Genomic DNA, 141,754 nt, shown 5'->3' on the forward strand with positions numbered 1-141,754 from the left:
TTGATAAGGAGTGGAATGGCATGCACTTTGGTCTGATGTTGGCAGCGTATTGCCGATCACGCAGCCCTCTCCACTGCTGGCATTACGATGCCGTTCTTACCTGCTGCATGTTTGGCGCACATGTTCCTCCATTCTTATTGATAAGGAGTGGAATGACATGCACTTTGGTCTGATGTTGGCAGCGGATTGCCGATCACGCAGCCCTCTCCACTGCTGGCATTACGATGCCGTTCATCTTGCCTGCTGCATGTTTGGCGCACATGTTCCTCCATTCTTATTGATAGGGAGTGGAATGGCATGCACTTTGGTCTGATGTTGGCAGCGTATTGCCGATCACGCAGCCCTCTCCACTGCTGGCATTACGATGCCGTTCTTACCTGCTGCATGTTTGGCGCACATGTTCCTCCATTCTTATTGATAAGGAGTGGAATGACATGCACTTTGGTCTGATGTTGGCAGCGGATTGCCGATCACGCAGCCCTCTCCACTGCTGGCATTACGATGCCGTTCTTGCCTGCTGCATGTTTGGCGCACATGTTCCTCCATTCTTATTGATAGGAAGTGGAATGACATGCACTTTGGTGTGATGTTGGCAGCGGATTGCCGATCACGCAGCCCTCTCCACTGCTGGCATTATGATGCCGTTCTCACCTGCTGCATGTTTACCATAGATGTTCCTCCATTCTTATTGATTAGAAGTGGAATGACATGCACTTTGGTGTGATGTTGGCAGCGGATTGCCGATCACGCAGCCCTCTCCACTGCTGACATTGCGATGCCGTTCATCTTGCCTGCTGCATGTTTGGCGCACATGTTCCTCCATTCTTATTGATAGGAAGTGGAATGACATGCACTTTGGTCTGATGTTGGCAGCGTATTGCCGATCACGCAGCCCTCACCCCTGCTGGCATTACGATGCCGTTCATCTCGCCTGCTGCATGTTTGGCGCACATGTTCCTCCATTCTTATTGATAAGGAGTGGAATGACATGCACTTTGGTCTGATGTTGGCAGCGGATTGCCGATCACGCAGCCCTCTCCACTGCTGGCATTACGATGCCGTTCTTACCTGCTGCATGTTTGGCGCACATGTTCCTCCATTCTTATTGATAGGAAGTGGAATGACATGCACTTTGGTGTGATGTTAGCAGCGGATTGCCGATCACGCAGCCCTCTCCACTGCTGGCATTACGATGCCGTTCTCACCTGCTGCATGTTTACCATAGATGTTCCTCCATTCTTATTGATTAGGAGTGGAATGACATGCACTTTGGTGTGATGTTGGCAGCGGATTGCCGATCACGCAGCCCTCTCCACTGCTGGCATTGCGATGCTGTTCATCTTGCCTGCTGCATGTTTGCCATAGATGTTCCTCCATCTTATTGATAGGAAGTGGAATGACATGCACTTTGGTGTGATGTTGGCAGTGGATTGCCGATCACGCAGCCCTCTCCACTGCTGGCATTGCGATGCCGTTCATCTCGCCTGCTGCATGTTTTCCATAGATGTCCCTCCATCTCATTGATAGGGAGTGGAATGACATGCGCTTTGATCTGATTTAGCAGTGGATTGTCGATCATGCAGCCCTTTCCCCTGCTGGCATTGCGATGCCGTTCTTGCCTGCTGCATGTTTGGTGAGAATACCACTAGGGGCAACTAAGGGCTATTTTATACTGCAAACGCAAAGTGCAGTGGAATTTTATAATGCAATTTTTCTGTGATTGCGTTTTGCAATTTTTACTGGGTGCTAGGAGTACAATGAAAATGCAGCATGCAGGATGTTTGTGATCAGGCAAAAGCTCATGGCAATCATCTTGCACTATTATAACAAGGTTCCTGTGACTGACATTATTTTACAGATTTTGCATGTGGATCGTAACATGCAGCTCATGGGCAGGAAACACAATTACAGGAGCGTTTTTCCCATGATTCCCTGGTCTCTGCTGCAGTGTCTTCCTGTCTGCAATCAAGTTTTCTGCCCATAATTTTTCACATTGAAAAAAACTCTGAAAAACGCATACTCAAACCACGAACGAATGGTAAAGTTGTGCATTTCCAGCAGAGCCGGGACAAGGTCCTCCAGCACCCAAGGCTGAGACACCAAAATGCGCCCCTCCATCCCTCCCACCCCAGCCGTCACACACTGATTGCTATTAGACTAAGAAGCGCCACAGGGCCCACAACCTCCCCAACACCTTAATATCCAGTAATCTGGCTTGCAGTCACTGCCATGTATCTCCTTTTCTTATTTCTTTCTGCTTCAAACACAATTAGGAATGACAGCTGAATGAATTCTGCACCCCCTCCTACATTGCGCCCTGAGGCTGGAGCCTCTCCAGCCTATGCCTCGGCCCGGCCCTGATTTCCAGAGCATGGCCACCAGTGTCGGACTGGGAGCTGGAAAAGCTACTTGCTGGCCAAGCAGCAGTAATCATGTTTTGCTGCTCCCAGTGAAGACTTGCTGCAGGTTTCTATTGGGAGTGTTAACTCAGGGTTTCTGCTGCTTGGCTAGCAGGTGGATTTCCTCAGCTTTTACACCTACTGGTCTGACACTGATGGCCACTGACTTCAACAGCCAGTGCAGCCTTCCATGTTTGGAAAACCACGCACAATTCCAGACATTCTGCTCCCAGCATTAGTATCAGACTTTCCTGTGTATTGGGACCTGTCAGGGATAAAGGTGTGGTCTCCTGTGTGTTGTGAACTGTCAGGGATAAAGGCGTGGTCTCCTGTGTATTGTGACCTGTCAGGGATAAAGGCGTGGTCTCCTTTGTATTGTGATCTGTCAGGGATAAAGGCGTGGTCTCCTGTGTATTGTGACCTGTCAGGGATAAAGGCGTGGTCTCCTGTGTATTGGGATCTGTACTGGATAAAGGCGTGGTCTCCTGTGTATTGTGATCTGTACTGGATAAAGGCGTGGTCTCCTGTGTATTGCGATCTGTACTGGATAAAGGTGTGGTCTCCTGTGTATTGTGATCTGTACTGGATAAAGGCGTGGTCTCCTGTGTATTGGGATCTGTACTGGATAAAGGCGTGGTCTCCTGTGTATTGGGATCTGTACTGGATAAAGGCGTGGTCTCCTGTGTATTGTGATCTGTACTGGATAAATGCGTGGTCTCCTGTGTATTGTGACCTGTCAGGGATAAAGGCATGGTCTCCTGTGTATTGTGATCTGTACTGGATAAAGGCGTGGTCTCCTGTGTATTGTGACCTGTCAGGGATAAAGGCGTGGTCTCCTGTGTACTGTGACCTGTCAGGGATAAAGGCGTGGTCTCCTGTGTATTGTGACCTGTCAGGGATAAAGGCGTGGTCTCCTGTGTATTGTGATCTGTACTGGATAAAGGCGTGGTCTCCTGTGTATTGTGATCTGTACTGGATAAAGGCGTGGTCTCCTGTGTATTGGGATCTGTACTGGATAAAGGCGTGGTCTCCTGTGTATTGTGACCTGTCAGGGATAAAGGCGTGGTCTCCTGTGTATTGTGATCTGTCAGGGATAAAGGCGTGGTCTCCTGTGTATTGTGATCTGTCAGGGATAAAGGCGTGGTCTCCTGTGTATTGCCATCTGTACTGGATAAAGGCGTGGTATCCTGTGTATTTTGATCTGTACTGGATAAAGGCGTGGTCTCCTGTGTATTTTGATCTGTACTGGATAAAGGCGTGGTCTCCTGTGTATTGTGATCTGTCAGGGATAAAGGCGTGGTCTCCTGTGTATTGTGATCTGTACTGGATAAAGGCGTGGTCTCCTGTGTATTGCGACCTGTACTGGATAAAGGCGTGGTCTCCTGTGTATTGCGACCTGTACTGGATAAAGGCGTGGTCTCCTGTGTATTGTGATCTGTACTGGATAAAGGCGTGGCCTCCTGTGTATTGTGATCTGTACTGGAGAAAGGCATGGTCTCCTGTGTATTGTGATCTGTCAGGGATAAAGGAGTGGTCTCCTGTGTATTGTGACCTGTACTGGATAAAGGCGTGGTCTCCTTTGTATTGCGATCTGTACTGGATAAAGGCGTGGTCTCCTGTGTATTGCGACCTGTACTGGATAAAGGCGTGGTCTCCTGTGTATTGCGACCTGTCAGGGATAATGGCGTGGTCTCCTGTGTATTGTGACCTGTCAGGGATAAAGGCGTGGTCTCCTGTGTATTGTGACCTGTACTGGATAAAGGCGTGGTCTCCTGTGTATTGCGACCTGTACTGGATAAAGGCGTGGTCTCCTGTGTATTGCGACCTGTACTGGATAAAGGCGTGGTCTCCTGTATATTACGATCTGTACTGGATAAAGGCGTGGTCTCCTGTGTATTGTGATCTGTACTGGATAAAGGCGTGGTCTCCTGTGTATTGCGATCTGTACTGGATAAAGGCGTGGTCTCCTGTGTATTGGGATCTGTACTGGATAAAGGCGTGGTCTCCTGTGTATTGTGACCTGTCAGGGATAAAGGCGTGGTCTCCTGTGTATTGGGATCTGTACTGGATAAAGGCGTGGTCTCCTGTGTATTGTGATCTGTACTGGATAAAGGCGTGGTCTCCTGTGTATTGGGATCTGTACTGGATAAAGGCGTGGTCTCCTGTGTATTGTGACCTGTCAGGGATAAAGGCGTGGTCTCCTGTGTATTGTGATCTGTACTGGATAAAGGCGTGGTCTCCTGTGTATTGTGATCTGTACTGGATAAAGGCGTGGTCTCCTGTGTATTGTGATCTGTACTGGATAAAGGCGTGGTCTCCTGTGTATTGTGACCTGTACTGGATAAAGGCGTGGTCTCCTGTGTATTGTGACCTGTCAGGGATAAAGGCGTGGTCTCCTGTGTATTGGGATCTGTACTGGATAAAGGCGTGGTCTCCTGTGTATTGTGATCTGTACTGGATAAAGGCGTGGTCTCCTGTGTATTGGGATCTGTACTGGATAAAGGCGTGGCCTCCTGTGTACTGTGATCTGTCAGGGATAAAGACGTGGCCTCCTGTGTATTGTGATCTGTACTGGATAAAGGCGTGGTCTCCTGTGTATTGGGATCTGTACTGGATAAAGGCGTGGTCTCCTGTGTATTGGGATCTGTACTGGATAAAGGCGTGGTCTCCTGTGTATTGTGATCTGTACTGGATAAAGGCGTGGTCTCCTGTGTATTGTGATCTGTACTGGATAAAGGCGTGGTCTCCTGTGTATTGCGATCTGTACTGAATAAAGGCGTGGTCTCCTGTGTATTTTGATCTGTACTGGATAATGGCGTGGTCTCCTGTGTATTGGGATCTGTACTGGATAAAGGCGTTGTCCCCTGTGTATTGTGATCTGTACTGGATAAAGGTGTGGTCTCCTGTGTATTGTGACCTGTCAGGAATAAAGGCGTGGTCTCCTGTGTATTGTGATCTGTACTGGATAAAGGCGTGGTCTCCTGTGTATTGTGACCTGTCAGGGATAAAGGTGTGGTCTCCTGTGTATTGTGACCTGTCAGGGATAAAGGCATGGTCTCCAGTGTACTGTGACCTGTACTGGATAAAGGCGTGGTCTCCTGTGTATTGTGACCTGTCAGGGATAAAGGCGTGGTCTCCTGTGTATTGTGACCTGTACTGGATAAAGGCGTGGTCTCCTGTGTACTGTGACCTGTCAGGGATAAAGGCGTGGTCTCCTATGTATTGTGACCTGTACTGGATAAAGGCGTGGTCTCCTGTGTATTGTGATCTGTCAGGGATAAAGGCGTGGTCTCCTGTGTATTGTGACCTGTACTGGATAAAGGCGTGGTCTCCTGTGTATTGTGATCTGTACTGGATAAAGGCGTGGTCTCCTGTGTATTGTGATCTGTACTGGATAAAGGCGTGGTCTCCTGTGTATTGTGACCTGTACTGGATAAAGGCGTGGTCTCCTGTGTATTGCGACCTGTACTGGATAAAGGCGTGGTCTCCTGTATATTGTGATCTGTACTGGATAAAGGCGTGGTCTCCTGTGTATTGTGATCTGTACTGGATAAAGGCGTGGTCTCCTGTGTATTGGGATCTGTACTGGATAAAGGCGTGGTCTCCTGTGTATTGTGACCTGTCAGGGATAAAGGCGTGGTCTCCTGTGTATTGTGATCTGTCAGGGATAAAGACGTGGCCTCCTGTGTATTGTGATCTGTACTGGATAAAGGCGTGGTCTCCTGTGTATTGTGATCTGTACTGGATAAAGGCCTGGTTTCCTGTGTATTGTGATCTGTACTGGATAAAGGCGTGGTCTCCTGTATATTACGACCTGTACTGGATAAAGGCGTGGTCTCCTGTGTATTGGAATCTGTACTGGATAAAGGCGTGGTCTCCTGTGTATTGTGATCTGTACTGCATAAAGGCGTGGTCTCCTGTGTATTGCGACCTGTACTGGATAAAGGCGTGGTCTCCTGTGTATTGCGACCTGTACTGGATAAAGGCGTGGTCTCCTGTATATTACGATCTGTACTGGATAAAGGCGTGGTCTCCTGTGTATTGTGATCTGTACTGGATAAAGGCGTGGTCTCCTGTGTATTGTGATCTGTACTGGATAAAGGTGTGGTCTCCTGTGTACTGTGACCTGTCAGGGATAAAGGCGTGGTCTCCTGTGTATTGTGATCTGTACTGGATAAAGGCGTGGTCTCCTGTGTACTGTGATCTGTACTGGATAAAGGCATGGTCTCCTGTGTATTGTGATCTGTACTGGATAAAGGCGTGGTCTCCTGTGTACTGTGACCTGTCAGGGATAAAGGCGTGGTCTCCTATGTATTGTGACCTGTACTGGATAAAGGCGTGGTCTCCTGTGTATTGTGATCTGTCAGGGATAAAGGCGTGGTCTCCTGTGTATTGTGACCTGTACTGGATAAAGGCGTGGTCTCCTGTGTATTGTGATCTGTACTGGATAAAGGCGTGGTCTCCTGTGTATTGTGATCTGTACTGGATAAAGGCGTGGTCTCCTGTGTATTGTGACCTGTACTGGATAAAGGCGTGGTCTCCTGTGTATTGCGACCTGTACTGGATAAAGGCGTGGTCTCCTGTATATTGTGATCTGTACTGGATAAAGGCGTGGTCTCCTGTGTATTGTGATCTGTACTGGATAAAGGCGTGGTCTCCTGTGTATTGGGATCTGTACTGGATAAAGGCGTGGTCTCCTGTGTATTGTGACCTGTCAGGGATAAAGGCGTGGTCTCCTGTGTATTGTGATCTGTCAGGGATAAAGACGTGGCCTCCTGTGTATTGTGATCTGTACTGGATAAAGGCGTGGTCTCCTGTATATTACGACCTGTACTGGATAAAGGCGTGGTCTCCTGTGTTTTGCGACCTGTACTGGATAAAGGCGTGGTCTCCTGTGTATTGTGATCTGTACTGGATAAAGGCGTGGTCTCCTGTGTTTTGCGACCTGTACTGGATAAAGGCCTGGTTTCCTGTGTATTGTGATCTGTACTGGATAAAGGCGTGGTCTCCTGTATATTACGACCTGTACTGGATAAAGGCGTGGTCTCCTGTGTTTTGCGACCTGTACTGGATAAAGGCGTGGTCTCCTGTGTATTGGAATCTGTACTGGATAAAGGCGTGGTCTCCTGTGTATTGTGATCTGTACTGCATAAAGGCGTGGTCTCCTGTGTATTGGGATCTGTATTGGATAAAGGCGTGGTCTCCTGTGTATTGCGACCTGTACTGGATAAAGGCGTGGTATCCTGTGTATTGTGACCTGTACTGGATAAAGGCGTGGTCTCCTGTGTATTGCGACCTGTACTGGATAAAGGCGTGGTCTCCTGTATATTACGATCTGTACTGGATAAAGGCGTGGTCTCCTGTGTATTGTGATCTGTACTGGATAAAGGCGTGGTCTCCTGTGTATTGTGATCTGTACTGGATAAAGGTGTGGTCTCCTGTGTATTGTGATCTGTACTGGATAAAGGCGTGGTCTCCTGTGTATTGTGATCTGCAGGGCAGTTTCTAGGCTAAATTGCACCCAGGGCGAGGGTGTAAAAATTGCGCCCCCCCACCCCTGTGGACTCGGGAACCCTTACTCTTTAGGAACAGAAACACAGCCACAGGTCACAAGTAGATCTGTCTACTTTCTAGTGACCAGCCGCTCATCCAGGAGGAAGCAAGAAAACACCCATGCGAGGAGAGCCCGGAAAGCCGACTCCTCCATGGGCACCGTGTACTGACAGCCTGCAGTACCGCTACAGGACATCAGGTGTCATCACGGGGTGGTGACGTGATGATGACGAAGTCTGATGCAGGCAGCCTAGGAGGAGTCAAGGAGGGTGATCATGCTGGTAATCTTCTTTCTTCTTCCATTTGGCTGCACTGCTCGTCACCAGCTCCCTAGCGGTAATGTCCTTCTGCCTGCGCCCCCCTTCATCTACTTTCTGGTCTGCGCCCAGTGCGGTCGCCCTGCCCGCACTGCCCAAGAAACTGCCCTGGTGATCTGTACTGGATAAAGGCGTGGCCTCCTGTGTAGAGATGGGCCGAACCTCCGATTTTAGGTTTGCGAACTTCCGCGAAAGGTTCGGTTCGCGAAAAAGTTCGCGAACCGCAATAGACTTCAATGGGGAGGCGAACTTTCAAAATTTTAAAAAATTCTATCAACTGGAAAAATGATAGAAAACATGTTTCAAAAGCTCTAATACCTGGAGCCCCACCTAATTGAGTGAAATACACATCACTGCTGGAGGGACGGTCCTCCAGCAGTGATGTGTATTTCACTCAATTAGGTGGGGGTCCTTTATACCATTTGCCTACCTACACTAATTAGTTATGGGACAGCTGCTACACACTCTGCTAGGGAAATTTTAATTGGCCATCTCCCTCCTCCCTCAGGGAGGAGGGTCTCTTCTGCCAGGGAATTATACTATTTTAAAAACCAGTATACATCATACCATAGCTGGGAATACATACATGAGTATACATCATACCATAGCTGGGGATACATACATGAGTATACATCATACCATAGCTGGGAATCGAACCCAGATCTCACTGTGTGGTGGGCACGTCACCCTAAGCACTGTACCACTACAGAAGTAAGTGAAGCTAGCCTAAAATTTTACATTTATGCTCAATGCAATAGAACCATTAGGTTGCTTAAAGGAGAACTGTAGTGAGAGGTATATGGAGGCTGCCATATTGATTTCCTTTTAAGCTATACCAGTTGCCTGGCAGCCCTGCTGATCTATTTGGCTGCAGTAATAATAATAATCCAAACATTTGTATAGTGCTTTTCTCCTGTCAGACTCAAAGCACTGAGTGCTGCAAGCCACAGGGACACGCTCAAGAGGCCACCCTGCAGTGTTAGGGAGTCTTGCCTTGAACTCCTTACTGAATAGGTACTTGACCTAGCCAGGATTCAAACCCTGGTCTCCCATGTCAAAGGCAGAGCCCTTAACCAGTACACTATCCAGCCACTGTAGTGTGAATCACACCAGAAACAAGCATGCAGCTAATCTTGTCAGATCTTACAAAAATGTCAAACACCAGATCTGCTGCATGCTTGTTCAGGGTCTAGGGCTAAAAGTATTGGAGGCAGAGGATCTGCAGGATAGCCAGGTAACTGGTATTGCTTAAAAGGAAATCAATATGGTAGCCTCCATATACCTTTCACTACAGTTCTCCTTTAAAGGGAACTGACCACATTCTCTTTCATTGGAATCCCTCCTGACATAGAAGCTGCCATGTTCCCCTCTCCCCTTCTGACATTCCTTATTTACAGAAGTCAGAGATGCTATCTTGACACATTCACACACACCCTGGCTTTGAAGACACACTCCTAATTATTCACCCCCTTTGTGGATGAAAGGCATTGTTTACCTCTTGGTAATTAGCTCAATAAAACAATTAGAGGTTCCTGAACTCTCTGCGGATGGGGACGGTCGGCAGGTCTGCTCAAACAGGCCAATTTAACAACTTTGAATGTAAAATACAAGGTAAAATTAAAGTTTATTTTAATAATGAAACAGATAGTCGGCATACATTTTTCATGTGCTATAAAAATGTCCTGAGTGAAAAAAAGGTGCTCGGTTCACTTTAAAGGGAACCTTAACTGAGAATTATATGGATGTTTCCTGTAAACAATACCAGTTGCCTGGCAGTCCAGCTGATCTTTGTGACTGCAATAGTGGCTGAATCACACCCTGAAACAAGCATGCAGCTAATCCAGTCTGACTTCAGTCAGAGCACCTGATCTGCATGCTTGTTCAGGGGCTGTGGCTAAAAGTATTAGAGACACAGGATCAGCAGGCGATTCAGGCAACTGGTATTATTTTAAAAGGAAAAATCCATATCCTTCTCCGTTTAGGTTCCCTTTAAGGATTTGTAGCATAAAAGCCAACTCACATTGGCTGGGATTTGAACCTGGGTCTCACTGTATGGTGGACAAGCACACTAACCACTATACCAACTGAAGCTGGCCTGAAATTGCTGGCCTAAAATTTACTATTTATGCTCAATTAGTGTTGGGCGAACACCTAGATGTTCGGGTTCGCGAACGTTCGCCGAACATCGCCGCGATGTTCGGGTGTTCGACCCGAACTCCGAACATAATGGAAGTCAATGGGGACCCGAACTTTCGTGCTTTGTAAAGCTTCCTTACATGCTACATACCCCAAATTTGCAGGGTATGTGCACCTTGGGAGTGGGTACAAGAGGAAAATTTTTTTAGCAAAAACAGTTTATAGTTTTTGAGAAAATCGATTTTAAAGTTTCAAAGGGAAAACTGTCTTTTAAATGCGGGAAATGTCTGTTTTCTTTGCACAGTAGAAGCAGTAAAGTGTTGTACCGTGTTAGCCATGAGTAAAAGCAAGAAGTTTTGAATCAGGATGATACCATTTATTGGCTAACTTAGAGATGGATAAACAGTGAGCTTTCGACTTATAAAAAGCATTCGTCGGACTGGTTCCTGACCAGAACTGAAAAACACAGCTTATATACACTGACATACAGAGGAGAAACATTCTTTAGCAAACATAAATGTAATTGGATGCCTTAACTGTTACTGAGGAGGCTTTCCCAGGCATCCTATCTAAACTGATAAGATCAATAGAATCCTCAACATGACATAAAGCAGACTCTAGTGATGGGGAGACATCGTAAATTCCGAGTTCAAATGGTAACTGGCCTGGTTACATGCACCATTAATTCTAAGCTTAAGAGAATTGTGGCATTTAACCACTTCGCCATATCTGGACGCATATATCCGTCCAGATAGGCAGTGGTGCTGCAGCCGTGTGGTGCGCGCGATCGGGCGCGCGCCCGCGCGCGCCCCCGCTGCCTCCCGCTGCCCCCCCGATCAGTGAATGGGAATATAATTCCCATTCACCGATCCAAGTCCCCGGCAGAAATTCCGACGCTTTCTCATCAGAGAGCGTGGTATTTCTGCCCCCAGGAAACAACTTCTCTTCATTTTAGGTCCTAGATGCGACATCGTTCGCATCTAGGAATTTTTTGAATGTGGCCATCTTGTGGCCAAATAGTAAACTGCACCCACATACCTGTATTGAATAAAAAATACATTATATTACATCTAAAATTGGCTATTTACCTCCCAAACTAAAATTACCCAAATACATTTTTGTATTAAAAAAAAAATAAAAAAAATTACAATTAAAAAAAAAAAAACTACATAAATAGTTACCTAAGGGTCTGAACTTTTTAAATATACATGTCAAGAGAGTATCTTATTACATTTTTTAAAATTATAAGCTTGTAAATAGTGATGGACGCAAATTGAAAAAATGCACCTTTATTTCTAAATAAAATATCGGCGCCATAAATTGTGATAGGGATGTAATTTAAATGGTGTAATAAGCGGGACAAATGGGCACATAAAATGCATGGGTTTTAATTACTGTAGCATGTATTAATTTTAAACTATAATGGCCAAAAACTGAGAAATAATGATTTTTTTCCATTTCTATCTTAATCTTCCTGTTAAAATGTATTTACAGTAAAGTGGCTCTTAGCAAAATGTACTACCTAAAGAAAGCCTAATTAGTGGTGGAAAAAACGAGATATAGATCAATTAATTTTGATAAGTAGCGATAAAGTTATTAGCGAATGAATGGGAGGTGAACATTGCTCGGATGCATAAGATTTTCGAAGCTGTAGGCTGAAGTGGTTAAAGCCAGCACCTGAAAGCAAATAAAATGAATAGTGTCAGTGAATTCCATCTTACACAGCATATGGCACAAAAATGAATGAAAAGATAGAAAAATTAAAATTAAAAGAACTGTGGCATTTAAAACCCATCGTACCAGCACAAGAAGTTGGAGTCCTTGTTTAAACCATCATCTGCAGTTTTGAACCAATGTATAAACTTAGTTTCTTGTGTTAGTCTCATGTTTCCCGATTTGAAGCCACCCATTAATACAGTGACGCGAAAATCGCTTAAACTGTGTCCAGGTAAACAAAAGTGTGTTGGTATTGGGAGATCAGTATAATTTGTAATATCCTTTTTCCTGCTGTTAATAGTGGATCTGTGGTGTGTCATGCGATCACGCAGTGGTTGACTTGTTTCTCCCACATAAATTCCTTTGGGGCATTTTGCACACATGATCACGTATACCACATTAGATGAGTCGCAGGAAAAGGTGCCTTGTACTTTGTATTCCTGTTGTGTACCTGGTATTAGTATCCTGTCAGTGGAATGGATGTGTTTACAGGTCCCACACGTTTTCCCTCGGCAGGGGAATGTTCCATTCTGTTCTTGCCTATTTAAGGCACTCCTCACTATCATCTGCTTAAGATTGGGTGGCTGTCGGAACGCAAGGAGGGGAGGTTCAGGGAATATCTTTTTCAGTCTCTGATCCTTGTGTAGAACAGGATGAAGTTCTTTTGCAATCTTTCTTAAGATTTCCAAGCGTGCCTGAAGGCACCATTCTTGCCACTATGGATGTAGAGTCTCTGTACACCAACATTCCCCACAATGATGGAATTGCGGCCTGTCGCAAATATCTTCAAGGTTTGGGCACACCTATTAACTCAATTGCTGGACTAATGAGATTCGTTCTCACACACAATTATTTCACTTTTGGGGAGGACCTCTATTTGCAGCAAATGGGAGTGGCAATGGGCTCACGGTTTGCACCGCAGTACACAAATCTCTTCATGGCAAAGATTGAAGAAAAATACCTGAATACTTGTCATATAAAACCCATGGCCTACTTCCGTTTTATCGACGACATCTTGATCATCTGGTCTGCAAGTGAGGAGGATCTTTTCCAATTTCACAGGAACTTCAATGCTTTCCATCCCACAATCAAACTGAAATTGAGCTACTCTCACAAGGAGATTAACTTTCTTGACACCACCATATACATCAGAGAGAACAGCTTACAAACGTCCATGTACCGCAAACTGACGGATCGTCCCACATACCTCAGGTATGACAGTTTCCACCCCAAACATATAAAGAATTCCATAATTTACAGCCAGGCAATAAGATGCAATCGGATCTGTTCTGACAAGGATGACAAAGACAAACACCTGGGTTACCTGAAGAAGAATTTCATAAAACAGGGATACAATCCTCTAATGGCTGAGACCCAAATCAGGAAAGCTAACAACATCCCTAGGACTCAGCTCCTGGAGTACAAGCAGAGCCAGGAAGAGAGCCGTGTCCCACTGGTAGTAACCTACAACCCACGCTTGGAAATCTTAAGAAAGATTGCAAAAAAACTTCATCCTGTTCTACACAAGGATCAGAGACTGAAAAAGATATTCCCTGAACCTCCCCTCCTAGCGTTCCGACAGCCACCCAATCTTAAGCAGATGATAGTGAGGAGTGCCTTAAATAGGCAAGAACAGAATGGAACATTCCCCTGCCGAGGGAAAACATGTGGGACCTGTGAATACATCCATTCCACTGACAGGATACTAATACCGGGTACACAACAGGAATACAAAGTACAAGGCACCTTTTCCTGTGACTCATCTAATGTGGTATACGTGATCATGTGTGCAAAATGCCCCAAAGGAATTTATGTGGGAGAAACAAGTCAACCACTGCGGGATCGCATGACACACCACAGATCCACTATTAACAGCAGGAAAAAGGATATTACAAATTATACTGATCTCCCAATACCAACACATTTTTGTTTACCTGGACACAGTTTAAGCGATTTTCGCGTCACTGTATTAATGGGTGGCTTCAAATCGGGAAACATGAGACTAACACAATAAACTAAGTTTATACATTGGTTCAAAACTGTAGAAGATGGTTTAAACAAGGACTCCAACTTCTTGTGCTGGTACGATGGGTTTTAAATGCCACAGTTCTTTTAATTTAAATTTTTCTATCTTTTCATTCATTTTGTACCATATGCTGTGTAAGATGGAATTCACTGTCACTATTCATTTTATTTGCTTTCAGGTGCTGGCTTTAAATGCCACAATTCTCTTAAGCTTAGAATTAATGGTGCATGTAACCAGGCCAGTTACCATTTGAATTCGGAATTTACGATGTCTCTTCATCACCAGAGTCTGCTTTATGTCATGTTGAGGATTCTATTGATCTTATCAATTTAGATAGGATGCCTGGGAAAGCCTCCTCAGTAAACAGTTAAGGCATCTAATTACATTTATGTTTGCTAAAGAATGTTTCTCCTCTGTATGTCAGTGTATATAAGCTGTGTTTTTCAGTTCTGGTCAGGAACCAGTCCGACGAAGGCTTTTTATAAGTCGAAAGCTCACTGTTTATCCATCTCTAAGTTAGCCAATAAATGGTATCATCCTGATTCAAAACTTCTTTCTTTGCACAGGTAACATGCTTTTTGTCGGCATGCAATCATAAATGTAATACATATAAGAGGTTCCAGGAAAAGGGACCGGTAACGCTAACCCAGCAGCAGCACACGTGATGGAACAGGAGGAGGGTGGCGCAGGAGGAGAAGGCCACGCTTTGAGACACAACAACCCAGGCCTTGCATGAGGACAAGAAGCGTGCGGATAGCAATTTGCGTTTTGTCGCCATGCAGTCATAAATTTAATACAGATGAGAGGTTCAATAAACAGGGACCGGAAACGCTAACCCATCCCAGATGTTCATTGTTCATGTTACTTGGTTGGGGTCCGGGAGTGTTGCGTAGTCGTTTCCAATCCAGGATTGATTCATTTTAATTTGAGTCAGACGGTCTGCATTTTCTGTGGAGAGGCGGATACGCCGATCTGTGACGATGCCTCCGGAAGCACTAAAACAGCGTTCCGACATAACGCTGGCTGCCGGGCAAGCCAGCACCTCTATTGCGTACATTGCCAGTTTGTGCCAGGTGTCTAGCTTCGATACCCAATAGTTGAAGGGTGCAGATGGATTGTTCAACACAGCTATGCCATCTGACATGTAGTCCTTGACCATCTTCTCCAGGCGATCGGTGTTGAAGGTGGATCTGCACGCTTGCTGTTCTGTGTGCTGCTGCATGGGTGTCAGAAAATTTTCCCACTCCAAGGACATTGCCGATACCATTCCCTTTTGGGCACTAGCTGCGGCTTGTGTTATTTGCTGCCCTCCTGGTCGTCCTGGGTTTGCGGAAGTCAGTCTGTCGGCGTACAACTGGCTAGAGGAGGGGGAGGATGTCAATCTCCTCTCTAAAGTCTCCACAAGGGCCTGCTGGTATTCTTCCATTTTGACCTGTCGGACTCTTTCTTCAAGCAGTTTTGGAACATTGTGTTTGTACCGTGGATCCAGAAGTGTATAAACCCAGTAATTGGTGTTGTCCAGAATGCGCACAATGCGTGGGTCGCGTTCAATGCAGTCCTAGGCCGAAGAGGTCATAGCCTAGGGTCACAAAAACCTGTTTATTTGGGCTATTTCAATGGTAGTGATGGTGACGTACATAAATCTCAGCCATGGCCGTTAACAACGTCTGAATTTCACGAAATGTCTCATGCAGGTAGAAGACATATTGTTAGACTTGGATTCCAAAGATGGGGTCCCTACATCTCTGCAAACCAGAGTTACAGGGGTCCAAAACTAGTAAAATCCCCCATAGGCTTTCATTGGGCCTCCTATTTACAGTTCCAAAATCTCACATCTTTTCAAAGGGCAATGGCTCAGCAGTACCAAATTTTCTAGCATTGTAGGGACCCTTAGGGGGAACATGACTGGTGAGTTTCGGGCCACTAGGCCAAAGAGGTCATAGCCTAGGGTCACAAAAACCTGTTTATTTGGGCTATTTCAATGGTAGTGATGGTGACGTACATAAATCTCAGCTATGGCCGTTAGCAACGTCTGAATTTCACGAAATGTCTCATGCAGGTAGAAGACATATTGTTAGACTTGGATTCCAAAGATGGGGTCCCTACATCTCTGCAAACCAGAGTTCCAGGGGTCCAAAATTGGTAAAATCCCCCATAGGCTTTCATTGGGCCTACTATTTACTGTTCCAAAATCTCACACCATTTCAAAGGGCAATGGCTCAGCAGTGGCAAAACTCACCAGTCATGATCACCCTAAGGGTCCCTACAATGCTAGAAAATTTGGTACTGCTGAGCCATTGCCCTTTGAAAAGATGTGAGATTTTGGAAAGTGAAATAGGGAGGCAATGAAAGTCTATGGGGGATTTTACCAATTTTGGACCCCTGTAACTCTGGTTTGCAGAGATGTAGGGACCCCATCTTTGGAATCCAAGTCTAACAATATGTCTTCTACCTGCATGAGACATTTCGTGAAATTCAGACGTTGTTAACGGCCATGGCTGAGATTTATGTACCTCACCATCACTACCATTGAAATAGCCCAAATAAACAGGTTTTTGTGACCCTAGGCTATGACCTCTTCGGCCTAGGACTGCATTGAATGCGACCCACGCATTGTGCGCATTCTGGACAACACCAATTACTGGGTTTATACCCTTCTGGATCCACGGTACAAACACAATGTTCCAAAACTGCTTGAAGAAAGAGTCCGACAGGTCAAAATGGAAGAATACCAGCAGGCCCTTGTGGAGACTTTAGAGAGGAGATTGACATCCTCCCCCTCCTCTAGCCAGTTGTACGCCGACAGACTGACTTCCGCAAACCCAGGACGACCAGGAGGGCAGCAAACAACACAAGCCGCAGCTAGTGCCCAAAAGGGAATGGTATCGGCAATGTCCTTGGAGTGGGAAAATTTTCTGACACCCATGCAGCAGCACACAGAACAGCAAGCGTGCAGATCCACCTCCAACACCGATCGCCTGGAGAAGATGGTCAAGGACTACATGTCAGATGGCATAGCTGTGTTGAACAATCCATCTGCACCCTTCAACTATTGGGTATCGAAGCTAGACACCTGGCACAAACTGGCAATGTACGCAATAGAGGTGCTGGCTTGCCCGGCAGCCAGCGTTATGTCGGAACGCTGTTTCAGTGCTGCCGGAGGCATTGTCACAGATCGGCGTATCCGCCTCTCCACAGAAAATGCAGACCGTCTGACTCAAATTAAAATGAATCAATCCTGGATTGGAAACGACTACGCAACACTCCCGGACCCCAACCAAGTAACATGAACAATGAACATCTGTGATGGGTTAGCGTTTCCGGTCCCTGTTTATTGAACCTCTCATCTGTATTAAATTTATGACTGCATGGCGACAAAACGCAAATTGCTATCCGCACGCTTCTTGTCCTCATGCAAGGCCTGGGTTGTTGTGTCTCAAAGCGTGGCCTTCTCCTCCTGCGCCACCCTCCTCCTGTTCCATCACGTGTGCTGCTGCTGGGTTAGCGTTACCGGTCCCTTTTCCTGGAACCTCTTATATGTATTACATTTATGACTGCATGCCGACAAAAAGCATGTTACCTGTGCAAAGAAAACAGACATTTCCCGCATTTAAAAGACAGTTTTCCCTTTGAAAATTTAAAATCGATTTTCTCAAAAACTATAAGCTCTTTTTGCAAAATATTTTTTCCTCTTGTACCCACTCCAAAGGTGCATATACCCTGTAAATTTGGGGTATGTAGCATATAAGGAGGCTTTACAAAGCACGAAAGTTCAGGTCCCCATTGACTTCCATTATGTTCGGAGTTCGGCTCGAACACCCGAACATCGCGGCCATGTTCGGCCCGAACCCGAACATCTAGATGTTCGCCCAACACTACACGTGACCCGTTCGGCCAATCACAGCGCTAGCCGAACGTTCGGGTAACGTTCGGCCATGCGCTCTTAGTTCGGCCATATGGCCGAACACCATCAGGTGTTCGGCCGAACTCGAACATCACCCGAACAGGGTGATGTTTTGCAGAACCCGAACAGTGGCGAACACTGTTCGCCCAACACTATTCTAAATACAAGAGAAAAAGTAGACAAGACAAATAACATTTATATCACACTTTTCTCCTGGCGGACTCAAAGGACCAGAGCTGCAGCCACTAGGGCATGCTCTATCGGCAGTAGCAGTGTTAGGAAGACTTGCCTAAGGTCTCCTACTGAATAGGTGCTGGCTTACTGAACAGACAGAGCTGAGATTTGAACTCTGGTCTCCTTTGTGAGAGGCAGCGCCCTTATCCATTACACCATGCAGCCACTGCTTACAGATATTTAGCCAGACATGGCCTTCTCTTTTGTGTTATTTGTCTTGTCTACTTTTTCTCTTGTATTGAGCATAAATAGTAAATTTTAGGCCAGCTTCAGTTGGTATAGTGGTTAGTGTGCTTGTCCACCATACAGTGATACCCAGGTTCAAATCCCAGCCAATGTGAGTTGGCTTTTATGCTACAAATCCTTAAAGGGAACCTAAACGGAGAATGATATGGATTTTTCCTTTTAAAATAATACCAGTTGCCTGAATCGCCTGCTGATCCTGTGTCTCTAATACTTTTAGCCACAGCCCCTGAACAAGCATGCAGATCAGGTGCTCTGACTGAAGTCAGACTTGATTAGCTGCATGCTTGTTTCAGGGTGTGATTCAGCCACTATTGCAGTCACAAAGATCAGCTGGACTGCCAGGCAACTGGTATTGTTTACAGGAAACATCCATATCATTCTCAGTTAAGGTTCCCTTTAAAGGAGAACTGTAGTGAAAGGTATATGGAGGCTACCATATTGATTTCCTTTTAAGCAATACCAGTTACCTGGCTATCCTGCAGATCCTCTGCCTCCAATACTTTTAGCCCTAGACCCTGAACAAGCATGCAGCAGATCTGGTGTTTGACATTTTTGTAAGATCTGACAAGATTAGCTGCATGCTTGTTTCTGGTGTGATTCACACTACAGTGGCTGGATAGTGTACTGGTTAAGGGCTCTGCCTTTGACATGGGAGACCAGGGTTTGAATCCTGGCTAGGTCAAGTACCTATTCAGTAAGGAGTTCAAGGCAAGACTCCTTAACACTGCAGGGTGGCATCTTGAGCACATCCCTGTGGCTTGCAGCTCTTGAGCGCTTTGAGTCTGACAGGAGAAAAGCACTATACAAATGTTTGGAATATTATTATTACTGCAGCCAAATAGATCAGCAGGGCTGCCAGGCAACTGGTATAGCTTAAAAGGAAATCAATATGGCAGCCTCCATATACCTCTCACTACAGTTCTCCTTTAAGCAACCTAATGGTTCTATTGCATTGAGCATAAATGTTAAATTTTAGGCTAGCTTCACTTACTTCTGTAGTGGTACAGTGCTTAGGGTGACGTGCCCACCACACAGTGAGAACTGGGTTTGATTCCCAGCTATGGTATGATGTATACTCATGTATGTATCCCCAGCTATGGTATGATGTATACTCATGTATGTATTCCCAGCTATGGTATGATGTACCAGCTATGGTATGATGTATGCTGGTTTTTAAAATAGTATAATTCCCTGGCAGAAAAGACCCTCCTCCCTCCGGTAGGAGAGAATAGGTAGAAGGGAGGAGGAGGAAGGAGGAGGGAGGAGGGAAGAGGCCAATTAAAATCTCCCTAGCAGAGTGTGTAGCAGCTGTCCCATAACTAATTAGTGTAGGCAGACAACTGAGTCAAATGGTATAAAGCACCTAGCTTGAAGGGAGGGTGGGCGAGTTCTCTAGCACTGAAAGCAGTGTGTTTGACAATAACATGTCTGCTGACAGTGAAATGGAGGCTAAAAATTTTGCTCAATACAGCATTATGGGGCGAATCGAACTTCCGCAAAAGTTCGCCTAATGCAGGCAAATGCGAACCCCCAAAGTTCGCCTGGAACAGTTTGCAGGCGAACCGTTCGGCCCATCTCTACTCCTGTGTACTGTGATCTCTAAGGGATAAAGACGTGGCCTCCTGTGTATTGTGATCTGTACTGGATAAAGGCGTGGTCTCCTGTCTATTGTGATCTGTACTGGATAAAGGCGTGGTCTGCTGTATATTGCGACCTGTCAGGGATAAAGGCGTGGTCTCCTGTCTATTGTGATCTGTACTGGATAAAGGCGTGGTCTGCTGTATATTGCGACCTGTCAGGGATAAAGGCGTGGCCTCCTGTGTATTGTGATCTGTACTGGATAAAGGCGTGGTCTGCTGTATATTGCGACCTGTCAGGGATAAAGGCGTGGTCTCCTGTCTATTGTGATCTGTACTGGATAAAGGCGTGGTCTGCTGTATATTGCGACCTGTCAGGGATAAAGGCGTGGCCTCCTGTGTATTGTGATCTGTACTGGATAAAGGCGTGGTCTCCTGTGTATTGTGATCTGTACTGGATAAAGGCGTGGTCTCCAGTGTATTGCGATCTGTACTGGATAAAGGCGTGGTCTCCTGTGTATTGTGATCTGTACTGGATAAAGGCGTGGTCTCCTGTGTATTGCGATCTGTACTGGATAAAGGCGTGGTCTCCTGTGTATTGCGATCTGTACTGGATAAAGGCGTGGTCTCCTGTGTATTGCGATCTGTACTGGATAAAGGCGTGGTATCCTGTGTATTGTAATCTGTACTGGATAAAGGCGTGGCCTCCTGTGTATTGTGACCTGTCAGGGATAAAGGCGTGGTCTCCTGTGTATTGGGATCTGTACTGGATAAAGGCGTGGTCTCCTGTGTATTGTGATCTGTACTGGATAAAGGCGTGGTCTCCTGTGTATTGTGATCTGTACTGGATAAAGGCGTGGTCTCCTGTGTATTGCGATCTGTACTGGATAAAGGCGTGGTCTCCTGTGTATTGTGATCTGTACTGGATAAAGGCGTGGTCTCCTGTGTACTGTGATCTGTACTGGATAAAGGCGTGGTCTCCTGTGTATTGTGATCTGTACTGGATAAAGGCGTGGTATCCTGTGTATTGTGATCTGTACTGGATAAAGGCGTGGTCTCCTGTGTATTGTGATCTGTACTGGATAAAGGCGTGGTCTCCTGTGTATTGTGATCTGTACTGGATAAAGGCGTGGTCTCCTGTGTATTGCGATCTGTACTGGATAAAGGAGTGGTCTCCTGTGTACAGAGCCGGGACAAGGTCCTCCAGCACCCAAGGCTGAGACACTAAAGTGCGCCCCCCCATCCCTCCTACCCCAGCCATCACACACTGATTGCTATTAGACTAAGGGCCCACAACCTCCCCAACACCTTAATATCTAGTTATCTGGCTTGCAGTCACTGCCATGTATCCCCTTTTCTTATTTCTTTCTGCTTCAAACACAATTAGGAATGACAGCTGAATGAATTCTGCGCCCCCTCCTACACTGCGCCCTGAGGCTGGAGCCTCTCCAGCCTATGCCTCGGCCCGGCCCTGCCTGTGTATTGTGATCTGTCAGGGATAAAGGCGTGGTCTCCTGTGTATTGTGATCTGTCAGGGATAAAGGAGTGGTCTCCTGTGTATTGTGACCTGTCAGGGATAAAGGCGTGGTCTCCTGTGTATTGTGATCTGTACTGGATAAAGGCGTGGTCTCCTGTGCATTGTGATCTATACTGGATAAAGGCATGGTCTCCTGTGTATTGTGACCTGTCAGGGATAAAGGCGTGGTCTCCTGTGTATTGTGATCTGTACTGGATAAAGGCGTGGTCTCCTGTGTATTGTAGTCTGTACTGGATAAAGGCGTGGTCTCCTGTGTATTGTGATCTGTCAGGGATAAAGGCGTGGTCTCCTGTGTATTGTGATCTGTACTGGATAAAGGCGTGGTCTCCTGTGTATTGTGATCTGTCAGGGATAAAGGCGTGGTCTCCTGTGTATTGCGATCTGTACTGAATAAAGGCGTGGTCTCCTGTGTATTGCGATCTGTACTGGATAAAGGCGTGGTCTCCTGTGTATTGTGACCTGTACTGGATAAAGGCGTGGTCTCCTGTGTATTGCGATCTGTACTGGATAAAGGCGTGGCCTACTTTGTATTGTGATCTGTCAGGGATAAAGGCGTGGTCTCCTGTGTATTGTGACCTGTCAGGGATAAAGGCGTGGTCTCCTGTGTATTGCGATCTGTACTGGATAAAGGCGTGGTCTCCTGTGTATTGTGACCTGTACTGGATAAAGGCGTGGTCTCCTGTGTATTGTGACCTGTCAGGGATAATGGCGTGGTCTCCTGTGTACTGTGACCTGTACTGGATAAAGGCGTGGTCTCCTGTGTATTGTGACCTGTCAGGGATAAAGACGTGGTCTCCTGTGTACTGTGACCTGTCAGGGATAAAGACGTGGCCTCCTGTGTATTGTGATCTGTACTGGATAAAGGCGTGGTCTCCTGTGTATTGTGACCTGTCAGGGATAAAGGCGTGGTCTCCTGTTCATTGTGATCTGTACTGGATAAAGGCGTGGTCTCCTGTGTACTGTGACCTGTCAGGGATAAAGGCGTGGTCTCCTGTGTACAGAGCCGGGACAAGGTCCTTCAACACCCAAGGCTAAGACAGCAAATTGCGCCCCTCCATCCCTCCCACCCCGGCCGTCACACACTAATTGCTATTAGACTAAGAGGCCCCTCCCCATCCCTCCCACCCCAGCCGTCACACACTGATTGCTATTACACTAAGAGGCTCCACCCTCATCCCTCCCACCCCAGCCATCACACACTGATTGCTATTAGACTAAGAGGCGCCCCAGGGCCCCCAACATCCCCACCACCTTAATCTCTAGTTATCTGGCTTGCAGTCACTGCTATGTATCCCCTTTTCTTATTTCTTTGTGCTTCAAACACAATTGGGAGTGACAGCTGAATGAATTGTGTGCCCCCTCCTACACTGCTCCCTGAGGCTGGAGCCTCTTCAGCCTCTGCCTCGGCCCGGCCCTGCCTGTGTATTGTGACCTGTCAGGGATAAAGCTGTGGTCTCCTGTGTATTGTGACCTGTCAGGGATAAAGGCGTAGTCTCCTGTGTACTGTGACCTGTCAGGGATAAAGGCGTGGTGTCCTGTGTATTGTGATCTGTACTGGATAAAGGCGTGGTCTCCTGTGTACTGTGACCTGTCAGGGATAAAGCTGTGGTCTTCTGTGTATTGTGACCTGTCAGGGATAAAGGCGTGGTCTCCTGTGTATTGTGACCTGTCAGGGATAAAGGCGTGGTCTCCTGTGTATTGTGACCTGTCAGGGATAAAGGCGTGGTCTCCTGTGTATTGTGACCTGTCAGAGGTAAAGGCGTGGTGTCCTGTGTATTGTGATCTGTACTGGATAAAGGCGTGGTCTCCTGTGTACTGGGATCTGTATTAGATAAAAGCGTGGTCTCCTGTGTATTGGGATCTGTCAGGGATAAAGGCGTGGTCTCCTGTGTATTGTGATCTGTCAGGGATAAAGGCGTGGTCTCCTATGTATTGTGATCTGTACTGGATAAAGGCGTGGTCTCCTGTGTATTGTGATCTGTACTGGATAAAGGCGTGGTCTCCTGTGTATTGTAGTCTGTACTGGATAAAGGCGTGGTCTCCTGTGTATTGTGATCTGTCAGGGATAAAGGCGTGGTCTCCTGTGTATTGTGATCTGTACTGGATAAAGGCGTGGTCTCCTGTGTATTGTGATCTGTCAGGGATAAAGGCGTGGTCTCCTGTGTATTGCGATCTGTACTGAATAAAGGCGTGGTCTCCTGTGTATTGCGATCTGTACTGGATAAAGGCGTGGTCTCCTGTGTATTGTGACCTGTACTGGATAAAGGCGTGGTCTCCTGTGTATTGCGATCTGTACTGGATAAAGGCGTGGCCTACTTTGTATTGTGATCTGTCAGGGATAAAGGCGTGGTCTCCTGTGTATTGTGACCTGTCAGGGATAAAGGCGTGGTCTCCTGTGTATTGCGATCTGTACTGGATAAAGGCGTGGTCTCCTGTGTATTGTGACCTGTACTGGATAAAGGCGTGGTCTCCTGTGTATTGCGACCTGTACTGGATAAAGGCGTGGTCTCCTGTGTATTGTGACCTGTCAGGGATAATGGCGTGGTCTCCTGTGTATTGTGACCTGTCAGGGATAAAGGCGTGGTCTCCTGTGTATTGCGACCTGTACTGGATAAAGGCGTGGTCTCCTGTGTATTGTGACCTGTACTGGATAAAGGCGTGGTCTCCTGTGTACTGTGACCTGTACTGGATAAAGGCGTGGTCTCCTGTGTATTGTGACCTGTACTGGATAAAGACGTGGTCTCCTGTGTACTGTGACCTGTCAGGGATAAAGACGTGGCCTCCTGTGTATTGTGATCTGTACTGGATAAAGGCGTGGTCTCCTGTGTATTGTGACCTGTCAGGGATAAAGGCGTGGTCTCCTGTGTATTGTGATCTGTACTGGATAAAGGCGTGGTCTCCTGTGTACTGTGACCTGTCAGGGATAAAGGCGTGGTCTCCTGTGTACAGAGCCGGGACAAGGTCCTTCAACACCCAAGGCTAAGACAGCAAATTGCGCCCCTCCATCCCTCCCACCCCGGCCGTCACACACTAATTGCTATTAGACTAAGAGGCCCCTCCCCATCCCTCCCACCCCAGCCGTCACACACTGATTGCTATTACACTAAGAGGCTCCACCCTCATCCCTCCCACCCCAGCCATCACACACTGATTGCTATTAGACTAAGAGGCGCCCCAGGGCCCCCAACATCCCCACCACCTTAATCTCTAGTTATCTGGCTTGCAGTCACTGCTATGTATCCCCTTTTCTAATTTCTTTCTGCTTCAAACACAATTGGGAGTGACAGCTGAATGAATTGTGTGCCCCCTCCTACACTGCTCCCTGAGGCTGGAGCCTCTTCAGCCTCTGCCTCGGCCCGGCCCTGCCTGTGTATTGTGACCTGTCAGGGATAAAGCTGTGGTCTCCTGTGTATTGTTACCTGTCAGGGATAAAGGCGTAGTCTCCTGTGTACTGTGACCTGTCAGGGATAAAGGCGTGGTGTCCTGTGTATTGTGATCTGTACTGGATAAAGGCGTGGTCTCCTGTGTACTGTGACCTGTCAGGGATAAAGCTGTGGTCTTCTGTGTATTGTGACCTGTCAGGGATAAAGGCGTGGTCTCCTGTGTATTGTGACCTGTCAGGGATAAAGGCGTGGTCTCCTGTGTATTGTGACCTGTCAGGGATAAAGGCGTGGTCTCCTGTTTATTGTGACCTGTCAGAGGTAAAGGCGTGGTGTCCTGTGTATTGTGATCTGTACTGGATAAAGGCGTGGTCTCCTGTGTATTGGGATCTGTATTGGATAAAAGCGTGGTCTCCTGTGTATCTCAATTAGAGATGTCACGAACCTTCGATTTTCAGTTCGCGAACTTCCGCTGAAGGTTTGGTTCGTGAAAAAGTTTGCGAACCGCAATAGACTTCAATGGGGAGGCAAACTTGGAAAACTAGAAACACTTATGCTGGCCACAAAAGTGATGGAAAACATGTTTCAAGGGGTCTAACACCTGGACCCCCAGATGGCGGAGTGGGATACATGCCAAAAGTCCCGGGGAAAATCTGGATGTGACGCAAAGCAGCGTTTTATGGGCAGAAATCACATTGACTGCTAAATTGCAGGCCTAAAGTGCTTTCAAACATCTTGCATGTGTATACATCAATCAGGTAGTGTAATTAGAGTACTGCTTCACACTGACACACCAAACTCACTGTGTAACGCACCGCAAGTTACCAGCTGTTTGTGTAGTGACGGCCGTGCTGGACTACTGCGCACCATGGCGAGATTGCTCTTCCTCACTCAGTGATGTCTGGTTAGGTAATGTCTGTCTGCCTTATCAACTTTCGATGGTTCTTTCTCTATCATTGTTAAAGCTTACATCTATTTTTTTTACATTACATTTTCTACTTGCTGTTCAGTACCTGCAACGAGAATCTATTATGGAGGGCAAGTCTGCCATTGTGACCAAAGGTAATGGCGGGGGAACCCTTCCTGGTGTGATTCCGGTCCGGAGTTGTAGCCTAACAAACGTTCGGCTACCACCACACATCCAGGCAAGGAGGGCAGCAGGCATGCCCGCCCCGAGGTAGTGACCAAAAATAACAATACGGGACTCGGGAGGCCCTGCTGTTTTTGAAATGAGTTGACTTTAAATCCTTTAATGAGAATCAGTTATGGAGGGCAAGTCTGCCATTGTCACCACGGGTAATGGCCGGGGAATCAAGATTCGATTCCGATCCAAAGTGGGAGCCTGCCGAGACCCATGCTGTACCTGCCCTGACTGTGCTTTGCAGACCAGGCATCTGTGGTCAGATGGACCCTTGACCCTGCGGAAGACAAACCAAGTCGAAAGCATTTGCCAAGAATGTTTTATGGAGGGCAAGTCTGCCATTTTTTCAATTGTGTGAAACTGTAGATGGTACTATTTTCTCAGTACCATGGTGACTGACCACGGGTAATGGCTGGGGAATCCGGTTTCTATTCCATTCCGGAGTTGGAGCCTAAGAAACGGCTACCACCACACATCCAGGCAAGGAGGGCAGCAGGCATGGCATGCCCGCCCCGAGGTAGTGACCAAAAATAACAATACGGGACTCGGGAGGACCTACTGTTTTTGAAATGAGTTCACTTTAAATCCTTTAACGAGAATCTGTTATGGCGGACAAAGATGACACAACTTGCCTTTCACAAGAATCCGTTATGGAGGGCAAGTCTGCCGTCCATTCAAGTGCAAGGTATGCACTGACTGCCAGGTATAATACAATGTGCAGTCACAGATGCAGTGAAAGGTATGCAGTGACTGCAAACAGCTGTTTGTGTAGTGACGGCCATGCTGGACTGGTACGCACCATGACGAGAGTGCAGGTGATGGTGGCTTTACAGCCCATATGGTCGCCCGGCTAATGTAGCTGAATGACAGAACAGTGACTGTCCAACTGATCAAATTTGGTCTGACCACAATGAAACAACGACATTATTATCTTTGGTGTGCCACCCCCACCCGAGACACTCATATAGCCGGCGGTCATTGCTTCATTGTGATACGCAAGCCCCTTCACCGCGGCAAGGTAATGATCACGAAGGGGAATGGGCGCATGTACATGCCTTTTGTTTTTTGTTTCAGCCACCCGCAGTGCAGCCAGAAAAATTAGGCAGGCATGTACACGCAGCAGAAAAATTACTATAGCAGCTGCTGCTAGCAGCGGCCTTAAAAATTCAGGAATCTGCCTAGAGTCCTGGACCCTGTTGGTGGTGGCGGAGAAGGCAGTCAAGAGACAATGCCTCCAGCTGCACTGAAGGTCCTTTCTGATAGGACGCTTGCGGCAGGGCAAGAGAGAAGTTGGATGGCAAATTGGGACAGCTCTGGCCACAGGTCAAGCCTGCGCACCCAGTAGACCAAGGGTTCATCGTTGCTGCTCGCAGTGTCTACACTGGCCAGGTAGTCGGCTACCTGCCAGTCCAGGCCAGGGGTGCCTCTAGCCATTTTGTCACTCCAGGTGAGAAATCCTGTGGCGCCCTCCCCCATGATTGCCCCCCAGCCCCATACCCCCCACCCCCGGGGTGAACACCACCCCCAAAACCCCTGAAAATAATCATAATGCAGCAGCGTTTCACCAGAAAATCAGAAAATACACTTATTGCGGCATGGGTTCACCAGAAAATAGTTGTAATGCAGCAGAGCGTTTCACCATAAAATATACTTATTGCGGCATGCACTCACACACTATACACACACACCACACACACACACACACACACACACACACACACACACACACACACACACTCACACACTATACACACACACACACCACACACACACACACAGTACACACACTATACACACACACTATATACACACACACACTGTACACACACACGCACGCACGCACGCACACACTATATGCACACACACTATACACACGCACACACTATATACACACACACACACACACTATACACACACACACTATACACACACTCACACTATACACACGCACACACTTTATACACACACACACACTATACACACACACACACCACACACACACACACACATACACACACACACACACACACACTATACACACGCACACACTATATACACACACACGCACGCACGCACGCACACACACACACACACTATACACACACACACACACACACTACACACACTATACACACGCACACACTACACACACACACACACACACACACACACACACACACACACACACACACACACACACACACACACACACACTATACAAACACACACACACACACTATACACACACACATACACACACACACACACACACACACACACACTATACAAACACACACACACACTATACACACACACACACACACACACACACTATACAAACACACACACACTATACACACGTACACTATATACACACACACACACACACACACACACACACACACACACACACACACACACCGCATGCATGTACACACCACATACACACACAGCAAATACAAACACACACACACACACACACACACACACACACACACACACACACACACACACACTATACAAACACACACACACTATACACACGTACACTATATACACACTGTGAAGTTTAGAGGGGGTCGCAGCCAGCACGCAGTACACAGATGTATAAAACAAAGTCCGTTTATTGTGCAGTAGAAGAAAACAGCTTCAATGCAGCAGTAATAACTGGAAAATAACAGTTCAGCTTACTTCAGCTTGGTAATATACAGTCCAGCAGGATCAAACAAAGTTCAGTTTTCATCAGGCCAACACCATACAAACAACAGACAGGGTATGGTTTGGCTTCCATCAAATACTCCAATATTCCTTGTCAGGAGATTCCATAGCATACTTGCTACTCCTTCAACACCTCTCCCCAGACTGCCTCTGAGGCTGCTTCTTAAGCATAAATTTGCATCTCATCAATACCATAATTAGTGAGACTCTCAGCCTCACTGACAACCAGGTGTGTACCTAGGTGGGATGGGAAGGCCCGCCCTTCCTTCCCTCCCATCCCAGGAGTCCGGCCCTGAGAAGAAAAAAACCAAGCAGCAACTGCTTGCTGCTAAAATCCGGACTCCCTTCCTAGGACCACACAGGGTTTTAAAGTGACCATAGTCCAAATACCGGGGAAATATACCTCCCATCTATTACCCAGCCCCGATGGCCCCTACATATCCCCCCCCTCTGCCTCAACCCCGAGGCGGTGGAGGCACATAGACCCACTAAACAGTGGACTCGGGAAAGGGCATCAGCGTTCTGGTGCACTTTACCCGGCCTATGTTCCACCACATAGTTGAACTCCTGGAGAGAGAGAAACCACCGGGACACTCTTGCATTCGTTCCTTTGTTTCTTTTCATCCATGCTAGCGGGGCATGGTCAGAGATCAACCTAAATTTTCTACCCAACAAATAGTAGCGCAGGGAGTCCAGGGCCCATTTTATGGCCAAGCATTCCCTCTCCACTACCGCATAGTTTCTCTCAGCGGCCGTCAGCTTCCGACTGAGAAAAACTATGGGATGTTCTTCTCCATCAATCACCTGAGACAGGACCGCCCCCAACCCAACATCTGAGGCATCTGTCTGCACTACGAACTCTCGAGTGAAATCGGGGGCTACCAGGACAGGGTGACTACATAATGCCGATTTCAGCTCCAAAAATGCTTTTTCTGTCTCTGCTGTCCACTGTATCATCACTGACTTCCGGCCCTTGGTCAAGTCAGTTAGGGGAGCTGCTAGGGTAGAAAAATTGGGAATGAACCGTCTGTAGTATCCCACTATCCCTAAGAAAGCTCGAACCTGTTTCTTACTGATGGGGCGGGGCCATTCCTGGATTGCCTCAATTTTGTTAATTTGGGGTTTTACCAACCCCCTTCCGACAATGTACCCCAAGTACTTTGCTTCCTCCATACCTAGGGCACATTTCTCGGGGTTCACTGTAAAACCCGCCTTCTTTAACGCATCCAGGACTGCTTGCACCTTGGGAAGGTGGGACTCCCAGTCTGAACTGAAAATTACGATGTCGTCTAAATAGACCGACGCGTATCTTTGGTGTGGACGCAACATTCTGTCCATAACTCTCTGAAATGTGGCCGGGGCTGTCTGTAACCCAAACGGCATTCTTTTATACTGAAAATGGCCCTCAGGTGTAGAAAATGCCGTTTTCTCTCTGGCGTCTTTGGCCAAGGGTATTTGCCAATATCCTTTGGTCAGATCTAATGTGGTTATGTAGCGGGCTGGGCCTAACCTTTCTATCAATTCGTCCACACGGGGCATGGGATAACCGTCAAATTTGGAAATTTCGTTTAATTTCCGGAAATCGTTACAGAATCGCAGAGTTCCGTTTGGCTTGGGTACCAACACAATCGGGCTTGACCATTCACTCTGCGATTCTTCAATAACGTCCAATTCTAACATGCGCTTCACTTCCTCTGACACCGCCTTTCTGCGGGCCTCCGGGATGCGATAGGGCCTGACAAACACTTTAGCCCTGGGCTCAGTAACAATGTTGTGCTCCACCATACCCGTAAGTCCAGGCAAATCCGAAAATATCCCCTTGTTTCTCTGAAGAAACTCTTTTACTTGTTGGACCTGGGATTTGGAAAGAGTGGGGGCTATTTTCACATCCTCAATGCTGATTTTGGGTACAACACTCACACCTACCCTAACCGGCGTGGTCTCTCTCTCTTTCCAGGGTTTTAACAGATTGACGTGATACAGTTGATAGGGTTTCCGTCTCCCTGGCTGATGTACCTTATAATTCACTTCCCCCACTTTTTCAACGATCTCGAAGGGACCGTGCCACCTGGCCAAGAATTTACTCTCCACGGTTGGGATCAATACTGCCACTCTATCCCCCACCTGGAACTGCCTGATCTTTGCGGAGCGGTTGTATACCCTACTCTGCGCTTCTTGGGCTGCCAGTAAGTGTTCCTTGACCAGGGGCATCACCTTGGCAATGCGTTCTTGCAACTGGGAAACGTGTTCCACCACACTTTTGTGGGGACTGGACTCACTTTCCCAGGTTTCTTTGACCAAGTCAAGCAACCCTCGAGGTCTGCGCCCATAGACCAGTTCAAATGGTGAAAAACCTGTGGAGGCTTGAGGTACCTCCCGAACAGCAAACATCACTGCCGGCAATAAACAATCCCAATCTTTTCCGTCCCTTTGAACAACTCTTTTTAACATCATTTTTAAGGTTTTATTAAACCGTTCCACCAGCCCATCTGTCTGAGGGTGGTAAACAGAGGTTCTCATCTGCTTAATCTGGAACAGTTTACACACATCACCCATCACTTTAGACATAAACGGGGTTCCTTGGTCCGTAAGAATTTCCTTAGGAAAACCCGTCCGAGTGAACATATTAAACAATTCTCGGGCGATAGCTTTGGACGTGGGTTTTCTTAACGGAAAGGCTTCCGGGTAGCGAGTGGCATAGTCGAGTATGACAAGGATATATTGGTGCCCCCTGGCAGACTTTACCAGTGGCCCCACTATATCCATGGCAATGCGCTCGAATGGCACCTCGATGATTGGCAAGGGCACCAAAGGGCTTCGAAAATGGGACACTGGCGCGGTCAACTGACAGGTGGGGCAAGAAGCGCAGTAATTCTTTACTTCGGCCTTTAACCCAGGCCAGTAAAACCTGTCAGTTATCCGCGCCTCCGTCTTCTCGGCACCCAGGTGACCTCCCAATGCTTCATTGTGAGCCAAGTCTAGTACCATCCTCCGAAACTCCTGAGGCACTAGCAGCTGCTCAACAACCTCTTCTCTGACCTTGGCAACCCGATATAACATATCCCCATGAACTGAAAAATGAGGGAATCTCTCCTCTGCCCCCGGTTCCTGGGGAACTCCATTTACCACAGATACTTGTTCTCTCGCATGGGATAACGTTGGATCCCGCATCTGCGCAGTGATAAACAACCCTTTTGACACATCCAGGTCAGGGAGCATAGATTGGGGGGAAGATTCCTCATCATCCTCGCCCAACATAACTTGTAATGGGGAATCATCCCCCCCCTCAGTAACCTGCTCAGGGTCCCGACAAGGATGGTCAGTCTCATTTTCATCCATTGGCAACATGACATCATCTTTTTGCAATAATACATGATCATTTTGCAATACATTTTCTGCAACATTTGTATCTAGACTTGGTACATCAAGTTCTCTGGTAGGGGGAGGAGGGGCTAAGTTATTATCAGAGTCCTTAAACAACTTCCCCTTGACATTCTCCCACAGTACCCAAAATAGTGGAAAGTCTCGACCCAATATAACTTGGCACATTAGGTTTCTTACCACACCGACGTCGTGAGTAATTGTCCCACAGTCCGTTGAAATCGACACTGGCACCACAGGATAAGTCTTTGTGTCTCCGTGAATACACACCACCTTAAGCGGCTTTAGCACAGTGTCAATAGTTCCAATCAGATCAGCATGCACCATGGTTACCATACTGCCTGAGTCCAGCAAGGCTTTGGCAGGTACCTGGTTCACACTGACGGGACACACAAAACTCTCCTGGCACTCTGCCAGGCATACCTCCTGGGCAAAAAAGGACACCCTCCGTAGTACGTCACACTGCATGGGTTCCTCCTGCAGTGGACACTGGGCTCTGGTATGGCCCCAAGCAGAACATCTCCAACACTGGATCACACCTCCCTTCCGGGGTGTAGCAATAGCAGGTGGCAACCCCTGAGCGGCTGTTGGGAATACTTCCCTATTGCTGGTGATGCTGGTTGCGGGGTTCCGTGAAGCACCCTTTCCAGAGTCAGGGAGCCTTGCAACACGGGGTAAGATGGGGCCCGCCTGGCCCTTCGGAGAGAGTAGATCCTCCACTACGGTATATCTCTCCACCAACTCCACCAGCTGCTCCGCTTTTTTGGGGTCCGCATGACTGACCCATCGCTGTAGTCCCACCGGCAGGGCACGCAGAAAACGATCCAGCACGAATCGCTCCACCATCTCAGGCCCGGTCAGTACCTCTGGTTGCAGCCACTTTGTCGCCAGTTGGATGAGGTCATACATCTGCGATCTGGCTGGATGATCCATCCGGTATTGCCAGCTGTACACCCTCTGTGCCCGGACCGCTGTTGTTACACCTAGTCGGGCCAGGATCTCTGCCTGTAGTCGATCATAGTCGAGGGCGTCTGCAGAGTTGAGATCGTAGTAGGCCTTCTGGGGTTCTCCCGTCAGGAACGGTGCAAGGATACCAGCCCATTTGTCTTTCGGCCATCCTTCCCGCTCTGCTGTCCTTTCGAACGTTTTCAGAAAGGCTTCCACATCATCTGTGGGGGTTAGTTTCTGCAGAAAGTGGCTGGCTCTCACCATCGCCTGGTTGCTAGGGGCAGCTCCTGCTGTCTCTCTCCCCTGGGCCAGCTTCTGCACCGCCTCAAGCAGGATTTTGGCTTGCGTCTCTGAGGCCTCTCGCAGGGCTTCCGTGGCTTGCTGTTGAGTCACCATACTCGCCTGCTGAGACACCATACTCTGCTGTAGCTGCACAGTTGCTAAGGCCATTTGTTTCAGCAATTCCTCCATCATGCATACAAGGAGACTGGCCCTTTAAATGTCACTTTTTAAACGGAACTTTTTCTTTTCCTGCAGTGCTGCGCTGCCCGCATCCGAGCACCAGTTGTGAAGTTTAGAGGGGGTCGCAGCCAGCACGCAGTACACAGATGTATAAAACAAAGTCCGTTTATTGTGCAGTAGAAGAAAACAGCTTCAATGCAGCAGTAATAACTGGAAAATAACAGTTCAGCTTACTTCAGCTTGGTAATATACAGTCCAGCAGGATCAAACAAAGTTCAGTTTTCATCAGGCCAACACCATACAAACAACAGACAGGGTATGGTTTGGCTTCCATCAAATACTCCAATATTCCTTGTCAGGAGATTCCATAGCATACTTGCTACTCCTTCAACACCTCTCCCCAGACTGCCTCTGAGGCTGCTTCTTAAGCATAAATTTGCATCTCATCAATACCATAATTAGTGAGACTCTCAGCCTCACTGACAACCAGGTGTGTACCTAGGTGGGATGGGAAGGCCCGCCCTTCCTTCCCTCCCATCCCAGGAGTCCGGCCCTGAGAAGAAAAAAACCAAGCAGCAACTGCTTGCTGCTAAAATCCGGACTCCCTTCCTAGGACCACACAGGGTTTTAAAGTGACCATAGTCCAAATACCGGGGAAATATACCTCCCATCTATTACCCAGCCCCGATGGCCCCTACAACACACACTATACACACACACTATACACACGCACGCACACTACACTATACACACACACACATACACCTACCTATGTCCTCCCCTTCACCACCATCTCTACTAATCCCTGCTTTCGCTACCTTATAGTGTGTCTGAGCCCTTATGCAGAGAAATAATGAGGAGAGAGAAGCTGAAAGAGAGGGAAGAAGATATTTTCCTCACCAGGATTGCACTTTTATTTAGCTTTCCTGTATGACAAGAAGACACAGCCAGCCAGCACTAGGGAAAGAGGGAAACAAAGGTGAATGAAGGAGGCTGGTGCACACCAAGAGTGCTTCTGAGCGCTTTTCAAATTGACAGCGATTTGATTTGAAAAGTGCTGGGCTATTGTTACCCTATGACGGTGTTCCCACAGCAGCGTTGGGATTTTTTCAAATTTTTTGCAGCGATTCTTTCAAAAATTGCTTCACAAAGTCGCATTTGCAAACTGCTAGTGATTGCTATTGCGATTTTGTCATGCACTAGCCCAGAGAGAGGCGGAGTGGAGCAATTGAGAATAGCCTGAGATGGAGCAGAGAGCTTATCTGTATTGCAGTCCTACATTACACAGAGACTACTTACCTGTAATAGGACTCCTGCCCCTGCCAGTCTCTCACAAGTCAGAAAGCAGCCCTCCTGGAGTATAGGGACTGTCAACATGTTTCCACTTGTTTAACACCTTATCTGCACATGCAGTCATTTTAACAATGGGGAGAGACCAGACAGATGTTTTCCCACAGACCCTCCAGGCAAGCTCTGCATCATGCTGTGTATATTTACCAGCTTGTCTGCCCTCTAATTGCACTAATCTGCTAGTTTAGTGTTTGACATTGCCTTACAACAACAAACCTGAATACAGCAGACACAGGACCAACCCTAAATCACTGAATGAAAGGCGGCCTGGGGGGAAGTCAATGCCTGGCTGCTACACTCAGTCTCTCTACATCCACTTAGTTACCAGTAGCAGAGAGAGAGAGGAACTGAATTAATCAGTGAAGAGTCAGTGTTACAGAACAGCCGTGAGAAACGCGGGCGAATTGGAAGGAGCCGCGCAGTCCAATTTCTGATCGCTGTCTGGCTAAATTTGTGCAGCCATTACAGGAATCAGAAATTGACATTCCTGGGTTTTTTTAAAGTACAAGTTTTTCCCCTCTGCCCCTGACTTAGATGCAGGATGTCTTTTGATGTGTTAATTAGCTTAGAATGTTTATCTTTCATTACCTCTCTAGTCACCAGCTGGGGGCTCTATTCAGAGAAGGCTTCCCTCCCCAGCAGGGGGCTACTCCAAACCTACTTTCCCCCCCAGACTTCATGGCACCGATGAATGGCCAATCTGAAAGCATGGGTGGTATGATTTCCTGTCGGCATACGAAAACCAAATATCGCACAGCTATGAAATTCATAGTCTTATTCGGTAAAATCTGGCCATCGTGCTGATATGAAATTCATTGTGATAGTCCGTCCGGTTATTGAGGTATGACCCTTCTCAAGAACTGGGTCTGTTGCACTAGCCATGTCTGATGTCATATTAATCTGTATTTTCTGACAAGTATGAATCTGTTATCCACCTGAATATAACGTATATCGTTTGTGGGTTACGGCAGTTTGTAAGTTTAAAACCTAAAACCTCTCAGAGGGAATGAACTGTCATTGGTGGGTGACTCAGAGGGGGCCGCCATTGCCACACCCCCAAACCAGCTTCATCAAAAGTGTTTGCAAGGGACCACTCCCTCAGTCCTCCACATTCCATCTGTACAGAGCTGTCTGGTGCTAGCCAGAGGACGCATGGCTAGCGGCCATCTTGATCGGCCATCTTGTCTAACCTGAACAAAGGACATTTTCAGTATTGCTTGGATTTTAAACTTTGCTGAACTAAACAAAAGGAACTCTACAAGTTTTCCCAGAACGGACATATTTCCACAAACCCTAAGTATTTCCTCCTTTTTATTTCATACTGGCTATTACTGTTTTAATAATTGTTGATTTTAATAATTGTCTGTATATATTAATTATTTATATTGCTTTCAATAAAGTTGTTGTTCCAGCTACCCTATTATTCAGCATACACAGGAACTGAACTCAGATCTCTGAAGAGACACTACTATTGTTGATATCTAGACAGAATAGAGTGTGTTTAACCGTTTTATTCACAGGACTAGTCAGTCAGCGGGCTCCTCTGTCCCATGGTAACAGAGGTGGTGGCAGTTATACCCTGAACTAGTGTTTAAAGTTGAATTACCGTACCTCACAGGCTCCCTTCTGGTTGGTCTGCGGCCAATTCCCAACGGTTCCTGTGCATTGACTGCGACCAGAGTTTGCACGATCCGTGCGCTGGCGCCGTTTGGAAGGCCATTTGCGGTCTGACCACTAGGGCTCCTGTGACAGTCAATATTCTGTTAGGCTGCTGTGGCTATGTAATTACTGATCCAACATGCATAAAAAAGAAAGGATTCCGGGCACCAGCTGAGCTTGCTTGTCACCTTTTATTTAAATGCTCCCAACACCTTCATAACGAATTGCAATGATTCCTAGCCTAGGGTTGCAATTCGTTATGAAGGTGTTGGGAGCATTTAAATAAAAGGTTACAAGCAAGCTCAGCTGGTGCCCGGAATCCTTTCTTTTTTATGCATGTTGGAGTTGAGTCTTCCATCCGGCTTAGTCTCTTGCCATTTATGGCGGCTCTGAAGAGTATGCAGATATTCCTTCCTCCAACGGCTCCAGAATACATTTGCCAGATGTTGAACCTGCTTCCACTGACGTCTGTGAATGTTAGAGCAGTCCAAGTCCACAGGTGGTAGTGGGATGTTGCCAACCTTCTGAGTGAGAAGTGTTGCAGGAGTTAATATTGTTGGAGAATCTGGATCTGAGGACACGGGTACTAGTGGTCTTGCATTAATTATTGCGGAAACTTCAGCTAGAAGAGTAGTCAATGTCTCGTGGGTAAGTCGTCCTGAGTCTAACAACATGGAATTTAAGATTCGCCTTGTAATTCTGATCATGCGTTCCCAGGAACCTCCCATGTGTGAAGAGTGAGGGGGGTTAAAAACCCATGAACATCCACTGTTTGTCAAAAAATTATCAAGTTGCAGTTCCTTGCAGGCTCCAACAAAGTTGGTTCCACAGTCAGACCTGAGTTGCATGACGGGTCCTCTAATGGCAAAAAAACTGTGAAGTGCATTGATGAAACAGGAGGAGTCCATAGACTCAATTACCTCAATATGCACAGCTCGTACACTTAGGCAAGTAAACAGTACGGCCCACCGTTTATTGTTAGCCATGCCACCACGGGTCTTGCGTGCACAGACCAACCATGGGCCAAAGACATCCACTCCGACATAGGTAAAAGGTGGGTCAGTGCTCAGTAGATACTGTTAACGACTGACAAGACTCCCCTTTTGGTAAAGGGCTTATCACAGGTTGACACTTGAAAGGTGAATGTATCTTGCTTGATATCCCAGAGCAAGCCAAGACTGCGCTGCATGGGAAGGTCTTCAGACCCTAAGTCAAGATTCTTTAGGTTAATAGCATAGTCCTCCTTGTGGAAGGCCTTCATTACCTTGTTGCTGTTGGAGATGATCTTGTGGAGTCTGAGGTTGGCCACAGACAACATTTCTTGAACTCTTTGTAGAAGGGCAATGGCTTCTTCCTCTGTAGGAAGGGATTTAAGTCCATCATCCACATAGAAGTTTTTCTCCACAAAATGACGAGCATCAGTTCCATACTCTTGTTCACCTTCTTGGGCAGTTCTTCTCAGTCCATAGATTGCTACTGAAGGTGAAGGACTGTTCCCGAATACATGCACCTTCATGCGGTAGTCTATGACCTTGTCATTTAAGTCATTGTTTCTGTGCCATAGGAACCTAAGGTAATTTCTGTCCTGCTCACGGACAATGAAGCAGTGAAACATTTGTTGGATGTCAGCCATTACTGCTATAGGCTCTTGTCTGAATCGGATTAGCACTCCTATAAGGCTGTTGTTCAAGTTGGGCCCAGTAAGAAGAACATTGTTCAAACTGACTCCTTCATATTGAGCACTCGAGTCAAATACTACTCTAATTTGACTAGGTTTGCGGTGGTGGTACACACCAAATGATGGAAGATACCAGCATTCTTCTCCCTCCTTCAATGGTGGAGCAGGTTCAGCGTGATCATTTTCTAAAACCTTCTGCATAAAGGATACAAAATGTTTCTTCATATCTGGTTTCTTCTCAAAGGAACGTTTTAATGAAGCAAATCTGGATACTGCTTGCTGACGGTTGTTTGGCAGTCTCTCTCTAGGTGTACGAAAGGGTAGAGGGGCTATCCAACTGTTTTCTTGGTTTTGAGTGAATTCCTTATCCATGATCTTGAGAAACTCTTTGTCTGCAATGGCAAGTGCAGGTTTTTCATCATTGCTAGTTGTAATGAACACTGTGTCACCAATGCAATCTTCCTGGTGATGGAAGATGGGTTTACTGTCACTGGTGATGTTGAATCTCTCCTTAACGCTGTAATGATCAGGACATGGTTCGAAAAGAGTTTTGCGTCAATCAGGTAGAATGTAAGTTTTGCAAGAAGAAATGTTGGTAGCTCTTTTTGTTCCATTTACACACACATTTCCAATGACAACCCAGCCAAGATCAAGGCGCTGGGTAGTGTTGGGCGAACATCTAGATGTTCGGGTTCGGGCCGAACAGGCCGAACATGGCCGCGATGTTCGGGTGTTCGACCCGAACTCCGAACATAATGGAAGTCAATGGGGACCCGAACTTTTGTGGTTTGTAAAGCCTCCTTACATGCTACATACCCCAAATTTACAGGGTATGTGCACCTTGGGAGTGGGTACAAGAGGAAAAAAAATTTAGCAAAAAGAGCTTATAGTTTTTGAGAAAATCGATTTTAAAGTTTCAAAGGGAAAACTGTCTTTTAAATGCGGGAAATGTCTGTTTTCTTTGCACAGGTAACATGCTTTTTGTCGGCATGCAGTCATAAATGTAATACATATAAGAGGTTCCAGGAAAAGGGACCGGTAATGCTAATCCAGCAGCAGCACACGTGATGGAACAGGAGGAGGGTGGCGCAGGAGGAGAAGGCCACGCTTTGAGACACAACAACCCAGGCCTTGCATGAGGACAAGAAGCGTGCGGATAGCATGCTTTGTACCACCATGCAGTCATAAATGTAATAAAGATAAGTGGTTCAATAAACAGGGACCACGCGGCAACGCTAACCCAGCAGCAGCACACGTGATGGAACAGGAGGAGGCGCAGGAGGAGAAGGCCACGCTTTGTGAGACACAACAACCCAGGCCTTGCATGAGGACAAAAAGCGTGCGGATAGCATGCTTTGTACCGCCATGTAGTCATAAATGTAATAAAGATAAGAGGTTCAATAAACAGGGACCACGCGGCAACGCTAACCCAGCAGCAGCAGCAGCAGCAGCACACGTGATGGAACAGGAGGAGGCGCAGGAGGAGAAGGCCACGCTTTGTGAGACACAACAACCCAGGCCTTGCATGAGGACAAAAAGCGTGCGGATAGCATGCTTTGTACCGCCATGTAGTCATAAATGTAATAAAGATAAGAGGTTCAATAAACAGGGACCACGCGGCAACGCTAACCCAGCAGCAGCAGCAGCAGCAGCACACGTGATGGAACAGGAGGAGGCGCAGGAGGAGAAGGCCACGCTTTGTGAGACACAACAACCCAGGCCTTGCATGAGGACAAAAAGCGTGCGGATAGCATGCTTTGTACCGCCATGTAGTCATAAATGTAATAAAGATAAGAGGTTCAATAAACAGGGACCACGCGGCAACGCTAACCCAGCAGCAGCAGCAGCAGCAGCACACGTGATGGAACAGGAGGAGGCGCAGGAGGAGAAGGCCACGCTTTGTGAGACACAACAACCCAGGCCTTGCATGAGGACAAAAAGCGTGCGGATAGCATGCTTTGTACCGCCATGTAGTCATAAATGTAATAAAGATAAGAGGTTCCATAAACAGGGACCGGCAACGGTAACCCAGCAGCAGCAGCAGCAGCAGCAGCACACGTGATGGAACAGGAGGAGGCGCAGGAGGAGAAGGCCACGCTTTGTGAGACACAACAACCCAGGCCTTGCATGAGGACAAAAAGCGTGCGGATATAGCAGCAATGCTTTTTGCCGCCATGCAGTCATAAATGTAATACAGATGAGAGGTTCAATAAACAGGGACCGGAAACGCTAAACCATCCCAGATGTTCATCGGTCATGTTACTTGGTTGGGGTCCAGGAGTGTTGCGTAGTCGTTTCCAATCCAGGATTGATTCATTTTAATTTGAGTCAGACGGTCTGCATTTTCTGTGGAGAGGCGGATACGCCGATCTGTGATGATGCCTCCGGCAGCACTGAAACAGCGTTCCGACATAACGCTGGCTGCCGGGCAAGCCAGCACCTCTATTGCGTACATTGCCAGTTCGTGCCAGGTGTCTAGCTTCATGCCCGGTTTCAGGTCCAGCGGTGCCAGCCACAAATCCGTCTGTTCCTTTATTCCCCTCCAAATTTCCTCCCCTGTGTGCTGCTTATCCCCAAGGCAGATCAGCTTCAGCAACGCTTGCTGACGCATGCCAACAGCTGTGCTGCACTGCTTCCACGATCCTACTGCTGCTGGTGCTAGGTTAGCATTTCCGGATGAGGTACAGCTTTGAGATGCGTTGGAGGAGAAGGAGTCAGAGAGGTAGGTGCTGCTGTTGTTATCCAGCTGTTTGCGGCGTGGGCAACACCCGCGCCGTAGCAGGTGAGGAATCGCTGCCAGGCTCCACAAGGTTCACCCAGTGCGCGGTAAGGGAGATGTATCGACCCTGGCCGAACGCACTCGTCCAGGTGTCAGTGGTGAGGTGAACCTTGCAGGCAACGGCATTCTTCAAGCTTCGGGTTATTTAGCTGACCACGTGCTCATGCAACTCAGGCACTGCAGAGCGCGCAAAGTGGTAGCGGCTGGGAACAACGTAACGTGGGATGGCCACTGACATCATGCCCTTGAAGCTGTTTGTCTCCATCACTCGATATGGCAGCATTTCGCAGGCCAGAAGCTTGGCTATGCTGGCTGGCTGTTACTGCCACGGCCCGGGGGTCATTTGCTGGCAATTTCCTCTTGTGCTCAAACATCTCAGAGACAGACAACTCAACCGTAGCGCTGCACACCGAAGGGCTGTTGGTTGTTGTGTTTGATGAACACTGGGAGACCTCAAGAGCACTAGTCCGGAAAGTGACAGTGTCAGCATCGTCTGATGTTTGTGAATGTTGTGAACCACGCAATGGCTGGGCTACTGCTGCTGCTGAGGCGGGTCTGGTGGTGAGTCTGGTGAACCCAAGGGAGGCAGTGTTGCTGGTGGTACCCTGTCCTGCCGCGTTTGCCCACAGAGTGGGATGTTTGGATAGAATGTGGCGGCTCATGCTGGTGGTGGAGAGGTTGTTAATACTTTTCCCCCTGCTCAGGCGGGTCTTGCACACCTTGCAAATCGCCATGGTAACATCCTCAGTGCAGTCTTCAAAGAAAGCCCAGACTTTAACTGGCTGAGGACTCGGACCTCGTGCGTGATGTGCTGGTGCTGCTTAACCCACTGCTGGACGCTTGAGAGGTCATCCAAGTAATTATCTGGTCCTGTTCTTTTGGATCTGTGAGGGTTGTTGTCCTGGACAACATGGGCAGTATTGAGTGGGTTTTCTTGGGTGCTCCCCTGTGGCCTGTACGTGAACCGTCAGGGGAAACACCTCTTCCCTTGCCCCTCCCTCTTTCACCGGATTTCTTCCTCATTTCACTTATCCTTAAAGTACACGCTGACTGGCAGCAGTACAGTGGCAGTACAGAAATGTTATACAGTGGTGGGTGAGCGGTGTACCACTATTGTCAGCAGTGACACAGAGCACAATGCTATACAGTGGCGGGTGAGCGGTGTACTACTGTTCCCAGCAGACACAGAGTGGAAGTAAACACAATGCTATATAGTGTGGCTGAGCCGTGTACACAGAGTGGCATTAAACACAATGCTATATAGTCTGCTATATAGTCACCCCGAACAGGGTGATGTTCTGCAGAACCCGAACAGTGGCAAACACTGTTCGCCCAACACTACTGGGAGGGAACGCAGATTTTAGTACCTAAACACACGATACAACATGTTTTCCGGGGTCGGACTCTGAGGCACATACAGATGGTCCCGATCATCATCCTCATCATACAACTCTTCTCCTGAGTCTGACCCACCCACCACCTCTGCCACCCCAACATCCCCAGACACAGACCCCTCATCGTCCTCAACATTAACTTGGGATGCTGGCCTGAGCCAGACCTCCTCCTCCACATCAGGCCCCATCATCTCCTCAATGGCAGCCCTCATTAATCGCTCTGGCGACGGACTGATGGACACAACGTTCTCCTCCGGGGAGGGCTGCTGCTGACCACTGGCTGCTGGGGTGGATGTTATAGCTTGCGTGGGGCGTTGGCTGTTGCTGTTGTTGGGAGTGCTGCTCACAGCGGAGGTCTCTGGGGAACTCATGTTGAGCTCATATAGTGGTTGACGGTGAGTGGAGTATTACTGATCCCAGCAATATACACACTGACTGGCAGAGTACGCAATGCTATATAGTGTGGCTGAGCGGTGTACACAGAGTGGCAGTAAACACAATGCTATATAGTCTGGCTGAGCGAGCGGTGTACTACTGTTCCCAGCAGAATCAGAGTGGCAGTAAACAATGGTATATAGTCTGGCTGAGCGGTGTACACAGAGTGTCAGTAAACAATGGTATATAGTCTGGCTGAGCGAGCGGTGTACTACTGTTCCCAGCAGAATCAGAGTGGCAGTAAACAATGGTATATAGTCTGGCTGAGCGGTGTACACAGAGTGTCAGTAAACAATGGTATATAGTCTGGCTGAGCGGTGTACACACAATGCTATATAGTCTGCTATATAGTGTCAGTAAACAATGGTATATAGTCTGGCTGAGCGAGCGGTGTACTACTGTTCCCAGCAGAATCAGAGTGGCAGTAAACAATGGTATATAGTCTGGCTGAGCGGTGTACACAGAGTGTCAGTAAACAATGGTATATAGTCTGGCTGAGCGGTGTACACAGAGTGTCAGTAAACAATGGTATATAGTCTGGCTGAGCGGTGTACACAGAGTGTCAGTAAACAATGGTATATAGTCTGGCTGAGCGGTGTACACAGAGTGGCAGTAAACACAATGCTATATACTCTGGCTGAGCGAGCGGTGTACTACTGTTCCCAGCAGACACAGAACAGTAAACAGAATGCTATATAGTGTGGCTGAGCGAGCGGTGTACCACTATTCCCAGCAGACACAGAACAGTAAACAGAATGCTATATAGTGTGGCTGAGCGAGCGGTGTACCACTATTCCCAGCAGACACAGAACAGTAAACAGAATGCTATATAGTGTGGCTGAGCGAGCGGTGTACCACTATTCCCAGCAGACACAGAACAGTGAACAGAATGCTATATAGTGTGGCTGAGCGAGCGGTGTACCACTATTCCCAGCAGACACAGAACAGTGAACAGAATGCTATATAGTGTGGCTGAGCGAGCGGTGTACCACTATTCCCAGCAGACACAGAACAGTGAACAGAATGCTATATAGTGTGGATGAGCGAGCGGTGTACCACTATTCCCAGCAGACACAGAACAGTAAACAGAATGCTATTTAGTGTGGCTGAGCGAGCGGTGTACCACTATTCCCAGCAGACACAGAACAGTGAACAGAATGCTATATAGTGTGGCTGAGCGAGCGGTGTACCACTATTCCCAGCAGACACAGAGTGGCAGTAAACAGAATGCTATATAGTGTGGCTGAGCGAGGTACACAGAGTGGCAGTAAACAGAATGCTATATAGTGTGGCTGAGCAAGCGGTGTACTACTATTCCCAGCAGACACAGAGTGGCAGTAAACAGAATGCTATATAGTGTGGCTGAGCGAGGTACACAGAGTGGCAGTAAACAGAATGCTATATAGTGTGGCTGAGCAAGCGGTGTACTACTGTTCCCAGCAGTGACACAATGACAGGGGGGACCCTGGCTAGCGTGGCTGGAGCGCGAACTACCCTGCCTGCCTACCCAAAGCTAAACCCACAGACAAATGGCGGAGATATGACGTGGTTCGGGTATTTATTTACCCGAACCACGTGACAGTTCGGCCAATCAGAGCGCGTTCGGGTCCGAACCACGTGACCCGTTCGGCCAATCACAGCGCTAGCCGAACGTTCGGGGAACGTTCGGCCATGCGCTCTTAGTTCGGCCATATGGCCGAACGGTTTGGCCGAGCACCGTCAGGTGTTCGGCCGAACTCGAACATCACCCGAACAGGGTGATGTTCTGCAGAACCCGAACAGTGGCGAACACTGTTCGCCCAACACTAGCGCTGGGCATATGGAGCATCATGGGAACCATTTATTTGCTGGCGTGCTTTATGCACCCTTAGAATGTCTCTGCCGAGCAAAAGAAGAATTTCTGCATTTTCATCAAGTGGTGGTAAGTGTTTGGCGACAGCTCTTAAATGTGCATGATGAAAGGCAGCTTCAGGTGTAGGGATCTCTTCTCTGTGGGAAGGAATCTGGTTGCATTCAGCAAGGGTAGGCAGTGGCAGTTCTATAGTACCATCAAGAGAAGCTATCATGAATCCATTAGCTCTTCTCCCTGTCACTTCTGAAACACCTCCACATGTGCCAAGTGTGTATGGCAGGGAATCTCCTTTAACTCTGAAGTAATCAAAGATTGTGACTTAGCAGGTGAGTGATTGCTCTGGTCATCCAGAATTGTATATAGTTTCATGGCTCTTTCAGGCTGTCCCTCGGGATACACTCTGACTAGGCATATCTTTGCACAAGACCTGTCACAAAGATCTTCTCCACAAACCTCAGTGCATGTAGAAGAAATTAAAGTAGAGTCTGCTGTCTGGTTTGCATTCTCCCCGCCATGATTTGTGGCAGGATCAGAATCTGCAGAAGAAGAGGTATGCTGAAGTGGATGGAGCGCTTGTATATGGGTGTTGCTTCCACAATCTTTGCATTTGATTTCAGCCTTACACTCCTTTGCAAGATGTTCTGTTGAAGCACAGCACTTAAAGCAAATCCCAAGTTTCTTTAAAATTTCTTTGCGTTCTTGCAATGGCTTTTTACGGAACCCATGGCAGTTCTTAAGAGCATGTGGTTTCTTATGAATTGGACATTGGCGATTGGGATTATCTGTTTTATCTCCTTGTCTGCCCCTTTCAGGGTTAGCAGCAGGATCAGGTAGCACATTAGTCTTTTTAACTAACATGGGACCCCTGTGACTACTGGGTTTATTCAAAGCAAATTTGTCTTTAGCTAAATTTGAACCCGAGATGTTTCACTCATTGAAAAAGAAGCTTGGATCATTCTTGGTTTCTGCAATGTTCTTGATAAAGTCACAGAAGTAGAAGAATGGCGTGAAAGAAACCTTTTCCTCTTTCTTGTACTTTGAACCCATGGTTGCCCACTTCTCCTGTATTCCATATGGCAGTTTTGCAGCAAATGGATTCACACCATGGGCTGTGTCAAGATAGCCAAGGCCTGGGAGGTGAAGATCCACCTTAGCAAGCTGCAGTTCAAGCAAAAGATCACTCAGTTCCTGAAATTTCTGATTATCCTTACCAGATATCTTGGGAAAGTCTTTCAATCTTTTAGGCAGAGCATCTTCTACAGCTTCTGGACTACCATAACTCTGGTCTAGGTGTTCCCAAGCTGCGTGTAGGCCTGCAGATGGATTGTCAACATGAACAGCCTTCAGCCGCTTCACACGTACTCTTGACTGAGGGCCTAGCCACTTTATCAACATGTCAAATTCTTCACCAGGAGGTATTCCCAGGTCATTTATGGCAGCCTTAAAGGTAGACTTCCATCCTCTATAATTTTCAGGGAGGTCATCGAAGCTTGTGAGGCCAGTGCTTGTGAGCTCACGGCGAACCATGTATCTAGCTAGGTCTGACACATCAGCACATGGTGGCCTGGGAAGGTATGGATTTGCATGGGGGTTTAAGCCAGGTTGAAAGTCCATTGCTATGGCAGGATGTGATTCAGAAGTAATGTTGTTATCAGGAAGCATATCAGTTACATGAAGAGGTGATGGTAGCTTGGCTTGGATGCTGGCCCCTGGGTTGACAGCTGGATACTTAGTCTGAGCATTGTGAGGCAAGATGCGGCTTGAGGGCCCATCTTGATGTGTAGAAGGTCCAGAAGGTTTAGGGTCTTGCTTGGACACAATGGGCTTGATTCACAAAAGAGTGCTAACTCCTAGCACGGCCGTTTTCGTGTGAATTTTCGCATTGCGCGCGATCGCGAATTTTCACGCGAAACAATAACGCTTTCGCGCGCAAACGCGAACTTCCGCGCGAAATCGATATCGTTTTCGTGTAAAAATTCGCATTTACGCGTGAAAACGTTATCGTTTCAGATCGCGCGCAATGCAAAAATTCGCGTGAAAACAGCCGTGCTAAGAGTTAGCACTCTTTTGTGAATCAAGCCCAATACGTTTGGATGGCTGATGTCTTAAAGGAGTGTCCATGTCATCAGGAGCATCAAAGGGTGCAGAGAGGTTGCTGTTCTGGTTGAGGACATAGTTCTTCGTGCGCTCCATGGGATCTTCTGAATTTGCCAGGCTGACACTGTCTAAATCACTTCCAACAGCTTGTTCTAAAAGTCTTAATTTTGCTTCTGCAGTAGCTTGCTCACATTTTCTTTCTAGAGCTTCAATTTCTGCTTTCTTGCGGGCAGCTTCTGCCTCCATTTCTGCTTTCCTGTGGGAAGCTTCTGCCTCCATTTCTGCTTTCTTGCGGGCAGCTTCTGCCTCCATTTCTGCTTTCTTGCGGGAAGCTTCTGCCTCCATTTCTGCTTTCTTGCGGGCAGCTTCTGCCTCCATTTCTGCTTTCCTGTGGGAAGCTTCTGCCTCCATTTCTGCTTTCTTGTGGGAAGCTTCTGCCTCCATTTCTGCTTTCTTGCGGGAAGCTTCAGCCTCCATTTCTGCTTTCTTGCGGGCAGCTTCTGCCTCCATTTCTGCTTTCTTGCGGGCAGCTTCTGCCTCCATTTCTGCTTTCTTGTGGGAAGCTTCTGCCTCCATTTCTGCTTTCTTGCGGGCAGCTTCTGCCTCCATTTCTGCTTTCCTGTGGGAAGCTTCTGCCTCCATTTCTGCTTTCTTGCAGGAAGCTTCTGCCTCCATTTCTGCTTTCTTGCGGGAAGCTTCTGCCTCCATTTCTGCTTTCCTGTGGGAAGCTTCTGCCTCCATTTCTTCTTTCTTGCGGGCAGCTTCTGCCTCCATTTCTGCTTTCCTGTGGGAAGCTTCTGCCTCCATTTCTGCTTTCTTGCGGGAAGCTTCTGCCTCCATTTCTGCTTTCCTGTGGGAAGCTTCTGCCTCCATTTCTGCTTTCTTGCGGGAAGCTTCTGCCTCCATTTCTGCTTTCCTGTGGGAAGCTTCTGCCTCCATTTCTGCTTTCTTGCGGGAAGCTTCTGCCTCCATTTCTGCTTTCTTGCGGGAAGCTTCTGCCTCCATTTCTGCTTTCTTGCGGGCAGCTTCTGCCTCCATTTCTGCTTTCCTGTGAGAAGCTTCTGCCTCCATTTCTGCTTTCTTGCGGGCAGCTTCTGCCTCCATTTCTGCTTTCCTGTGAGAAGCTTCTGCCTCCATTTCTGCTTTCCTGTGGGAAGCTTCTGCCTCCATTTCTGCTTTCTCGCGGGCAGCTTCTGCCTCCATTTCTGCTTTCTTGCGGGAAGCTTCTGCCTCCATTTCTGCTTTCTTGTGGGAAGCTTCTGCCTCCATTTCTGTTTTCCTGTGGGAAGCTTCTGCCTCCATTTCTGCTTTCTTGCGGGAAGCTTTTGCCTCCATTTCTGCTTTCTTGTGGGAAGCTTCTGCCTCCATTTCTGCAGGCAGCTTCTGCCTCCATTTCTGCTTTCTTGTGGGCAGCTTCTGCCTCCATTTCTGCTTTCTTGCGGGCAGCTTCTGCCTCCATTTCTGCTTTCTTGTGGGAAGCTTCTGCCTCCATTTCTGCTTTCTTGCGGGCAGCTTCTGCCTCCATTTCTGCTTTCCTGTGGGAAGCTTCTGCCTCCATTTCTGCTTTCTTGCAGGAAGCTTCTGCCTCCATTTCTGCTTTCTTGCGGGAAGCTTCTGCCTCCATTTCTGCTTTCCTGTGGGAAGCTTCTGCCTCCATTTCTTCTTTCTTGCGGGCAGCTTCTGCCTCCATTTCTGCTTTCCTGTGGGAAGCTTCTGCCTCCATTTCTGCTTTCTTGCGGGAAGCTTCTGCCTCCATTTCTGCTTTCCTGTGGGAAGCTTCTGCCTCCATTTCTGCTTTCTTGCGGGAAGCTTCTGCCTCCATTTCTGCTTTCCTGTGGGAAGCTTCTGCCTCCATTTCTGCTTTCTTGCGGGAAGCTTCTGCCTCCATTTCTGCTTTCTTGCGGGAAGCTTCTGCCTCCATTTCTGCTTTCTTGCGGGCAGCTTCTGCCTCCATTTCTGCTTTCCTGTGAGAAGCTTCTGCCTCCATTTCTGCTTTCCTGTGGGAAGCTTCTGCCTCCATTTCTGCTTTCTCGCGGGCAGCTTCTGCCTCCATTTCTGCTTTCTTGCGGGAAGCTTCTGCCTCCATTTCTGCTTTCTTGTGGGAAGCTTCTGCCTCCATTTCTGTTTTCCTGTGGGAAGCTTCTGCCTCCATTTCTGCTTTCTTGCGGGAAGCTTTTGCCTCCATTTCTGCTTTCTTGTGGGAAGCTTCTGCCTCCATTTCTGCAGGCAGCTTCTGCCTCCATTTCTGCTTTCTTGTGGGCAGCTTCTGCCTCCATTTCTGCTTTCTTGCGGGCAGCTTCTGCCTCCATTTCTGCTTTCTTGTGGGAAGCTTCTGCCTCCATTTCTGCTTTCCTGTGGGAAGCTTCTGCCTCCATTTCTGCTTTCTTGCGGGCGGCTTCTGCCTCCATTTCTGCTTTCTTGTGGGAAGCTTCTGCCTCCATTTCTGCTTTCTTGCGGGAAGCTTCTGCCTCCATTTCTGCTTTCTTGTGGGAAGCTTCTGCCTCCATTTCGGCTTTCTTGCGGGCAGCTTCTGCCTCCATTTCTGCTTTCTTGTGGGAAGCTTCTGCCTCCATTTCTGCTTTCCTGTGGGCAGCTTCTGCCTCCATTTCTGCTTTCTTGCGGGCAGCTTCTGCCTCCATTTCTGCTTTCTTGTGGGCAGCTTCTGCCTCCATTTCTGCTTTCCTGTGGGAAGCTTCTGCCTCCATTACTTCTTTCTTGCGGGCAGCTTCTGCCTCCATTTCTGCTTTCCTGTGGGAAGCTTCTGCCTCCATTTCTGCTTTCTTGCGGGCAGCTTCTGCCTCCATTTCTGCTTTCCTGTGGGAAGCTTCTGCCTCCATTTCTGCTTTCTTGCGGGCAGCTTCTGCCTCCATTTCTGCTTTCTTGTAGGAAGCTTCTGCCTCAATTTCTGCTTTCTTGCGGGGAGCTTCGTCCTCCATTTCTGTTTTCCTGTGGGAAGCTTCTGCCTCCATTTCTGCTTTCTTGTGGGAAGCTTCTGCCTCCATTTCTGCTTTCTTGCGGGAAGCTTCTGCCTCCATTTCTGTTTTCATGCGGGAAACTTCTGCCTCTAATTCTGCTTTCCTGCGGGAAGCTTCTGCCTCCATTTCTGCTTTCTTGCGGGAAGCTTCTGCCTCCACTTCTGTTTTCCTGTGGGAAGCTTCTGCCTCCATTTCTGCTTTCTTGCGGGCAGCTTCTGCCTCCATTTCTGCTTTCTTGCGAGCAGCTTCTGCCTCCATTTCTGCTTTCTTGCGGGAAGCTTCTGCCTCCATTTCTGCTTTCTTGCGGGCAGCTTCTGCCACCATTTCTGCTTTCTTGCGGGAAGCTTCTGCCTCCATTTCTGCTTTTTTGCGGGAAGCTTCTGCCTCCATTTCTGCTTTCTTGCGGGAAGCTTCTGCCTCCATTTCTGCTTTCCTGTGGGAAGCTTCTGCCTCCATTTCTGCTTTCTTGCGGGCAGCTTCTGCCTCCATTTCTGCTTTCTTGTGGGAAGCTTCTGCCTCCATTTCTGCTTTCTTGCGGGAAGCTTCTGCCTCCATTTCTGCTTTCTTGTGGGAAGCTTCTGCCTCCATTTCGGCTTTCTTGCGGGCAGCTTCTGCCTCCATTTCTGCTTTCTTGTGGGAAGCTTCTGCCTCCATTTCTGCTTTCCTGTGGGCAGCTTCTGCCTCCATTTCTGCTTTCTTGCGGGCAGCTTCTGCCTCCATTTCTGCTTTCTTGTGGGCAGCTTCTGCCTCCATTTCTGCTTTCCTGTGGGAAGCTTCTGCCTCCATTTCTTCTCTCTTGCGGGCAGCTTCTGCCTCCATTTCTACTTTCCTGTGGGAAGCTTCTGCCTCCATTTCTGCTTTCTTGCGGGCAGCTTCTGCCTCCATTTCTGCTTTCCTGTGGGAAGCTTCTGCCTCCATTTCTGCTTTCTTGCGGGAAGCTTCTGCCTCCATTTCTGCTTTCCTGTGGGAAGCTTCTGCCTCCATTTCTGCTTTCTTGCGGGAAGCTTCTGCCTCCATTTCTGCTTTCTTGCAGGAAGCTTCTGCCTCCATTTCTGCTTTCTTGCGGGCAGCTTCTGCCTCCATTTCTGCTTTCCTGTGAGAAGCTTCTGCCTCCATTTCTGCTTTCCTGTGGGAAGCTTCTGCCTCCATTTCTGCTTTCTTGCGGGAAGCTTCTGCCTCCATTTCTGCTTTCCTGTGGGAAGCTTCTGCCTCCATTTCTGCTTTCTTGCGGGCAGCTTCTGCCTCCATTTCTGCTTTCTTGCGGGAAGCTTCTGCCTCCATTTCTGCTTTCTTGTGGGAAGCTTCTGCCTCCATTTCTGTTTTAATGTGGGAAGCTTCTGCCTCCATTTCTGCTTTCTTGCGGGAAGCTTTTGCCTCCATTTCTGCTTTCTTGTGGGCAGCTTCTGCCTCCATTTCTGCAGGCAGCTTCTGCCTCCATTTCTGCTTTCTTGTGGGCAGCTTCTGCCTCCATTTCTGCTTTCTTGCGGGCAGCTTCTGCCTCCATTTCTGCTTTCTTGTGGGAAGCTTCTGCCTCCATTTCTGCTTTCTTGCGGGAAGCTTCTGCCTCTATTTCTGCTTTCTTGCGGGAAGCTTCTGCCTCCATTTCTGCTTTCTTGCGGGAATCTTCTGCCTCCATTTCTTTTTTGCTGTGGGAAGCTTCTGTCTCCATTTCTGTTTCTTGCGGGAAGCTTCTGCCTCCATTTCTGCTTTCTTGTGGGCAGCTTCTGCCTCCATTTCTGCTTTCTTGTGGGCAGCTTCTGCCTCCATTTCTGCTTTCTTGTGGGAAGCTTCTGCCTCAATTTCTGCTTTCTTGCGGGGAGCTTCGTCCTCCATTTCTGTTTTCCTGTGGGAAGCTTCTGCCTCCATTTCTGCTTTCTTGTGGGAAGCTTCTGCCTCCATTTCTGCTTTCTTGCGGGACGCTTCTGCCTCCATTTCTGTTTTCATGCGGGAAACTTCTGCCTCTAATTCTGCTTTCCTGCGGGAAGCTTCTGCCTCCATTTCTGTTTTCCTGTGGGCAGCTTCTGCCTCCATTTCTGCTTTCCTGTGGGAAGCTTCTACCTCCATTTCTGCTTTCCTGTGGGAAGCTTCTGCCTCCATTTCTGCTTTCTTGCGGGAAGCTTCTGCCTCCATTTCTGCTTTCCTGTGGGAAGCTTCTGCCTCCATTTCTGCTTTCTTGCGGGCAGCTTCTGCCACCATTTCTGCTTTCTTGCGGGAAGCTTCTGCCTCCATTTCTGCTTTCTTGTGGGCAGCTTCTGCCTCCATTTCTGCTTTCTTGCGGGCAGCTTCTGCCTCCATTTTTGCTTTCTTGCGGGAAGCTTCTGCCTCCATTTCTGCTTTCTTGCGGGAAGCTTCTGCCTCCATTTCTGCTTTCTTGCGGGAAGCTTCTGCCACCATTTCTGCTTTCTTGCGGGAAGCTTCTGCCTCCATTTCTATTTTTCCTGTGGGAAGCTTCTGCCTCCATTTCTGCTTTCTTGTGGGAAGCTTCTGCCTCCATTTCTTTTTTCCTGCGGGAAGCTTCTGCCTCCATTTCTTTTTTCCTGCGGGAAGCTTCTGCCTCCATTTCTGCTTTCTTGCGGGAAGCTTCTGCCTCCATTTCTGCTTTCCTGTAGGAAGCTTCTGCCTCCATTTCTGCTTTCTTGCGGGCAGCTTCTGCCACCATTTCTGCTTTCTTGCGGGAAGCTTCTGCCTCCACTTCTGCTTTCTTGTGGGCAGCTTCTGCCTCCATTTCTGCTTTCTTGAAGGGCAGCTTCTGCCTCCATTTCTGCTTTCTTGTGGGAAGCTTCTGCCTCCATTTCTGCTTTCTTGCGGGAAGCTTCAGCCTCCATTTCTGCTTTCTTGCGGGAAACTTCTGCCTCCATTTCTGCTTTCTTGCGGGCAGCTTCTGCCTCCATTTCTGCTTTCTTGCGGGAAGCTTCTGCCTCCATTTCTGCTTTCTTGCGGGAAGCTTCTGCCTCCATTTCTGCTTTCCTGTGGGAAGCTTCTGCCTCCATTTCTGCTTTCCTGTGGGAAGCTTCTGCCTCCATTTCTGCTTTCTTGCGGGAAGCTTCTGCCTCCATTTCCGCTTTCTTGCGGGAGGCTTCTGCCTCCATTTCTGCTTTCTTGCGGGAAGCTTCTGCCTCCATTTCTGCTTTCTTGCGGGAAGCTTCTACCTCCATTTCTGCTTTCTTGCGGGAAGCTTCTGCCTCCATTTATGCTTTCTTGCGGGAAGCTTCTGCCCCCATTTCTGCTTTCCTGTAGGAAGCTTCTGCCTCCATTTCTGCTTTCTTGCGGGCAGCTTCTGCCACCATTTCTGCTTTCTTGCGGGAAGCTTCTGCCTCCACTTCTGCTTTCTTGTGGGCAGCTTCTGCCTCCATTTCTGCTTTCTTGCGGACAGCTTCTGCCTCCATTTCTGCTTTCTTGTGGGAAGCTTCTGCCTCCATTTCTGCTTTCTTGCGGGAAGCTTCAGCCTCCATTTCTGCTTTCTTGCGGGAAACTTCTGCCTCCATTTCTGCTTTCTTGCGGGCAGCTTCTGCCTCCATTTCTGCTTTCTTGTGGGAAGATTCTGCCTCCATTTCTGCTTTCTTGTGGGAAGCTTCTGCCTCCATTTCTGCTTTCTTGTGGGAAGCTTCTGCCTCCATTTCTTTTTCCCTGTGGGAAGCTTCTGCCTCCATTTCTGCTTTCTTGTGGGCAGCTTCTGCCTCCATTTCTGCTTTCTTTTGGGCAGCTTCTGCCTCCATTTCTGCTTTCTTGCGGGAAGCTTCTGCCTCCATTTCTGCTTTCTTGCGGGAAGCTTCTACCTCCATTTCTGCTTTCTTGCGGGAAGCTTCTGCCTCCATTTCTGCTTTCTTGCGGGAAGCTTCTGCATCCATTTCTGTTTTCTTCCAGGAAGCTTCTGCCTCCATTTCTGCTTTCCTGTGGGAAGCTTCTGCCTCCATTTCTGCTTTCTTGCGGGAAGCTTCTGCATCCATTTCTGTTTTCTTCCAGGAAGCTTCTGCCTCCATTTCTGCTTTCCTGTGGGAAGCTTCTGCCTCCATTTCTGCTTTCCTGTGGGAAGCTTCTGCCTTCATTTCTGCTTTCTTGCGGGAAGCTTCTGCCTCCATTTCCGCTTTCCTGCGGGAAGCTTCTGCCTCCATTTCTGCTTTCTTGCGGGCAGCTTCTGTCACCATTTCTGCTTTCTTGCGGGAAGCTTCTGCCTCCATTTCTGCTTTCTTGTGGGCAGCTTCTGCCTCCATTTCTGCTTTCCTGTGGGCAGCTTCTGCCTCCATTTCTGCTTTCCTGTGGGAAGCTTCTGCCTCCATTTCTGCTTTCTTGCGGGAAGCTTCTGCCTCCATTTCCGCTTTCCTGCGGGAAGCTTCTGCCTCCATTTCTGCTTTCCTGTGGGAAGCTTCTGCCTCCATTTCTGCTTTCCTGTGGGAAGCTTCTGCCTCCATTTCTGCTTTCTTGCGGGAAGCTTCTGCCTCCATTTCCGCTTTCTTGCGGGAGGCTTCTGCCTCCATTTCTGCTTTCTTGCGGGAAGCTTCTGCCTCCATTTCTGCTTTCTTGCGGGAAGCTTCTACCTCCATTTCTGCTTTCTTGCGGGAAGCTTCTGCCTCCATTTATGCTTTCTTGCGGGAAGCTTCTGCCTCCATTTCTGCTTTCCTGTAGGAAGCTTCTGCCTCCATTTCTGCTTTCTTGCGGGCAGCTTCTGCCACCATTTCTGCTTTCTTGCGGGAAGCTTCTGCCTCCACTTCTGCTTTCTTGTGGGCAGCTTCTGCCTCCATTTCTGCTTTCTTGCGGACAGCTTCTGCCTCCATTTCTGCTTTCTTGTGGGAAGCTTCTGCCTCCATTTCTGCTTTCTTGCGGGAAGCTTCAGCCTCCATTTCTGCTTTCTTGCGGGAAACTTCTGCCTCCATTTCTGCTTTCTTGCGGGCAGCTTCTGCCTCCATTTCTGCTTTCTTGTGGGAAGATTCTGCCTCCATTTCTGCTTTCTTGTGGGAAGCTTCTGCCTCCATTTCTGCTTTCTTGTGGGAAGCTTCTGCCTCCATTTCTTTTTCCCTGTGGGAAGCTTCTGCCTCCATTTCTGCTTTCTTGTGGGCAGCTTCTGCCTCCATTTCTGCTTTCTTTTGGGCAGCTTCTGCCTCCATTTCTGCTTTCTTGCGGGAAGCTTCTGCCTCCATTTCTGCTTTCTTGCGGGAAGCTTCTACCTCCATTTCTGCTTTCTTGCGGGAAGCTTCTGCCTCCATTTCTGCTTTCTTGCGGGAAGCTTCTGCATCCATTTCTGTTTTCTTCCAGGAAGCTTCTGCCTCCATTTCTGCTTTCCTGTGGGAAGCTTCTGCCTCCATTTCTGCTTTCTTGCGGGAAGCTTCTGCATCCATTTCTGTTTTCTTCCAGGAAGCTTCTGCCTCCATTTCTGCTTTCCTGTGGGAAGCTTCTGCCTCCATTTCTGCTTTCCTGTGGGAAGCTTCTGCCTTCATTTCTGCTTTCTTGCGGGAAGCTTCTGCCTCCATTTCCGCTTTCCTGCGGGAAGCTTCTGCCTCCATTTCTGCTTTCTTGCGGGCAGCTTCTGCCACCATTTCTGCTTTCTTGCGGGAAGCTTCTGCCTCCATTTCTGCTTTCTTGTGGGCAGCTTCTGCCTCCATTTCTGCTTTCCTGTGGGCAGCTTCTGCCTCCATTTCTGCTTTCCTGTGGGAAGCTTCTGCCTCCATTTCTGCTTTCTTGCGGGAAGCTTTTGCCTCCATTTCCGCTTTCCTGCGGGAAGCTTCTTCCTCCATTTCTGCTTTCTTGCGGGCAGCTTTTGCCTCCATTTCTGCTTTCTTGCGGGAAGCTTCTGCCTCCATTTCTGCTTTCTTGCGGGCAGCTTCTGCCTCCATTTCTGCTTTCCTGTGGGAAGCTTCTGCCTCCATTTCTGCTTTCCTGTGGGAAGCTTCTGCCTCCATTTCTGCTTTCTTGCGGGCAGCTTCTGCCTCCATTTCTGCTTTCCTGTGGGAAGCTTCTGCCTCCATTTCTGCTTTCCTGTGGGAAGCTTCTGCCTCCATTTCTGCTTTCTTGCGGGAAGCTTCTGCCTCCATTTCCGCTTTCCTGCGGGAAGCTTCTGCCTCCATTTCTGCTTTCTTGCGGGCAGCTTCTGCCACCATTTCTGCTGTCTTGCGGGAAGCTTCTGCCTCCATTTCTGCTTTCTTGTGGGCAGCTTCTGCCTCCATTTCTGCTTTCTTGCGGGCAGCTTCTGCCTCCATTTCTGCTTTCTTGCGGGAAGCTTCTGCCTCCATTTCTGCTTTCCTGTAGGAAGCTTCTGCCTCCATTTCTGCTTTCTTGCGGGCAGCTTCTGCCACCATTTCTGCTTTCTTGCGGGAAGCTTCTTCCTCCACTTCTGCTTTCTTGTGGGCAGCTTCTGCCTCCATTTCTGCTTTCTTGAAGGGCAGCTTCTGCCTCCATTTCTGCTTTCTTGTGGGAAGCTTCTGCCTCCATTTCTGCTTTCTTGCGGGAAGCTTCAGCCTCCATTTCTGCTTTCTTGCGGGAAACTTCTGCCTCCATTTCTGCTTTCTTGCGGGCAGCTTCTGCCTCCATTTCTGCTTTCTTGCGGGAAGCTTCTGCCTCCATTTCTGCTTTCTTGCGGGAAGCTTCTGCCTCCATTTCTGCTTTCCTGTGGGAAGCTTCTGCCTCCATTTCTGCTTTCCTGTGGGAAGCTTCTGCCTCCATTTCTGCTTTCTTGCGGGAAGCTTCTGCCTCCATTTCCGCTTTCTTGCGGGAGGCTTCTGCCTCCATTTCTGCTTTCTTGCGGGAAGCTTCTGCCTCCATTTCTGCTTTCTTGCGGGAAGCTTCTACCTCCATTTCTGCTTTCTTGCGGGAAGCTTCTGCCTCCATTTATGCTTTCTTGCGGGAAGCTTCTGCCTCCATTTCTGCTTTCCTGTAGGAAGCTTCTGCCTCCATTTCTGCTTTCTTGCGGGCAGCTTCTGCCACCATTTCTGCTTTCTTGCGGGAAGCTTCTGCCTCCACTTCTGCTTTCTTGTGGGCAGCTTCTGCCTCCATTTCTGCTTTCTTGCGGACAGCTTCTGCCTCCATTTCTGCTTTCTTGTGGGAAGCTTCTGCCTCCATTTCTGCTTTCTTGCGGGAAGCTTCAGCCTCCATTTCTGCTTTCTTGTGGGAAACTTCTGCCTCCATTTCTGCTTTCTTGCGGGCAGCTTCTGCCTCCATTTCTGCTTTCTTGTGGGAAGATTCTGCCTCCATTTCTGCTTTCTTGTGGGAAGCTTCTGCCTCCATTTCTGCTTTCTTGTGGGAAGCTTCTGCCTCCATTTCTTTTTCCCTGTGGGAAGCTTCTGCCTCCATTTCTGCTTTCTTGTGGGCAGCTTCTGCCTCCATTTCTGCTTTCTTTTGGGCAGCTTCTGCCTCCATTTCTGCTTTCTTGCGGGAAGCTTCTGCCTCCATTTCTGCTTTCTTGCGGGAAGCTTCTACCTCCATTTCTGCTTTCTTGCGGGAAGCTTCTGCCTCCATTTCTGCTTTCTTGCGGGAAGCTTCTGCATCCATTTCTGTTTTCTTCCAGGAAGCTTCTGCCTCCATTTCTGCTTTCCTGTGGGAAGCTTCTGCCTCCATTTCTGCTTTCTTGCGGGAAGCTTCTGCATCCATTTCTGTTTTCTTCCAGGAAGCTTCTGCCTCCATTTCTGCTTTCCTGTGGGAAGCTTCTGCCTCCATTTCTGCTTTCCTGTGGGAAGCTTCTGCCTTCATTTCTGCTTTCTTGCGGGAAGCTTCTGCCTCCATTTCCGCTTTCCTGCGGGAAGCTTCTGCCTCCATTTCTGCTTTCTTGCGGGCAGCTTCTGCCACCATTTCTGCTTTCTTGCGGGAAGCTTCTGCCTCCATTTCTGCTTTCTTGTGGGCAGCTTCTGCCTCCATTTCTGCTTTCCTGTGGGCAGCTTCTGCCTCCATTTCTGCTTTCCTGTGGGAAGCTTCTGCCTCCATTTCTGCTTTCTTGCGGGAAGCTTCTGCCTCCATTTCCGCTTTCCTGCGGGAAGCTTCTGCCTCCATTTCTGCTTTCTTGCGGGCAGCTTCTGCCTCCATTTCTGCTTTCTTGCGGGAAGCTTCTGCCTCCATTTCTGCTTTCTTGCGGGCAGCTTCTGCCTCCATTTCTGCTTTCCTGTGGGAAGCTTCTGCCTCCATTTCTGCTTTCCTGTGGGAAGCTTCTGCCTCCATTTCTGCTTTCTTGCGGGCAGCTTCTGCCTCCATTTCTGCTTTCCTGTGGGAAGCTTCTGCCTCCATTTCTGCTTTCCTGTGGGAAGCTTCTGCCTCCATTTCTGCTTTCTTGCGGGAAGCTTCTGCCTCCATTTCCGCTTTCCTGCGGGAAGCTTCTGCCTCCATTTCTGCTTTCTTGCGGGCAGCTTCTGCCACCATTTCTGCTGTCTTGCGGGAAGCTTCTGCCTCCATTTCTGCTTTCTTGTGGGCAGCTTCTGCCTCCATTTCTGCTTTCTTGCGGGCAGCTTCTGCCTCCATTTCTGCTTTCTTGCGGGAAGCTTCTGCCTCCATTTCTGCTTTCTTGCGGGAAGCTTCTGCCTCCATTTCTGCTTTCTTGCGGGAAGCTTCTGCCTCCATTTCTTTTTTGCTGTGGGAAGCTTCTGCCTCCATTTCTGCTTTCTTGCGGGAAGCTTCTGCCTCCATTTCTGCTTTCTTGTGGGCAGCTTCTGCCTCCATTTCTGCTTTCTTGCGGGCAGCTTCTGCCTCCATTTCTGCTTTCTTGCGGGAAGCTTCTGCCTCCATTTCTGCTTTCTTGCGGGCAGCTTCTGCCTCCATTTCTGCTTTCCTGTGGGAAGCTTCTGCCTCCATTTCTGCTTTCCTGTGGGAAGCTTCTGCCTCCATTTCTGCTTTCTTGCGGGCAGCTTCTGCCACCATTTCTGCTGTCTTGCGGGAAGCTTCTGCCTCCATTTCTGCTTTCTTGTGGGCAGCTTCTGCCTCCATTTCTGCTTTCTTGCGGGCAGCTTCTGCCTCCATTTCTGCTTTCTTGCGGGAAGCTTCTGCCTCCACTTCTGCTTTCTTGCGGGCAGCTTCTGCCTCCATTTCTGCTTTCCTGTGGGCAGCTTCTGCCTCCATTTCTGCTTTCCTGTGGGAAGCTTCTGCCTCCATTTCTGCTTTCTTGCGGGAAGCTTCTGCCTCCATTTCCGCTTTCCTGCGGGAAGCTTCTGCGTCCATTTCTGCTTTCTTGGGGGCAGTTTCTGCCTCCATTTCTGCTTTCTTGCGGGAAGCTTCTGCCTCCATTTCTGCTTTCTTGCGGGCAGCTTCTGCCTCCATTTCTGCTTTCCTGTGGGAAGCTTCTGCCTCCATTTCTGCTTTCCTGTGGGAAGCTTCTGCCTCCATTTCTGCTTTCTTGCGGGAAGCTTCTGCCTCCATTTCCGCTTTCCTGCGGGAAGCTACTGCCTCCATTTCTGCTTTCTTGCGGGCAGCTTCTGCCACCATTTCTGCTTTCTTGCGGGCAGCTTCTGCCTCCATTTCTGCTTTCTTGTGGGCAGCTTCTGCCTCCATTTCTGCTTTCCTGTGGGCAGCTTCTGCCTCCATTTCTGTTTTCTTGCGGGAAGCTTCTGCCTCCATTTCTGCTTTCTTGCGGGCAGCTTCTGCCTCCATTTCTGCTTTCCTGTGGGCAGCTTCTGCCTCCATTTCTACTTTCCTGTGGGAAGCTTCTGCCTCCATTTCTTCTTTCCTGCGGGAAGCTTCTGCCTCCATTTCTGCTTTCCTGTGGGCAGCTTCTGCCTCCATTTCTTCTTTCCTGCGGGAAGCTTCTGCCTCCATTTCTGCTTTCCTGTAGGAAGCTTCTGCCTCCATTTCTGCTTTCTTGCGGGCAGCTTCTGCCCCCATTTCTGCTTTCTTGCGGGAAGCTTCTGCCTCCACTTCTGTTTTCTTGTGGGCAGCTTCTGCCTCCATTTCTGCTTTCTTGCGGGCAGCTTCTGCCTCCATTTCTGCTTTCTTACGGGAAACTTCTGCCTCCATTTCTGCTTTCTTGCGGGCAGCTTCTGCCTCCATTTCTGCTTTCTTGCGGGCAGCTTCTGCCTCCATTTCTGCTTTCTTGTGGGAAGCTTCTGCCTCCATTTCTGCTTTCTTGCGGGAAGCTTCTGCCTCCATTTCTGCTTTCCTGTGGGAATCTTCTGCCTCCATTTCTGCTTTCCTGTGGGAAGCTTCTGCCTCCATTTCTGCTTTCTTGCGGGAAGCTTCTGCCTCCATTTCCGCTTTCCTGCGGGAAGCTTCTGCCTCCATTTCTGCTTTCTTGCGGGCAGCTTCTGCCACCATTTCTGCTTTCTTGCGGGAAGCTTCTGCCTCCATTTCTGCTTTCTTGTGGGCAGCTTCTGCCTCCATTTCTGCTTTCTTGTGGGCAGCTTCTGCCTCAATTTCTGCTTTCTTGCGGGCAGCTTCTGCCTCCATTTCTTTTTTCCTGTGGGAAGCTTCTGCCTCCATTTCTGCTTTCTTGCGGGAAGCTTCTGCCTCCATTTCTGCTTTCTTGCGGGAAGCTTCTGCCTCCATTTCTGCTTTCTTGTGGGAAGCTTCTGCCTCCATTTCTGCTTTCTTGTGGGAAGCTTCTGCCTCCATTTCTGCTTTCTTGCGGGAAGCTTCTGCCTCCATTTCTGCTTTCTTGTGGGAAGCTTCTGCCTCCATTTCTGCTTTCTTGTGGGAAGCTTCTGCCTCCATTTCTGCTTTCTTGTGGGAAGCTTCTACCTCCATTTCTTTTTCCCTGTGGGAAGCTTCTGCCTCCATTTCTGCTTTCTTGTGGGCAGCTTCTGCCTCCATTTCTGCTTTCTTTTGGGCAGCTTCTGCCTCCATTTCTGCTTTCTTGCGGGAAGCTTCTGCCTCCATTTCTGCTTTCTTGCAGGAAGCTTCTGCCTCCATTTCTTTTTTGCTGTGGGAAGCTTCTGCCTCCATTTCTGCTTTCTTGCGGGAAGCTTCTGCCTCCATTTCTGCTTTCTTGTGGGCAGCTTCTGCCTCCATTTCTGCTTTCTTGTGGGCAGCTTCTGCCTCAATTTCTGCTTTCTTGTGGGAAGCTTATGCCTCAATTTCTGCTTTCTTGCGGGAAGCTTCTGCCTCCATTTCTTTTTTCCTGTGGGAAGCTTCTGCCTCCATTTCTGCTTTCTTGCGGGAAGCTTCTGCCTCCATTTCTGCTTTCTTGTGGGAAGCTTCTGCCTCCATTTCTGCTTTCTTGTGGGAAGCTTCTGCCTCCATTTCTGCTTTCTTGTGGGAAGCTTCTACCTCCATTTCTTTTTCCCTGTGGGAAGCTTCTGCCTCCATTTCTGCTTTCTTGTGGGCAGCTTCTGCCTCCATTTCTGCTTTCTTTTGGGCAGCTTCTGCCTCCATTTCTGCTTTCTTGCGGGAAGCTTCTGCCTCCATTTCTGCTTTCTTGCGGGAAGCTTCTACCTCCATTTCTGCTTTCTTGCGGGAAGCTTCTGCCTCCATTTCTGCTTTCTTGCTGGAAGCTTCTGCATCCATTTCTGTTTTCTTCCGGGAAGCTTCTGCCTCCATTTCTGCTTTCCTGTGGGAAGCTTCTGCCTCCATTTCTGCTTTCTTGCAGGAAGCTTCTGCCTCCATTTCTGTTTTCTTGCGGGAAGCTTCTGCCTCCATTTCTTCTTTCCTGCGGGAAGCTTCTGCCTCCATTTCTGCTTTGCTGTGGGAAGCTTCTACCTCCATTTCTTTTTACCTGTAGGAAGCTTCTGCCTCCATTTCTGCTTTCTTGTGGGCAGCTTCTGCCTCCATTTCTGCTTTCTTGCGGGCAGCTTCTGCCTCCATTTCTGCTTTCTTGCGGGAAGCTTCTGCCTCCATTTCTGCTTTCTTGGGGGAAGCTTCTACCTCCATTTCTGCTTTCTTGCGGGAAGCTTCTGCCTCCATTTCTGCTTTCGTGCGGGAAGCTTCTGCCTCCATTTCTGTTTTCTTGTGGGAAGCTTCTGCCTCCATTTCTGATTTCCTGTGGGAAGCTTCTGCCTCCATTTCTGCTTTCTTGCAGGAAGCTTCTGCCTCCATTTCTGTTTTCTTGCGGGAAGCTTCTGCCTCCATTTCTGATTCTTGCGGGCAGCTTCTGCCTCCATTTCTGCTTTCCTGTGGGAAGCTTCTGCCTCCATTTCTTCTTTCCTCCGGGAAGCTTCTGCCTCCATTTCTGCTTTCCTGTGGGAAGCTTCTGCCTCCATTTCTTCTTTCCTGCGGGCAGCTTCTGCCTCTATTTCTGCTTTCTTGCGGGAAGCTTCTGCCTCCATTTCTGCGTTGTTGCGGGAAGCTTCTGCCTCCATTTCTGCTTTCTTGCGGGCAGCTTCAGCCTCCATTTCTGCCTTTTTGCGGGAAGCTTCAGCCTCCATTTCTGCTTTCCTGTGGGAAGCTTCTGCCTCCATCTCTGCTTTCTTGCGGGAAGCTTATGCCACCATTTCTGCTTTCTTGCGGGCAGCTTCTGCCTCCATTTCTGCTTTCTTGCGGGAAGCTTCTGCCTCCATTTCTGCTTTCTTGCGAGAAGCTTCGTCCTCCATTTCTGCTTTCCTGTGGCAAGCTTCTGCCTCCATTTCTGCTTTCTTGTGGGAAGCTTCTGCCTCCATTTCTGCTTTCTTGCGGGAAGCTTCAGCCTCCATTTCTGTTTTCTTGCGGGAAGCTTCTGCCTCTATTTCTGCTTTCCTGCGGGAAGCTTCTGCCTCCATTTCTGTTTTCCTGTGGGCAGCTTCTGCCTCCATTTCTGCTTTCCTGTGGGAAGCTTCTGCCTCCATTTCTGCTTTCCTGTGGGAAGCTTCTGCCTCCATTTCTGCTTTCTTGCGGGAAGCTTCTGCCTCCATTTCTGCTTTCCTGTGGGAAGCTTCTGCCTCCATTTCTGCTTTCTTGCGGGCAGCTTCTGCCACCATTTCTGCTTTCTTGCGGGAAGCTTCTGCCTCCATTTCTGCTTTCTTGTGGGCAGCTTCTGCCTCCATTTCTGCTTTCTTGCGGGCAGCTTCTGCCTCCATTTCTGCTTTCTTTGGGAAGCTTCTGCCTCCATTTCTGCTTTCTTGCGGGAAGCTTCTGCCTCCATTTCTGCTTTCTTGCGGGAAGCTTCTGCCTCCATTTCTGCTTTCTTGCGGGAAGCTTCTGCCTCCATTTCTTTTTTCCTGTGGGAAGCTTCTGCCTCCATTTCTGCTTTCTTGTGGGAAGCTTCTGCCTCCATTTCTGCTTTCTTGCGGGAAGCTTCTGCCTCCATTTCTTTTTTCCTGCGGGAAGCTTCTGCCTCCATTTCTGCTTTCTTGTGGGAAGCTTCTGCCTCCATTTCTGCTTTCTTGCGGGAAGCTTCTGCCTCCATTTCTGCTTTCCTGTAGGAAGCTTCTGCCTCCATTTCTGCTTTCTTGCGGGCAGCTTCTGCCACCATTTCTGCTTTCTTGCGGGAAACGTCTGCCTCCATTTCTGCTTTCTTGCGGGCAGCTTCTGCCTCCATTTCTGCTTTCTTGCAGGCAGCTTCTGCCTCCATTTCTGCTTTCTTGCGGGAAGCTTCTGCCTCCATTTCTGCTTTCTTGCGGGAAGCTTCTGCCTCCATTTCTGCTTTCCTGTGGGAAGCTTCTGCCTCCATTTCTGCTTTCCTGTGGGAAGCTTCTGCCTCCATTTCTGCTTTCTTGCGGGAAGCTTCTGCCTCCATTTCTGCTTTCCTGCGGGAAGCTTCTGCCTCCATTTCTGCTTTCTTGCGGGCAGCTTCTGCCACCATTTCTGCTTTCTTGCGGGAAGCTTCTGATTCCATTTCTGCTTTCTTGTGGGCAGCTTCTGCCTCCATTTCTGCTTTCTTGCGGGCAGCTTCTGCCTCCATTTCTGCTTTCTTGCAGGAAGCTTCTGCCTCCATTTCTGCTTTCTTGCGGGAAGCTTCTGCCTCCATTTCTGCTTTCCTGTGGGAAGCTTCTGCCTCCATTTCTGCTTTCCTGTGGGAAGCTTCTGCCTCCATTTCTGCTTTCTTGCGGGAAGCTTCTGCCTCCATTTCCGCTTTTCTGCGGGAAGCTTCTGCCTCCATTTCTGCTTTCTTGCGGGCAGCTTCTGCCACCATTTCTGCTTTCTTGCGGGAAGCTTCTGCCTCCATTTCTGCTTTCTTGTGGGCAGCTTCTGCCTCCATTTCTGCTTTCTTGCGGGCAGCTTCTGCCTCCATTTCTGCTTTCTTGCGGGAAGCTTCTGCCTCCATTTCTGCTTTCTTGCGGGAAGCTTCTGCCTCCATTTCTGCTTTCTTGCGGGAAGCTTCTGCCTCCATTTCTTTTTTGCTGTGGGAAGCTTCTGCCTCCATTTCTGCTTTCTTGTGGGAAGCTTCTGCCTCCATTTCTGCTTTCTTGTGGGCAGCTTCTGCCTCCATTTCTGCTTTCTTGTGGGCAGCTTCTGCCTCCATTTCTGCTTTCTTGTGGGAAGCTTCTGCCTCAATTTCTGCTTTCTTGCGGGAAGCTTCTGCCTCCATTTCTTTTTTCCTGTGGGAAGCTTCTTCCTCCATTTCTGCTTTCTTGCGGGAAGCTTCTGCCTCCATTTCTGCTTTCTTGTGGGAAGCTTCAGCCTCCATTTCTGCTTTCTTGTGGGAAGCTTCTGCCTCCATTTCTGCTTTCTTGTGGGAAGCTTCTACCTCCATTTCTTTTTCCCTGTGGGCAGCTTCTGCCTCCATTTCTGCTTTCTTTTGGGCAGCTTCTGCCTCCATTTCTGCTTTCTTGCGGGAAGCTTCTGCCTCCATTTCTGCTTTCTTGCGGGAAGCTTCTACCTCCATTTCTGCTTTCTTGCGGGAAGCTTCTGCCTCCATTTCTGCTTTCTTGCGGGAAGCTTCTGCATCCATTTCTGTTTTCTTCCGGGAAGCTTCTGCCTCCATTTATTCTTTCCTGTGGGAAGCTTCTGCCTCCATTTCTGCTTTCTTGCAGGAAGCTTCTGCCTCCATTTCTGTTTTCTTGCGGGAAGCTTTTGCCTCCATTTCTTCTTTCCTGCGGGAAGCTTCTGCCTCCATTTCTGCTTTCCTGTGGGAAGCTTCTACCTCCATTTCTTTTTACCTGTGGGAAGCTTCTGCCTCCATTTCTGCTTTCTTGTGGGCAGCTTCTGCCTCCATTTCTGCTTTCTTGCGGGAAGCTTCTGCCTCCATTTCTGCTTTCTTGCGGGAAGCTTCTGCCTCCATTTCTGCTTTCTTGCGGGAAGCTTCTGCCTCCATTTCTGCTTTCTTGCGGGAAGCTTCTACCTCTATTTCTGCTTTCTTGCGGGAAGCTTCTGCCTCCATTTCTGCTTTCGTGCGGGAAGCTTCTGCCTCCATTTCTGTTTTCTTGTGGGAAGCTTCTGCCTCCATTTCTGATTTCCTGTGGGAAGCTTCTGCCTCCATTTCTGCTTTCTTGCAGGAAGCTTCTGCCTCCATTTCTGTTTTCTTGCGGGAAGCTTCTGCCTCCATTTCTGCTTTCTTGCGGGCAGCTTCTGCCTCCATTTCTGCTTTCTTGCGGGAAGCTTCTGCCTCCATTTCTGCTTTCTTGCGGGAAGCTTCTGCATCCATTTCTGTTTTCTTCCGGGAAGCTTCTGCCTCCATTTATGCTTTCCTGTGGGAAGCTTCTGCCTCCATTTCTGCTTTCTTGCAGGAAGCTTCTGCCTCCATTTCTGTTTTCTTCCGGGAAGCTTTTGCCTCCATTTCTTCTTTCCTGCGGGAAGCTTCTGCCTCCATTTCTGCTTTCCTGTGGGAAGCTTCTACCTCCATTTCTTTTTCCCTGTGGGAAGCTTCTGCCTCCATTTCTGCTTTCTTGTGGGCAGCTTCTGCCTCCATTTCTGCTTTCTTTTGGGCAGCTTCTGCCTCCATTTCTGCTTTCTTGCGGGAAGCTTCTGCCTCCATTTCTGCTTTCTTGCGGGAAGCTTCTACCTCCATTTCTGCTTTCTTGCGGGAAGCTTCTGCCTCCATTTCTGCTTTCTTGCGGGAAGCTTCTGCATCCATTTCTGTTTTCTTCCGGGAAGCTTCTGCTCCATTTATGCTTTCCTGTGGGAAGCTTCTGCCTCCATTTCTGCTTTCTTGCAGGAAGCTTCTGCCTCCATTTCTGTTTTCTTGCGGGAAGCTTTTGCCTCCATTTCTTCTTTCCTGCGGGAAGCTTCTGCCTCCATTTCTGCTTTCCTGTGGGAAGCTTCTACCTCCATTTCTTTTTACCTGTGGGAAGCTTCTGCCTCCATTTCTGCTTTCTTGTGGGCAGCTTCTGCCTCCATTTCTGCTTTCTTGCGGGAAGCTTCTGCCTCCATTTCTGCTTTCTTGCGGGCAGCTTCTGCCTCCATTTCTGCTTTCTTGCGGGAAGCTTCTCCCTCTATTTCTGCTTTCTTGCGGGAAGCTTCTACCTCCATTTCTGCTTTCTTGCGGGAAGCTTCTGCCTCCATTTCTGCTTTCGTGCGGGAAGCTTCTGCCTCCATTTCTGTTTTCTTGCGGGAAGCTTCTGCCTCCATTTCTGATTTCCTGTGGGAAGCTTCTGCCTCCATTTCTGCTTTCTTGCAGGAAGCTTCTGCCTCCATTTCTGTTTTCTTGCGGGAAGCTTCTGCCTCCATTTCTGCTTTCTTGCGGGCAGCTTCTGCCTCCATTTCTGCTTTCTTGCGGGAAGCTTCTGCCTCCATTTCTGCTTTCTTGCGGGAAGCTTCTGTATCCATTTCTGTTTTCTTCCGGGCAGCTTCTGCCTCCATTTATGCTTTCCTGTGGGAAGCTTCTGCCTCCATTTCTGCTTTCTTGCAGGAAGCTTCTGCCTCCATTTCTGTTTTCTTGCGGGAAGCTGTTGCCTCCATTTCTTCTTTCCTGCGGGAAGCTTCTGCCTCCATTTCTGCTTTCCTGTGGGAAGCTTCTACCTCCATTTCTTTTTCCCTTTTGGAAGCTTCTGCCTCCATTTCTGCTTTCTTGTGGGCAGCTTCTGCCTCCATTTCTGCTTTCTTTTGGGCAGCTTCTGCCTCCATTTCTGCTTTCTTGCGGGAAGCTTCTGCCTCCATTTCTGCTTTCTTGCGGGAAGCTTCTACCTCCATTTCTGCTTTCTTGCAGGAAGCTTCTGCCTCCATTTCTGCTTTCTTGCGGGAAGCTTCTGCATCCATTTCTGTTTTCTTCCGGGAAGCTTCTGCCTCCATTTATGCTTTCCTGTGGGAAGCTTCTGCCTCCATTTCTGCTTTCTTGCAGGAAGCTTCTGCCTCCATTTCTGTTTTCTTGCGGGAAGCTTTTGCCTCCATTTCTTCTTTCCTGCGGGAAGCTTCTGCCTCCATTTCTGCTTTCCTGTGGGAAGCTTCTACCTCCATTTCTTTTTACCTGTGGGAAGCTTCTGCCTCCATTTCTGCTTTCTTGTGGGCAGCTTCTGCCTCCATTTCTGCTTTCTTGCGGGAAGCTTCTGCCTCCATTTCTGCTTTCTTGCGGGCAGCTTCTGCCTCCATTTCTGCTTTCTTGCGGGAAGCTTCTGCCTCTATTTCTGCTTTCTTGCGGGAAGCTTCTACCTCCATTTCTGCTTTCTTGCGGGAAGCTTCTGCCTCCATTTCTGCTTTCGTGCGGGAAGCTTCTGCCTCCATTTCTGATTTCCTGTGGGAAGCTTCTGCCTCCATTTCTGCTTTCTTGCAGGAAGCTTCTGCCTCCATTTCTGTTTTCTTCCGGGAAGCTTCTGCTCCATTTATGCTTTCCTGTGGGAAGCTTCTGCCTCCATTTCTGCTTTCTTGCGGGCAGCTTCTGCCTCCATTTCTGCTTTCCTGTGGGAAGCTTCTGCCTCCATTTCTGCTTTCCTGTGGGAAGCTTCTGCCTCCATTTCTGCTTTCTTGCGGGCAGCTTCTGCCACCATTTCTGCTGTCTTGCGGGAAGCTTCTGCCTCCATTTCTGCTTTCTTGTGGGCAGCTTCTGCCTCCATTTCTGCTTTCTTGCGGGCAGCTTCTGCCTCCATTTCTGCTTTCTTGCGGGAAGCTTCTGCCTCCACTTCTGCTTTCTTGCGGGCAGCTTCTGCCTCCATTTCTGCTTTCCTGTGGGCAGCTTCTGCCTCCATTTCTGCTTTCCTGTGGGAAGCTTCTGCCTCCATTTCTGCTTTCTTGCGGGAAGCTTCTGCCTCCATTTCCGCTTTCCTGCGGGAAGCTTCTGCGTCCATTTCTGCTTTCTTGGGGGCAGTTTCTGCCTCCATTTCTGCTTTCTTGCGGGAAGCTTCTGCCTCCATTTCTGCTTTCTTGCGGGCAGCTTCTGCCTCCATTTCTGCTTTCCTGTGGGAAGCTTCTGCCTCCATTTCTGCTTTCCTGTGGGAAGCTTCTGCCTCCATTTCTGCTTTCTTGCGGGAAGCTTCTGCCTCCATTTCCGCTTTCCTGCGGGAAGCTACTGCCTCCATTTCTGCTTTCTTGCGGGCAGCTTCTGCCACCATTTCTGCTTTCTTGCGGGCAGCTTCTGCCTCCATTTCTGCTTTCTTGTGGGCAGCTTCTGCCTCCATTTCTGCTTTCCTGTGGGCAGCTTCTGCCTCCATTTCTGTTTTCTTGCGGGAAGCTTCTGCCTCCATTTCTGCTTTCTTGCGGGCAGCTTCTGCCTCCATTTCTGCTTTCCTGTGGGCAGCTTCTGCCTCCATTTCTGCTTTCCTGTGGGAAGCTTCTGCCTCCATTTCTTCTTTCCTGCGGGAAGCTTCTGCCTCCATTTCTGCTTTCCTGTGGGCAGCTTCTGCCTCCATTTCTTCTTTCCTGCGGGAAGCTTCTGCCTCCATTTCTGCTTTCCTGTAGGAAGCTTCTGCCTCCATTTCTGCTTTCTTGCGGGCAGCTTCTGCCACCATTTCTGCTTTCTTGCGGGAAGCTTCTGCCTCCACTTCTGTTTTCTTGTGGGCAGCTTCTGCCTCCATTTCTGCTTTCTTGCGGGCAGCTTCTGCCTCCATTTCTGCTTTCTTACGGGAAACTTCTGCCTCCATTTCTGCTTTCTTGCGGGCAGCTTCTGCCTCCATTTCTGCTTTCTTGCGGGCAGCTTCTGCCTCCATTTCTGCTTTCTTGCGGGAAGCTTCTGCCTCCATTTCTGCTTTCTTGCGGGAAGCTTCTGCCTCCATTTCTGCTTTCCTGTGGGAATCTTCTGCCTCCATTTCTGCTTTCCTGTGGGAAGCTTCTGCCTCCATTTCTGCTTTCTTGCGGGAAGCTTCTGCCTCCATTTCCGCTTTCCTGCGGGAAGCTTCTGCCTCCATTTCTGCTTTCTTGCGGGCAGCTTCTGCCACCATTTCTGCTTTCTTGCGGGAAGCTTCTGCCTCCATTTCTGCTTTCTTGTGGGCAGCTTCTGCCTCCATTTCTGCTTTCTTGTGGGCAGCTTCTGCCTCAATTTCTGCTTTCTTGCGGGCAGCTTCTGCCTCCATTTCTTTTTTCCTGTGGGAAGCTTCTGCCTCCATTTCTGCTTTCTTGCGGGAAGCTTCTGCCTCCATTTCTGCTTTCTTGCGGGAAGCTTCTGCCTCCATTTCTGCTTTCTTGTGGGAAGCTTCTGCCTCCATTTCTGCTTTCTTGTGGGAAGCTTCTGCCTCCATTTCTGCTTTCTTGTGGGAAGCTTCTACCTCCATTTCTTTTTCCCTGTGGGAAGCTTCTGCCTCCATTTCTGCTTTCTTGTGGGCAGCTTCTGCCTCCATTTCTGCTTTCTTTTGGGCAGCTTCTGCCTCCATTTCTGCTTTCTTGCGGGAAGCTTCTGCCTCCATTTCTGCTTTCTTGCAGGAAGCTTCTGCCTCCATTTCTTTTTTGCTGTGGGAAGCTTCTGCCTCCATTTCTGCTTTCTTGCGGGAAGCTTCTGCCTCCATTTCTGCTTTCTTGTGGGCAGCTTCTGCCTCCATTTCTGCTTTCTTGTGGGCAGCTTCTGCCTCAATTTCTGCTTTCTTGTGGGAAGCTTATGCCTCAATTTCTGCTTTCTTGCGGGAAGCTTCTGCCTCCATTTCTTTTTTCCTGTGGGAAGCTTCTGCCTCCATTTCTGCTTTCTTGCGGGAAGCTTCTGCCTCCATTTCTGCTTTCTTGTGGGAAGCTTCTGCCTCCATTTCTGCTTTCTTGTGGGAAGCTTCTGCCTCCATTTCTGCTTTCTTGTGGGAAGCTTCTACCTCCATTTCTTTTTCCCTGTGGGAAGCTTCTGCCTCCATTTCTGCTTTCTTGTGGGCAGCTTCTGCCTCCATTTCTGCTTTCTTTTGGGCAGCTTCTGCCTCCATTTCTGCTTTCTTGCGGGAAGCTTCTGCCTCCATTTCTGCTTTCTTGCGGGAAGCTTCTACCTCCATTTCTGCTTTCTTGCGGGAAGCTTCTGCCTCCATTTCTGCTTTCTTGCTGGAAGCTTCTGCATCCATTTCTGTTTTCTTCCGGGAAGCTTCTGCCTCCATTTCTGCTTTCCTGTGGGAAGCTTCTGCCTCCATTTCTGCTTTCTTGCAGGAAGCTTCTGCCTCCATTTCTGTTTTCTTGCGGGAAGCTTCTGCCTCCATTTCTTCTTTCCTGCGGGAAGCTTCTGCCTCCATTTCTGCTTTGCTGTGGGAAGCTTCTACCTCCATTTCTTTTTACCTGTAGGAAGCTTCTGCCTCCATTTCTGCTTTCTTGTGGGCAGCTTCTGCCTCCATTTCTGCTTTCTTGCGGGCAGCTTCTGCCTCCATTTCTGCTTTCTTGCGGGAAGCTTCTGCCTCCATTTCTGCTTTCTTGCGGGAAGCTTCTACCTCCATTTCTGCTTTCTTGCGGGAAGCTTCTGCCTCCATTTCTGCTTTCGTGCGGGAAGCTTCTGCCTCCATTTCTGTTTTCTTGCGGGAAGCTTCTGCCTCCATTTCTGATTTCCTGTGGGAAGCTTCTGCCTCCATTTCTGCTTTCTTGCAGGAAGCTTCTGCCTCCATTTCTGTTTTCTTGCGGGAAGCTTCTGCCTCCATTTCTGATTCTTGCGGGCAGCTTCTGCCTCCATTTCTGCTTTCCTGTGGGAAGCTTCTGCCTCCATTTCTTCTTTCCTCCGGGAAGCTTCTGCCTCCATTTCTGCTTTCTTGCGGGCAGCTTCTGCCTCCATTTCTGCTTTCTTGCGGGAAGCTTCTGCCTCCATTTCTGCTTTCTAGCGGGAAGCTTCTGCCTCCATTTCTGCTTTCCTGTGGGAAGCTTCTGCCTCCATTTCTGCTTTCCTGTGGGAAGCTTCTGCCTCCATTTCTGCTTTCTTGCGGGAAGCTTCTGCCTCCATTTCTGCTTTCCTGCGGGAAGCTTCTGCCTCCATTTCTGCTTTCTTGCGGGCAGCTTCTGCCACCATTTCTGCTTTCTTGCGGGAAGCTTCTGATTCCATTTCTGCTTTCTTGTGGGCAGCTTCTGCCTCCATTTCTGCTTTCTTGCGGGCAGCTTCTGCCTCCATTTCTGCTTTCTTGCAGGAAGCTTCTGCCTCCATTTCTGCTTTCTTGCGGGAAGCTTCTGCCTCCATTTCTGCTTTCCTGTGGGAAGCTTCTGCCTCCATTTCTGCTTTCCTGTGGGAAGCTTCTGCCTCCATTTCTGCTTTCTTGCGGGAAGCTTCTGCCTCCATTTCCGCTTTTCTGCGGGAAGCTTCTGCCTCCATTTCTGCTTTCTTGCGGGCAGCTTCTGCCACCATTTCTGCTTTCTTGCGGGAAGCTTCTGCCTCCATTTCTGCTTTCTTGTGGGCAGCTTCTGCCTCCATTTCTGCTTTCTTGCGGGCAGCTTCTGCCTCCATTTCTGCTTTCTTGCGGGAAGCTTCTGCCTCCATTTCTGCTTTCTTGCGGGAAGCTTCTGCCTCCATTTCTGCTTTCTTGCGGGAAGCTTCTGCCTCCATTTCTTTTTTGCTGTGGGAAGCTTCTGCCTCCATTTCTGCTTTCTTGTGGGAAGCTTCTGCCTCCATTTCTGCTTTCTTGTGGGCAGCTTCTGCCTCCATTTCTGCTTTCTTGTGGGCAGCTTCTGCCTCCATTTCTGCTTTCTTGTGGGAAGCTTCTGCCTCAATTTCTGCTTTCTTGCGGGAAGCTTCTGCCTCCATTTCTTTTTTCCTGTGGGAAGCTTCTTCCTCCATTTCTGCTTTCTTGCGGGAAGCTTCTGCCTCCATTTCTGCTTTCTTGTGGGAAGCTTCTGCCTCCATTTCTGCTTTCTTGCGGGAAGCTTCTGCCTCCATTTCTGCTTTCTTGCGGGAAGCTTCTGCCTCCATTTCTTTTTTGCTGTGGGAAGCTTCTGCCTCCATTTCTGCTTTCTTGTGGGAAGCTTCTGCCTCCATTTCTGCTTTCTTGTGGGCAGCTTCTGCCTCCATTTCTGCTTTCTTTTGGGCAGCTTCTGCCTCCATTTCTGCTTTCTTGCGGGAAGCTTCTGCCTCCATTTCTGCTTTCTTGCGGGAAGCTTCTACCTCCATTTCTGCTTTCTTGCGGGAAGCTTCTGCCTCCATTTCTGCTTTCTTGCGGGAAGCTTCTGCATCCATTTCTGTTTTCTTCCGGGAAGCTTCTGCCTCCATTTATGCTTTCCTGTGGGAAGCTTCTGCCTCCATTTCTGCTTTCTTGCAGGAAGCTTCTGCCTCCATTTCTGTTTTCTTGCGGGAAGCTTTTGCCTCCATTTCTTCTTTCCTGCGGGAAGCTTCTGCCTCCATTTCTGCTTTCCTGTGGGAAGCTTCTACCTCCATTTCTTTTTACCTGTGGGAAGCTTCTGCCTCCATTTCTGCTTTCTTGTGGGCAGCTTCTGCCTCCATTTCTGCTTTCTTGCGGGAAGCTTCTGCCTCCATTTCTGCTTTCTTGCGGGCAGCTTCTGCCTCCATTTCTGCTTTCTTGCGGGAAGCTTCTGCCTCCATTTCTGCTTTCTTGCGGGAAGCTTCTACCTCCATTTCTGCTTTCTTGCGGGAAGCTTCTGCCTCCATTTCTGCTTTCGTGCGGGAAGCTTCTGCCTCCATTTCTGTTTTCTTGTGGGAAGCTTCTGCCTCCATTTCTGATTTCCTGTGGGAAGCTTCTGCCTCCATTTCTGCTTTCTTGCAGGAAGCTTCTGCCTCCATTTCTGTTTTCTTGCGGGAAGCTTCTGCCTCCATTTCTGCTTTCTTGCGGGCAGCTTCTGCCTCCATTTCTGCTTTCTTGCGGGAAGCTTCTGCCTCCATTTCTGCTTTCTTGCGGGAAGCTTCTGCATCCATTTCTGTTTTCTTCCGGGAAGCTTCTGCCTCCATTTATGCTTTCCTGTGGGAAGCTTCTGCCTCCATTTCTGCTTTCTTGCAGGAAGCTTCTGCCTCCATTTCTGTTTTCTTCCGGGAAGCTTTTGCCTCCATTTCTTCTTTCCTGCGGGAAGCTTCTGCCTCCATTTCTGCTTTCCTGTGGGAAGCTTCTACCTCCATTTCTTTTTCCCTGTGGGAAGCTTCTGCCTCCATTTCTGCTTTCTTGTGGGCAGCTTCTGCCTCCATTTCTGCTTTCTTTTGGGCAGCTTCTGCCTCCATTTCTGCTTTCTTGCGGGAAGCTTCTGCCTCCATTTCTGCTTTCTTGCGGGAAGCTTCTACCTCCATTTCTGCTTTCTTGCGGGAAGCTTCTGCCTCCATTTCTGCTTTCTTGCTGGAAGCTTCTGCATCCATTTCTGTTTTCTTCCGGGAAGCTTCTGCCTCCATTTCTGCTTTCCTGTGGGAAGCTTCTGCCTCCATTTCTGCTTTCTTGCAGGAAGCTTCTGCCTCCATTTCTGTTTTCTTGCGGGAAGCTTCTGCCTCCATTTCTTCTTTCCTGCGGGAAGCTTCTGCCTCCATTTCTGCTTTGCTGTGGGAAGCTTCTACCTCCATTTCTTTTTACCTGTAGGAAGCTTCTGCCTCCATTTCTGCTTTCTTGTGGGCAGCTTCTGCCTCCATTTCTGCTTTCTTGCGGGCAGCTTCTGCCTCCATTACTGCTTTCTTGCGGGAAGCTTCTGCCTCCATTTCTGCTTTCTTGCGGGAAGCTTCTACCTCCATTTCTGCTTTCTTGCGGGAAGCTTCTGCCTCCATTTCTGCTTTCGTGCGGGAAGCTTCTGCCTCCATTTCTGTTTTCTTGCGGGAAGCTTCTGCCTCCATTTCTGATTTCCTGTGGGAAGCTTCTGCCTCCATTTCTGCTTTCTTGCAGGAAGCTTCTGCCTCCATTTCTGTTTTCTTGCGGGAAGCTTCTGCCTCCATTTCTGATTCTTGCGGGCAGCTTCTGCCTCCATTTCTGCTTTCCTGTGGGAAGCTTCTGCCTCCATTTCTTCTTTCCTCCGGGAAGCTTCTGCCTCCATTTCTGCTTTCTTGCGGGCAGCTTCTGCCTCCATTTCTGCTTTCTTGCGGGAAGCTTCTGCCTCCATTTCTGCTTTCTTGCGGGAAGCTTCTGCCTCCATTTCTGCTTTCCTGTGGGAAGCTTCTGCCTCCATTTCTGCTTTCCTGTGGGAAGCTTCTGCCTCCATTTCTGCTTTCTTGCGGGAAGCTTCTGCCTCCATTTCTGCTTTCCTGCGGGAAGCTTCTGCCTCCATTTCTGCTTTCTTGCGGGCAGCTTCTGCCACCATTTCTGCTTTCTTGCGGGAAGCTTCTGATTCCATTTCTGCTTTCTTGTGGGCAGCTTCTGCCTCCATTTCTGCTTTCTTGCGGGCAGCTTCTGCCTCCATTTCTGCTTTCTTGCAGGAAGCTTCTGCCTCCATTTCTGCTTTCTTGCGGGAAGCTTCTGCCTCCATTTCTGCTTTCCTGTGGGAAGCTTCTGCCTCCATTTCTGCTTTCCTGTGGGAAGCTTCTGCCTCCATTTCTGCTTTCTTGCGGGAAGCTTCTGCCTCCATTTCCGCTTTTCTGCGGGAAGCTTCTGCCTCCATTTCTGCTTTCTTGCGGGCAGCTTCTGCCACCATTTCTGCTTTCTTGCGGGAAGCTTCTGCCTCCATTTCTGCTTTCTTGTGGGCAGCTTCTGCCTCCATTTCTGCTTTCTTGCGGGCAGCTTCTGCCTCCATTTCTGCTTTCTTGCGGGAAGCTTCTGCCTCCATTTCTGCTTTCTTGCGGGAAGCTTATGCCTCCATTTCTGCTTTCTTGCGGGAAGCTTCTGCCTCCATTTCTTTTTTGCTGTGGGAAGCTTCTGCCTCCATTTCTGCTTTCTTGTGGGAAGCTTCTGCCTCCATTTCTGCTTTCTTGTGGGCAGCTTCTGCCTCCATTTCTGCTTTCTTGTGGGCAGCTTCTGCCTCCATTTCTGCTTTCTTGTGGGAAGCTTCTGCCTCAATTTCTGCTTTCTTGCGGGAAGCTTCTGCCTCCATTTCTTTTTTCCTGTGGGAAGCTTCTTCCTCCATTTCTGCTTTCTTGCGGGAAGCTTCTGCCTCCATTTCTGCTTTCTTGTGGGAAGCTTCAGCCTCCATTTCTGCTTTCTTGTGGGAAGCTTCTGCCTCCATTTCTGCTTTCTTGTGGGAAGCTTCTACCTCCATTTCTTTTTCCCTGTGGGCAGCTTCTGCCTCCATTTCTGCTTTCTTTTGGGCAGCTTCTGCCTCCATTTCTGCTTTCTTGCGGGAAGCTTCTGCCTCCATTTCTGCTTTCTTGCGGGAAGCTTCTACCTCCATTTCTGCTTTCTTGCGGGAAGCTTCTGCCTCCATTTCTGCTTTCTTGCGGGAAGCTTCTGCATCCATTTCTGTTTTCTTCCGGGAAGCTTCTGCCTCCATTTATGCTTTCCTGTGGGAAGCTTCTGCCTCCATTTCTGCTTTCTTGCAGGAAGCTTCTGCCTCCATTTCTGTTTTCTTGCGGGAAGCTTTTGCCTCCATTTCTTCTTTCCTGCGGGAAGCTTCTGCCTCCATTTCTGCTTTCCTGTGGGAAGCTTCTACCTCCATTTCTTTTTACCTGTGGGAAGCTTCTGCCTCCATTTCTGCTTTCTTGTGGGCAGCTTCTGCCTCCATTTCTGCTTTCTTGCGGGAAGCTTCTGCCTCCATTTCTGCTTTCTTGCGGGCAGCTTCTGCCTCCATTTCTGCTTTCTTGCGGGAAGCTTCTGCCTCCATTTCTGCTTTCTTGCGGGAAGCTTCTACCTCCATTTCTGCTTTCTTGCGGGAAGCTTCTGCCTCCATTTCTGCTTTCGTGCGGGAAGCTTCTGCCTCCATTTCTGTTTTCTTGTGGGAAGCTTCTGCCTCCATTTCTGATTTCCTGTGGGAAGCTTCTGCCTCCATTTCTGCTTTCTTGCAGGAAGCTTCTGCCTCCATTTCTGTTTTCTTGCGGGAAGCTTCTGCCTCCATTTCTGCTTTCTTGCGGGCAGCTTCTGCCTCCATTTCTGCTTTCTTGCGGGAAGCTTCTGCCTCCATTTCTGCTTTCTTGCGGGAAGCTTCTGCATCCATTTCTGTTTTCTTCCGGGAAGCTTCTGCCTCCATTTATGCTTTCCTGTGGGAAGCTTCTGCCTCCATTTCTGCTTTCTTGCAGGAAGCTTCTGCCTCCATTTCTGTTTTCTTCCGGGAAGTTTTTGCCTCCATTTCTTCTTTCCTGCGGGAAGCTTCTGCCTCCATTTCTGCTTTCCTGTGGGAAGCTTCTACCTCCATTTCTTTTTCCCTGTGGGAAGCTTCTGCCTCCATTTCTGCTTTCTTGTGGGCAGCTTCTGCCTCCATTTCTGCTTTCTTTTGGGCAGCTTCTGCCTCCATTTCTGCTTTCTTGCGGGAAGCTTCTGCCTCCATTTCTGCTTTCGCGGGAAGCTTCTACCTCCATTTCTGCTTTCTTGCGGGAAGCTTCTGCCTCCATTTCTGCTTTCTTGCGGGAAGCTTCTGCATCCATTTCTGTTTTCTTCCGGGAAGCTTCTGCTCCATTTATGCTTTCCTGTGGGAAGCTTCTGCCTCCATTTCTGCTTTCTTGCAGGAAGCTTCTGCCTCCATTTCTGTTTTCTTGCGGGAAGCTTTTGCCTCCATTTCTTCTTTCCTGCGGGAAGCTTCTGCCTCCATTTCTGCTTTCCTGTGGGAAGCTTCTACCTCCATTTCTTTTTACCTGTGGGAAGCTTCTGCCTCCATTTCTGCTTTCTTGTGGGCAGCTTCTGCCTCCATTTCTGCTTTCTTGCGGGAAGCTTCTGCCTCCATTTCTGCTTTCTTGCGGGAAGCTTCTGCCTCCATTTCTGCTTTCTTGCGGGAAGCTTCTGCCTCCATTTCTTTTTTGCTGTGGGAAGCTTCTGCCTCCATTTCTGCTTTCTTGTGGGAAGCTTCTGCCTCCATTTCTGCTTTCTTGTGGGCAGCTTCTGCCTCCATTTCTGCTTTCTTGTGGGCAGCTTCTGCCTCCATTTCTGCTTTCTTGTGGGAAGCTTCTGCCTCAATTTCTGCTTTCTTGCGGGAAGCTTCTGCCTCCATTTCTTTTTTCCTGTGGGAAGCTTCTTCCTCCATTTCTGCTTTCTTGCGGGAAGCTTCTGCCTCCATTTCTGCTTTCTTGTGGGAAGCTTCAGCCTCCATTTCTGCTTTCTTGTGGGAAGCTTCTGCCTCCATTTCTGCTTTCTTGTGGGAAGCTTCTACCTCCATTTCTTTTTCCCTGTGGGCAGCTTCTGCCTCCATTTCTGCTTTCTTTTGGGCAGCTTCTGCCTCCATTTCTGCTTTCTTGCGGGAAGCTTCTGCCTCCATTTCTGCTTTCTTGCGGGAAGCTTCTACCTCCATTTCTGCTTTCTTGCGGGAAGCTTCTGCCTCCATTTCTGCTTTCTTGCGGGAAGCTTCTGCATCCATTTCTGTTTTCTTCCGGGAAGCTTCTGCCTCCATTTATGCTTTCCTGTGGGAAGCTTCTGCCTCCATTTCTGCTTTCTTGCAGGAAGCTTCTGCCTCCATTTCTGTTTTCTTGCGGGAAGCTTTTGCCTCCATTTCTTCTTTCCTGCGGGAAGCTTCTGCCTCCATTTCTGCTTTCCTGTGGGAAGCTTCTACCTCCATTTCTTTTTACCTGTGGGAAGCTTCTGCCTCCATTTCTGCTTTCTTGTGGGCAGCTTCTGCCTCCATTTCTGCTTTCTTGCGGGAAGCTTCTGCCTCCATTTCTGCTTTCTTGCGGGCAGCTTCTGCCTCCATTTCTGCTTTCTTGCGGGAAGCTTCTGCCTCCATTTCTGCTTTCTTGCGGGAAGCTTCTACCTCCATTTCTGCTTTCTTGCGGGAAGCTTCTGCCTCCATTTCTGCTTTCGTGCGGGAAGCTTCTGCCTCCATTTCTGTTTTCTTGTGGGAAGCTTCTGCCTCCATTTCTGATTTCCTGTGGGAAGCTTCTGCCTCCATTTCTGCTTTCTTGCAGGAAGCTTCTGCCTCCATTTCTGTTTTCTTGCGGGAAGCTTCTGCCTCCATTTCTGCTTTCTTGCGGGCAGCTTCTGCCTCCATTTCTGCTTTCTTGCGGGAAGCTTCTGCCTCCATTTCTGCTTTCTTGCGGGAAGCTTCTGCATCCATTTCTGTTTTCTTCCGGGAAGCTTCTGCCTCCATTTATGCTTTCCTGTGGGAAGCTTCTGCCTCCATTTCTGCTTTCTTGCAGGAAGCTTCTGCCTCCATTTCTGTTTTCTTCCGGGAAGCTTTTGCCTCCATTTCTTCTTTCCTGCGGGAAGCTTCTGCCTCCATTTCTGCTTTCCTGTGGGAAGCTTCTACCTCCATTTCTTTTTCCCTGTGGGAAGCTTCTGCCTCCATTTCTGCTTTCTTGTGGGCAGCTTCTGCCTCCATTTCTGCTTTCTTTTGGGCAGCTTCTGCCTCCATTTCTGCTTTCTTGCGGGAAGCTTCTGCCTCCATTTCTGCTTTCTTGCGGGAAGCTTCTACCTCCATTTCTGCTTTCTTGCGGGAAGCTTCTGCCTCCATTTCTGCTTTCTTGCGGGAAGCTTCTGCATCCATTTCTGTTTTCTTCCGGGAAGCTTCTGCTCCATTTATGCTTTCCTGTGGGAAGCTTCTGCCTCCATTTCTGCTTTCTTGCAGGAAGCTTCTGCCTCCATTTCTGTTTTCTTGCGGGAAGCTTTTGCCTCCATTTCTTCTTTCCTGCGGGAAGCTTCTGCCTCCATTTCTGCTTTCCTGTGGGAAGCTTCTACCTCCATTTCTTTTTACCTGTGGGAAGCTTCTGCCTCCATTTCTGCTTTCTTGTGGGCAGCTTCTGCCTCCATTTCTTCTTTCCTGCGGGAAGCTTCTGCCTCCATTTCTGCTTTCCTGTGGGAAGCTTCTACCTCCATTTCTTTTTACCTGTGGGAAGCTTCTGCCTCCATTTCTGCTTTCTTGCGGGCAGCTTCTGCCTCCATTTCTGCTTTCTTGCGGGAAGCTTCTGCCTCCATTTCTGCTTTCTTGCGGGAAGCTTCTACCTCCATTTCTGCTTTCTTGCGGGAAGCTTCTGCCTCCATTTCTGCTTTCGTGCGGGAAGCTTCTGCCTCCATTTCTGTTTTCTTGCGGGAAGCTTCTGCCTCCATTTCTGATTTCCTGTATGAAGCTTCTGCCTCCATTTCTGCTTTCTTGCAGGAAGCTTCTGCCTCCATTTCTGTTTTCTTGCGGGAAGCTTCTGCCTCCATTTCTGCTTTCTTGCGGGCAGCTTCTGCCTCCATTTCTGCTTTCTTGCGGGAAGCTTCTGCCTCCATTTCTGCTTTCTTGCGGGAAGCTTCTGTATCCATTTCTGTTTTCTTCCGGGCAGCTTCTGCCTCCATTTATGCTTTCCTGTGGGAAGCTTCTGCCTCCATTTCTGCTTTCTTGCAGGAAGCTTCTGCCTCCATTTCTGTTTTCTTGCGGGAAGCTTTTGCCTCCATTTCTTCTTTCCTGCGGGAAGCTTCTGCCTCCATTTCTGCTTTCCTGTGGGAAGCTTCTACCTCCATTTCTTTTTCCCTTTTGGAAGCTTCTGCCTCCATTTCTGCTTTCTTGTGGGCAGCTTCTGCCTCCATTTCTGCTTTCTTTTGGGCAGCTTCTGCCTCCATTTCTGCTTTCTTGCGGGAAGCTTCTGCCTCCATTTCTGCTTTCTTGCGGGAAGCTTCTACCTCCATTTCTGCTTTCTTGCAGGAAGCTTCTGCCTCCATTTCTGCTTTCTTGCGGGAAGCTTCTGCATCCATTTCTGTTTTCTTCCGGGAAGCTTCTGCCTCCATTTATGCTTTCCTGTGGGAAGCTTCTGCCACCATTTCTGCTTTCTTGCAGGAAGCTTCTGCCTCCATTTCTGTTTTCTTGCGGGAAGCTTTTGCCTCCATTTCTTCTTTCCTGCGGGAAGCTTCTGCCTCCATTTCTGCTTTCCTGTGGGAAGCTTCTACCTCCATTTCTTTTTACCTGTGGGAAGCTTCTGCCTCCATTTCTGCTTTCTTGTGGGCAGCTTCTGCCTCCATTTCTGCTTTCTTGCGGGAAGCTTCTGCCTCCATTTCTGCTTTCTTGCGGGCAGCTTCTGCCTCCATTTCTGCTTTCTTGCGGGAAGCTTCTGCCTCTATTTCTGCTTTCTTGCGGGAAGCTTCTACCTCCATTTCTGCTTTCTTGCGGGAAGCTTCTGCCTCCATTTCTGCTTTCGTGCGGGAAGCTTCTGCCTCCATTTCTGATTTCCTGTGGGAAGCTTCTGCCTCCATTTCTGCTTTCTTGCAGGAAGCTTCTGCCTCCATTTCTGTTTTCTTCCGGGAAGCTTCTGCTCCATTTATGCTTTCCTGTGGGAAGCTTCTGCCTCCATTTCTGCTTTCTTGCGGGCAGCTTCTGCCTCCATTTCTGCTTTCCTGTGGGAAGCTTCTGCCTCCATTTCTGCTTTCCTGTGGGAAGCTTCTGCCTCCATTTCTGCTTTCTTGCGGGCAGCTTCTGCCACCATTTCTGCTGTCTTGCGGGAAGCTTCTGCCTCCATTTCTGCTTTCTTGTGGGCAGCTTCTGCCTCCATTTCTGCTTTCTTGCGGGCAGCTTCTGCCTCCATTTCTGCTTTCTTGCGGGAAGCTTCTGCCTCCACTTCTGCTTTCTTGCGGGCAGCTTCTGCCTCCATTTCTGCTTTCCTGTGGGCAGCTTCTGCCTCCATTTCTGCTTTCCTGTGGGAAGCTTCTGCCTCCATTTCTGCTTTCTTGCGGGAAGCTTCTGCCTCCATTTCCGCTTTCCTGCGGGAAGCTTCTGTGTCCATTTCTGCTTTCTTGGGGGCAGTTTCTGCCTCCATTTCTGCTTTCTTGCGGGAAGCTTCTGCCTCCATTTCTGCTTTCTTGCGGGCAGCTTCTGCCTCCATTTCTGCTTTCCTGTGGGAAGCTTCTGCCTCCATTTCTGCTTTCCTGTGGGAAGCTTCTGCCTCCATTTCTGCTTTCTTGCGGGAAGCTTCTGCCTCCATTTCCGCTTTCCTGCGGGAAGCTACTGCCTCCATTTCTGCTTTCTTGCGGGCAGCTTCTGCCACCATTTCTGCTTTCTTGCGGGCAGCTTCTGCCTCCATTTCTGCTTTCTTGTGGGCAGCTTCTGCCTCCATTTCTGCTTTCCTGTGGTCAGCTTCTGCCTCCATTTCTGTTTTCTTGCGGGAAGCTTCTGCCTCCATTTCTGCTTTCTTGCGGGCAGCTTCTGCCTCCATTTCTGCTTTCCTGTGGGCAGCTTCTGCCTCCATTTCTGCTTTCCTGTGGGAAGCTTCTGCCTCCATTTCTTCTTTCCTGCGGGAAGCTTCTGCCTCCATTTCTGCTTTCCTGTGGGCAGCTTCTGCCTCCATTTCTTCTTTCCTGCGGGAAGCTTCTGCCTCCATTTCTGCTTTCCTGTAGGAAGCTTCTGCCTCCATTTCTGCTTTCTTGCGGGCAGCTTCTGCCACCATTTCTGCTTTCTTGCGGGAAGCTTCTGCCTCCACTTCTGTTTTCTTGTGGACAGCTTCTGCCTCCATTTCTGCTTTCTTGCGGGCAGCTTCTGCCTCCATTTCTGCTTTCTTACGGGAAACTTCTGCCTCCATTTCTGCTTTCTTGCGGGCAGCTTCTGCCTCCATTTCTGCTTTCTTGCGGGCAGCTTCTGCCTCCATTTCTGCTTTCTTGCGGGAAGCTTCTGCCTCCATTTCTGCTTTCTTGCGGGAAGCTTCTGCCTCCATTTCTGCTTTCCTGTGGGAATCTTCTGCCTCCATTTCTGCTTTCCTGTGGGAAGCTTCTGCCACCATTTCTGCTTTCTTGCGGGAAGCTTCTGCCTCCATTTCTGCTTTCTTGTGGGCAGCTTCTGCCTCCATTTCTGCTTTCTTGTGGGCAGCTTCTGCCTCAATTTCTGCTTTCTTGCGGGCAGCTTCTGCCTCCATTTCTTTTTTCCTGTGGGAAGCTTCTGCCTCCATTTCTGCTTTCTTGCGGGAAGCTTCTGCCTCCATTTCTGCTTTCTTGCGGGAAGCTTCTGCCTCCATTTCTGCTTTCTTGTGGGAAGCTTCTGCCTCCATTTCTGCTTTCTTGTGGGAAGCTTCTGCCTCCATTTCTGCTTTCTTGTGGGAAGCTTCTACCTCCATTTCTTTTTCCCTGTGGGAAGCTTCTGCCTCCATTTCTGCTTTCTTGTGGGCAGCTTCTGCCTCCATTTCTGCTTTCTTTTGGGCAGCTTCTGCCTCCATTTCTGCTTTCTTGCGGGAAGCTTCTGCCTCCATTTCTGCTTTCTTGCAGGAAGCTTCTGCCTCCATTTCTTTTTTGCTGTGGGAAGCTTCTGCCTCCATTTCTGCTTTCTTGCGGGAAGCTTCTGCCTCCATTTCTGCTTTCTTGTGGGCAGCTTCTGCCTCCATTTCTGCTTTCTTGTGGGCAGCTTCTGCCTCAATTTCTGCTTTCTTGTGGGAAGCTTATGCCTCAATTTCTGCTTTCTTGCGGGAAGCTTCTGCCTCCATTTCTTTTTTCCTGTGGGAAGCTTCTGCCTCCATTTCTGCTTTCTTGCGGGAAGCTTCTGCCTCCATTTCTGCTTTCTTGTGGGAAGCTTCTGCCTCCATTTCTGCTTTCTTGTGGGAAGCTTCTGCCTCCATTTCTGCTTTCTTGTGGGAAGCTTCTACCTCCATTTCTTTTTCCCTGTGGGAAGCTTCTGCCTCCATTTCTGCTTTCTTGTGGGCAGCTTCTGCCTCCATTTCTGCTTTCTTTTGGGCAGCTTCTGCCTCCATTTCTGCTTTCTTGCGGGAAGCTTCTGCCTCCATTTCTGCTTTCTTGCGGGAAGCTTCTACCTCCATTTCTGCTTTCTTGCGGGAAGCTTCTGCCTCCATTTCTGCTTTCTTGCTGGAAGCTTCTGCATCCATTTCTGTTTTCTTCCGGGAAGCTTCTGCCTCCATTTCTGCTTTCCTGTGGGAAGCTTCTGCCTCCATTTCTGCTTTCTTGCAGGAAGCTTCTGCCTCCATTTCTGTTTTCTTGCGGGAAGCTTCTGCCTCCATTTCTTCTTTCCTGCGGGAAGCTTCTGCCTCCATTTCTGCTTTGCTGTGGGAAGCTTCTACCTCCATTTCTTTTTACCTGTAGGAAGCTTCTGCCTCCATTTCTGCTTTCTTGTGGGCAGCTTCTGCCTCCATTTCTGCTTTCTTGCGGGCAGCTTCTGCCTCCATTTCTGCTTTCTTGCGGGAAGCTTCTGCCTCCATTTCTGCTTTCTTGCGGGAAGCTTCTACCTCCATTTCTGCTTTCTTGCGGGAAGCTTCTGCCTCCATTTCTGCTTTCGTGCGGGAAGCTTCTGCCTCCATTTCTGTTTTCTTGCGGGAAGCTTCTGCCTCCATTTCTGATTTCCTGTGGGAAGCTTCTGCCTCCATTTCTGCTTTCTTGCAGGAAGCTTCTGCCTCCATTTCTGTTTTCTTGCGGGAAGCTTCTGCCTCCATTTCTGATTCTTGCGGGCAGCTTCTGCCTCCATTTCTGCTTTCCTGTGGGAAGCTTCTGCCTCCATTTCTTCTTTCCTCCGGGAAGCTTCTGCCTCCATTTCTGCTTTCTTGTGGGCAGCTTCTGCCTCCATTTCTGCTTTCTTGCGGGAAGCTTCTGCCTCCATTTCTGCTTTCTTGCGGGAAGCTTCTGCCTCCATTTCTGCTTTCTTGCGGGAAGCTTCTGCCTCCATTTCTGCTTTCTTGCGGGCAGCTTCTGCCTCCATTTCTGCTTTCTTGCGGGAAGCTTCTCCCTCTATTTCTGCTTTCTTGCGGGAAGCTTCTACCTCCATTTCTGCTTTCTTGCGGGAAGCTTCTGCCTCCATTTCTGCTTTCGTGCGGGAAGCTTCTGCCTCCATTTCTGTTTTCTTGCGGGAAGCTTCTGCCTCCATTTCTGATTTCCTGTGGGAAGCTTCTGCCTCCATTTCTGCTTTCTTGCAGGAAGCTTCTGCCTCCATTTCTGTTTTCTTGCGGGAAGCTTCTGCCTCCATTTCTGCTTTCTTGCGGGCAGCTTCTGCCTCCATTTCTGCTTTCTTGCGGGAAGCTTCTGCCTCCATTTCTGCTTTCTTGCGGGAAGCTTCTGTATCCATTTCTGTTTTCTTCCGGGCAGCTTCTGCCTCCATTTATGCTTTCCTGTGGGAAGCTTCTGCCTCCATTTCTGCTTTCTTGCAGGAAGCTTCTGCCTCCATTTCTGTTTTCTTGCGGGAAGCTTTTGCCTCCATTTCTTCTTTCCTGCGGGAAGCTTCTGCCTCCATTTCTGCTTTCCTGTGGGAAGCTTCTACCTCCATTTCTTTTTCCCTTTTGGAAGCTTCTGCCTCCATTTCTGCTTTCTTGTGGGCAGCTTCTGCCTCCATTTCTGCTTTCTTTTGGGCAGCTTCTGCCTCCATTTCTGCTTTCTTGCGGGAAGCTTCTGCCTCCATTTCTGCTTTCTTGCGGGAAGCTTCTACCTCCATTTCTGCTTTCTTGCAGGAAGCTTCTGCCTCCATTTCTGCTTTCTTGCGGGAAGCTTCTGCATCCATTTCTGTTTTCTTCCGGGAAGCTTCTGCCTCCATTTATGCTTTCCTGTGGGAAGCTTCTGCCTCCATTTCTGCTTTCTTGCAGGAAGCTTCTGCCTCCATTTCTGTTTTCTTGCGGGAAGCTTTTGCCTCCATTTCTTCTTTCCTGCGGGAAGCTTCTGCCTCCATTTCTGCTTTCCTGTGGGAAGCTTCTACCTCCATTTCTTTTTACCTGTGGGAAGCTTCTGCCTCCATTTCTGCTTTCTTGTGGGCAGCTTCTGCCTCCATTTCTGCTTTCTTGCGGGAAGCTTCTGCCTCCATTTCTGCTTTCTTGCGGGCAGCTTCTGCCTCCATTTCTGCTTTCTTGCGGGAAGCTTCTGCCTCTATTTCTGCTTTCTTGCGGGAAGCTTCTACCTCCATTTCTGCTTTCTTGCGGGAAGCTTCTGCCTCCATTTCTGCTTTCGTGCGGGAAGCTTCTGCCTCCATTTCTGATTTCCTGTGGGAAGCTTCTGCCTCCATTTCTGCTTTCTTGCAGGAAGCTTCTGCCTCCATTTCTGTTTTCTTCCGGGAAGCTTCTGCTCCATTTATGCTTTCCTGTGGGAAGCTTCTGCCTCCATTTCTGCTTTCTTGCAGGAAGCTTCTGCCTCCATTTCTGTTTTCTTGCGGGAAGCTTTTGCCTCCATTTCTTCTTTCCTGCGGGAAGCTTCTGCCTCCATTTCTGCTTTCCTGTGGGAAGCTTCTACCTCCATTTCTTTTTACCTGTGGGAAGCTTCTGCCTCCATTTCTGCTTTCTTGTGGGCAGCTTCTGCCTCCATTTCTGCTTTCTTGCGGGAAGCTTCTGCCTCCATTTCTGCTTTCTTGCGGGCAGCTTCTGCCTCCATTTCTGCTTTCTTGCGGGAAGCTTCTCCCTCTATTTCTGCTTTCTTGCGGGAAGCTTCTACCTCCATTTCTGCTTTCTTGCGGGAAGCTTCTGCCTCCATTTCTGCTTTCGTGCGGGAAGCTTCTGCCTCCATTTCTGTTTTCTTGCGGGAAGCTTCTGCCTCCATTTCTGATTTCCTGTGGGAAGCTTCTGCCTCCATTTCTGCTTTCTTGCAGGAAGCTTCTGCCTCCATTTCTGTTTTCTTGCGGGAAGCTTCTGCCTCCATTTCTGCTTTCTTGCGGGCAGCTTCTGCCTCCATTTCTGCTTTCTTGCGGGAAGCTTCTGCCTCCATTTCTGCTTTCTTGCGGGAAGCTTCTGCATCCATTTCTGTTTTCTTCCGGGCAGCTTCTGCCTCCATTTATGCTTTCCTGTGGGAAGCTTCTGCCTCCATTTCTGCTTTCTTGCAGGAAGCTTCTGCCTCCATTTCTGTTTTCTTGCGGGAAGCTTTTGCCTCCATTATTTCTTTCCTGCGGGAAGCTTCTGCCTCCATTTCTGCTTTCCTGTGGGAAGCTTCTACCTCCATTTCTTTTCCCTGTGGGAAGCTTCTGCCTCCATTTCTGCTTTCTTGTGGGCAGCTTCTGCCTCCATTTCTGCTTTCTTTTGGGCAGCTTCTGCCTCCATTTCTGCTTTCTTGCGGGAAGCTTCTGCCTCCATTTCTGCTTTCTTGCGGGAAGCTTCTACCTCCATTTCTGCTTTCTTGCAGGAAGCTTCTGCCTCCATTTCTGCTTTCTTGCGGGAAGCTTCTGCATCCATTTCTGTTTTCTTCCGGGAAGCTTCTGCCTCCATTTATGCTTTCCTGTGGGAAGCTTCTGCCTCCATTTCTGCTTTCTTGCAGGAAGCTTCTGCCTCCATTTCTGTTTTCTTGCGGGAAGCTTTTGCCTCCATTTCTTCTTTCCTGCGGGAAGCTTCTGCCTCCATTTCTGCTTTCCTGTGGGAAGCTTCTACCTCCATTTCTTTTTACCTGTGGGAAGCTTCTGCCTCCATTTCTGCTTTCTTGTGGGCAGCTTCTGCCTCCATTTCTGCTTTCTTGTGGGAAGCTTCTGCCTCCATTTCTGCTTTCTTGCGGGCAGCTTCTGCCTCCATTTCTGCTTTCTTGCGGGAAGCTTCTGCCTCTATTTCTGCTTTCTTGCGGGAAGCTTCTACCTCCATTTCTGCTTTCTTGCGGGAAGCTTCTGCCTCCATTTCTGCTTTCGTGCGGGAAGCTTCTGCCTCCATTTCTGTTTTCTTGCGGGAAGCTTCTGCCTCCATTTCTGATTTCCTGTGGGAAGCTTCTGCCTCCATTTCTGCTTTCTTGCAGGAAGCTTCTGCCTCCATTTCTGTTTTCTTGCGGGAAGCTTCTGCCTCCATTTCTGCTTTCTTGCGGGCAGCTTCTGCCTCCATTTCTGCTTTCCTGTGGGAAGCTTCTGCCTCCATTTCTTCTTTCCTGCGGGAAGCTTCTGCCTCCATTTCTGCTTTCCTGTGGGAAGCTTCTGCCTCCATTTCTTCTTTCCTGCGGGCAGCTTCTGCCTCTATTTCTGCTTTCTTGCGGGAAGCTTCTGCCTCCATTTCTGCTTTCTTGCGGGAAGCTTCTGCCTCCATTTCTGCTTTCTTGCTGGCAGCTTCAGCCTCCATTTCTGCTTTTTTGCGGGAAGCTTCAGCCTCCATTTCTGCTTTCCTGTGGGAAGCTTCTGCCTCCATCTCTGCTTTCTTGCGGGAAGCTTATGCCACCATTTCTGCTTTCTTGCGGGCAGCTTCTGCCTCCATTTCTGCTTTCTTGCGGGAAGCTTCTGCCTCCATTTCTGCTTTCTTGCGAGAAGCTTCGTCCCCCATTTCTGTTTTCCTGTGGCAAGCTTCTGCCTCCATTTCTGCTTTCTTGTGGGAAGCTTCTGCCTCCATTTCTGCTTTCTTGCGGGAAGCTTCAGCCTCCATTTCTGTTTTCTTGCGGGAAGCTTCTGCCTCTATTTCTGCTTTCCTGCGGGAAGCTTCTGCCTCCATTTTTGTTTTCCTGTGGGCAGCTTCTGCCTCCATTTCTGCTTTCCTGTGGGAAGCTTCTGCCTCCATTTCTGCTTTCCTGTGGGAAGCTTCTGCCTCCATTTCTGCTTTCTTGCGGGAAGCTTCTGCCTCCATTTCTGCTTTCCTGTGGGAAGCTTCTGCCTCCATTTCTGCTTTCTTGCGGGCAGCTTCTGCCACCATTTCTGCTTTCTTGCGGGAAGCTTCTGCCTCCATTTCTGCTTTCTTGTGGGCAGCTTCTGCCTCCATTTCTGCTTTCTTGCGGGCAGCTTCTGCCTCCATTTCTGCTTTTTTGCGGGAAGCTTCTGCCTCCATTTCTGCTTTCTTGCGGGAAGCTTCTGCCTCCATTTCTGCTTTCTTGCGGGAAGCTTCTGCCTCCATTTCTGCTTTCTTGCGGGAAGCTTCTGCCTCCATTTCTTTTTTCCTGTGGGAAGCTTCTGCCTCCATTTCTGCTTTCTTGTGGGAAGCTTCTGCCTCCATTTCTGCTTTCTTGCTTGAAGCTTCTGCCTCCATTTCTTTTTTCCTGCGGGAAGCTTCTGCCTCCATTTCTGCTTTCCTGTGGGAAGCTTCTGCCTCCATTTCTGCTTTCTTGCGGGAAGCTTCTTCCTCCATTTCTGCTTTCCTGTAGGAAGCTTCTGCCTCCATTTCTGCTTTCTTGCGGGCAGCTTCTGCCACCATTTCTGCTTTCTTGCGGGAAACTTCTGCCTCCATTTCTGCTTTCTTGCGGGCAGCTTCTGCCTCCATTTCTGCTTTCTTGCGGGCAGCTTCTGCCTCCATTTCTGCTTTCTTGCGGGAAGCTTCTGCCTCCATTTCTGCTTTCTTGCGGGAAGCTTCTGCCTCCATTTCTGCTTTCCTGTGGGAAGCTTCTGCCTCCATTTCTGCTTTCCTGTGGGAAGCTTCTGCCTCCATTTCTGCTTTCTTGCGGGAAGCTTCTGCCTCCATTTCTGCTTTCCTTCGGGAAGCTTCTGCCTCCATTTCTGCTTTCTTGCGGGCAGCTTCTGCCACCATTTCTGCTTTCTTGCGGGAAGCTTTTGATTCCATTTCTGCTTTCTTGTGGGCAGCTTCTGCCTCCATTTCTGCTTTCTTGCGGGCAGCTTCTGCCTCCATTTCTGCTTTCTTGCAGGAAGCTTCTGCCTCCATTTCTGCTTTCTTGCGGGAAGCTTCTGCCTCCATTTCTTTTTTCCTGCGGAAAGCTTCTGCCTCCATTTCTGCTTTCCTGTGGGAAGCTTCTGCCTCCATTTCTGCTTTCTTGCGGGAAGCTTCTGCCTCCATTTCTGCTTTCCTGTAGGAAGCTTCTGCCTCCATTTCTGCTTTCTTGCGGTGCAGCTTCTGCCACTATTTCTGCTTTCTTGCGGGATACTTCTGCCTCCATTTCTGCTTTCTTGCGGGCAGCTTCTGCCTCCATTTCTGCTTTCTTGCGGGAAGCTTCTGCCTCCATTTCTGATTTCTTGCGGGAAGCTTCTGCCTCCATTTCTGCTTTCCTGTGGGAAGCTTCTGCCTCCATTTCTGCTTTCCTGTGGGAAGCTTCTGCCTCCATTTCTGCTTTTTGCGGGAAGCTTCTGCCTCCATTTCTGCTTTCCTTCGGGAAGCTTCTGCCTCCATTTCTGCTTTCTTGCGGGCAGCTTCTGCCACCATTTCTGCTTTCTTGCGGGAAGCTTCTGATTCCATTTCTGCTTTCTTGTGGGCAGCTTCTGCCTCCATTTCTGCTTTCTTGCGGGCAGCTTCTGCCTCCATTTCTGCTTTCTTGCAGGAAGCTTCTGCCTCCATTTCTGCTTTCTTGCGGGAAGCTTCTGCCTCCATTTCTGCTTTCTTGCGGGCAGTTTCAACCTCCATTTCTGCTTTTTTGCGGAAAGCTTCAGCCTCCATTTCTGCTTTCCTGTGGGAAGCTTCTGCCTCCATCTCTGCTTTCTTGCGGGAAGCTTATGCCACCATTTTTGCTTTCTTGCGGGAAGCTTCTGCCTCCATTTCTGCTTTCTTGCGAGAAGCTTCGTCCTCCATTTCTGTTTTCCTGTGGCAAGCTTCTGCCTCCATTTCTGCTTTCTTGTGGGAAGCTTCTGCCTCCATTTCTGCTTTCTTGCGGGAAGCTTCAGCCTCCATTTCTGTTTTCCTGTGGGCAGCTTCTGCCTCCATTTCTGCTTTCCTGTGGGAAGCTTCTGCCTCCATTTCTGCTTTCTTGCGGGCAGCTTCTGCCACCATTTCTGCTTTCTTGCGGGAAGCTTCTGCCTCCATTTCTACTTTCTTGTGGGCAGCTTCTGCCTCCATTTCTGCTTTCTTGCGGGCAGCTTCTGCCTCCATTTCTGCTTTCTTGCGGGAAGCTTCTGCCTCCATTTCTGCTTTCTTGCGGGAAGCTTCTGCCTCCATTTCTGCTTTCCTGTAGGAAGCTTCTGCCTCCATTTCTGCTTTCTTGCGGGCAGCTTCTGCCACCATTTCTGCTTTCTTGCGGGAAACTTCTGCCTCCATTTCTGCTTTCTTGCGGGCAGCTTCTGCCTCCATTTCTGCTTTCTTGCGGGAAGCTTCTGCCTCCATTTCTGCTTTCTTGCGGGAAGCTTCTGCCTCCATTTCTGCTTTCCTGTGGGAAGCTTCTGCCTCCATTTCTGCTTTCCTGTGGGAAGCTTCTGCCTCCATTTCTGCTTTCTTGCGGGAAGCTTCTGCCTCCATTTCTGCTTTCCTGCGGGAAGCTTCTGCCTCCATTTCTGCTTTCTTGCGGGCAGCTTCTGCCACCATTTCTGCTTTCTTGCGGGAAGCTTCTGATTCCATTTCTGCTTTCTTGTGGGCAGCTTCTGCCTCCATTTCTGCTTTCTTGCGGGCAGCTTCTGCCTCCATTTCTGCTTTCTTGCAGGAAGCTTCTGCCTCCATTTCTGCTTTCTTGCGGGAAGCTTCTGCCTCCATTTCTGCTTTCTTGCGAGAAGCTTCTGCCTCCATTTCTGCTTTCTTGCGGCAAGCTTCTGCCTCCATTTCTTTTTTGCTGTGGGAAGCTTCTGCCTCCATTTCTGCTTTCTTGCGGGAAGCTTCTGCCTCCATTTCTGCTTTCTTGTGGGCAGCTTCTGCCTCCATTTCTGCTTTCTTGTGTGCAGCTTTTGCCTCTATTTCTGCTTTCTTGCGGGAAGCTTCTGCCACCATTTCTGCTTTCTTGCGGGAAGCTTCTGCCTCCATTTCTGCTTTCTTGTGGGCAGCTTCTGCCTCCATTTCTGCTTTCTTGCGGGCAGCTTCTGCCTCCATTTCTGCTTTCTTGCGGGAAGCTTCTGCCTCCATTTCTGCTTTCTTGCGGGAAGCTTCTGCCTCCATTTCTGTTTTCTTGCAAAATGCTTCTGCCTCCATTTCTGCTTTCTTGCGGGAAGCTTCTGCCTCCATTTCTTTTTTGCTGTGGGAAGCTTCTGCCTCCATTTCTGCTTTCTTGCGGGAAGCTTCTGCCTCCATTTCTGCTTTCTTGTGGGCAGCTTCTGCCTCCATTTCTGCTTTCTTGTGGGCAGCTTCTGCCTCCATTTCTGCTTTCTTGTGGGAAGCTTCTGCCTCAATTTCTGCTTTCTTGCGGGAAGCTTCTGCCTCCATTCCTTTTTTCCTGTGGGAAGCTTCTGCCTCCATTTCTGCTTTCTTGTGGGCAGCTTCTGCCTCCATTTCTGCTTTCTTGTGGGCAGCTTCTGCCTCCATTTCTGCTTTCGTGTGGGAAGCTTCTGACTCCATTTCTGCTTTCTTGCGGGAAGCTTCTACCTCCATTTCTGCTTTCTTGTGGGAAGCTTCTGCCTCCATTTCTGCTTTCTTGTGGGAAGCTTCTGCCTCCATTTCTGCTTTCTTGTGGGAAGCTTCTGCCTCCATTTCTGCTTTCTTGTGGGCAGCTTCTGCCTCCATTTCTGCTTTCTTGTGGGCAGCTTCTGCCTCCATTTCTGCTTTCTTGCGGGAAGCTTCTGCCTCCATTTCTGTCTTCTTGCGGGAAGCTTCTGCCTCCATTTCTGCTTTCTTGCGGGCAGCTTCTGCCTCCATTTCTGCTTTCCTGTGGGCAGCTTCTGCCTCCATTTCTGCTTTCCTGTGGGAAGCTTCTGCCTCCATTTCTTCTTTCCTGCGGGAAGCTTCTGCCTCCATTTCTGCTTTCCTGTGGGAAGCTTCTGCCTCCATTTCTTCTTTCCTGCGGGAAGCTTCTGCCTCCATTTCTGCTTTCTTGCGGGAAGCTTCTGCCTCCATTTCTGCTCTTCTGTGGGAAGCTTCTGCCTCCATTTCTGCTTTCTTGCGGGCAGCTTCTGCCTCCATTTCTGCTTTCTTGCGGGCAGCTTCTGCCTCCATTCCTGCTTACTCGTGGGCAGCTTCTGCTTCCATTTCTGCTTTCTTGCGGGCAGCTTCTGCTTCCATTTCTGCTTTCTTGTGGGCAGCTTCTGCCTCCATTTCTGCTTTCTTGTGGGAAGCTTCTGCTTCCATTTCTGCTTTCTTGTGGGAAGCTTCTGCCTCCATTTCTGCTTTCTTGCGGGAAGCTTCTGCCTCCATTTCTGCTTTCCTGCGGGAAGCTTCTGCCTCCATTTCTTCTTTCTTGCGGGAAGCTTCTGCCTCCATTTCTGCTTTCTTGCGGGAAGCTTCTGCCTCCATTTCTGCTTTCTTGCGGGAAGCTTCTGCCTCCATTTCTTCTTTCTTGCGGGAAGCTTCTGCCTCCATTTCTGCTTTCTTGCTGGAAGCTTCTGCCTCCATTTCTGCTTTCTTGCGGGAAGCTTCTGCCTCCATTTCTGCTTTCCTGTGGGCAGCCTCTGCCTCCATTTCTCACACCTTGGCAGCCTCTACCTCTGCACGAGCCCTTACAAGTTCACTAAGGGTGGAACTTCTTGAGTGGGATGATCTTGAAGATCTCTTAGTGTGTCTAGTAGATGTGGAGCGATGAGATGCAGTTTTTTTTGCAGCTGTGTAATTCTTGCCTCTACATTAGCTTTAGTTGTAGACACCTTTATATTTCTCTCCTGGTTCAGATGTTCAAACCTTTTTCGGCCCGGTTCACATTAGAGTTCCCTGTCCGGATCCACCTGATCGGATCCGGACCGTATACTGTACAAACGGAACGTACGTTCCGCATAGCAATGCAAAGTCTATGCGGACGTTCACATGCATACGTTCCGTACAGAACGGAGCCGGATCGGATCCGGACTCCGGAGGCTTTTCCAACATGCGCTATTTTTTGGGTCCGGATCATCCGGCCCACGCACCCGGACCGGATCCTGACTGCACCATGCGGATGTGGAAACCTATGGGGAACGGAAAGCACAGAACACACTGGAGACAAACACCTGACATTCTACCCCACTCCCTATGCATATCATAGCGGCCATTTCGGATGGGGACACATGGGCCCAGCATGTCTGGAGTGGAGCAGCAGTGACAGACGGGCTGGAGCTGTTTGGCAGAATGTCGGAGGTGGAGGTGAGGCCTACAGCGGAGGACCTGATTGTACAGGTGCACCTTCTGCAGACCCCAACAACTTTAAAGGTATTTTGTTATTTTTTTACGATCCAGATCCGGATGGCAGCCTGATACAGTCCTGATGCAAACGGTCCGGATCGGATCTGGATCGGAACCGTATGGTTCCAATCCGGATCAGGTCCTGATACGATCCGGATCTGGTCCGTTTGCATGCCAAAACGCAAGTGTGAACGGGGCCTAAGTTATTCTAAAGATTCTTCTGTGTTTGTGCTCCTTAGGAATGACGTGTACTTAGTTAGAGTGACCAGACGTCCCGGATTGCCCGGGACACGTCCCGGATTCGGGGTCCGCTGTCCCAGGCTTAATGAGGTCCCGGGAAACGTCCCGCTTTCAGCAGCGGGACGTCCCGGCCTCGGGGCTCTGGCCACTCTCTCCTCAATGAACTGGCAGCGGCGTCTATAGACGCCGTGCCAGTTCATTGCCCGCAGCCCCGCTCCAGCCTCCTCTTCCGGTGTCTGTTTCCGACACCGGCAGGCGAGCAGGGCTACGGCAAGATGGCTGCCGGAGCCCTGTACTGGAGACCTATTTGTGTCACTAGTACAGGGCTTCGGGCGCCATCTTGCCATAGCCCTGTCAGCGCTGGAGAGAAGAGCAGGAGGAGGAAGACGGTCCCGGGACGGAGCAGCGCGCCAGAGGCCGGACACTTCTGCCAGGTGAGTAAATGCTTTCTTTTCCAAGTGAAATGTTTGCCCGCATTGTTTCTTTTCCAGGTGAAATGTTTGCCCGCATTGTTTCTTTTCCAGGTGAAATGTTTGCCCGCATTGTTTCTTTTCCAGGTGAAATGTTTGCCCGCATTGTTTCTTTTCCAGGTGAAATGTTTGCCCGCATTGTTTCTTTTCCAGGTGAAATGTTTGCCCGCATTGTTTCTTTTCCAGGTGAAATGTTTGCCCGCATTGTTTCTTTTCTGGCGAAATGTTTGCCGCAGTGCGTTTCTTTTCTGGCGAAATGTTTGCCGCATTGCGTTTCTTTTCTGGTGAAATGTTTGGCCGCAGTGCGTTTCTTTTCTGGCGAAATGTTTGCCCGCAGTGCGTTTCTTTTCTGGCGAAATGTTTGCCCGCAGTGCGTTTCTTTTCTGGCGAAATGTTTGCCCGCATTGCGTTTCTTTTCTGGCGAAATGTTTGCCCGCAGTGCGTTTCTTTTCTGGCGAAATGTTTGCCCGCATTGCGTTTCTTTTCTGGTGAAATGTTTGGCCGCAGTGCGTTTCTTTTCTGGTGAAATGTTTGCCCGCAGTGCGTTTCTTTTCTGGTGAAATGTTTGGCCGCAGTGCGTTTCTTTTCTGGTGAAATGTTTGCCCGCAGTGCGTTTCTTTTCTGGTGAAATGTTTGGCCGCAGTGCGTTTCTTTTCTGGTGAAATGTTTGCTTGCAGTGCGTTTATTTTGTACTGACATGTTGCCCGCATTGCGTTTATTTTGTACTGACATGTTTGCCCGCATTGCATTTATTTTATACTGACATGTTGCCTATTGCGTTTATTTTCTGGTGTCCGGGGTAACTGTTACTGCATTTATTATTTAATGGTCATAGATGGCTATGTTTGCTGCTTTGTGGTTACGGTATACTATTAGCATCACACAGTTTCTGCACACCCATGATACAAAGTCTCGTTTGTCCACATCATGGCGTAAACACTGCTTTCTTATGCCTCGCTGTTACATCATTACGTTAGCTCCGCCCATACAATGTCATGGCCACGCCCATTTTTTCGGCGCGGCGCGCAGCCCCCCTCCCCCAGTCTTCGCCGCTGCGTGCTCCTCACTCCTTCCCACTTTTCGCCGCGGCGCGCTATGCGCGCCGCCCCCCCCCCCCCACGCCCCCCCCCCCCCCCCCCCCGTCCCAGGTTGGACCCACAAAAATATGGTCACTCTAACTTAGTGCAGAGCCCCTGATAACTTTCATATGCAGACTTGAAGTGTAAGAGAGCGCCCTCTGGTTGCAGTACTCTCTGGCTAGGCTGTGTGACTTCAGACATGTAATGCACAGTCCTCTCCCAGAGGTGTGTTAGATCAACTGAGAACTCCTCCATAGTAACTTCAAAGTTTTCTTTAGATTTCCAAGAAAGTTTGGTTATACGTTTAGGTCTGACACTTTCTTCTGTCATTATATCTGCATTTTCCTCTTGCAGCAGAGTGTCAGGCATTTGCTGATCCTCAGTGTTTTCAGCTTGGCTCAGAGGGAACACTTGTTCAGCCATGGGTGTCAGGTTACAGGGAGCTGGCTGCGTGTGGGATGATACAATGTAACAGTACAGGGTGTCAGGTTACAGGGAGCTGGCTGCGTGTGGGATGATACAATGTAACAGTACAGGGTGTCAGGTTACAGGGAGCTGGCTGCGTGTGGGATGATACAATGTAACAGTACAGGGTGTCAGGTTACAGGGAGCTGGCTGCATGTGGGATGATACAATGTAACAGTACAGGGTGTCAGGTTACAGGGAGCTGGCTGAGTGTGGGCTGATACAATGTAACAGTACAGGGTGTCAGGTTACAGGGAGCTGGCTGCGTGTGGGATGATACAATGTAACAGTACAGGGTGTCAGGTTACAGGGAGCTGGCTGCGTGTGGGATGATACAATGTAACAGTACAGGGTGTCAGGTTACAGGGAGCTGGCTGCGTGTGGGATGATACAATGTAACAGTACAGGGTGTCAGGTTACAGGGAGCTGGCTGCGTGTGGGATGATACAATGTAACAGTACAGGGTGTCAGGTTACAGGGAGCTGGCTGCGTGTGGGATGATACAATGTAACAGTACAGGGTGTCAGGTTACAGGGAGCTGGCTGCGTGTGGGATGATACAATGTAACAGTACAGGGTGTCAGGTTACAGGGAGCTGGCTGCGTGTGGGATGATACAATGTAACAGTACAGGGTGTCAGGTTACAGGGAGCTGGCTGCATGTGGGATGATACAATGTAACAGTACAGGGTGTCAGGTTACAGGGAGCTGGCTGAGTGTGGGCTGATACAATGTAACAGTACAGGGTGTCAGGTTACAGGGAGCTGGCTGCGTGTGGGATGATACAATGTAACAGTACAGGGTGTCAGGTTACAGGGAGCTGGCTGCGTGTGGGATGATACAATGTAACAGTACAGGGTGTCAGGTTACAGGGAGCTGGCTGCGTGTGGGATGATACAATGTAACAGTACAGGGTGTCAGGTTACAGGGAGCTGGCTGCATGTGGGATGATACAATGTAACAGTACAGGGTGTCAGGTTACAGGGAGCTGGCTGAGTGTGGGCTGATACAATGTAACAGTACAGGGTGTCAGGTTACAGGGAGCTGGCTGCGTGTGGGCTGATACAATGTAACAGTACAGGGTGTCAGGTTACACGGAGCTGGCTGAGTGTGGGCTGATACAATGTAACAGTACAGGGTGTCAGGTTACAGGGAGCTGGCTGCGTGTGGGATGATACAATGTTAGGCCCCGTTCACACTTGCGGTTTAGTAAAAACCGCACCGGATGTCCGGACCGCACCGTATCTGGACCGGACCTGATCCGTACAGTTCCTATCCGGATCCGGTCCGGATCCGGTCCGTTTGCATCCGGTTTCCGTGCGGTGTGAACACGGTTGCGGTCCGGATCCGGTTTCTTAAGGAGATACACATCCTGTAAATACCTGGGGTCTGGGAGGTCAGCAGAAGGGTCTGGGGTCATTGTTGGAGACAGGTGGACGTGTGGAGACCATCCGTGGATACAGAGACTGCAGTTGGGACCATGGATCCAGGCATTTTTTACTCGTAAACCTGGGAATTCTCTCCTTCCTGTTGTTCGCCTCCTTGTCAGACATATCAGACATGTTGCTGCCAAAAAGAGCTCCAGCATGAAATCGCTGCTGCCCCACTCTTTGAACGCTGGGCCCATGTGGTCCCCATCCAAAATGCATAGGAAGTGGGGTAGAACGTCCGGTTTTTGTAGCCAGTGTGTTGTGCGCTCTCCGGCTCTCATTGCTTTGTATTGGCCGGATGGTGCAGTCCGGCTCCGCCCCGGATACGGCTGCCGGAGGAGCCGGACCAAAAAAATAGCGCATGTTGGAACGGACGCCGGAGTCCGGATCCGGCCCGGATCCGGTCCGGCTCCGGTCCGGCAGAACGGACGCATGTGAACGGACGCATAGGCTTTCATTGCTATGCCGTGCGTCCGTTCCGTCCGTTCTGCAAGCGGTCCGGCTCCGGCACGGCGATTCCGGATGGCCACCGCTAATGTGAACCGGGCCTAACAGTACAGGGTGTCAGGTTACAGGGAGCTGGCTGCATGTGGGATGATACAATGTAACAGTACAGGGTGTCAGGTTACAGGAAGCTGGCTGCGTGTGGGATGATACAATGTATCAGTACAGGGTTAGAGGTGTAGCGAACGGTTCACCGGCGAACGGTTCCAGGCGAACTTCGGGGGTTCGCGTTCGCCTGCACCAGGCGAACTTTTGCGGAAGTTCGATTCGCCCCATAATGCACTATGAGGGTCAACTTTGACCCTCTGCATCACAGTCAGCAGGCACATTGTAGCCATTCAGTGTACATCCCACCTGATGCCGAGGTAAAAATTTCCCTGAGCGAACTCAGCGACACTGTCACGCAGTGGGAGACGGCCCTCCCTGACTCACTGTTCATCGTCATGGGCGATTTCAACAGGGCCAATCTCCGCCATGAGCTTCCCCGCTTCCACCAGCATGTCACCTGCCCCACCAGAAATGCAAACACACTGGACCACTGCTACACGGTCTTGAAGGATGCATACAAAGCTACCCCTTGGGCAGCACTGGGGTCATCCGATCATTGTCTCATCCACCTGATCCCAACTTACAGGAGACGACTGGAGACATCAAAACCGGTCCTTAAATCCTCCAAAGTGTGGTCAAGCGAAGCTAAGCTACAACTTCAGGCCTGCTTCGACTGCACAGACTGGCAGACCCTGGAATCGCCAAACTTGGACGAATGGGCAGACAATGTTACCTCATACATTAACTTCTGCAAGAATCATTGTATACCAACGAAAACCTTTAAACTCTATCCTAATGACAAACCATGGTTCTCAAGAAAACTACGAAAACTGCGCAGAAGCAAGGAGGACGCGCACAAGTCAGGAAACCGAGAGGAATACAGAAGGGCAAGGAATGACCTGAATAGAGAACTGAGGGCTGCCAAGAAGGGCTATGTGGATAAACTGGAACAGAACCTCTCCTCAAATGACTCACGAGCTGTGTGGAAAGGGCTCAAGGCCGCCACCAACTATAAGCCTCCCCCGCAGCATGCAACACCGAGCGCTGAGCTTGCCGAGAATCTCAGTGAATTCTACTGTAGATTTGAGAACCAGTCTCCCCCTCAGCTACGGGCATCTCCCCCTTCCCCTGCCTCTGAGGCCCCGGGACAAGACTCGCCCCCTCCACCGGTGAACGAGGCGGATGTTCTGCAACACTTGTTAAGGATAAATGTCAGGAAAGCCTCGGGCCCAGACGGTGTGTCACCAACCTGCCTGAAAACCGGCGCTCGACAGCTCGCCCCTATTCTTTCATCCATCTTCAACAAGTCCCTTCAGAGCGGTAAAGTCCCTGCTTGCTTCAAGAGGTCCACCATCATCCCTGTCCCCAAAAAGCAGGGAGTCACCGACCTCAACAACTTCAGGCCCGTGGCACTTACATCAGTCATCATGAAAGTTCTTGAAAGTTTGGTGCTCCCCCTCCTCAAACTCACCACTGAGGCCCTGCTGGATCAGCATCAGTTCGCATACAGAGCAAACAGGTCCACCGATGATGCCATCAATATCTGCCTGGAGCTCGTCCATGATCATCTGGACAAACCCGGTACATACGCCAGAATCCTCCTCCTGGACTTCAGCTCGGCGTTCAACACCATTAGCCCCAAAATACTTCAGGAGAACCTTGCCACACTCGAGGTCCACCCCACTCTACGCCTGTGGATCACAGACTTCCTCACCAACAGATCCCAGGTCGTAAAGTTAGGCACCATCTCCTCTCAACCTCGGATTACAAATACAGGAGCGCCACAAGGGTGCGTCCTGTCGCCGTTCCTTTTCTCCCTGTACACGAATGCCTGCAGATCCACAGCGGACTCAGTCAAAGTGATCAAATTCGCCGACGACACCACCATTGTCGGCCTCATCACTAAAAATGATGAGGAAGCGTACCGCCACCAGGTGGAGAGCATCTGCCACTGGTGCAGGGAGAACGGGCTGGTCCTAAACACGGCAAAAACCGTTGAGGTGATTGTTGATTTTAGGAAGCACGCCAACATCCCTCCTCCAATCCGTATTGATGACAAAGAAGTTGAAAGAGTTCCCTGTGTCCGACTTCTGGGCACAACCATCTCAAATGACCTGAAGTGGAAGGCCAACACCTCCTCCGTCCAGAGGAAAGCACAGCAGAGGTTATTCTTTCTCCGCCAACTGAAGAAGTTCGGCATGTCCCCAAAACTCCTGACCAGCTTCTACTCTGCTACAATTGAATCCGTCCTCTGCTCTTCCATCCTAGTCTGGTATGCCGGCTCCTCCGCCAGCGACAGATACAAACTGCAGAGAGTCATCAGATCAGCGGAAAGAACTATCGGAAAACCGCTACCCACTCTGGACCTCCTCTACCACTCAAGGCTATGCTCCAGAGCTTTAAGGATTGCAAATGACCCCTTACACCCAGGCAACCGGTTTTTCAGCCAGCTTCCTTTAGGCCGGAGGTATCGGTCCATCTACACCAGGACCACTAGACACAGGAACAGCTTCTTCCCCTCAGCTGTAAACTCACTAAACTCTCTCCACGCACTCCCCACCACAACGTGACCATACTGCTTTGCCGCTGCACACACACATAGCAGCACTAACCCCAGCAAAAACTTTTTGAGTTTTGGTAATGAATGCAAACATTGAGTATTCTTTGTTCGCTTCTCTGTATGTAATGTGTGATATAATTGTTGTGGATTCTTCTGATGTATGTGTATGTATATATAACTTACCTGTTGATTCTTCTGACGTATGTGTATGTAATATATATCCTATCTGTATCCTGTACGTGCCAAGACCAATTCCGGGCATGACCCAGTCATGCTTGGTGAAAATAAAGATTCTGATTCTGATTCTGATTCTGATTCAGGCTACACTAAGCCCTGGAGCCCCACCCCCCCCTTATATAGGCAGCCTCCGGCGGCCATTACAGTCACTCGTCTGCCTGCTATTAGACAGACTAAGGAGAGCTGCTGCAGACTTGTTCTTCTAGGGACAGATTAGTTAGGTTCTTGGCTGCTTAGCTTGCTCCTGGCTGATTGTTATTGCTTTTATAGCACCCCTCAATAGCTCTTATCAGAGCTCATCCTGTACTTTTTTTTTTTCTGTGTGTCAAACTGACACTTTTGTTGCATGCCCAGCCTTGCTAATTGATAGTGTGTGTGCCACTGTCAGCAGCCCAGCACATTCAGTGACTACCTGTGTGTAGTGATGCTCAAATACCCCTTTTTAAAATTCGAGTTTTGGTCGAATTCGAATAGTAAATTATTCGAGGTCAGTCGAATATTCGAGTCGAATAATTTTTACTATTCGATTCGACCTCGGACTTCGAGCTCACTATTCGAGTCGGTATTCGAGCTAACTATTCGAGCTGACTATTCAAATTGGCCTTAAATAGCTTCCAACACTTGTTTTGAGGGTGAATGATGCAAGAAACCTCTTTTTTTCCAAGTAACAACAGCAAGTGATTATGTGGGGATGTTCCTTTAAAAAAAAATGTGGAAAGAGAAGTTGTGTCCTTAATTTTGTTCAGTAGTGTTACTGTATATACTTGTTCTTCTTCTTCTTTATCTTTCTTCTTCTTCTTCTCGATCTTCTTCTTCTATATCTTCTTCTTCTTCTTCTATATTGTCTTCTTCTTCTTCTTCTTCTTCTTCTTCTTCTTCTTCATCTTCATCTTCTTCTTCTTCTTCTTCTTCTTCTTCTTCTTCTTCTTCTTCTTCTTCTTCTTCTTCTTCTTCTTCTTCTTCTTCTTCTTCTTCTTCTTCTTTTTTTAAGAAATGCAGCTATTTTTGAGCGTAACAAATAGCTGGTGGGCGCACGCATGTTGGAAGCGCCATTGTATGTGCTCCCTGGCAGTGGAAACACAAAGACAGCAGGAGGTAAATTCAGCAGCAGGAGGAGGAGGATGAGTGTGTGGCAGCAGGCAGTCAATGAGGCAGGCAGCTCGCCGTGACATAATAGCCCTGGTACCTAGCGGTGATACCAGGGCTGTAAATAAACACAACAGGAGGTCCCAGACAGCGGTCGTGCAGCCCACATTGTGTCCAATACACAACTGGGACAACACAGTTTTCAACCCGGGCACCTCAGAAAAATTAAACCTTTTTTTTTTTTTTAATGGTTTGTTTGGTTTTGGTTTTGCAACCAATATAGCTATTGTTTGACGTAATAGCTGGTGGCAGAGTGGCAGCAGAAGGTAATTCTGTGTACCCTGGCAGTGGGAAACACAGACAGACAGCAGCAGCAGGAGGAGGAATGGAGGAGTAGGCGAGCAGCTATTGTTTGACGTAATAGCTGGTGGCAGAGTGGCAGCAGAAGGTAAATCATCTGTGTACCCTGGCAGTGGGAAACACAGACAGACAGCAGCAGCAGGAGGAGGAATGGAGGAGTAGGCGAGCAGCTATTGTTTGACGTAATAGCTGGTGGCAGAGTGGCAGCAGAAGGTAAATCATCTGTGTACCCTGGCAGTGGGAAACACAGACAGACAGCAGCAGCAGCAGCAGGAGGAGGTATGGAGGAGCAGTGTGAGTGTGGCAGCAGGTAGGCAGCGTGACATAATAGCCCTGGTACCTAGCGGTGATACCAGGGCTGTAAATAAACACAACAGGAGGTCCCAGACAGCGGTCGTGCAGCCCACATTGTGTCCAATACACAACTGGGACAACACAGTTTTCAACCCGGGCACCTCAGAAAAATTAAACCTTTTTTTTTTTTTATGGTTTTTTGGTTTTTGGTTTTGCAACCAATATAGCTATTGTTTGACGTAATAGCTGGTGGCAGAGTGGCAGCAGAAGTTAATTCTGTGTACCCTGGCAGTGGGAAACACAGACAGACAGCTGCAGCAGGAGGAGGAATGGAGGAGTAGGCGAGCAGCTATTGTTTGACGTAATAGCTGGTGGCAGAGTGGCAGCAGAAGGTAAATCATCTGTGTACCCTGGCAGTGGGAAACACAGACAGACAGCAGCAGCAGGAGGAGGAATGGAGGAGTAGGCGAGCAGCTATTGTTTGACGTAATAGCTGGTGGCAGAGTGGCAGCAGAAGGTAAATCATCTGTGTACCCTGGCAGTGGGAAACACAGACAGACAGACAGCAGCAGCAGCAGCAGGAGGAGGTATGGAGGAGCAGTGTGAGTGTGGCAGCAGGTAGGCAGCGTGACATAATAGCCCTGGTACCTAGCGGTGATACCAGGGCTGTAAATAAACACAACAGGAGGTCCCAGACAGCGGTCGTGCAGCCCACATTGTGTCCAATACACAACTGGGACAACACAGTTTTCAACCCGGGCACCTCAGAAAAATTAAACCTTTTTTTTTGTATGGTTTTTTGGTTTTTGGTTTTGCAACCAATATAGCTATTGTTTGACGTAATAGCTGGTGGCAGAGTGGCAGCAGAAGGTAATTCTGTGTACCCTGGCAGTGGGAAACACAGACAGACAGCAGCAGCAGGAGGAGGAATGGAGGAGTAGGCGAGCAGCTATTGTTTGACGTAATAGCTGGTGGCAGAGTGGCAGCAGAAGGTAAATCATCTGTGTACCCTGGCAGTGGGAAACACAGACAGACAGCAGCAGCAGCAGCAGGAGGAGGTATGGAGGAGCAGTGTGAGTGTGGCAGCAGGTAGGCAGCGTGACATAATAGCCCTGGTACCTAGCGGTGATACCAGGGCTGTAAATAAACACAACAGGAGGTCCCAGACAGCGGTCGTGCAGCCCACATTGTGTCCAATACACAACTGGGACAACACAGTTTTCAACCCGGGCACCTCAGAAAAATTAAACCTTTTTTTTTTTTTTATGGTTTTTTTGGTTTTGCAACCAATATAGCTATTGTTTGACGTAATAGCTGGTGGCAGAGTGGCAGCAGAAGAAGGTAATTCTGTGTACCCTGGCAGTGGGAAACACAGACAGACAGCAGAAGGGCAGTACACAGCAGCCCACTGTAGGTGTAAAATGTGTGGCTGCAGGCGACGTAATAGTCAAAGTGAACCAGGCTGGCTTAGTGAGCAGGAGCCAGGAGGTGGTAAAGGGTGGTAAGGCACATTAACGATGGTTCCGGCAGCCAGTTCATGTCCCCCTCTCGCCGACAACAGGGGCCAGGAACTCGCCTTCCACCCACGCCTGGTTCATCTTGAGAAACGTCAGTCTGTCCACAGACTTGTGAGACAGACGTGAGCGTTTCTCGGTGACCACGCCACCAGCTGCACTGAAGCAGCGCTCGGACAGCACGCTGGAAGGGGGGCAGGACAGCACTTCCAGGGCGTACTGCGCCAGCTCGCTCCAGATCTCCATGCGCTTGACCCAATACTCCATGGGATCAACAGGGGCATCGCTGTCAAGCCCGCTGTACGACCCCATGTAGTCAGCCACCATGCGGGTCAGGCGCTGGCTGTGACCGGAGGAGGATGCTGCTGCATGCATCTCCTCTCTAGTCACTGCTGCCGGAGCCTCTACAGTCCTGTAGAGCTCGTGGCTGAGAGACAGCAGGTCTGTGGGGCGCTTGCTGCTGCTGGATGCAGGCACCTGCTGCTGCCTCTGTGCTGGCTGCTGGACAGTGGGGGTGGAAGGCTGGGGGAAGGCTTCCTCCAAGCGCTCAACAAGGGCCTGCTGCAAGCTCCTTATTTGTTGTGCTGGGTCTCCTCCTGCAGGCGGCAGGAACTGGCTCAACTTCCCCTTGAGGCGTGGGTCCAACATCATGCTGATCCAGATGTCCTCCCTCTGCTTCATCTGGATCACCCTGGGGTCCCTGCGCAGGCACGTCAGCATGTGCGCTGCCATTGGGAAGAGGCGGGCCACGTCTGCTGGCACATCGACGTCAGTGCTGTCCTCATCCTCCTCCTCTGCCGCCTCATCCTCTCTCCACCCCCGCACCAACTCAGCTGCGCTGTGCTGATCCCCCTCATCAGCAGCCAGGTCAGGGACCTCCACCAAGTCCTCCTCCTCCTCCCCCTCAGAGGTGGACTGCGCAGCTGGTTGCCGCTCCTGCTGGTCCAAGGCTGCCGCTCCCTGTTCCAGCAAAGCATCGAGGGCCCTGTTCAGCAGAGAAACCAGGGGCACCCACTCGCAGACCATAGCATGGTCCCTGCTCACCATGTTTGTGGCCTGCAGGAAGGGAGCCAGCACTAAGCACACCTGCTGCATGTGCCTCCAGTCATCATCGGGGACGATGGACGGGAAGTTGCTGGTCTTGTCCCTTCTCTGAGCTGCGGAAACAGTGGCCAGGACAAGGTACTGTTTGACAGCGCGCCTCTGTTCAACCAGACGCTCCAACATCGCCAGGGTGGAGTTCCAGCGAGTCGGAACGTCAAGGATCAGCCGATGGCGTGGCAGATCCAGCTCCTTTTGCACGTCTTCCAGGCTCGCACAGGCTGCAGCCGAGCGCCGGAAGTGACGCACAACATTCCTTGCCGTTTCCAGCAGTTCGCCCATCCCCTGGTAGGTGCGCAGGAACTTCTGCACCACCAGGTTCAGCACGTGGGCAAGACAGGGGATGTGGGTCAGGTTTCCCCTGTCTATTGCGGCAACCAGATTGGCCCCATTGTCGGCCACCACCTCTCCGACTCTGAGGCCTCTGGGGGTCAGCCAAATCCTCTCCTGCTCCTGGAGTTTGGCCAACACATGGGTTGCCGTCAGCTTGGTCTTCCCAAGGCTGACCAAGTGCAGCAGCGCTTGGCAGTGGCGGGCCTTCACGCTGCTGCTGAGGCGGGGGGTTTGGCCAGGTGTGCCGGAGGATGGCAGAGGATCGGAGGAACCTGCTGCAGTTCCCCTGAGCCTGCGGGGTGGCACCACCCACTGTGTTGCTGCTGCTGCTGTGCCCGCTGCTGCTCTCCCATCCTCACCCCCTTCCACCAAGCTGACCCAGTGGACAGTGAAGGACAGGTAGCGGCCTGTCCCGAAGCGGCTGCTCCAGGAGTCCATGGTGACGTGGACCCTTTCACCAACCGCGTGCTCCAGCCCTCGCTCCACATTGGCCATCACAAAGCGGTGCAGTGCAGGAATGGCCTTGCGGGCAAAGAAGTGTCTGCTGGGGAGCTGCCAGTCTGGGGCTGCACAAGCAAGCAGCGCACGAATGTCGCTCCCCTCCTGCACGAGCGTGTACGGCAGGAGTTGGGAGCACATGGCCCGTGCCAGCAAGCCGTTCAGCTGCCGCACGCGACGGCTGCTGGGAGGCAGAGCCCTAACCACCCCCTGGAAGGACTCGCTCAAAAGGCTCTGGCGTGGCCTTTTGCTGGCACGGGAATCAGCAGACACAGCGGAGGAGGCCACTGAGGACTGGCTGCCAGAACAGGCCTCAGTGTCGGCGGCAGGAGTTGCAGAGGGGGGAGGAGCAGTGCGTTTCCGCACTCCTGCTGGTGCTGCTGGAGGAGCAGGAGGGCGGGTGGCTGCTGTTGCTGCTGCTGCTGCTGAAGGCTGTGCAGTGATGGGTGTGGTGCCACTGCCAGCACCAGATGCCTTCAGCCTCTGGAACTCCTCATGCTGGTGGAAATGTTTAGCCGCAAGGTGGTTGATGAGCGAGCTGGTGCTGAACTTTAAGGGGTCTGCACCTCTGCTCAACTTCCGCTGACAGTGGTTGCAAGTGGCGTACTTGCTGTACACAGTGGGCATGGTGAAATATCGCCAGATTGGTGACTTAAACATCCCCCTACGGCATGGAAGCGCTGCTGCCTGTCTCCCTGTGGTGGTTGGGGGGGGGGCTTGGGGGGCTTGGGTGCGGCTGGTGGTGGTACTGGCAGATGCTGCTGCTGCTGCTGCTGAGCCTGAGACACCAGCAGGCTGTGGGACCTGCCTACTGCTGCTGCCAATGCTTGCAATGATGCGCCTCCTTGCAAGGCCCACAAGAGCATCCTCCTCCTCCTCCTCAGAGCTGCTGAGGACGACATCCCCTGGAGGTGGTGGCACCCAGTCTCTGTCTGTCACCGGGTCATTATCATCCTCCCCCTCCTGAAACATGTCCTGCTGGGATGAGGACCCCCCAAACTCCTCTCCTGATGCATGGATGGGCTGCTTGACTGTCGCCACAGTCTTGCTGTCCAATCCCTCATCCCCCAAAGTGCCCATCAGCATCTCCTCCTCAAGATCGCCAACAACAGCAGACAATTTACTCATGATGCCTGGGGTCAAAAGACTGCTGAATGACAGGTCGGCGAGTGACGGTGAACTGGCCTCCTCCCCAGACCCTGCTGGGCGGCTGCTGCGAACAGGGGTGGTGGTGGTGGTGAGGGTGGAGGCCTCGGATGCAGAGCTGATGGCGGGCTGCTCATCCTCCATCATGAGCTGCACCACAGTGTCTGCATCCTTTTCCTCAATGGGACGTTTCCGACCCGGCTGGAGGAAAATGGGAGCAGGTGCTACACGCTGCTGCTGCTGTGTCTCTGCAGCGTGAGTTGCAGATGCTCCTGCTGGGCGGCGCCCAAGGCGTCCACGGCCAGTGGCTATGGGAGGAATGTTAGCCACTGACGCTGCTGCTGCGGAACTGTGCATGGTGGCGCGCCCGCGGCCACGGCTTGCCACAATGCTGCTCCCTCTCCTCCTGATTCCCTTGCTGCCCTTCCCCTTGCCCAAACCGCGCTGGCTGCCACTTCCAGACATCTTAAATGTTTTGGGCGTATAGACAAAAGTTTTGTAAAAGGGCGGGTGAAAAGTGGGGTACTTTAATGGAGTGGGTTGGTTGGTGAGGTGACTGAGTGAGTGTCCCCTAGTACAGTAAGTAAGTAGTAACAGTCAGGAAGTACAACTAGCAGTTACAATAATCAGTAGTAATCACAAGTAAATTTAGTGTGTGTACACTCAGACAGTGAGTGCACGCACGCAGGAGCTAGTAGCCTATGAACACAGTGACTGAGTGTCCTAGACTCCTAGTACAGTAAGAGTAAGTAGTAACAGTAAGTAGAACTAACTAATTACAATAATCAATCAGCGATCAGAAGGAAATGGAGTGTGGGTGTGTGTACACTCAGACAGTGAGTGCACGCACGCAGGAGCTAGTAGCCTATGAACACAGTGACTGAGTGTCCTAGACTCCTAGTACAGTAAGAGTAAGTAGTAACAGTAAGTAGAACTAACTAATTACAATAATCAATCAGCGATCAGAAGGAAATGGAGTGTGGGTGTGTGTACACTCAGACAGTGAGTGCACGCACGCAGGAGCTAGTAGCCTATGAACACAGTGACTGAGTGTCCTAGACTCCTAGTACAGTAAGAGTAAGTAGTAACAGTAAGTAGAACTAACTAATTACGATAATCAATCAGCGATCAGAAGGAAATGGAGTGTGGGTGTGTGTACACTCAGACAGTGAGTGCACGCACGCAGGAGCTAGTAGCCTATGAACACAGTGACTGAGTGTCCTAGACTCCTAGTACAGTAAGAGTAAGTAGTAACAGTAAGTACAACTAACTAATTACGATAATCAATCAGCGATCAGAAGGAAATGGAGTGTGGGTGTGTGTACACTCAGACAGTGAGTGCACGCACGCAGGAGCTAGTAGCCTATGGACAGTGACTGAGTGTCCTAGACTCCTAGTACAGTAAGAGTAAGTAGTAACAGTAAGTAGAACTAACTAATTACAATAATCAATCAGCGATCAGAAGGAAATGGAGTGTGGGTGTGTGTACACTCAGACAGTGAGTGCATGCACGCAGGAGCTAGTAGCCTATGAACACAGTGACTGAGTGTCCTAGACTCCTAGTACAGTAAGAGTAAGTAGTAACAGTAAGTAGAACTAACTAATTACAATAATCAATCAGCGATCAGAAGGAAATGGAGTGTGGGTGTGTGTACACTCAGACAGTGAGTGCACGCACGCAGGAGCTAGTAGCCTATGAACACAGTGACTGAGTGTCCTAGACTCCTAGTACAGTAAGAGTAAGTAGTAACAGTAAGTACAACTAACTAATTACGATAATCAATCAGCGATCAGAAGGAAATAGAGTGTGGGTGTGTGTACACTCAGACAGTGAGTGCACGCACGCAGGAGCTAGTAGCCTATGGACAGTGACTGAGTGTCCTAGACTCCTAGTACAGTAAGAGTAAGTAGTAACAGTAAGTAGAACTAACTAATTACAATAATCAATCAGCGATCAGAAGGAAATGGAGTGTGGGTGTGTGTACACTCAGACAGTGAGTGCACGCACGCAGGAGCTAGTAGCCTATGAACACAGTGACTGAGTGTCCTAGACTCCTAGTACAGTAAGAGTAAGTAGTAACAGTAAGTAGAACTAACTAATTACAATAATCAATCAGCGATCAGAAGGAAATGGAGTGTGGGTGTGTGTACACTCAGACAGTGAGTGCACGCACGCAGGAGCTAGTAGCCTATGGACAGTGACTGAGTGTCCTAGACTCCTAGTACAGTAAGAGTAAGTAGTAACAGTAAGTAGAACTAACTAATTACGATAATCAATCAGCGATCAGAAGGAAATAGAGTGTGTGTTGTGTGTGTACACTCAGACAGTGAGTGCAGTGCGCACATGCAGGAGCTAGTAGCCTATATGAACAGTGACAGTGAGTGTCCCTACGGGTACAGTAAGAGTAAGTAGTAAGTAAGTACAACTAACTAACAATAATCTATCAGTAATCAGAAGGAAATAGAGTGTGTGTACACACAGACAGTGAGTGAGTGCACACACGCAGGAGCTAGCTAGTAGCCTATAAACAGTGACAGTCAGTGAGTGTCCTACTCCTAGTACAGTATAACTACAATACTATTAGTAAAGGACAGCAGAAATACTGGTATAGATGAGAGAAATAAACAGAGGACAGCTGCCCACAGAGGCAAGGCCCCCCTGAGGCCTAAACCTGTAAGCTTGCAGCAGCTGCCTGTCTCTAATGTAACACACAAGCTACTAACTAAAATACAATGTCTATCTAACTAACAACAATATAGGTGTATATGGCAGGTGTAGGTGAGCAAAAACGCTAGGTAAATGATCACAATAGAGCACTTGCTAAGCCAAAGCACAAAGGAGCAACTCTCTCTCTGTACAAGTCTCAGGCAAGCATGGAGAAACGGAACATGGCGGCCGCTATTTATAGGGTAGGGGCTGGCCAGGGTCCCCCTCTGTGATTGGCTGCCGTCAGAGGGCCTGGGAGCCCTCTGATTGGCTCTAAGGACATCAATCTGGGCTATGACGCTATTCGAGCTCGGTACCGAGCTCGAATAGCGCCGAGTTGCTCGAATAGCTCGAATAGTGAATGGGCTATTCGAGTGTACTCGGATAGCCCATTCGAATAGCTCCAGCTATTCGGAGCTCGAATACCGAGCTCGAATAGCTGAAAAAGAGCTCGAATATTCGAGCTACTCGAATATTCGAGCTCTGCTGAGCACCACTGCCTGTGTGTGTGACAGGGAGCTGCACATTGTACTACCCAGTACTGCATATACCCCAGTACCTGTTGTGTTTACTTAACCCACCTCATCACTGCATATACCTAGCGTTGTGTTGAGTGAACCCAGCTCACTGAATCTAACTACCTGTTGTGTTGAGTGAGAACCCACCTGGCCACCTCACTGCATCTAACTACCGTTTGTGTTGATTGAGAACCCACCTCACTGCATCTTAAGTACCTTTACTGTTCAGTGAACCCAGCTCACTGCATCTAACTACCCAGTACCTGTTGTGTTTACTTAACCCACCTCATCACTGCATATACCTAGCGTTGTGTTGAGTGAACCCAGCTCACTGCATCTAACTACCTGTTGTGTTGAGTGAACCCACCTGGCCACCTCACTGCATCTTACTACCTGTTGTGTTGAGTGAGAACCCACCTCACTGCATCATAAGTACCTTTACTGTTCAGTGAACCCAGCTCACTGCATCTTACTACCTGTTGTGTTGAGTGAGAACCCACCTCACTGCATCTTAAGTACCTTTAGTGTTGAGTGAACCCAGCTCACTGCATCTAACTACCTGTTGTGTTGAGTGAGAACCCACCTCACTGCATCTTAAGTACCTTTACTGTTTTGTGAACCCAGCTCACTGCATCTAACTACCCAGTACCTGTTGTGTTTACTTAACCCACCTCATCACTGCATATACCTAGCTTTGTGTTGAGTGAACCCAGCTCACTGCATCTAACTACCTGTTGTGTTGAGTGAACCCACCTCACTGCATATACCTAGCATCCCCCAGAGATGGACAAAATGGACAAACCAGGTAGAGGAAGAGGTAGAGGAAGACCCAGAGGAAGGCCACCAGGCACCGGCAGGTCTGTGGCTGTGCGAGGTGGTGTTGCTGTGATTTCGTGCGGACCTGGCCCAAAATACAGTGCTCAGAAGAAGGCACGTTCCATCACTTCCCAAAATCGTGAGGAGGTGCTTGAGTATTTAACACAGAACACCTCATCTCCCGCAGCCACCAGCGCTACAACAAGCACCACATCTACTGCATTTGACACTTCGCAGAAGTTATTTGGTGGTGGTGAAATCACTGATTCCCAGCCACTACTGCAACAAGAACAAGAAGGCGCAGGTACACCACCTCATACGTCTGAGTTAGGTGGCGATAGTATGGACGTAACGTGTGGATGGGGATGATGGACCAACTGAAGTTGGTGCACTTGAGGAGGTGTCTGAGGAAAGCGCAGCTGGCCAGGAGGATTATGATGATGATTATACAGATACCACATATGTTCCCGGTAGAGGAGATGACCAGGGGGACAGTTCAGAGGAGGAGTCAGAGAGGAGTAGGAGGAGACGACTCCATGATAGAAGCAGAGGGAGCTCGTCCTCAGAAACAGCTGGGGGCAGTGTCCGGCGCCATGTATCGCCAGTTATGGCCAGCCAGCCAACATGCCCTTCAACGTCAGCTGCTGATGCCACCGTAGCGCCATCACCCCAGGGGAGCTCAGCGGTTTGGAAATTTTTTCACGTGTGTGTCTCATATCGGAGCAAAGCCATCTGTTGTCTCTGGCAGCAAAAATTGAGCCGTGGAAAGGCCAACTCTCACGTAGGGACACGTGCCTTACGAAGGCACCTGGAGAGAAGGCACAAACCGCTATGGCAAGAACACCTGAGGAAAAGCAGCACCCCTCAAAAGACAAGCCACCCTCCTTCTCCTCTTCCTCCTTCAGGTGCATCGTCTTCATCCACTTTCTCCCTTGCACCTTCACAGCCACCCTCCTCCACACTGCCTCTTCCCTTCAGCGGTTCCTTCTCCTCTGCCCACAGCAGTACCCAGCTGTCCGTGAAGGAAGTATTTGAGCGTAAGAAGCAAATGTCTGCCAGTCATCCTCTTGCCCGGCGTCTGACAGCTGGCATGGCGGAACTATTAGCTCGCCAGCTATTACCATACAAGCTGGTGGAGTCGGAGGCTTTCCGTAAGTTTGTGGCCATTGGTACACCGCAGTGGAAGATACCAGGCCGCAATTATTTTTCACAAAAGGCCATACCCAAACTCTACTGTGCAGTTGAGAGGCAAGTGGTGTCATCTCTGGCACACAGCATTGGGTCAAGGGTCCACCTGACCACGGATGCCTGGTCTGCCAAACACGGGCAGGGCCACTACATTACATACACAGCCCATTGGGTCAACCTGGTGACTGATGGCAGCAAGCAGGGAGTACGTGGCTGCGCCGCAGACCGACTTGTCACACCTCCACGGCTTACAGGCAGGCCTCCAGCCACCTCCTCTCCACCTGCTATCACCGCTTCGCTGTCGTCATCCTCCTCCTCCTCCTCCTTGGCTGGTGCTGCAATCTCCTCCCCAGCTACACAGCCCCAGCACCCCAGGGCCTATGCTGCATGCCAGGTGCGACGGTGTCATGCAGTGTTAGACATGTCTTGCCTGAAAGCAGAGAGTCACACTGGAGCAGCTCTCCTGGCTGCTCTTAACAAACAGGTGGAGCAATGGCTGACCCCGCACAAGCTTGAGATCGGCAACGTGGTGTGTGACAACGGCAGCAATCTCATTGCTGCATTGAATTTGGGAAAGCTGACACACATACCCTGCATGGCACATGTGCTGAATCTGGTCGTGCAAAGATTTGTGTCCAAGTACCCAGGCTTAGAGGACGTTCTGAAGCAGGCCAGGAAGTTGTGTGGGCATTTCAGGCGCTCTTACAAGGCCATGGCACGCTTTGCGGACATTCAGCATAGAAACAACTTGCCGGTGAGACGCCTGATTTGCGATAGCCCGACTCGCTGATGTTCTCTTGCCTGCTAGACCAGGAGAAAGCCGTCACCCAGTACCTGTATCACTACAGTACAAGGACACAATCTGGGAGGATGGGGATGTTGTGGCCCAACAACTGGACACTGATGCGAAATGCATGCAGGGTCATGGAGCCCTTTGAGGAGGTGACCAAACTGGTGAGTCGCGATGAGGGCACCATCAGCGACTTGATCCCCTACGCCTACTTCCTGGAGCGTGCCGTGCGTAGAGTGGTGGATACAGCTGTGGAGGAGCGTGAACAAGAAGAGTTATGGCAGCAGGAGTCGTGGGAGCCATTTACACATGAACCCGATGTTTCCACAACACCTGCGGCAGCACAGAGGGGGAGGAGGAGGAGGAGGAAGAAGAGGAGTCGTGTGGGGAAGGAGAGGAGTCAGACTCTGATGATGGTGATGATGAGAAGGGTGTTTCTGTGGAGGAGGAAGAGGCGGCGGAAGGAGAACAACCGCGGCAGCCGTCACAGGGGGCTTCTGCTGCTCCACGTTCCCGTGGTATTGTTCGTGGCTGGGGGGAGGAAGAGGAGTTGCGTCCCGTCACTGAGGAAGAGCAAGAGGAGATGGAGAGTACGTCTGCATCCAGCTTTGTGCAGATGTCCTCTTTCATGTTGTCCAGCCTGTTGAGGGACTCCCGTATCAAAAAACTCAAGGCGAATGACCTGTACTGGGTGGCCACGCTACTAGACCCTCAGTACAGGCACAAAGTGGCGGACCTGTTATCAACTCAACAGAAGGCCGAAAGGATGCAGCACTTGCAGAACAAGCTGTCGATGATGCTTTACAATGCGTTTAAGGGTGATGTGGCTGCACAACGCAATCAAGGTACCACTGGCAGTAACCCTCCTCCTCCCAAGTCCACGCAGGCAAGAATAGGATGCTCCAGCGATCTCAGGGTGATGTCGGACATGCGGACGTTCTTTAGTCCAACTCCTCGCCATAGTCCTTCCGGATCCACCCTCCACCAACGACTGGACGGGCAGGTAGCCGACTACCTGGCCTTGAGTGTGGATGTAGACACTGCGAAAAGCGACGATGAACCCTTGGACTACTGGTTGCGCAGGCTTGACCTGTGGCCAGAGCTGTCCCAATTTGCCATACAACTTCTCTCTTGTCCTGCCTCAAGCGTCCTGTCAGAAAGGACCTTCAGTGCAGCTGGAGGCATAGTTACTGAGAAGAGAAGTCGCCTAAGTCACGACAGTGTTCAGTACCTGACCTTTATCAAAATGAATGAGGAATGGATCCCGGAGGGCTACTGCATGACCGAAGACTAAGTCAGTCCTCACACACAGCATCTCTGCCTGCAGGCCGCTTGCCTTCTCCGCCACCACCAACAGGGTCCAGGACTCTAGGCGGATTCCTGAATTTTTAAGGCCGCTGCCAGCACTGGCCGCTACACTAATTTTTCTGGTGCGTGTACATGCCTGCCTAATTTTTCTGGCTGCACTGCGTGCGGCTGCAACAAAAAAACAAAAGGCATGTACATGTGCCCATCCCCCTTCGTGATCATTACCTTGCCGCGGTGAAGGGGCTTGCATATCACAATGAAGCAATGACCGCCGGCTATTTGAGTGTCTCGGGTGGGGGTGGCACACAAAAGATAATAAGGTCATTGCTTCATTGTGGTCAGACCAAATTTGATCAGCTGGACAGTCACTGTTGTTCTATCATTGAGCTACCACAGCCCGGCGACCATATGGGCTTGAAAAACGCCACGGCCTACACTCTTGCCACGGTGTGCACCAGTCCAGCACGGCCGTCACTACGCAAACAGCTGTTTGCGGTGCATTACACAGTGAGTTTGGTGTGTCAGTGTGAAGCAGAACTCTAATTACACTCCCTGATTGATGTATACCCATGCAAGATGTTTGAAAGCACGTTAGGCCTGCAATTTAGCATTCAATGTGATTTCTGCCCTTAAAAATCTGCTTTGCGTCACATCCAGATTTTTCCCCGGGACTTTGGGCATGTATCCCACTCCGCCATGCCCCCCTCCAGGTGTTAGACCCCTTGAAACATCTTTTCCATCACTTTTGTGGCCAGCATAATTTTTTCTAGTTTTCAAAGTTCGCCTCCCCATTAAAGTCTATTGCGGTTCGCAAACTTTTCCGCGAACCGAACCTTCCGCGGAAGTTCGCGAACCCGGTTCACGAACCGAAAATTGGAGGTTCGCGACATCTCTATACAGGGTGTCAGGTTACAGGGAGCTGGCTGCGTGTGGGCTGATACAATGTAACAGTAAAGGATGTCAGGTTACAGGGAGCTGGCTGCGTGTGGGCTGATACAATGTAACAGTACAGGGTGTCAGGTTACAGGGAGCTGGCTGCGTGTGGGCTGATACAATGTAACAGTACAGGGTGTCAGGTTACAGGGAGCTGGCTGCGTGTGGGATGATACAATGTAACAGTACAGGGTGTCAGGTTACAGGGAGCTGGCTGCGAGTGGGATGATACAATGTAACAGTACAGGGTGTAAGGTTACAGGGAGCTGGCTGCGTGTGGGATGATACAATGTAACAGTACAGGGTGTCAGGTTACAGGGAGCTGGCTGCGTGTGGGTTGATACAATGTAACAGTACTGGATGTCAGGTTACAGGGAGCTGGCTGCGTGTGGGATGATACAATGTAACAGTACAGGGTGTCAGGTTACAGGGAGCTGGCTGCGAGTGGGATGATACAATGTAACAGTACAGGGTGTCAGGTTACAGGGAGCTGGCTGCGTGTGGGATGATACAATGTAACAGTACAGGGTGTCAGGTTACAGGGAGCTGGCTGCGAGTGGGATGATACAATGTAACAGTACTGGATGTCAGGTTACAGGGAGCTGGCTGCGTGTGGGATGATACAATGTAACAGTACAGGGTGTCAGGTTACAGGGAGCTGGCTGCGAGTGGGATGATACAATGTAACAGTACTGGATGTCAGGTTACAGGGAGCTGGCTGCGTGTGGGATGATACAATGTAACAGTACAGGGTGTCAGGTTACAGGGAGCTGGCTGCGTGTGGGTTGATACAATGTAACAGTACAGGGTGTCAGGTTACAGGGAGCTAGCTGCGAGTGGGATGATACAATGTAACAGTACAGGGTGTCAGGTTACAGGGAGCTGGCTGCGTGTGGGCTGATACAATGTAACAGTACAGGGTGTCAGGTTACAGGGAGCTGGCTGCGTGTGGGTTGATACAATGTAACAGTACAGGGTGTCAGGTTACAGGGAGCTGGCTGCGTGTGGGATGATACAATGTAACAGTACAGGGTGTCAGGTTACAGGGAGCTGGCTGCGAGTGGGATGATACAATGTAACAGTACAGGGTGTAAGGTTACAGGGAGCTGGCTGCGTGTGGGATGATACAATGTAACAGTACAGGGTGTCAGGTTACAGGGAGCTGGCTGCGTGTGGGTTGATACAATGTAACAGTACTGGATGTCAGGTTACAGGGAGCTGGCTGCGTGTGGGATGATACAATGTAACAGTACAGGGTGTCAGGTTACAGGGAGCTGGCTGCGAGTGGGATGATACAATGTAACAGTACAGGGTGTCAGGTTACAGGGAGCTGGCTGCGTGTGGGATGATACAATGTAACAGTACAGGGTGTCAGGTTACAGGGAGCTGGCTGCGAGTGGGATGATACAATGTAACAGTACTGGATGTCAGGTTACAGGGAGCTGGCTGCGTGTGGGATGATACAATGTAACAGTACAGGGTGTCAGGTTACAGGGAGCTGGCTGCGAGTGGGATGATACAATGTAACAGTACTGGATGTCAGGTTACAGGGAGCTGGCTGCGTGTGGGATGATACAATGTAACAGTACAGGGTGTCAGGTTACAGGGAGCTGGCTGCGTGTGGGATGATACAATGTAACAGTACAGGGTGTCAGGTTACAGGGAGCTGGCTGTGTGTGGGATGATACAATGTAACAGTACAGGGTGTCAGGTTACAGGGAGCTGGCTGCGTGTGGGCTGATACAATGTAACAGTACAGGGTGTCAGGTTACAGGGAGCTGGCTGCGTGTGGGTTGATACAATGTAACAGTACAGGGTGTCAGGTTACAGGGAGCTGGCTGCGTGTGGAATGATACAATGTAACAGTACAGGGTGTCAGGTTACAGGGAGCTGGTTGCGTGTGGGATGATACAATGTAACAGTACAGGGTGTCAGGTTACAGGGAGCTGGCTGCGTGTGGGTTGATACAATGTAACAGTACAGGGTGTCAGGTTACAGGGAGCTGGTTGCGTGTGGGATGATACAATGTAACAGTACAGGGTGTCAGGTTACAGGGAGCTGGTTGCGTGTGGGATGATACAATGTAACAGTACAGGGTGTCAGATTACAGGGAGCTGGCTGCGTGTGGGATGATACAATGTAACAGTACAGGGTGTCAGGTTACAGGGAGCTGGCTGCGTGTGGGCTGATACAATGTAACAGTACAGGGTGTCAGGTTACAGAGAGCTGGCTGCGTGTGGGATGATACAATGTAACAGTACAGGGTGTCAGGTTACAGGGAGCTGGCTGTGTGTGTGGGATGATACAATGTAACAGTACAGGGTGTCAGGTTACAGGGAGCTGGCTGTGTGTGGGATGATACAATGTAACAGTACAGGGTGTCAGGTTACAGGGAGCTGGCTGCGTGTGGGCTGATACAATGTAACAGTACAGGGTGTCAGGTTACAGGGAGCTGGCTGCGTGTGGGATGATACAATGTAACAGTACAGGGTGTCAGGTTACAGGGAGCTGGCTGCGTGTGGGTTGATACAATGTAACAGGGTGTCAGGTTACAGGGAGCTGGTTGCGTGTGGGATGATACAATGTAACAGTACAGGGTGTCAGGTTACAGGGAGCTGGTTGCGTGTGGGATGATACAATGTAACAGTACAGGGTGTCAGATTACAGGGAGCTGGCTGCGTGTGGGATGATACAATGTAACAGTACAGGGTGTCAGGTTACAGGGAGCTGGCTGCGTGTGGGCTGATACAATGTAACAGTACAGGGTGTCAGGTTACAGGGAGCTGGCTGCGTGTGGGATGATACAATGTAACAGTACAGGGTGTCAGGTTACAGGGAGCTGGCTGTGTGTGTGGGATGATACAATGTAACAGTACAGGGTGTCAGGTTACAGGGAGCTGGCTGCGTGTGGGATGATACAATGTAACAGTACAGGGTGTCAGGTTACAGGGAGCTGGCTGCGTGTGGGTTGATACAATGTAACAGTTTTCAGCAGGCGGGAACAGGAGAGATGTTCTGCAGAGAGAAATGCTGCCTTAGCTTCACAGTGCAGGCTTAATAGCAGTATTCAGAATACACAATTTTACACAGTTTATAATGCAGACACAGTCTATATTCCCACTGGCCTCCTCACAGATCACTGTAGCTGTAGTAGTTCTGAGTGAGATGCTGAGCCAGTTCTGTAGTATGCTGGATGCAATGTACTGCAGTCTGTAGTGTGACTAGCAGGGTTCTCAGGCTGCTGAATATCACAGTGATGACTGTATGGTCTTCTATTCGTTTTGACTATTCTGTTTCAGCTGCTGTGGCTATGTAATTACTGATCCCTAGACTGTCCCAAGTCCCAGTGGAATGGCAATAACTTACATAAGGGCAGTATCAACAGATAGGCGACTCAATGGATGACACAGATGAAGATCTTGAAGAGGTTTAATCTTGCAGTAGAGATGAGCGTAATGGAGTAATTACGATTTCGCGAAATTTCGCGTAATTAGTGTAATTACGTTTATGGCCGTAAGTACATAATCGTAATGAAGAAGGATTTCGCGAAATTTCGCGTAAGCGTAATTTTCGCGTAATTTTCGCATTGCAACGGGTATTACGAAATTAATGCGTATGGTCATGCTCCCGAAGCGGAAAAGTTGACGCATGTATCAATGTTAGGTAGCCACCGACTTTAAGGGTAATAGCAAAGCCCCCTTAAATGCTAAGAGCCTCAAATTTGGAGAATATATTAAGGAGATCAGGAGGAATAAGAGGAAAACATTTTTTTTCAAAAAGACCTTATAGTTTTTGAGAAAATCGATGTTAAAGTTTCAAAGGAAAAATGTAAACATTTAAAAACCCGCCGACTTTAACGGTTAATAGCAAAGCCTGCTTAAAGTTTAGGAACACCAAATTCCCAGGGTATATTAAGGGGATCAGTCGGAATAAGAGGAAATTTTTTTTTTTCAAAAAGACCTTATAGTTTTTGAGAAAATCGATTTTTAAGTTTCAAGGGTGAAAATGTCTTTTAAATGCAGAAAATGTCAGGTTTTTTTGTAACAACTTTGTTACATTGTAACTACGCCGCACCCCACGTCACTCGCCGCCGCCGCATACGCGTCTGCGCTGCACACATTCCCGACAGAGCTCTGAGCTATATAGCTCAGAGCTCTGAGAAGCATCTTTGTATTTTGGCTCCAAGGAGCCCCATTGGTCCTTAGCAGACCAATGGGGTTCCTTTTGATTTGAAGGAACCCCATTGGTCTGCTAAGGACCAATGGGGCTCCTTGGAGCCCAAATACAAAGATGCTTCTCAGAGCTCTGAGCTATATAGCTCAGAGCTCTGTCGGGTCCGTGCAGGACGCTAAGTCCCCGCCGGCTCCGCTGCCCTCCCCGCCTCTCCCACATGTCACCCACATGTCACTCACCTGTGGGTGACATGTGGGTGACAGATGTGGGCGGGGTGGACAGCGGGAGCTGCGGGCCGGGGACTTAGCGTCCTGCACTGACGCGTAATTGCTGCGGCGGCTGAGCGGCGAGTGACGTGGGGTGCGGCGTAGTTACAATGTAACAAAGTTGTTACATTGTAATAACTTTGTTACATTGTAACTGATAGAACATTTCCGAGGCTATTTCGAGGGATCATTTATTTAAAGGGACAGGTAAGTATTAATGGTTAATTAAGAATATTAAAGGACTTTTTTCGTGGTTATGTTTTTTGTTCAATTAAAATACTTTTTCTAAGTGTTTGTGTGTTTATTTACTTTAAACTCTTAAAGGAAATGGGTAAGGGGTACAAGTACCTCTATACTCATTTCTCCTGGGAGGGGGGGTGGGCATCTGGGGGACCCCTTTTTAAAGGGGACTCCCAGATTCCACCATGAACCTCCCCCCCAGGAAATCGCGGCCTCCACCTCCACCGCCCATCGGTGGTGGAGAAGAGCCCCTTGTCCTTGGATTGGACAAGGCCTCGGAGGGGGAGGGGAAAGCTTGGCTGCCCCTCCCCTTCCGAGACTCCCCAATCCATGGACCATGCGGGCTGGTATAGTCATGGTGCGGAGCCCCACGCGGCCGGTGCTCTGCATTCTGGCTATCCCAGCCTGCATGGGGGACAAGGGGTTAAAGAGGTTTGGGAGGGGGGACCCCACGTCGTTTTTTTTTAATATTTCCCACACTCAGAACGAAGTAAGTAAAACTCTTCCCACTTGGGGGAATCTATGAAAATAATACACTATTGTTACCTGTGCAAAAAAACCTGACATTTTCTGCATTTAAAAGACATTTTCGCCCTTGAAACTTAAAAATCGATTTTCTCAAAAACGATAAGGTCTTTTTGAAAAAAAAAATTTCCTCTTATTCCCACTGATCCCCTTAATATACCCTGGGAATTTGGTGTTCCTAAACTTTAAGCAGGCTTTGCTATTAACCGTTAAAGTCGGCGGGTTTTTAAATGTTTACATTTTTCCTTTGAAACTTTAACATCGATTTTCTCAAAAACTATAAGGTCTTTTTGAAAAAAAATGTTTTCCTCTTATTCCTCCTGATCTCCTTAATATATTCTCCAAATTTGAGGCTCTTAGCATTTAAGGGGGCTTTGCTATTAACCCTTAAAGTCGGCGGCTTTTTTATATTATACGGAGCGTTACGGTTTAACGCGAAATTACGGTAGCGTTTAATGCGAAATTACGGCATGAACGAAACGCAAAATTACGCGTTGAAAATTACGCTTACGGTATTTTCAATTACGATTTTAATGGCAATTACGCTACTGTAATTTCGCATCGTAATCGCAAATTTCGCATGCGTAATTTTAGTAATGCGAAATTACGAAAATTTCAGCTCAACTCTAAGTGTAGATCTTACAGTGACAAATTCCATAGGTCAAAACGAAATAGCTTTACCAGGTACAGAGAGAAAGATGCAGCACATGCTTACAGATACTTGTCTGCAGAGATACTGACTATGGGAGGAGTGGCTACATGGGTGGAACAAACTACAGGGAATGGAGAGGAACAAACTAGCTACAGGCAAACTTAGCTGATGAACATCATAACACAAGTCCATGTATGTGGGACACAACAGTCAGGACTCAGGAGCTGATGCTGTACTCCGATGGATCCCTGACTGAGTGAGCTTGGACCAGTGCCTTCTCTCACTGACTCATTCATTACTGTGGTTCTTTGAATCATTGAGCTGAACTGAATTAATCAGCTATGAGTGGAGTCAGGCGCTGCTTTTAGATGCTGTTGTAATCTGACCCCTGAGTGAGCTGAGAGGCATTTCTTCTCTCACTACTCAGTGCAACAGCGCTCTTCCATCCTCCTGCCGCCCTAGGAAAAAATTTATAGCTGCCTGGTGGCTGAGAGTCCCCAACCGTCCTGTTTTCGTTGGGATTTTCCCGAATTTGGGGGGCTATCCCGGTAAGAGCTCCCCAAGTCCCTGGTGGCTGTCAGTATTGACAGCTGCCCGTAGCAGGAGGAGAGCAGCGCAGGGGAGGGAGAGTGCAGTGGGCAGTGGCGGAGAAGGGGGCCATCTCCCCCCTTCTCTCACCTTAGGGTGCTCTCCCTCCCTTGCTCTCTCCTCCGATACTGTGTGTGGCGGCGTTTGGCAGCGGGTGGGACTTACCTTCCGTGTCGCTCCAAGCTCCGGCCGGAAGTTCTGGTGCCACAGCCGCTGCTCTGGTCTGGATCAGACCAGAGTAGTGGCAAATCATCCCGCGCCGGCGATGAGACCAGACGGAGGAGACACAGAAGGTAAGTTCCGCCCCTCTGCCAGCCACCGCACTTCGTTCCGGAGGGGACAGCGAGGGAGGGAGAGCACCTTAAGGTGAGGGAAGGGGGGGGAGATGGCCCCCTTCTCCACTGCTGCCCACAGCTCTCCCTCTTCTCTGCGGTGCTCCCCTCCTGGGGGAGGGGATACCTGGCTACCTATTCTGGGGACATATACACCTGCCTACATATACTGGCCACATATACACCTGCCTACATATACTGGGACATATACACCCTGCCTACATATACTGGCTACATATACACCTGCCTACATATACTGGGCACATATAACCCTGGCTACATATACTGGGACATATACACCCTGGCTACATATACTGGGCACATATACCCCTGGCTACATATACTGGGCACATATACCCCCTGGCTACATATACTGGGCACATATACCCCTGGCTACATATACTGGGCACATATACCCCCTGGCTACATATACTGGGCACATATACCCCCTGGCTACATATACTGGGCACATATACCCCCTGGCTACATATACTGGGCACATATACCCCCTGGCTACATATACTGGGACATATACACCCTGGCTACATATACTGGGACATACACCCCTGCCTACATATACTGGGACATATACCCCTGGCTACATATACTGGGACATATATCCCTGGCTACATATACTGGGCACATATACCCCTGGCTACATATAATGGGACATATACCCCTGGCTACATATACTGGGCACATATACACCCTGCCTACATATACTGGGCACATATACCCCTGGCTACATATACTGGGCACATATACTCCTGGCTACATATACTGGGCACATATACCTCTGGCTACATATACTGGGCACATATACCCCTGGCTACATATACTGGGCACATACACCCCTGGCTACATATACTGGGCACATATACCCCTGGCTACATATACTGGGCACATATACCCCTGGCTACGTATACTGGGCACATATACCCCTGGCTACGTACACTGGGCACATATACCCCTGGCTACGTATACTGGGCACATATACCCCTGACTACATATACTGGGGACATATACCTCTGGCTACATATACTGGGCAAATATATTCCTGGCTACATATACTGGGGACATATACCTCTGGCTACATATACTGGGCACATATATCCCTGGCTACATATACTGGGACATATACCCCTGGCTACGTATACTGGGCACATATATCCCTGGCTACGTTTACTGGGCACATATACCCCTGACTACATATACTGGGGACATATACCTCTGGCTACATATACTGGGCAAATATATTCCTGGCTACATATACTGGGGACGTATACCTCTGGCTACATATACTGGGCACATATATCCCTGGCTACATATACTGGGGACAACTGACTGTTTGTCATTATGTGCATTTACTGGTTAAAAGCTGTCTCTTATGTGCATTTACTGGTGAAAATCTGTCTCTTATTATGTGCATTTAGTGGTGAAAAGCTGTCTCTTATTATGTGCATTTAGTGGTGAAAAGCTGTCTCTTATGTGCATTTACTGGTGAAAAGCTGTCTCTCATTATGTGCATTTACTTGCGAAACACTGTCTGTCATTATGTGCATTTACTTCATATTTTTTTTATGTAACTACATTAGCTGGTATAACTACATTACAGTTAGCCCCACCCACGGGCAGGGTATATAAAGGAAATATTTATTAAAAAATATAAGGGCATCAATATAAAAAAAAATCTTCAAAAACCGTTATGGTAGGCGTGACTTGGGGGTGTGGTTAGGGGGTGTGTTGGGGGTGTGGTTAGGGGTGTGGCCTGTGGCCCGATTTCTAATTTTTAAATGTTGGGAGGTATGGAGACGGCTGTGGTCCAGGCGTTGGTGGAGGGTAGATCCGGAAGGGCTACGGCGAGGCATTGGACTAAAGAATGTCTGCATGTCCGACATCACTCTAAGATCGCTGGAGCATCCTGTCCTTGCCTGCGTGGACTTGGGAAGAGGAGGATTACTGCCAGTGGTACCTTTATTGCGTTGTACTGTCACATCACCCTTAAAAGCATTGAACAGCATCATTGCCAGCTTGTTCTGCAAGTGCTGCATCCTTTCCGCCTTCTGTTGAGTTGGTAACAGGTCCGCCACTTTGTGCCTGTACCGAGGGTCTAGTAGCGTGGCCACCCAGTACAGGTCATTCCCCTTGAGTTTTTTGATACGGGGGTCCCTCAACAGGCTGGACAACATGAAAGAGGCCATCTGCACAAAGTTAGATCCAGACGTACTCTCCATCTCCTCTTGCTCTTCCTGAGTGACGTCACGCAAGTCCTCTTCCTCCCACCAGCCACGAACAATACCAAGGGAATGTGGAGCATCAGAAGCCCCCTGTGACGGCTGCTGCGGTTGTTCTTCTGCCGCCGCCTCTTCCTCCTCCACAAAAACACCTTCCTCATCCTCATCCGAGTCTGACTCCTCTCCTTCCCCACACGACTCCTCCTCTTCCTCCTCCTCCCCCCTCTGTGCTGCCGCAGGTGTCGAGGAAACATCTGGTTCGGATGAAAATCGCTCCCACGACTCCTCCTGCTGTAACTGTACCTGTTCACGCTCTTCCACAGCTTCATCCTCCACTCGACGCACAGCACGCTCCAGGAAGTAAGCGTAGGGGATCAAGTCGCTGATGGTGCCTTCAGCGCGACTCACCAGGTTGGTCACCTCCTCAAACGGCTGCATGGTCCTGCATGCATTTCATGTCAGTGTCCAGTTGTTGGGCCACAACATCCCCATCCTCCCAGATTGTGTCCTTCTACTGTAATTATACAGGTACTGGGTTACGGCTTTCTCCTGGTCTAGCAGGCGAGAGAACATGAGCAGGGTGGAATTCCAGCGAGTCGGGCTATCGCAAATGAGGCATCTCACCGGCAAGTTGTTTCTCCGCCGAATGTCCGCAAAGTGTGCCATGGCCGTGTAAGACCGCCTGAAATGCCCACACAACTTCCTGGCCTGCTTCAGGACGTCCCCTAAGCCTGGGTACTTGGACACAAATCTTTGCACGACCAGATTCAGCACATGTGCCATGCAGGGTACATGTGTCAGCTTTCCCCAATTCAAAGCGGAAAGGAGATTGCTGCCGTTGTCACACACCACGTTGCCGATCTCCAGCTGGTGCGGGGTCAGCCATTGCTCCACCTCTTTGTTAAGAGCAACCAGGAGAACAGGTCCAGTGTGACTCTCTGCTTTAAGGCAAGACATGTCTAAGATGGCGTGACACAGTCATACCTGGCATGCAGCATAGGCCCTGGGGAGATGGGGCGGTGTAGCTGGAGAGGAAGAGGAGATGGCAGCACCGCTAGAGTTCAACTGACAATCAGCCAAGAAGGAGGAGAAGGATGACAGCGAAGAGGATGTAGCAGGAGGAGGTGGAGAGGAGGTGGCAGGAGGCCTGCCTGCAAGCCGTGGAGGTGTCACAAGTTGGTCCGCTGCGCAGCCACCTACTCCCTGCTTGCCATCGGTCACCAGGTTGACCCAATGGGCTGTGTACGTAATGTGGCGGCACTGCCCGTGCTTGGCAGACCAGGCATCCATGGTCAGGTGGACCCTTGACCCAACGCTCTTCGCAAGAGATGACACCACTTGCCTCTCAACTGCACGGTACAGTTTGGATATTGCCTTTTGTGAAAAATAATTGCGGCCTGGTATCTTCCACTGCGGTGTCCCAATGGCCACAAATCTACGGAAAGCCTCTGACTCCACCAGCTTGTATGGTAATAGCTGTTGAGCTAATAGTTCTGCCACACCAGCTGTCAGACGCCGGGCAAGAGGGTGACTGGCAGAAATGGGCTTCTTCCGCTCAAAGACTTCCTTCATGGACACCTGGCTACTGCTGTGGGCAGAGGAGCAGGAACCGCTCAAGGGCAGAGGCGGTGTGGAGGAGGGTGGCTGTGAAGGTGCAAGGGAGAAAGCGGCTGAAGATGCTGCACCTGAAGGAGGAAGAGGAGAAGGAGGGTGGCTTGTCTTTTGGGTGCTGCTTTACCTCAGATGTTCTTGCCATAGCTGTTTGTGCCTTTTCTCCAGGTGCCTTCGTAAGGCACTTGTCCCTACGTGAGTGTTGGCCTTTCCACGGCTCAATTTTTGGAGGCAGAGAGAACAGATGGCTTTGCTCCGATCTGAGGTACACACGTTAAAAAATTTCCAAACCGCTGAGCCCCCCTGGGGTGATGGCACTACGGTGGCATCAGCAGCTGACCTTGAAGGGCATGTTGGCTGCCTGTCCATAGCTGGCGATACATGGCGCCGGACACTGCCCCCAGCTGTTTCTGAGGACGAGCTCCCTCTGCTTCTTTCATGGACTCTTCTCCTCCTACTCCTCTCTGGCTCCCCCTCTGAACTGTCCCCCTGGGCATCTCCTCTATTGGGAACATACGTGGCATCCGTATAATCGTCATCATAATCCTCCTGCCCAGCTTCACTTTCCTCAGACACCTCCACAACTGCACCAACATCAGGTGCTTCATCATCCTCCTCCTCACACGTTACGTCCATACTATCGCCACCTAAACTCAGACGTATGAGGTGGTGTAACTTGCTTAGCGCCTTCATCTTGTTGTAGAAGTATTGGCAGTGAATCAGTGATTTCCACACCAAATAACTCCTGCGAAGTGTCAAATGCAGCGGATGTGGTGCTTGTTGTAGCGCTGGTGGCTGCGGGAGATGAGGTGTTCTGTGTTAAATACTCAAGCACGTCCTCACAATTTTGGGAAGTGATGGCACGTGCCTTCTTCTGAGCACTGTACTTTGTGCCACGTCCGCACGAAATCACAGCAACACCACCTCGCACAGACCTGCCAGTGCCAGGTGGCCTTCCTCTGGTCTGCCTCTACCTCTTCCTCTACCTGGTTTGTCCATTTTGTCCATCTCGGGGGGATGCTAGGTATATGCAGTGAGGTGAGTTCACTCAACACAACAGCTAGTTATATGCAGTGAGGTGAGTTCACTCAACACAAAGGTAGTTATATGCAGTGAGGTGAGTTCACTGAACACAAAAGGTAGTTATGTGCACTGAGGTGAGTTCACTGAACACAAAGGTAGTTATATGCAGTTAGGTGAGTTCACTCAACACAACAGCTAGTTATATGCAGTGAGGTGGGTTCACTGAACACAAAAGGTAGTTATATGCAGTGAGGTGAGTTCACTGAACACAAAGGTAGTTCTATGCACTGAGGTGAGTTCTATGCACTGAGGTGAGTTCACTCAACACAAAAGGTAGTTATATGCAGAGAGGTGAGTTCACTGAACCTAAAAGGTAGTTATATATGCAGTGAGGTGGGTTCACTGAACACAAAAGGTAGTTGTTTGCAGTGAGGTGGGTTCACTTAACACAACAACAACAACAAATAACATTTGTAAAGCGCTTTTCTCCCGTGGGACTCAAAGCACATTGTAACGATTGTGGGATATCTCCGTGTTCAGCGCACAAAGATGTGCGCTGACACTGCGGAGGTCCTCCACAAGCGTGTCAAGATACTAGAACCCAGCTTTTGGTGCAAGCACCAGTAGAGGGAAATTCCTGTCGGCAGAGGGCGCTGGGGAGTGCAGAGGAACCAATCCTCTGTACCTCCACAAATGCCAGACAGGAATTGTACGAAGTGCAGAACGCAATCGCAAGAGAAGCGATTGCGAATGAGAACGAGCAAAGGAACAGGTTGTATGTGTGTGCGCCAATCTAGTCGCCACCCCGCGACCGCGCACACACAACAGCAGATGCGAAACAGAAACGCAACCGCAAGAACGGCGATTGCCAGAAGTGACACAAGGCAGATCAGAACAGAATACAAGGATAGCAAAGGCACAGCAAATCATACAATGAGAAGATACGGAAAATAATAAACGCTAGCTAACCGCGAACACTGCACTCATTCGCAACAGTGCACGCGGTTATGCGCGGTCTCCACGTGACAAGCACAATAGAGACAAGCACGCCTAACTAACCATCAACAGACAAACACGAAACAAAGAACGTGAACGCTTGCTTAACGGTTACCTCACCGAGCCTACAGCAAGCGCCCGTATCAGACAAGACAGACAAACGAGAAACAGGAACTAGGCAGAAAGGATCCACCTCTCTTCCGCCAGAGCAAGTGTGATCCAAGCAGGAACACCGATCAGAAAGATCCACAGCCGCTAACGCTAGCGGCTAGTGTGATCTAAACAAGACAGATCAGATGAGGTAGCTGGTAGCAACCGCTGCTCCAGCTTACACTCCAGGAACTCAGATCAGAAGGATCCACAGCCGCTACCGCTAGAGGCTAGTGCGATCCAAACAAGACAGAGCGATTCGCTATCAACCGCCGCTGGTGACAGCACAATCGCAACAGACAAGACAGGACAGAATAGGCAGTACAAATTATACACAAACTGACTGCACTAACTAGGAATGCAAGGAGCACTCCCCAAGAATTAACTATACTAAGATAGCGGTGGCTGACACTCCAGGTGAGTCCAGCAGGAACAAACCTCTATGAGCAGCGAAGCATTGTGGGACACACATAGTACTTATAGTACACGCCTCCAATGAATGTGGCCAGGCAATTTGCATGACAACGTATGCAAATTCCTCAGCAAGCACAAGCTGCAAAACTGACAGAAGCTCTTCTTTCCAGAGTCCTGCAGCATGCAGACCTGAATAATGGTCAAAAGGCTGCCTGCTTGCACAGGCAGCTGAGCAGATCGTTACACACATAAGCATGGCTCCGACCATCGTGGTACAGAGGAAGAATTTTATAAGTCTGGAAATGCCAGGCTAAACAGGTTGCTTTTCAGTCTGGATTTGAATAGCTCCAGGGATGGTGCTGTCTTTAATGGGTGTGGTAGGGAGTTCCAGAGAGTAGGGGCAGCATGGCAGAAGGCTCTGTCTCCAGATTTTTTGAGGTGCACTCTGGGAGTGACCAAGTTTATAGAACTTGCTGATCTGAGGTTGTGAGAGGTGTGGTGCAGCTTCAGCAAGTCCTTCATGTATCCAGGGCCCAGAGTGTGCAGGGATTTGAATGCCAGCAGCCCAATCTTGAAGAGTATTCTCCATTCTACTGGTAGCCAGTGCAGTGAGCGAAGGATCGGTGTAATGTGACAGTGGCGAGGCTGGTTTGTTAGCAATCTGGCAGCAGCATTCTGCACTAATTGCAGGCGACGCAGGTCCTTTTTGGGGAGGCCAGCATAAAGGGCATTGCAGTAGTCCAGCCGTGATGTGATGAAGGCGTGGACTAGGGTTGGAAGATCCTCTGGGGGAATCAGATGTATAATCTTTGCAATGTTCTTCAGATGAAAGAAGGAAGATTTAACTACAGATGAAATTTGGTTTCTGAAACTCAATTCCCCATCGATTAGTACGCCAAGGCTGCGCACAAGGTTGGAGCTGTTTATGCCTGAATTCCCAATCCTGATTGGTGTTGCTTTAGGATACAGCTGTTTTGATGGCGAGTGCTGGCTTTGGACAAACAGGACCTCAGTTTTGTCAGCATTCAGTTTCAACCAGTTATCATTCATCCATGCCTGTAGCTCAGCTGAGCAAGAGTTTATTTTTGGAGTATGGTCTGTTCCACCAGGTTTGAAGGACAGGTATATCTGTGTGATATCGGCGTAGCAGTGGTACGTCAGGCCATGAAGTTGGATAAATGTACCGAGTGGCAACATGTAGATTGCAAACAGCAGAGGGGATAGGATTGATCCTTGTGGCACTCCGAATTGTAGGGGTGCAGGTTTGGACATTATAAGACCTAGGGATACTCTCTGTGTTCTGTCAGTCAGGAGTGATCTGAACCACAGTACTCCTGCAGTCTGTTAAGCAGGATTTCGTGGTCAACTGTATCAAAAGCTGCTGAGAGATCCAACAGGATTAGGATGGAGCATTCCCCTCTGTCCCTTGCCATGAGCAGATCGTTGCAGACTTGGATGAGGGCTGTTTCACAGCTGTGGTGTTTCTTAAAGCCAGATTGTAGAGGGTCCAGGATGTTGTTTACTGACAGCCTGGTTTCAAGTTGCAGATAGACAGCCTTTTCAATAACTTTACCTAAGAAGGGGAGGTTGGAGACAGGTCTGTAGCTGCTCATAGCATCTGGATCCATGGAAGGTTTTTTTAAGAAGGGGCTTGATGATTCCTTCTTTTAGAGAGGTAGGAAACCTCCCTGCTTGCATAGAGCAATTTACTATTTTGTGAAACGCTGGACCAAGCAGGTCAGGGCATTTCAGCATATGTTTAGTTGGTCCAGGGTCCAGGTCGCAGGTTGTCTGGCGGAGGCGATGGAGGATGTCTGAGATACACAACAGCTAGTTATATGCAGTGAGGTGAGTTCACTGAACACAAAAGGTAGTTATATGCACTGAGGTGAGTTCACTGAACACAAAGGTAGTTATATGCAGTGAGGTGAGTTCACTCAACACAACAGCTAGTTATATGCAGTGAAGTGGGTTCACTGAACACAAAAGGTAGTTATATGCAGTGAGGTGAGTTTACTGAACACAAAAGGTAGTTATATGCAGTGAGGTGAGTTCACTCAACACAAAGGTAGTTATATGCAGTGAGGTAAGTTCACTGAACACAAAGGTAGTTATATGCAGAGAGGTGAGTTCACTCAACACAACAGCGAGTTATATGCAGTGAGGTGGGTTCACTGAACACAAAAGGTAGTTATATGCACTGAGGTGAGTTCACTGAACACAACAGCTAGTTATATGCAGTGAGGTGAGTTCACTCAACACAAAGGTAGTTATATGCAGTGAGGTAAGTTCATTGAACACAAAGGTAGTTATATGCAGAGAGGTGAGTTCACTCAACACAACAGCGAGTTATATGCAGTGAGGTGGGTTCACTGAACACAAAAGGTAGTTATATGCACTGAGGTGAGTTCACTCAACACAAAGGTAGTTATATGCAGTGAGGTAAGTTCACTGAACACAAAGGTAGTTATATGCACTGAGGTGAGTTCACTCAACACAACAGCTAGTTAGATGCAGTGAGGTGAGTTCACTCAACACAAAGGTAGTTATATGCAGAGAGGTGAGTTCACTCAACACAACAGCTATTTATATGCAGTGAGGTGAGTTCACTCAACACAACAGCTAGGTATATGCAGAGAGGTGAGTTCACTCAACACAAAGGTAGTTATATGCAATGAGGTGGGTTCACTGAACACAAAATGTAGTTATATGCACTGAGGTGTGTTCACTGAACACAAATGGTAGTTATATGCACTGAGGTGAGTTCACTCAACACAAAGGTAGTTATTTGCAGTGAGGCGAGTTCACCTCATTACACAAAAGGTAGTTATATGCAGTGAGGTGGGTTCACTCAACACAAAGGTAGGTATATGCAGTGATGAGGTGGGTTAGCTAAGCACAACAGGCACTAGTAGGTATATGCAGTACTGGGTAGTACAATGTGCAGCTCCCTGTCACACACACAGGTAGTCACTGAATGTGCTGGGCTGCTGGCTGCTGGCAGTGGCACACACTGTATGAATTAGCAATGCTGTCTATGCAACAACACAAGTGTCAGTTTGACACACAGAAAAAAAATCACAACAGGATTAGCTCTGAAAAGAGCTGTTGAATGAGGGGTGCTATTTAAGCAATAAGATTCAGCCAGGAGCAAGTTAACAAGCCAAGAGCCTGACTAATCTGTCCCTAGGAGAACAAGTCTGCAGCAGCTCGCCCTATTCTGACTAGCAGCAGGCACACGAGTGAGTGCAATGGCCGCCGGAGCCTGCCTTATATAAGGGGGGGGGGGTGGGGCTCCATGGCTGAGTGTAGCCTGATTGGCTACGATGTGCCTGCTGACTGTGATGCAGAGGGTCAAAGTTGACCCTCATAGAGCATTATGGGGCGAATCGAACTTCCGGGAAAGTTCGTCTGGCGCAGGCGAACGCGAACCACCCAAAGTTCGCCTGGAACCGTTCGCCGGCGAACCGTTCGGGACATCTCTAATCTCAATCTGTATTGGATAAAAGCGTGGTCTCCTGTGTATTGCGTTTGGATAAAAGTCTGTGGTACATTAAGGTGATTATAGTCATTGAAGCCTCGTATCTGAAATCAGAAATGAGAAAATATTTAGTTGTAAAATAAGCAAAGCCATTAATCTGGAATAATCTGCTTTTCTGGGTAATCTCCTCCTCCCCCCTCTAATCTACATGGCCAGTGTCCTTATTACTGGGAGACAGATTGTTGTCAGGAGAACACATATCACAGGCTTATGTCCCCTGCAACAGCCAGCCACTCCCCTCTCACCCCCTGCAGCAGCAAGGCAGTCATTGTGTCCCCTCTCACCCTCTGCAGCAACCAGGCAGTCATTGTGTCCCCTATCACCCCCTGCAGCAACCAGGCAGTCATTGTGTCAGTGAGAGGCACTCCCTGCAGCATCCAGCCACTCCCCTCTCACCCCCTGCAGCAGCCAGCCACTCCCCTCTCACCCCTTACAGCAGCCAGCCACTCCCCTCTCACCCACTGCAGCAGCCAGGCACTCTCCTCTCACCCCCTGCAGCAGCCAGGCAGTCACTGTGTCCCCTCTCACCCCCTGCAGCAACCAGGCAGTCATTGGGCTTGATTCACAAAGCGGTGCAAAGTGTTTGCACGCCTGTGAAAAGCCCTTTATCACGCCTAAACTCAGTTTAGGCGTGATAAGAAGAAACTCGCGCGAATTTTCCGCGCGCAAAGCTCCCATTAAGCCCTATGGGACTTTGCGCGCGCGCTTACGCGCGTACACGCGTACGCGCGGTAGCTTTGCGCAAAGAGCAGCACAAATCGGTGATAACTCAGTGGTGCAAAGGTTATCACGCCTAAAGTCTTTTAGGCGTGATAACTGGGTTAGCACCGCTTTGTGAATCGAGCCCATTGTGTCCCCTCTCACTCCCTGCAGCAACCAGGCAGTCATTGTGTCCCCTCTCACTCCCTGCAGCATCCAGCCACTCCTCTCTCACTCCCTGCAGCATCCAGCCACTCCCCTCTCACCCCCTGCAGCAGCCAGGCAGTCATTGTGTCCCCTCTCACCCTCTGCAGCAACCAGGCAGTCATTGTTTCCCCTCTCACCCCCTGCAGCAACCAGGCAGTCATCGTGTCCCCTCTCACCCCCTGCAGCAACCAGGCAGTCATTGTGTCCCCTCTCACCCCCTACAGCATCCAGCCACTCCCCTCTCACCCCCTGCAGCAGCCAGCCACTCCCCTCTCACCCCCTGCAGCAGCCAGGCACTCCCCTCTCACCCCCTGCAGCAGCCAGCCACTCCCCTCTCAGCCCCTGCAGCATCCAGGCAGTCATTGTGTCCCCTCTCACTAGAGATGGGATGAACCTCCGATTTTAGGTTCGCGAACCCTGTTCGCGAACTGCCGCGGAAGGTTCGGTTCGCATGAACTTCCGCGAACCGCAATAGACTTCAATGGGGAGGCGAACTTTGAAAACTAGAAACATTTATGCTGGCCAGAAAAGTGATGGAAAAGATGTTTCAAGGTGTCTAACACCTGAGATCTTTCAGTGACTACAAGAGGGGACATTTTTTTAAAAAAAAATACCTTATAGTTTTTGAGAAAATCAATTTTAAAGTAACTCCTTCTGACCGTGGGAAAATTAAGCGCCCGCCGACTTTAGCAGTTAATAGCAAAGCCGCTTTAAAAGCTAGAAACACCAAACTTGCAGAAAATGTTAAGAAGAACAGTGGGAATAAGAGGAAGTTTTTTTTTTTCAAAAAGACCTTATAGTTTTAGAGAAAATCGATTTTAAAGTAAAAAAAAAGAGTCGATTCATAAATAAAGAGCCGATTCATTAAAAAGATCCGGCTCATTCATGAGCCGTTAGTATAGCAGAGAATGCGTCCTCGGAAGGACGTGAAGATGCTGGCTCCCGCTGCTGTCTCTCCCCACCTGCCTGCACCTGTCAACCCCCACCTAGGCTGGCACTCAGTGCACCCATGGGTGCGCTGGATGCCAGCCTAGGTGGGGGTTGACAGGTGCAGGCAGGCAGGTGGGGAGAGACAGCGGGAGCTAGCAGCTATGCGTCCGAAAGGACGCATTCTCTGCTATGTGGGTGGGGGGGGGGGCTTCGGAGATCTTCAATCAACTTAATAGACGATCGCAACATAAGAGGATACAGTTCGTTGGATCATTTACCGAGGATATTGGTGTGGGAAATGTTTTTTAAAGGTACAGGTAAGTATTTCTGGTTAATTAAGAAAATTAAAGGACTTTTTTTGTGGTTGTGTTTTCATTTCATTTAATCCTTTGTGGAAATGGGTAAGGGGTACTTTGTACCCCTATACTCATTTCTCCTGGGAGGGGGTGGGCATCTCGGGTCCCCTTCTTAAAGGGGACACCCAGATGCCACCATGAACCCCCCCCCCCCCCCCAGGGAGTCATCGCCCCCTCCTCCTCCTGGGGCACCGGAGGTGGGGAAGAGCCCCTTGTCCATGGATTGGACAAGGGCTCCGGGGGGAGGGTAAGGCTTGGCTGCCCCTCCCCCCCCCCTGGAGCCCCCCATACCATGGACCATGCGGGCTGGTATAGCTCAGGGTGCGAAGCCCCAGTCGGCCGGGGCTCCGCATTCCGGCTATCCCAGCCTGCATGGGGGATAAGGGGTTACAGAGGCTCGGGAGGGGGGACCCCACATTGTTGTTTTTTTAAATTTGCTATCAACTTCTTTTTTTTAATGTTCTGAGTGTGGGAAATAAAAAAAAACGACGTGGGTCCCCCCTCCCGAGCCTCTGTAACCCCTTGTCTCCCATGCAGGCTGGGATAGCCAGAATGCGGAGCCCCGGCCGACTGGGGCTTCGCACCCTGAGCTATACCAGCCCGCATGGTCCATGGTATGGGGGGGCTCCGGGGGGGAGGGGCAGCCAAGCCTTCCCCTCCCCCCCCAGAGCCCTTATCCAATCCATGGACAAGGGGCTCTTCCCCACCTCCGGTGCCCCAGGAGGAGGTGGGGGGTGACGACTGCCTGGGGGGGGGGTTCATTGTGGCATCTGGGAGTCCCCTTTAAGAAGGGGACCCCCAGATGCCCACCCTCCTCCCAGGAGAAATGAGTATAGGGGTACAAAGTACCCTTTACCCATTTCCACAAAGGGTTAAATGAAATAAAAACACAACCACGAGAAAAGTATTTTATTATTCTAAATTAACCATAAATACTTACCTGTACCTTTAAAAAAAGTTTTCCCAATCCAATATCCACTGTAAACAATCCAACGAACTGTATCCTCTTATGTTGCGATCTTCAATTAAGTTGATTGAAGATCTCCGACGTCCCCAACATAGCAGAGAATGCCTCCTTTTGGACGCATAGCTGCCGGCTCCTGCTGTCTCTCCCCACCTCCTCACCTGTCACCCTCACCTAGCCTGGCACCCATGGGTGCACCGGGTGCCAGGCTAGGTGAGGGTGACAGGTGCAGGCAGGTGGGGAGAGACAGCAGCGGAGCCGGCAGCTTCACGTCCTGCTCAGGACGCATTCTCTGCTATACTAACGGTTCTTGAATCATCCGGTTCTTTTTAATGAATCGGTTTTTTTTTAATGAATCGGCTCATTTTACTTTGAAACTTTAAAATTGATTTTCTCAAAAAGTGTAAGGTCTTTTTAAAAACATTTTTTTCCTCTTGTTCCCATTATTCCACTTAACATTTCCAACAATTTTGGCGTTTCTACTATGTAAGGGGACTTTGCCATTAACCGTTAAAGTCGGCGGCCATTAAAGTCTATGGGCGAACCAAACTTTGAAAAAAAGTTCCCAGTTCTCTGCTAACGCGAACCACCAAAGTTCGCCTGGAACCGTTCGCCGGGCGAACCATTCGGCCCATCTCTACCTCTCACTAGTGTTGGGCGAACAGTGTTCACCACTGTTCGGGTTCTGCAGAACATCACCCTGTTCGGGTGATGTTCGGATTCGGCCGAACACCTGATGGTGTTCGGCCAAACTGTTCGGCCATATGGCCGAACTAAGAGCGCATGGCCGAACGTTACCCGAACGTTCGGCTAGCGCTGTGATTGGCCGAATGGGTCACGTGTAGTGTTGGGCGAACATCTAGATGTTCGGGTTCGGGTCGAACATGGCCGAACTCCGAACATAATGGAAGTCAATGGGGACCCGAACTTTCGTGCTTTGTAAAGCCTCCTTACATGCTACATACATGGCTGCTGCAGGGGTGAGAGGGGAGTGGCTGGCTGCTGCAGGGGGTGAGAGGTAGTGTTGGGCGAACATCTAGATGTTCGGGTTCGGGCCGAACAGGCCGAACATGGCCGCGATGTTCGGGTGTTCGACCCGAACTCCGAACATAATGGAAGTCAATGGGGACCCGAACTTTTGTGCTTTGTAAAGCCTCCTTACATGCTACATACCCCAAATTTACAGGGTATGTGCACCTTGGGAGTGGGTACAAGAGGGAAAAAAAATTTAGCAAAAAGAGCTTATAGTTTTTGAGAAAATCGATTTTAAAGTTTCAAAGGGAAAACTGTCTTTTAAATGCGGGAAATGTCTGTTTTCTTTGCACAGGTAACATGCTTTTTGTCGGCATGCAGTCATAAATGTAATACATATACGAGGTTCCAGGAAAAGGGACCGGTAACGCTAACCCAGCAGCAGCACACGTGATGGAACAAGAGGAGGGTGGCGCAGGAGGAGAAGGCCACGCTTTGAGACACAACAACCCAGGCCTTGCATGAGGACAAGAAGCGTGCGGATAGCAATTTGCATTTTGTCGCCATGCAGTCATAAATGTAATACAGATGAGAGGTTCAATAAACAGGGACCGGAAACGCTAACCCATCACAGATGTTCATTGTTCATGTTACTTGGTTGGGGTCCGGGAGTGTTGCGTAGTCGTTTCCAATCCAGGATTGATTCATTTTAATTTGAGTCAGACGGTCTGCATTTTCTGTGGAGAGGCGGATACGCCGCCGATCTGTGACGATGCCTCCGGCAGCACTGAAACAGCGTTCCGACATAACGCTGGCTGCCGGGCAAGCCAGCACCTCTATTGCGTACATTGCCAGTTTGTGCCAGGTGTCTAGCTTCGATACCCAATAGTTGAAGGGTGCAGATGGATTGTTCAACACAGCTACGCCATCTGACATGTAGTCCTTGACCATCTTCTCCAGGCGATCGGTGTTGGAGGTGGATCTGCACGCTTGCTGTTCTGTGTGCTGCTGCATGGGTGTCAGAAAATTTTCCCACTCCAAGGACACTGCCGATACCATTCCCTTTTGGGCACTAGCTGCGGCTTGTGTTGTTTGCTGCCCTCCTGGTCGTCCTGGGTTTGCGGAAGTCAGTCTGTCGGCGTACAACTGGCTAGAGAAGGGGGAGGATGTCAATCTCCTCTCTAAAGTCTCCACAAGGGCCTGCTGGTATTCTTCCATTTTGACCTGTCTGGCTCTTTCTTCAAGCAGTTTTGGAACATTGTGTTTGTACCGTGGATCCAGAAGGGTATAAACCCAGTAATTGGTGTTGTCCAGAATGCGCACAATGCGTGGGTCGCGTTCAATGCAGTCCTAGGCCGAAGAGGTCATAGCCTAGGGTCACAAAAACCTGTTTATTGGGGCTATTTCAATGGTGGTGAGTCTGACGTACATAAATCGCAGCAATGGCCGTTAGCAACGTCTGAATCTCACGAAATGTCTCATGCAGGTAGAAGACATATTGTTAGACTTGGGCTCCAAAGATGGGGTCCCTACATCTCTGCAAACCAGAGTTACAGGGCTCCAAATTTGGTAAAATCCCCCATAGGCTTTCATTGGGCCTCCTATTTACAGTTCCAAAATCTCACATCTTTTCAAAGGGCAATGGCTCAGCAGTGACAAATTTTCTAGCATTGTAGGGACCCTTAGGGGGAACATGACTGGTGAGTTTCGGGCCCCTAGGCCAAAGAGGTCATAGCCTAGGGTCACAAAAACCTGTTTATTGGGGCTATTTCAATGGTAGTGATGGTGACGTACATAAATCTCAGCCATGGCCGTTAGCAACGTCTGAATTTCACGAAATGTCTCATGCAGGTAGAAGACATATTGTTAGACTTGGATTCCAAAGATGGGGTCCCTACATCTCTGCAAACCAGAGTTACAGGGGTCCAAAATTGGTAAAATCCCCCATAGGATTTCATTGCCTCCCTATTTCACTTTCCAAAATCTCACATCTTTTCAAAGGGCAATGGCTCAGCAGTACCAAATTCTCTAGCATTGTAGGGACCCTTAGGGGGAACATGACTGGTGAGTTTCGGGCCCCTAGGCCGAAGAGGTCATAGCCTAGGGTCACAAAAACCTGTTTATTGGGGCTATTTCAATGGTAGTGATGGTGACGTACATAAATCGCAGCAATGGCCGTTAGCAAAGTCTGAATCTCACGAAATGTCTCATGCAGGTAGAAGACATATTGTTAGACTTGGATTCCAAAGATGGGGTCCCTACATCTCTGCAAACCAGAGTTACAGGGGTCCAAAATTGGTAAAATCCCCCATAGGATTTCATTGGCTCCCTATTTCACTTTCCAAAATCTCACATCTTTTCAAAGGGCAATGGCTCAGCAGTACCAAATTTTCTAGCATTGTAGGGACCCTTAGGGGGAACATGACTGGTGAGTTTCGGGCCCCTAGGCCGAAGAGGTCATAGCCTAGGGTCACAAAAACCTGTTTATTGGGGCTATTTCAATGGTAGTGATGGTGACGTACATAAATCGCAGCAATGGCCGTTAGCAAAGTCTGAATCTCACGAAATGTCTCATGCAGGTAGAAGACATATTGTTAGACTTGGATTCCAAAGATGGGGTCCCTACATCTCTGCAAACCAGAGTTACAGGGGTCCAAAATTGGTAAAATCCCCCATAGGATTTCATTGGCTCCCTATTTCACTTTCCAAAATCTCACATCTTTTCAAAGGGCAATGGCTCAGCAGTACCAAATTTTCTAGCATTGTAGGGACCCTTAGGGGGATCATGACTGGTGAGTTTTGTCACTGCTGAGCCATTGCCCTTTGAAATGGTGTGAGATTTTGGAACGGTAAATAGGAGGCCCAATGAAAGCCTATGGGGGATTTTACCAATTTTGGACCCCTGTAACTCTGGTTTGCAGAGATGTAGGGACCCCATCTTTGGAATCCAAGTCTAACAATATGTCTTCTACCTGCATGAGACATTTCGTGAGATTCAGACTTTTTTTTTTTTTTTTTTTCCCTCTTGTACCCACTCCCAAGGTGCACATACCCTGTAAATTTGGGGTATGTAGCATGTAAGGAGGCTTTACAAAGCACAAAAGTTCGGGTCCCCATTGACTTCCATTATGTTCGGAGTTTGGGTCGAACACCCGAACATCGCGGCCATGTTCGGCCTGTTCGGCCCGAACCCGAACATCTAGATGTTCGCCCAACACTACCTCTCACCCCCTGCAGCAGCCAGCCACTCCCCTCTCACCCCTGCAGCAGCCAGGCAGTCGCGGTGTCCCCTCTCACCCCCTGCAGCAGCCAGGCAGTCATTGTGCTCCTCTCAGCCCCTGCAGCAGCCAGGCACTCCCCCCTCACCCCCTGCAGCAGCCAGCTACTCCCCTCTCACCCCTTGCAGCAGCCATCTACTACCCCCCCCCCCCCCTCACCCGTTGCAGCAGTCGGGCAGTAATTGTGTCCTTTTCATCCCCTGCAGCAGCCAAGCAGTCACTGTGTCTCCTTTCACCACCTGCAGTAGCCAGACACTCCTCTCTAACCCCCTGCAGCATCCGGGCAGTCATTGTGTCCCCTCTCACCCCCTGCAGCAGCCAGCTACTCCCCTCTCACCCCCTGCAGCAGCCAGGCACTCCCCTCTCACCCCCTGCAGCAGCCAGGCACTCCCCTCTAACTCCCTGCAGCAGCCAGGCAGTCATTGTGTCCCCTCTCACCCACTGCAGCAGCCAGGCAGTCATTGTGTCCCCTCTCACCCCTTGCAGCAGCCAGGAACTCCCCTGTCTTCCCCTGCAGCAGCCAGGCACTCCCCTCTAACTCCCTGCAGCAGCCAGGCAGTCACTGTGACCCCTCTCATCCCCTGCAACAGCCAGGCAGTCATTGTGTCCTCTCACCCCCTGCAGCAGCCAGCTACTCCCCTCTCTCACCCCCTGCAGCAGCCAGACAGTCATTGTGTCCCCTCTCACCCCCTGCAGCAGCCAGGCAGTCATTGTGTCCCCTCTCACCCCTTGCAGCAGCCAGGCAGTCATTGTGTCCCCTCTCACCCACTGCAGCAGCCAGGCAGTCATTGTATCCCCTCTCACCCCCTGCAGCAGCCAGGCACTCAACTCTCCCCCCCTGCAGCAGCCAGACACTCCCCATTCACCCCCTGTAGCAGCCAAGCAGTCATTGTGTCCTCTCTCACCCCCTGCAGCAGCCAGGCAGTCATTGTGTCCCCTCTCACCCCCTGCAGCAGCCAGGCAGTCATTGTGTCCCCTCTCACCCCCTGCAGCAGCCAGGCACTCCCCTCTCACCCCCTGCAGCAGCCAGGCAGTCACTGTGTCCCCTCTCACCCCCTGCAGCAGCCAGGCAGTCGTTGTGTCCCCTCTCACCCCCTGCAGCAGCCAGCCACTCCCCTCTCACCCTCTGCAGCAGCCAGGCAGTCATTGTGTCCTCTCACCCCCTGCAGTAGCCAGACACTCCCCTCTCACCCCCTGCAGCAGCCAGCCACTCCCCTCTCACCCCCTGCAGCAGCCAGCCACTCCCCTCTCACCCCCTGCAGCAGCCAGGCAGTCATTGTGTCCTCTCACCCCCTGCAGCAGCCAGGCAGTCGTTGTGTCCCCTCTCACCCCCTGCAGCAGCCAGCCACTCCCCTCTCACCCCCTGCAGAAGCCAGGCAGTCATTGTGTCCTCTCACCCCCTGCAGTAGCCAGACACTCCCCTCTCACCCCCTGCAGCAGCCAGCCACTCCCCTCTCACCCCCTGCAGCAACCAGCCACTCACCTCTCACCCCCTGCAACAGCCAGGCAGTCATTGTGTCCTCTCACCCCCTGCAGCAGCCAGCTACTCCCCTCTCTCACCCCCTGCAGCAGCCAGGCTGTCATTGGGTCCCTTCTCACCCCCTGCTAGTGATGAGCGTAATTGCCTAAATACGCTAACTTACGATTATGGACGTAATAGAAAATTTGTAATTTTGCAAAAACATGCAACATTTTGGGTTTTTGGAGAAACTTCGTTACTATGATCATTTTCATAGCGGAAACTATGCAGAATTTCATGTTTAACAAGGAAATTCGGTCATTCTTGAAACTGAGTTCCAGTCTAGAGCCTCCTCCTGATACATTTAAAGTGACAACACGTGCAAGGACCTTTGCATTATCAGATATTGCAAGGCCCAAAACCAAGTGTCTCGGCATGCATGACCACTAAGACCACCTTGGCAAAGAGCACCTGTCTTAGAAGTGGCTGCAGGTAGAGCCTCCTGATACATTTACAGCAACAGCACGTGCAAGGGCCTTTGCGTTATTAGTAACTGCAATCAATGACTGACTTTCGTGAGTTTAGTAATTACTTAAATTTGCACAATTATTAAAGTGACCCTGACCTTAAAAAATAAAGGAAATTGGTACTTGCCTGGGGCTTTCTGCAGCCCACCGTAGGTCGGGAGGTCCCCCGGCATGGTCCTGGCTCCTCTCCCAGTCCCTCCGCCGCATACAGCACCGCCAACACCAGGGCCAGGTGTCAGGCTCCCACTTCCTGAACCGGGACGCTCTTTGTGAGGATGTCGGCCGCTGCTTGTCATTATGCCGGTCGGCATGACAGTACTGCGCATGTGCGGTTAAATCGCCCCTGCGCAGTACTGTCTCGCCGGCCGGCGTGATGACTCGCAGTGGCCGACGTCATCACAAAGAGCGTTCAGGAAGTGGGAGCCCGTGCTGTATGCGGCAGAGGGACTGCGAGAGGAGCCAGGACCATGCCGGGGGACCTCCCGACCTACGGTGGGCTGCAGAAAGCCCCAGGCAAGTACCAATTTCCTTTAATTTTTGAGCTTTAAAGACAAAATTACATCCATTTTCGTAATTAAAATCACTTTCTATAAAAAACACAAAATTATGAAATTTTGTGTTAAACATGAATTTGCGCCGGAAAGCAAAATTACATGACGTTAATTTTGCTTACAGAATTCCGAATTATTGTTTGTATGGCAATTATGGAAGTACAAATTTGCTACGTAGTGGCAAAATTTGCGTCCGTAATTGCGGAAACACGAAATTATGCAAATTTTGTCTCAACACTACCCCCTGCAGCAGCCATTGCCCTCCTCTCTCACCCCCTGCAGGCGTCTCACTCTCCTCTGACCTGCATTGTCCTCTCCTCCAGGTACCAGCATCTGCTATCCACCCCCTGCTGCTCACCCTGGACTGGTAGAACTGGATGACCCAGTGCAGATGAAAGCAGGATAAACACTGCAGCAACCAGTAAAAACCAGAGAAACCAGTGCTGGCTGGCACACAGCGCTCCGCTGGGCGGATGTTCCAGAGTGTGTTACTAAATTTATCTATGAAAGCCTTCATCACGCCATACACCTGTTCTCCCCACATATATATGATGTCCTCTCCTCATCCCTGGTGTGTCCCTACTGTACTCTCTATCCATCCATTATCTATCTATCTATCTATCTATCTATCTATCTATCATCACGCCATAAACCTGTTCTCCCCACATAGTATATGATGTCCTCTCCTCATCCCTGGTGTGTCCCTACTGTACTCTCTATCCATCCATTATCTATCTATCTATCTATCTATGTATCTATCTATCTATCTATCTATCTATCTATCTATCTATCATCACGCCATACACC

The 141,754-nt window shown here is 49.5% G+C and overlaps 8 pseudogenes; all 8 read right to left on the reverse strand.

Moving 5' to 3' along the window:
- Window positions 1-37,750: 37,750 nt before the first annotated feature.
- LOC137560795 (trichohyalin-like) lies at window positions 37,751-56,250 on the reverse strand (annotated as a pseudogene).
- Window positions 56,251-56,389: 139 nt separating this feature from the next.
- Window positions 56,390-61,366, reverse strand: LOC137560796 (axoneme-associated protein mst101(2)-like; annotated as a pseudogene).
- A 138-nt stretch (window positions 61,367-61,504) lies between these two features.
- Window positions 61,505-65,555, reverse strand: LOC137560797 (axoneme-associated protein mst101(2)-like; annotated as a pseudogene).
- A 197-nt stretch (window positions 65,556-65,752) lies between these two features.
- LOC137560798 (axoneme-associated protein mst101(2)-like) lies at window positions 65,753-70,107 on the reverse strand (annotated as a pseudogene).
- Window positions 70,108-70,245: 138 nt separating this feature from the next.
- On the reverse strand, window positions 70,246-73,307 carry LOC137560799 (axoneme-associated protein mst101(2)-like; annotated as a pseudogene).
- Window positions 73,308-73,445: 138 nt separating this feature from the next.
- Window positions 73,446-78,253, reverse strand: LOC137560800 (axoneme-associated protein mst101(2)-like; annotated as a pseudogene).
- A 368-nt stretch (window positions 78,254-78,621) lies between these two features.
- LOC137560801 (plectin-like) lies at window positions 78,622-84,091 on the reverse strand (annotated as a pseudogene).
- Window positions 84,092-84,526: 435 nt separating this feature from the next.
- On the reverse strand, window positions 84,527-91,796 carry LOC137560803 (axoneme-associated protein mst101(2)-like; annotated as a pseudogene).
- Window positions 91,797-141,754: the final 49,958 nt, after the last annotated feature.

This window comes from Hyperolius riggenbachi, chromosome 3, assembly GCF_040937935.1.
Source record: "Hyperolius riggenbachi isolate aHypRig1 chromosome 3, aHypRig1.pri, whole genome shotgun sequence".
Lineage (NCBI taxonomy): Eukaryota > Metazoa > Chordata > Amphibia > Anura > Hyperoliidae > Hyperolius > Hyperolius riggenbachi.